We start from the raw sequence: 142009 nt of genomic DNA, 5'->3' as shown, positions 1-142009 counted from the left end.
TTTTTTCTATGATTGCCACTCACGCGAGTGGCAACTCACCCGCTACTCATCATTTCCTACCGTGCTCATTCTCACTTGACGAAACTCACTTTCGTCAAGTTATCATTTGACATCCAAGCGAAGCGTCAACATACTCCCCCCCATGACAGAATGTCATAAACGAAAACAAACTACACGTGCTGCTAATCGGAAGGCTTCGCAACAGGCAACAAGCAAATTTTAGCTACTGGACGCGTAACTATTCCTTTTGCCGTTTTCAACTTCACTACACGCGTAAGCTGATCTTCTCCTGGGTGTACATCGATGATGCGAGCAAGTGGCCATCGGGTGATAGGGAGCGAATCGTCCGCAAGGATGACCAGTCTGCCAGGTACTATTTCGCTACGATTCACTACCTTATTATCCTTCTGCATTTCCTGCAGATATTCGGTTGTCCAATGCTTCCAAAAGCGTTGCACAAGCAATTGCCAGCTCTGCAATTCGTCTAACGTGTATGGTTTCAGTCGTGTGTAGTCGGGAACCGGGACAGCATGCATAGAAGAACCGATCAGGAAGTGCGCCGGCGTAAGCGCTGCCAAATCATTGGGGTCATCCGTCATTGGCAACAAAGGACGCGAGTTCATTGCCGCTTCTATTTGCTGCAGAATGGTGCTGTATCCCTCGTAAGACAGCCTCGAACTGCCTAGATGCCTGTAGAGATGTCGTTTGGCCGTCTTAACCGCTGCTTCCCACAATCCACCAAAATGTGGGGCCTTAGGTGGGGTAAAGTGCCAAGTTATGCCCCTGTCCGAACAGTTGGATGCGATGACGTTTTGTTGCTGTTCGTTCTGTAACATATCAAACAATTCATTAAGTTCGTGTGCCGCACCTTCAAAGTTTTTTTCCGTTATCGGAGTATATGTCCGATGGTAATCCTCGCCGGGATGTGAAGCGATTTAATGCGGCCAAGAAGCCTGCCGTGGAGAGATCGCCCACCAGCTCCAAATGAACTGCCTTCGTTGAAAAACACACAAACACACACAAGTAGCATTTAGCGGCAGCGGCTCTCTTGTGTGCGGGTTTCAGATAAAGCGGGCCGGCATAATCCACTCCAGTTATGGAAAACGGCCGGTTCGGGGTGATGCGTTCATACGGGAGTTGACCAATTTGTTGTTGTGTCAGCTGCGGATCCTGGCGAATGCAACGAAAGCAATTCCTCACTACGTTTTTTACTAGCCGACGTCCATCGAGTGGCCAATATTTCTCACGTATCCGGGAAAGTAGTAGTCTTCCCCCCGCCATGCATCAGCTTCTCATGTATGTGCACCGCGATGAGATGAGCCAGCTGATGGTTTTTGGGAAGCAGGATGGGATGCTTGAACTGGTACGGTAGCTGTGCAAGTTTCAAGCGGCCTCCTACTCGTAATATTCCATCGTTGTCGAGAAACGGATTGAATCGCCGTAGAGGTGATTGTTTTCGTACCATTTCTCCCTTTTTCAGCAGTTGGATCTCTGATGAAAACTCGTGCTCTTGTGCCAGTTTACAAAGCACGATTTTAGCTGCTTCTATAGCCTCAGGGGTGATCGGTAATGCTGCTGAGGTAACTTGTGATGACTGTAGTGTACGTGTCTTGTGTTTTGTGTTGTGTATGAAACGTGTGCAGTATGCAATTATATGTACCAATTTGGTGTAGGACGACGACAAATTGAACCAATGGTGAGTGGTTTGTACTTGCAACTACAGCACTCACCTGACGAATTTCCATATCCGTTTCAGCAGTCAGTGATGGATTTGACATTGGCCATTTGGAGGGGGATAGCGCCAACCATTCAGGACCACAGCTCCAAATCGATCCTTTTAGCATTTCAGCTGCTGACATCCCTCGAGACACCAGATCGGCGGGATTCGATGAACCGGGAATGTGTTTCCATTGACGAGGATGCGAATAGTTCTGGATCTCAGCAACACGATTCGCCACGAATGTTTTCCAGGTGTTGGGTGGAGACGCTATCCTGTTTAGCGTTACCGTCGAATCCGACCAGAAAAACGATTCGGTTGTGTCGATTCCCATAGCGCGTCTAACACGATGATGAAGATGTGCTCCTAACACGGCCGCGCAGAGCTCCAATCTTGGTAATGTAACTCGTTTTAGTGGAGCTACACGCGATTTCGACGCGAGCAGGCTGACTCGTACTCGTCCCTGCTGGTCCTCACAGCGCGCATAAATGCAGGCACCATAAGCAACTTCTGACGCGTCTGCAAATGTATGGAACTGTATTTTAGAGTTAGGTAAGAGCACATACCGTTCGCTTTTGAAGCTTTCCAAATCCTTCCAGTCGTCAGTAACCGATTTCCATTTGTTACAGATGTGTACAGGGACCGGATCGTCCCATCCGATTTTCTGCAGCCACAACTCCTGCATTAGCAATTTCGCGCGTATGATGACTGGAGCGATCAATCCAAGTGGATCAAACATTCCAGCAATGTTTGACAATATGGATCGCATGGTGAGGTTGGCGGTTTCCATTATTGCAGTCGACTCAAAGCACAAAACATCTAGTTCGGGCTTTCATGCGATACCAAGTGCCTTCACAGTCTCGTTCGGCACAAACTGCAGTGATGACTGTGTACCGATATGCTCTGCTGGTAAACCATTTAGTACGCCTAAACAGTTGGATGTCCACTTCCGGAGTTCAAACCCGCCCTTGGAGAGTAACTCGGAAAGTTGCTGACGAAGCTCGCGAGCTTCACTCACGCTGTTTGCTCCGCCGATGAAGTCGTCTACATAAAAATTGTGTCTCAGTGCGGGTGAAGCGAGTGGAAAGTCAGCACCTTCATCTTCCGCAAGCTGCAGCAATGTACGAGTGGCCAAGAACGATGATGGAGACAAACCATATGTCACAGTATTCAGCTCGTACAATTCAATCGGCGATTGCGGTGAGAAACGGAAGAAAATACGAACCAATCGTCGATCATCCGGATGCAGAACAATTTGTCGATACATTTTGGCGATATCAGCTACGACAGCAATCTTGTAGGTGCGGAAACGCAAAATAATATCGATGAATTCATCCTGAACTATGGGTCCAACACGCAAAGTTTCATTCAGCGAAAACCCAGTTGAAGTTTTAGCCGAGCCATCAAAAACTACTCTGACCTTTGTGGTGGTACTTGACGCTTTAAAAACTGGATGGTGTGGTAAATAATAAGCAGCTGTATCATCACATTCAGTGCTTATAGAAGACATGTGACCCAGTGCTAAGTACTCCTTCATAAAGTCTTGGTACGCTTCTCGAAGTGCTGGATCACGTTCCAATCTCCGCTCGAGAAGCTCAAAACGACGAATGGCCTGAGGTCTAGAAAGGCCGAGCTTTGCATAAAAGTCGGGCTGTTTCGGTAGGCGAACAATATATCTACCGTTATCGTCACGTTCGGTGGTATTCTTATAGAACGATTCACAATGGTTCACAATTCATGGTTAAATTTTCCAATTGCCAAAATAAATCTTTGTAGCGAATCCTCCAAGGATGTCATACATGATGCGGTGGGATCGGTGACATGATGCGGTGGGATCGGTTTTAGGTGAATTGTCACTGCCGGTTGGACCAGTCATTACCCAGCCGAAAACGCTGATGAGGTGCAGGACGGAACTGAGTTGCATTCTCAAAGAAAGTGTGGTAATGACGAGCACCAAGAATGAGGTCTACAGGAGCAGCTTTGTTGAACAGAGGGTCTGCTAAAGCGAAACCAGGTGGTATCTTCCAATCGCTGATGTCTATGTCGCGCGTTGGTAGATTTGCAATCAAATTGTCAACAATCAACAACTCAGTGTTCACAGTGAACGAACTGGATCGAGAGACAATCTGTGCCTATACGGACTCCCGTACTGTCTTTGTAGCTTGTCCTGCTCCAATGACGGTAATGTTCACATTACTTTTCTTCAGCCGTAAGCGATGAGCGAGTCGATCGCTTATTAGATTCGGTTGCGATGGATTCCCGCGCAGGATGTGCTATTCCGAAATCGTCTATGATATTTATCATAGCAGTTTGCAGTATGACTTGTTCGGGTGCATGCTGCAATGCTGCTGCAAATGAGCGTTGTGTATTGTTTGTGGCTGTGTGATCGCTAGTGGTGTTGTATGTGTGTTGCAAGGTGCAGTGAAATTTGGGTTATGGTGAGCGTGATGCTGTGGTGTAGTGGAAGCTTGGCTGTTATGTGCGTAGTGCAATTTTGTGTGGTGTGCGGCACTACAGTAACGGCATTTGTACTGTGATGGACAATCTCGAGCCATATGATTATCGCGTAAACAATTTAAGCACAAACGCGAGGTCATAGCAAACCGATGGCGTTCCTTCGGGTCCATCCGCTCCAAACGCGGACATTTCAGAAGGTTGTGCGCGGAGTTGCATAGCATGCAATTCGGCATTTCATGCGATGTGGAAGCAAAACTGGCTTGGCGAGGAAAGGTCATTCTCCGTACGGGAGCTAGGTCGTTACCCTGAGACGTATGACAGTTGTTGACAAGCAACGTCTCCAATACACGCATACGACGGTGCAAGAACGAAATCAAACTGTCGTAACTGGGATCGTTATTGCTTGATGCTTGCTCCTCCCAATCGCGTAAAGTTATTATCGGAAGTTTAGTGCATAGCAAATGCTCGAGAATGCTACCCCATGTATTTGTTTCTTCTCCTAAGTGTTGCAAAATCTTTGTGTGTCTCAAATTCATCTACAAGGTGGTGCAATGTTGCAACGCTTTCCTTCTGTACAGCTGGGATGGCAAACATTGCTTGCAAATGGCGTTTTTTCAGGAGGTATTCATTCGAGTATCGCTCCGTTAGAGTGTTCCATGCTAAATCATAATTAGCTGCGCTTATGGTGATGGATTCTATCACTTGAGCCGCTTCTCCTTTAACCGCGGCGCGCAAATAGTGAAATTTTTGAATGGCCGGTAAATCCATATTATTATGAATTAAGCACTCAAACGTATCGCGGAATGTCAACCATTGCATATAGTCCCCCGTTAATTCAGGCAGCGCAATGGTAGGAAGTTTGATGCCCTTTAACGGATTCGCTCCGGTACTCGATTGGACATTTTGAAACTGCTCTTTTGGTAACCTTGCTTGCAGCTGGGATTGCACAAGAATTAATCTATCCTCAAAACTTTCTCTGAGTGTAGCATTTTGACACACTTCTTCCGGAGTGTCGGCAGAATCTTCCAATTGTTGCTGCACAGCTTCCAAATCCGCACACAGCTTATCGAACCTTTTAACGCGTATTTCCACCTCTACTTGATCCCGTTCAGGGACGAAATCCTTAATGAATTTCTCGTATCGCGAGAGAATTCCCAATAAAACAGTCCGCCGGGACGCCAAAACAACGGGCGGTGTGGCCATTATGTTAGTGGATGTGGGTGTTTGCGATTACAGTGACTTGCGTGATGCGGCAAAATCAGCTGTAAGTTTGCGGCAATCCAAAAAGTGTGTGGCACAAGCGGTAAAACGAAACCCCGATGCAATTATCGAAACTTGCGATTTAAAAACCAGATATTCGCACAATCCTGGTCACGGCACCATGAACAATCGCGAACGTTTCGGATGATTTTGCGTGGGCTGAATATTTACCGCTGTGTGTTGAATTTCCAAAGTGCAAGAGAAAGTGTATTCATTATGTTGCCCTATTTATAATTTTTCTATGATTGCCACTCACGCGAGTGGCAATTCACCCGCTACTCATCATTTCCTACCGTGCTCATTCTCACTTGACGAAACTCACTTTCGTCAAGTTATCATTTGACATCCAAGCGAAGCGTCAACAAAAGTATTTTTGAAAATGAATCCAGAAGGAAGAATTGTGGGCGGTGAACGTATAACAGAAATACTAGCTACAAAGATTATAAAACACGTAAATTAACTTCCTCTAGATATAATTACAGGGTTTCCCACGATTTATTGGTTGGTTCCCACGATTTATTGGTGCGTTCCCACGATTTTTTGGTCATTTCCCATAATTTTTTGGTAGCAACCCACGATTTATTGGTCGGTTCCCAAATATTATTGGTCGGTTCCCAAATATTATTGGTCGTTTCCCAAATATTATTGGTCGGTATTATATTATATTATATTTGGGAACCGACCAATAATATTTGGGAAACGACCAATAATATTTGGGAACCGACCAATAATATTTGGGAACCGACCAATAAATCGTGGGTTGCTACCAAAAAATTATGGGAAATGACCAAAAAATCGTGGGAACGCACCAATAAATCGTGGGAACCAACCAATAAATCGTGGGAAACCCTGTAATAGTTAGTTTAATTAATAGTATTAAGTTAATAGTATTAAGTTAATAGTATTTTATATACTTATATAATTTTGTTTTATATATTATTCTCTGTTTGATATACCTCAGATTCCTGTATTCCAATGCAATTACAAGGGTGGATTGATGAATAGCCATCCACTTAGTCAAAATACCTTGTTTTTTATTAACATATGTAAACAGATACAATTTTAAAATAAATCGGATCGGATTTTTATAAATTTCAATGAAATTTAAATAAACTTGATTTGATTTAAGTCAATGTGCTGAGCGATTCCATGAATTTTCATGCGGACGAATATGTTTGTTACACGTCAGCAACCTATAGGAGAAAAATACGACAAACATATTAATCCTTCACCAACAATTATTCAATAACGAAGGGATACTCAAATGGAATTTATTATTTGTTTATTAAGTATGGAATCAATGATGTCTTAGCGATACCGGGGTCCCCCAGCGGTAAGAAACTTGTAAGCATGCACTTTAGGGCCCCTGCCATAACGGCCACTGTATAGGATTGAACTAAATTTTTTCGAACAAATAAGGTTTAAAGCTAAATTTTTATATGAGCTTGTACTGGCATTATTTTTACTCATCTTCTTTTGTGAGTAAAATTTTAGTTTGAGGATCAATGACTGTGAGTGATAGTTTGGAATATAATGTAATAAAATATTTACACTACACGTCTAACAGCAATGGCAACCACAAGTGATCTTCCGTTGCATTTATTTTGAATGGCTACTCGCAACATTTTTTTAATTTAGCTTCATGCAAATAGTTAAATTGGCTGTGTTCAAGTAGACTGGACCAAGTGGAACAAAAGGCATCATATACCGGGAATCTCTTAGTATGTGTTATGTGCGATGTGTAACCAGACCAACCAATCTGGAGATCACTCGGAATCCTCTTATTGTCCTCAGGACTCGCTTACCAGGTCTACAAAGAAGAATGCAAATATTAATTGCATAATTACAATTGAATCTGCACACACGCGTAGAGCTTGCATGTCGAAATACGATATCAATCAACATTGTGAAGGTAGTTGCAGCTTTAACGATAATCGGACTTGTTACCGCTTAAGGCTCCCGGCACCCTAAAACCTTCACTGTGTGAAGCAACATATCACACTTCTTGGTCGCTTCCTACATCATGTTTATTACGTGCCTCATGAGCTAAGCACCATTTTTGGCCAAATGATTAAAACCAACAAGTGTCCGATTGGGCGCTCAGCACGGTTACATCAATATGTCTAGATGACAGATTGACTTGTAAACATTGGGTTGAATACACACCTGATACCCACCTGATTCCCCATCAAGTCCTGAACCAGCTAAAGGCCAGAGTCAGCTATATAATCAGTCATCTCCAAGCGCACCGTAGGATCCCAAGCCAAGCGCACCGTAGGATCCACTCTCTGGTCCGGACATCGGCCGACCGATCTGCTGCTGTCAATGTGTGCTTAATCGACGGGGGCTGTGTGTGTGTTCAGCGTGATCGGATGTGTTCGTGTAGCTCCAAGCCCGGATCGGTCATAAAACAGTTGATATTGACAAAGTTTACGGAATTCAGATGCACACATCGAGAGGAGTAGGTGATTTGCACAAGGATTTAGTGAAGGTTTTGCGAATACCACAGGAACCACAGCGGAAATAAGCGAAAATTATTGTCGTCGGCTCACAGTCTCGCACACAATCGCAATTCGCATAAGCAGAGGGAAGCGTGAAAACAAACAAAAAAGGGGGGATATAGGGTAGGATTCAAGGATTGAAAACAGCTAAAACTCGTGTCAGCGCGGTTAGACGGCCGGATCCGAGGATCCAGACGGCGGAGCGGCACGCAGCAGCAGTACAGCGGCTCAGAAAGTTTACAGCGGTACGTACCAAAAAAAAGACGATATGATAGCGGCAACAGCATGAATGGAACCGCGAAGACGCTCCGAACGAGAACAATCCCAATGGATTGTAGCAGCGGGGCGATTCCAAAAAAGCCAAATGCTATGGCTGTAGCTACAAAGGCTCGCATTGACACGGGCCTCACGAAACGCTCAAGCGATGTGAGCGAATTGCGCTTGCTGCTCGAAGAATCGCGCAGGGAAAAAGCGGAACTGCTTGAGGAGTCACGCAGAGAGAAAACGGAGCTGCAGGCTGTGATTACCCAGCTCCAAGTCGAGCTCGGGCTTATGCGGCAGCAGCTTGCAGAAAGCTCTGAACGGGTAGAACGCGCAGCACAGGAGGCGCGGGAAGATGCCAGGCGTCGCGAGGACGCCCTCAGAGAGGAAGCCGAAAAACGCACGAAGGCGTTATGCGAAGAGGCCCAGCGCGATCGGGAGCTGATCTCATTGCTTATGGGAAACAGTTCCAAACCCAGCCATTCAAGAGGCAACCAGCAACAGCAGCAGCAGCAGCAGCGAAAACAACACCGACAACCATCACGGCAGTCACTAACTGTGCGACAGTCGCAAGAGTTGCAACCGTCACTACGTCAGCTCCAACGACAGCACCAGGAAAGTGAATTGATAGAAGAAGCCTCATCGTCAGCGGGGACACTCGAGGATTCCTTCGCAGAAGTTGTCCAGCGAAAGTCGCGTCGTTGGCAGGAGCTGCGGACGGAGCGGCGGAAACAACAACAACACCAGCAGGAGCAGCCGAGGGCGGGTCTGCAGACAACAGACGCAGCTGGTCAGCAACATCAACGGTGCGAAAACCTGCAGAGACGCTCTGCTCGGAAGAGGCCAGATGAAATATTCGTGGCACCGGGTACGGGTCAAACCTATCAAACGCTGTACGAAAAAGTTCGTTTGAACCCGAATCTGGCTGAGGAAAATCGCCAGATTCGAAGGGGACATCGAACGGCGCGCGACCACCTGCGCCTTAAACTGGAGCGCAACGCTGACGCTGTAGCCCTCATGAAAAAAATACAGGAAGAGTTAGGTGAGATGGGTACTGCGCGGGTTGTCACTGAGATGGCGGAGATAATTATCACCAATATTGACATGTTGGCCACGGAGGAGGACATCCGCAAGACATTCCAGACAGTGTTAGAGAAGGAGGCGACGCTGGCTACTATCAACATCTGGGAGCGGCGCGATGGTTCACAGCGTGCCCGAGTGCGATTGCCACGCAGCGACGCCAACCATCTCATAGATAAGCGGCTCCTAATTGGCTACTCTTGCTGCATGGTACGAGAAGCACCGAAACCGTTGCCAAATTCGCGCCGTTGTTTCCGGTGCCTGGAACGCGGCCACATGTCCAGGGACTGCCAGGGGATCGACAGATCCGGCATGTGCCTGCGCTGTGGAGCGATTGACCACAAGGCAGCCAACTGCAATAACGACCTAAAATGCATGATCTGCGGCGGCCCGCATCGTATCGCCGCCGCCTCCTGTGCGATAACAACACGGACTTGTTGATGGATATTTTACAAATAAATCTCAACAAGAGCAGGACTGCGCAAGATCTTGCGCTCAATACGATGCGGGTAGAAAAAGTGGACGTTGTGCTGTTGTCGGAAATCTACGGAGTTCCCCAAAATAACGGCAACTGGGTGGTTGACTGCGACAAAAAGGTGGCCATAGTAACCAGCGGAGTACGATACCCTATCCAGCGCATCCGAAGTGTCCGAGTTCCGGGCGTCGTGGTAGCAGACGTCAATGGGGTAACGATTGTGAACTGCTACGTTCAACCTCACATCGGAGTGGCGGAGTTTGAGGGGATCTTAGACCGGATCTTCGTATTGGCCCAAGGCCATCCACGGGTGCTGCTGGCAGGCGATTTCAACGCCTGGCATAACGCTTGGGGGAGCGAGCGTACCAACCAGAAAGGTGAGGCGCTTCTCCAGCTGGCCAACAGTCTCCAGCTCGAAGTCCTTAACGTCGGAACCGAACCCACTTTCCGGGGCTGTGGAGTAGCGCGGCCCAGTAGAATTGACGTGGCGTTTGCTAGCCCGTCTATCTGCCGTCCGGACCTGGCGACAAACCCGGCCACTTGCTGGCGAATCTTGCGGAGCTACTCTTACTCCGACCATGTGTACATCCGCTACACAATCGGCGAGCTTCCAACGACGGATCGACGAGGGATACCACGGGGACAACGCTCAGCATCAGCGCGTTTGGCTGGGACACGATGGAACACGCGACAGTTCAACTCCCAGTTATTCGAGTCATCGCTGCGGGCTTCCCAGTTTGAGGAGCGAGGCACGAGTGCAGAAAGCTTGGTGGAGGCATTGACACGGGCCTGTGACGAGACTATGTCACGCGTGTTTCCTTCGCAGGAATATACAGGCCGGCCAGCATACTGGTGGACCCCGGAAATCGCGAACCTGGTAGAGGCTTGCCGCGAGGCAGATCAGCTGCGCAACGTACCACCCAACCATCTGGGAGTGGCAGCCGAGGTCCAGCAGACGAGAAATGCATTAAAGACTGCAATTAAAGCTAGCAAAAAGCAATTCTTCGAATGTATGGTGCTAGCGATGCACAACGATGAGACGGGGCAACTTTTCCGTAAGGTCCTTTATCGTATGAAACCCACACGTACGGCACAGGAGCGCGATCCAGCGGTGTTGGAGAGAGTGGTCTCCACGTTGTTCCCGGAGCATCCCCCAGCAGAGTGGCCCACTATAGACGGAAACGAAGCTGGCAACATGGTGCCGCTTCGTGAGATCACCGATCCGGAGTTGCAAACCATCGCTAGTAGCATGCATCCTAAGAAGGCCCCGGGTCTTGATGGGGTGCCAAATGCCGCACTTGCAGTGGCCATAACGAAATACCCTGGCCCATTCCGACAGGTGTACCAGGAGTGCCTGAACACGTCCTGCTTCCCACAACAGTGGAAAAAGCAGCGATTGGTACTCCTGCCTAAGCCGGGCAAACCACCGGGCGACCCATCATCCTTCCGTCCGCTTTGCCTTCTGGACAACGCGGGCAAGGCGTTCGAGAGGTTGCTGCTGAACCGCTTGAACGAGCACCTGGAGAATCCGGAGAACCCAAAACTGTCTGAGCATCAGTACGGATTTCGGCGCGGACGATCAACATTGCTGGCTATCCAACAGGTGGTGAACGCGGGTCGACGAGCCATGTCGTTTGGGCGCACAAACAACCGCGACAGGCGATGTCTCATGGTTGTTGCACTCGACGTACGTAACGCGTTCAACACCGCCAACTGGCAATGCATCGCGGAGGCGCTGAGAGAGAAAGGAGTTCCTCTGCAGCTGCGCAGCATTCTGCAGGACTATTTCACCAACAGGGAATTGACTTACGACACTGCAGAAGGTCCCGTGACGCGTCGAGTCTCGGCCGGCTGTCCGCAAGGATCTATTCTGGGTCCCACACTATGGAACGTCGGATACGACGGCGTGCTGCGGTTGGACTTCCCTGAAGGGGCTCAGATAGTTGGGTTCGCCGATGACTTGGCGATTCTAGCGGCAGGAACAACGCCAGAACACGCGGCGAGAATAGCAGAGGAAGCAGTGGAATTAGTGCACGCGTGGATGAGGCAACACCATCTGCAGCTGGCTCCAGAAAAGACGGAATGCGTTATGATATCCAGCCTCCGCCGAGGGCATCCTGAGATACCAATGCGAGTGGGTGGAGTTGAGATTCGCTCCAAGCAGGCGATTCGCTACCTGGGGGTGATGATTCATGACCACCTTTTGTGGCGACCGCACGTGAAAATGGTCGTGGACAAGGCCAGTCGCGTGGTGAGGGTAGTGACCAACGTCATGAGAAATCACAGCGGGCCCCAGGTAGCCAAGCGGAGATTGCTCGCCGGGGTGTCGGAGTCAATCATCCGCTACGGTGCACCCATCTGGGCTGAGGCCACGGAACGCCAGTGGTGCCTGCGGATGTTAGCAAGTGCCCAACGACACCTGGCGCAGCGAGTGGTGAGCGGATTTCGCTCCATGAGCTACAGCGTTGCTGTACTCATGGCCGGGCTCATTCCACATCACCATCTGATAAGGGAGGATGCTCGATGCCACCAGCGATACCTCGCCGACACAGAGGCGAGTCGAGTGGTCATCCGACGCGAGGAACGTGCTGTGACACTTGCGGCATGGCAACGGGAGTGGGACGCGAACGCTGCAAATCCAGGAGCCAGCCGCTATGCACGTTGGGCACACCGCCTGATTCCCGATGTGCATTCATGGATGGTACAGAAGCGGGGTGAGGTGGATTTTCATCTTGCCCAGATACTCTCGGGACATGGATTTTTCCGAGAGTTTCTGCACGTCTGCGGCTTCGCTCCATCTCCAGAATGCCCGGAATGCACAGGCTCGGTCGAGTCAGTGGCTCACGTGCTGTTCCACTGTCCGAGATTTGTAGAAGTCCGGAGCGACCTACTGGATCTGGGAACGGACGGTCCCATTACCGAGGAGAACATCGGGCGGAGGTTGCTGCAAAGTTCAGATTCTTGGACCCGAATCAAGGAAGCGGCACAACGCATAACCACAGTTCTGCAACTGCGCTGGAGAGAGGATGAGGCAGCGATGAACGCGCTTATCAGTTCCGCCTCCGAAGAGGCGACAGTCAACGCAGAGCAGGCGCAGGACGAGGCTGCAGTACGACGAGCGGCCCGAAACCGCCAAACAAGGGCCCGTAGAGCTCGGCTACGCGCGGAGCAGCTTGGCGACATGGAACTGGCGTCTGCGTTACGACTTTTGTACATGCCAGCAGCCAGTGATGCAACACCAGCCGAAGCCACACCAGCACCAGTAACAGCAGCAGTAGCACCTCCGACACCACAACCCAACCGGAGGCGAACGCAGAGACGGGTCGGACAACAACAACTATCCGACAGTCGGCTGCAGGGTCACACAGCGCAACTTACTGTGGAAATGGACCAGCGCCAAGCTACGGTGACACCATTGTCACCGCCACCATCGGGCGAGAGGCAGGAGAGGCGTACTGGCCTAACACCAGAAGAAGAAGCAGCCGTTACCGCTCAAGTAACATCAGGGCGCTAAGAGAGCTGCTCAAGGCACAGAGGATGACTCCCACGCGAGTAACGGAAGGGCTTAAGCTAGATCACAAGGTTTTTTTTTCTCATAAAGGATGAAGGCACAATAGTGTATAAATGCGTAATAATTTTAATAATAATAATAAAAAGGAAGGTCCAATCGGACGGTCTTATCCGGTGGGTAAATCCCTAACGGGTAACCCCCATCGGAAGGTGCGCGCAGTTGTATGTAAATTATAAAAAAAAATTTTTGACAAATAAACTGCGGATACATTAAAAAAAAAAAAAAAATGTGTGCTTAATCCATCGTCCGATCAGCCGATTCACTGCCCGCCCGGTACGATAAACATAGTGGCTTTACGTGGCTTTCCGCACTTGCTCCTGCCCTCATTCGTTGCCCCTCAGATAACTATGTGATGTTATAGAATCGACGCTAATGGTTCGATCGTGCCCATTCATTGAAAATCTATATTCACTTTGTAGAACCAGCATACGCGTTTGAAAACTCTGCCCGCTACAATAATTCTCACAGTCGCCTTAGCAGGTGATTGTTGTGAACAGAGAATTACGGCAAAGCTGTAAGGATCGACCATACACCGGGTCTCTATAATCGGCTATCCTGAGCTAAAATATAATATTATATTAACGGTGGGATATGTATTAGTTTATTAAAAAAGTACGCAAAAGTTTTCTATTCTGTTACTCTGTTGTTGATGCTAAGCATCAGCTGATTGGCGTCGATTTTGACAAACAAATTGTAAACAAGATATTCAAAATGGTGAGCCGTTCAAGAGCGCTGTCGTAATCTGTATAGAGTTTAATAAACTTGGCCGAGACGCTTCAGGGGAAGGAAGTCCCATTGCAGTTGCGCCGCATACTGCAGGACTACTTCGCCGACAGGGAGCTCGTAAACGGCAGGTGTTCCACAGGGGTCCATTTTGGGCCCACAACTGTGGAACATTATGTACGACGGTGTGTTAGTGTGTAGTGCGAGCGTTGCGCGGCGTGATGCGCATCCTCAGCAGCCCCCAATTGAGGAAGCGGAAGTTGCTAGCCGCGGTAATAGCGTCCATTATCCGCTACGGCACACTCGTCTGAGCGGAAGCCACGGACCGCCAGTGGTGCAGGCGGATATTGGATCGCGTCCAGTGACCCCTGGCACAGGGCATCACGAGCGCCTTTCACTCTACGAGCTGCGAGGTAGCGGTAGTACTGACCGAGGAACTGCCCTACCACTTGCTGATAAAAGAAGACGCCCGCTGCTACCATCGTCTGCAGGCTAGTCCGGACAGCAGCCGACAGATTATTCGTCAGGACGAACATGAGGAGTCGCAGCTGCAGTGGCAACTCCAGTGGGACGATACGGCTGCCACAACCAGCAGCCGATACATACGTTGGGCCCACCATCTAATTCCAGACGTGCGCCTGTGGACAGGACGAAAGCATGGGGAGGTAGATTGTACCTCTCTTCCAGGTCTCAGGTGCGCAGGGTCGGTAGAGTTGGCGCGGAGCTGCTCCATAACGTCACCGAGGACAACTTGGGAATCCGTTTGCTGGAGAGTGCGGAGTTTTATGTTTAGACACTATTGTACTTTATTTAAACATACAAAATAAATAATAAAACACAATTAACAGAACTGATACAACACACTTTAAAATATACAAGTACGGTGTCCGCGCACCAGCCGCACCGAGCGCCCCTGCCGAGAGCTCCTGCTCGATCGGCTCGCAAACACACTCTAACTGTGCGCTCGGCACACACTAAGTTTTGCGCTGCTTAGTGTGTGCGACAGTGTGCGTGACACACTGTCATCCTCCTGGACGTTGACCCGTGGCAGCGCAACTGCCACGGCAAGTCCAGGGGTCGGCACGGCTGCCCACAACATCTCCCCCTTTTAGTACCGAAGGGCTCGAACCGACGCGGGGGTATTCCACCAAGGGAATACCGGCGTGGTGAACCCTTCCGGCCGATGCTGCCAAGATGTGGGGACCCCGATGTTGGTGCGCTGAGCAGCGCTTGCTGCTGCTCTCGGGCCACACCGCGATGGCGATGACGCGGCGGTGATGCTGATGATTCTGCTGTGCCGCTCCCTGGGACGGCGGCGATAGTGTGACGGCGATGATGATGATGCCGCGATGATGATGACGATGATGATGATGCCGCGATGATGATGACGATGATGATGGTGCCGCGATGATGATGACTAGGCTTGGGCAATTTGATTCTTTTCAGTGAACGCGTGCGATGTAGTTCGTTCAGTATGATGAACTGAACGCGTGCGGTAGGTCAGTCGCTCAATTGGAGGTAAGTACCTTTTTTAAATATCATGTTTAATTTTATCGAGATTTTAATGCAAGAACAGAAAGTTATTGCTTTTAAGGCTGCATTTTTAATTATAAATACAGTCAGTCCGAGATACGCGGTTCATGCATAACTAGGTAACTAGGTTTTTACATTAAACAATTTATGTATCACAATTCATGCAGACAATTTGAAAATTTCTGGTTTTTAAGAGGCTCTCAAATTTTTGGTAAAACAATAATTTATCTTGCATTTGAGAATCCTTTGAGCCAATTATGCTAATTGCACACAAGAACTTAGAAAACGTAGCTCGAGAACAGACTGTATATACTTAAGTTGATTTGTAACGAAAGCTGATCTAAACGAGTAAAATCTACAAGCTTTCTCTTTTATGTTGCTGTGCGCTTAACGAGTTCTTTTTGTGCGACTGAACTAACTGAACGCGCGTGCGGCAGTGTGCGACAAGAGTTCTTTTTGTGCGACTGAACTAACTGAACGCGCGTGCGACAGTGTGCGACAAGAGTTCTTTTTGTGCGGTAGTGTGCGACTGACCACACTGAATACGAGGGCTGCAGTGTGCGACTGAACTAACAGAACGCGCGTGCGGCAGTGTGCGACAAGAGTTCTTTTTGTGCGGTAGTGTGCGACTGACCCAACTGAACACGCGTGCGGTATGTGTGCGACTGACCCAACCGAACATGCGTGCGGCTGTGTGCGAATGACCCATCGGCTGTGAGTGTTCTTTCTCACTCAGTATGGGGTCAGTGTGCGGCAGGAGTTCTTTTTGTGCGGCTGTGTGCGATTGATCAATCTGACCACGCTAGCAATATGTGCATTCTTTCTCGCGCAAAGTGCGATCGATCTTCTTGTGTCGTTGTGTGTGACAACAGTTAGTTCAGTTAGTTCTGTATGCATGCGGAAGACCTACCCGTTCACTTTTTTGCGTGCGGCGATCAACCGCACACTATAATGAACTGAGTGTGCGGCATAGGTCTCGCACAATTGTCCCATGCCTACACTTAACTTAATAACGCGGTTCAATCGCGATGGAGTTTTCTCCTGTCGAGCAGTGGAACTCTTCAACAGTTTCCTCTCTACCTTTGTGGTGTTCCCCAGAACCATAACAAACGCTGTTGTCACAACAGCCGTTGTCATGCAGGACTTTGAAAAGGCGTTTGACAACGTGTGGCATGATGGCCTGCTGCACAAGATGTCAATCAAAGGGATACCTAAGTTTCTCATCAAGTTGATTCGGAATTACCTTCAGGATCGATCATTCTGTGTCGCTTTAGGATCCACAATATCAGATAGTATCGGCATCTCGGTGAGAGTTCCGCAAGGAAGTATACTGAGGCCACTTCTATTCTGTATCTTCCTGGCTGACATACCTTCGCTACCACAAGGGTGTGAACTGTTACTCTTTGCGGATGACACAGCTGTAGCCGTTAAGGGACGCAAACCTGATGAACTACGTTTTAGAGCTCAAAAATGCGTCGACATCATCGTTGAGCATTTACATGCTTGGAAACTTAAAATAAATCAGGCTAAAACTCAGGCAATAATCATTCTACACAGAATGCGTAGATAACTATTGAGCCCTTCCGGCAGTCATAGAATCAATATTTTAGGCAGCACTATTAACTGGTCTCGTACTGGAACAAACGTTGGTGTTATCTTTAATCAAAACATAAACTTTCGAGATCACGTAAACCATTGTATCCATAAATGACAGGTATTAATTAAAAGCAGTTCACCCACTTATGGGGTAAATTCGATTACATGGTCCGCTGTAATACTAGTCGGAGGAATCGTCGGGGAATGTCTGCGTGGGGACTCTTGTCCTGCATATAGCGTCAGGTCACCCAGAGGATTGATACAGAGATTGGGGGGAGGACAGCGCAGCCTGACAAGGACCATTTTTTGGTAACCCTCGGAGCTTTCCCTCATCTCACTTCTGTTCTAGCCGGTAAGGGGAGATGGTGGCCAGTAGTCTGCTACCTCAATAGTTAAAAAGGCAGATTTACTTTACAACTCAACTATGTTCATTCCCAACTCCCTCTTCCCTCTTCAAAAAAAAACCTTCTTCCATCAGCATACCAAGGAGCTGACTGCAAAGCACTTCTTTTTGCTAGATAAGCTGTATACCCTTATTCATCGCCGATATAGCTTGAACACCCGCAACAAAATGGCAGTATGTTGTGGGCAGCCGTGCCGACCCCTGGACTTGCCGTGGCAGTTGCGCTGCCACCGGTCAACGTCCAGGAGGATGACAGTGTGTCACGCACACTGTCGCACACACTAAGCAGCGCAAGGCTTAGTGTGTGCCGAGCGCACAATTAGAGTGTGTTAGCGAGCCGATCGAGCAGGAGCTTTCGGCAGGGGCGCTCGGTGCGGCTGGTGCGCGGCCTCCGTACTTTTATATTTTAAAGTGTATTGTGTATTATGTTTTATTATTTATTTTGTATGTTGTATAAGTGTTCATAAAATAGTCAAATGCAGAACACAACACAGTGTTTAAACAGATTATTCTTATAACATATGGTCTAGTAGTAGACAAACGAGCGCGATTAAAAACATAAAAAAGGTACAAGTAGGGCTGAATAGATTCTTCTGGCTTATAGTGAATGCTCCTCAGCAAATGAGACCGGTACGAAATCCTTGTGGGAGGGCTTTTATATTTTTTTACTGCTATTTCTGTCGATCAGCCTAAAACTCTTCTATTGTCTCCTGACAGAACAATGTTACAATCCTGCCTCCTGGCAATACAGCGCCTGCCACAACTATATGGACAGTCGTTTTTCGCGATTTGCGGAAAATCCATAAGATCTAGATAAAAACAGTGAATGTATGAGTTGTGCAGAATACTATTTCACATCTTCGTATATTTTTTTTTCAATTTTTTAACACATTTTTACACGACTTATGACTTATGACTTATGAAATTTATGGTCGTACCATATCCATAAAGACACATCGAAAAACAGGTTTTATGTGCTAACTAACGCATTTAAAAATCGTTCAAAAATAGAAATAACATATTTTACAAAGGTTTTAAATAAATACATTTTTGAACGATTTTTAAAAAGTGTTTTAATAACTTATTTTAAGGTTTTATGAGTTTTATGAGAGTACAGGCGTCCCCCGAGTTACGACCCCCTCGAGTTACGACCCCCTCGAGTTACGACGATTCGCAGATACGACGATTTTGATTTTGACAGTTAAAAATTGTCATTGACAAGAAATTGATGTATTTTTTTGAATATCTGGGCTGATAACCGTTATACATACATTTCCAAAGATTCCACAACTACCCTATCTTGAATATCTATATTGTTTATGGTTTTTAAAATATAATTATTACATTATCGAACATTATTTTAAATAAAATACACGATATCATAAATTCCAACTCTTCAACTTCGGTTATAAACTTTATATTCATAGATATTCGACATACGACTTTTTCGACTTACGCCTTGTTTTGGGACATTTTTTTGGTCCCAAATACAGTCGTATCTCGGGGGACACCTGTAATTATCAAAATATATTTTTTCGAATATAAAAAAATAACACAATTTTTTTTTCGCCTGTAATAATTGTTTCGAAAATGCAAATCAAAGTATGTAAAACGTTTTTCAAAAACTATTTTGAAACTGACATGAGAACCTTATCAATTTTGTGAACAACGGTTCAAAACTGATCCGATCAAACAAAAGCGACACAAAAAGCTCAACAACGATTTTTAGCACAATTTAAATATTTGCTGCTGTTGCATACATAGTTAAGGAATGTAATCCTAGTCTGATATTTTTTTCCTCTCACCACCCACTTCACCATCGATGTTCTCCTTTGTTTGATCGGATCAGTTTTGAACCGATGTTCACAAAATTGATAAGGTTCTCATGGCAATCAGTTTTGAACCGTTGTTCACAAAATTGATAAAGTTCTCATGGCAATTTCAAAATAGTTTTTGAAAAACGTTTTACGTACTTTGGTTTGCATTTTCGAAACAATTATTACAGGCGAAAAAAAATTGTGTTAATTTTTTTATATTCGAAAAAAAAAATATTTTGATAATTACTCTCATAAAACTTATAAAACCTTAAAATAAGTTATTAAAACACTTTTTAAAAATCGTTCAAAAATGTATTTATTTAAAACCTTTGTAGAATATGTTATTTATATTTTTGAACGATTTTTAAATGCGTTAGTTAGCACATAAAACCTATTTTTCGAAGTGTCTTTATAGATATGGTACGATCATTAATTTGGTTTTTCGTCATCAGTCGTATAAAAATGTGTTAAAAAATTGAAAAAAAAATATACGAAGATGTGAAATAGTATTCTGCACAACTCATACATTCACTGTTTTTATCTATATCTTATGGATTTTCCGCAAATCGCGAAAAACGACTGTCCATATAGTTGTGGCAGGCGCTGTATTGCCAGGAGGCAGGATTGTAACATTGTTCTGTCAGGAGACAATAGAAGAGTTTAAGGCTGATCGACAGAAATAGCAGTAAAAAAATATAAAAGCTCTCCCACAAGGATTTCGTACCGGTATCATTTGCTGAGGAGTATTCACTATAAGCCAGAAGAATCTATTCAGCCCTACTTGTACCTTTTTATGTTTTTAATCGCGCTCGTTTGTCTACTACAAGACCATATGTTGTAGCAGGAAGAATAATCTGTTTAAACACTGCCATTGTGTTGCAGGTGTTCAAGCTATATCGGCGATGAACAAGGATATACAGCTTGTTTAGCAAAAAGAAGTGCTTTGCAATCAGCTCCTAGGTATGCTGCCCGGTAGTCCTCTACGGACACGATCCTGGACCATCCGAGCGGAGGATGCAAACGCTCTGGGCGTGTTTGAGCGACGCACCCTCCGAACCATCTTTGCTGAGCTGTACGGCGAACCGAGCATCCTGACGGTGGTGAAGGCTGGCAGGATACGATGGCTGGGGATGTCATCGATGTCTGGGGATACGAGGATCATGTCATGAGGATGCCAGACTCATGCCCCACCAAGAAGGTGTTCGACAGCGATCCCCAGTTCGGCATAAGGCGCAGGGGAGGTGAACCTGTCGGAAATCGGGTGTCTACATGAATGGGAGGCTGCAGCAAGGGACCGAGCATCCTGGAGAATTATTGTTGACCGGGCCATGTCACATCGACGTGCTCTATCATGAGCAGGCCGACAAGAGAAAGAGAGAGGCCAGTTGCAAATTAACTCCCATAAACATTCTTTAGTACAACGTTTCTTAGATTTAATAAAATAAATTTTGCACTAAGTTTTTTAGTGATGTTACGTAACTATGTAGCGGCCCTTGCTACCAAATGAGTCGAATGTTTGACATCGCTGCTGTTGTATCCATTATTGTAGATTTAAAATTAGATTATAGCAACTTATATTATAGCATATTATATCATATAACTGTAAGGAGAGAAATGAGTAATAAAACCCGGCACTTCTCGTCGAGCCTTGCAAGCGAATGGATGGTCTTGAACCTGTGGTTACAACAGCTGCATTAGGCATTAGTTATAAACATAGCTTAAGGCCCAAGTCCTTTATAATGAAAGATTTATGTCCCTCACTAAAATGCTTAAAACAAGCGGAAAATAAACTTTTTTCTTCTCATGCATAAGCAGTGAAAATTAATTTATGTCTTGTATTCAGCCAAGGGGTTTTCAATTCCAATTGTAATTTTTCCCCTTAACTAAATTGTTCGTTAATTTAGCAATTGTGAGAAATCTACTAAGTCCTTCCGGCCAAGATTGCCATTAAGAATATAATGCAATGAGGAGAGAACAAACATTCGTACCCATTATCGCTTAAGATTTCAAACTATTGTACATACAAATGAAATTTAAAAAATGGAAATAAAAGAACTAACTAACTAACTCTTCTCATTCATTACACCAAACATAATTGTTCGAGTACAAAGAGAAACTTTCAGTGTAAACTGATAAGAAAACCTGATTTTATTGTCAAAAAAACTTTTTTTGTTCTTTTAAAAAATAGATTAAGCTAATCTTTTAGCTGATCTGATAATTCAAAACTAGGTTCTAATTAAATAGGTTTTCTAATACCCAGCTATTGTGTTAACACGCTAGCAGCAGAAAATCAAAATAACTTAAAATTTACTCTCTACGACACCAACTGTATTCACTCTCTTATTTACTAAATAAAAGAAGTTGTTAACAAAAAAAACAGGAATAATATTAGACGCGCCATGTAGAACAATGCGAAATGCATTTTAAGCAAAAGCAAATGCAAAACTTTAGGCAAAAGTAAATACAAAAGCAAATACTGGAACATATAGCATTCCAGTCTTCTAGAAATCTAGATTCTAGATTCTAGAAATAGAATCACTAATACTTATGTCACAGACCGTACAACCCAGAAATCTGTTCTCTTCACAAGCGAAATCTGTTAATACAATTGTTGCGCAGCGACCACATCAAAGGTGGCTGTTTAAATTTAAGATTTTAATCATTTTTATTTTGTTCTTAGTAGGCTAAGATAATTTGTAACTTAGAGTATAAAAGTAGGAAATTATTGTAATAAATCAGTCTTACACTAGCATTTGATCAGTATGTATCTTTGTTTGTTTGGTGCTAAGATTCTCCCGGGTGAAGGTTTGGGCGAATACAATTGCCTTCTCAACAACACTTTACGAAATCAGTAGCGGCGCTACCACGGGGAATAGACCTCCCAATTTATATTGGAAAAGAGGTAACTAGCCTGGTAGGCCACTACTGAAAGTAGTTTGGTGAAGGAGAGTTGGACCGTTGACGCTCCCGAACCCCTTTACCCGGGACGTTCTGTTCCGTGGCAGCAGACGGTTTACCAAGCGCTCCAGAACGACTGCAACCTTCGCGGTCGGCTTGGTTGTCGGACCCGGAACAACAATACAAATTCTTAACCCATTTGTTGCTTTTGTAAAAATAATAAAATGAATTTTGTACCATGAAAATGACCAAAATTAGTTATACATAAGTAGAGAAAATTAACTGTAAATGCCGATCGTAACAACTGCTCTGACATGCAAGAGACTTGGCGTAGAAGGACGAACTTCTGCGAAACTGACTGGCGTTTGTTTGACGCTTCTCTGAACGAGAATCTAAACCCGGATGTCCCCCTGAACTCTTCAGACGATATCGTTGCTGCGTTGAGAGGGCTTAACACTACCATCGAAGAAGCGGTCCACCGTGCAGTTCCAGTTGTTGAGCTTCGGTCTCATCTGCTGAAGCTAGATGCCGACACCATCCGGCTCATCTCCTACAAAAATCTGGTAAGAAAACGATATCAACGATCGAGGGATAGAAGTCTTTACAGGGAATTTCGAAATCTTGCCAAGTTAGTTCAAACCAGGTTAGAGGTTTTTAGAAACCAACAATTCAGAGATAGGTTTCGAGCCATGCCTAAAGCGTCGTACCCCTTCAGGAAGGTGACAAAAATATTAAGATCAAGGCCAAAACCCATTCTTACTCTTAAAGACGATGAAATAGTGCTTTTCACCCCAGAAGAAAAAGTAGCGGGCTTAGCAGAACAATTCACGGCAGCTCACAGGTTAGCTGAGAGCATGGAAAGTCCCTTTGAAGGCATGGTTAGAACATCCATTCTAAATCTAGCACAAACAATCATCACCTTGCCAGATGAGGCCAGAATAACATGTAACGAAATTAAAGAACTTATCTCCATCAGTCCAAATTTCAACGCACCAGGATTTGACCAACAATTCAACATCTTGCATAAGCATTTAAGCGAAAGTGCTCTGCTGCTGGTCACCAACATTTTAAATAAATGTTTAGAGTTTGGCCATTTTCCAAAGGACTGGAAGATAGCGAAAGTTGTTGCCATTCCCAAACCCTTGCTTGGTTACAAGCTACAGAGGGATATCACTACTGAGTGCGTTGAGCAAAATATTCGAGAAAGTAATTTACTGCAGAATGCTAGAGTATTGTGAGGAATCAAACGCTTTAGCTGACGTGCAATTTGGATTCAGAAGAGGTCATTCCACGGCTCATCACCTGCAACGTGTAGTTAATATTGTTAACAACGCCAATACCAGACGAATGTCCACAGCGATGGCACTGCTTGACGTAGAAAAAGCGTTTGACAACGTTTGGCATGATGGCCTCGTTTTTAAACTGCTTCGACTACAATTTCCACCCTATCTAGTTAAGTTGATTGCCAGCTACCTTTCGCAAAGAGCTTCCAAAGTAGTTATTGGCAATATTGTTTCTACCACATATTCCAATTGTGCCGGCGTTCCACAGGGAAGTGTCTTGTGTCTACTACTCTATAATTTGTACACTTCAGACTTACCCACACTAAGGAATCATACCTCCCTTTCCCCGTACGCCGATGACACGGCTATTCTATATAGCAGCAAGTACTACAGCTTTCTCCATGGTGGGCTTCAAAGAGCGCTGGATACCTATATCGGGTATCTTAACGATTGGAAAATTAGGGTGAATCCAAATAAAACCCAAGCAATAGTGTTCACTTACAAGCGAAACATGCCAGATGACGCACTGCGGCGCAAAATAGATCCGATACAAATATCGAATGTAGAAATACCCTGGTGCTCGGTCGTAAGATATCTTGGTGTGATCATTGATCGATGGCTTAGATGTAAATCCCACATTGACCATATAAGCAACAAAACCTTAAGTTACTTGAAGAAACTCTATTCTTTACTCAAAGGTCCGGGACTATCATTAGTCACAAAAAATGGTGTATCAACAAATCATAAAACCAGCTTTATTATATTATTCGTATGTTTGGAAAACATGCTAAGCATTTGAGCTAAAGCGTGTACAAATAATACAAAGCAAGTTTTTTTTTAAATCATTCATGGTCTTCCGATGCAATACCACACCATCCAGCTGCATCAGTTTGCCGAAACACCTTACATTAAAGATCAAATAGAAGCAGATTATACAAGACTTAGAACCAAAGTGGGTTGATATATCAGGTGGGCTTATCCAGTGCATTTGACGTCTAAAAACGAAAATAGGAAGAAAACCTGGCTTGACAGTTAGATCCATAATAGACAGCCTACTTTGTTCAGTAAACAAACGATATTAATCTGCATGATATACGCATTAGATTACCACATAGAGGCAAGCAAACGAATTTACCAATTGTTTCATGAAGATTGCATAGTTTTTTTTTTTTGGAAAAACAATCGTGTGAGATAAGTAGAAGTAATGGATCACAATTTCAGAGTCGTTTCCGACCCTCTGGTGCAAAGATTTCAGCAAATCTTATAGAATCGGAAGTATCATTTTATTTATAGAAGATGTAAGTATGGGAAACATACGTTTTATGATCCGCCCGTAGACTATGGAGTCGTTAAACCTGCGGATCTAAATCATGTTTGTATGCTGATCATACAGCCCTGCTGAAGCGCTAACTTCTGCCTGAAATATATTTGGTCCTTTTCAGCTAGCTCGGCCCGTGTAAGGTCGGATCTACCTTTTATTTTTCACTCGTGTGAAGTACAAAATAAAACAGCAATTGGAGACAACCATCCGTATGATAATATGATAAACCCAGATGAAGTATCCAAAATTGTAAATGTGGCAAGATTCACTAGAATATTTTTATCCAAAGAGGTTTTCAGCGATATCGGTGTTTGGATTAGATGGAGGAGGATATCTCTGCGAGCAGAGGGCGCAGAAAACAGAGGAATTAGGTAGGCATCTACTGAACCAGGATAACAGTTGGCAACGAGACAATGTCAGCACGATAGGAAGACTTCATTTTCTGAAAAGGGGGACGGATTAATCATGTAGATCGTGTGTTGAAGTCCCTCTAGGAATCCCTCTTGTTTTGTGGGAAAAGGGATTGTTTTAAACGCTTTTATTTTATTTGGTTTACTTGTATTCACCTCGCTAACGCACGAAACTACATTTGCATGTGCTGAGAAAGGTCATATATTCTTTTCCGGGAACATCAAAGCCGCTAAAGCCACGTCATATAGTCATTTATTTCGCTTAGCGGTTGGTGCACTGGGGAGTAGCAATGGTTCTAAAATAACATCTAGTAGGCACTTGGCACAATTTTATCAGCTATGACCCGTTCGCCTTCAGTCGCAAAGAGAAAGGTTACGAAATCAGTCAACAAGATACTTTACTATTACCAATTCCAACATATTTTACAGCGAAATAAAAATCAATATCGAAAAACAACGCTCTAGCAACAGTTTTTATTGGATAACAAAGGTACACCTTAAATAAACTCAAATTATGTTTAAGTATTTATAACATAGATTTCAATTAATCATACATTGTGGTATTTTCGTTTTAAAGATGGCAAATGTGTGCGCTGCATCGTTTTGTAAAATCAACCGGTACAACGTAACAAAAAATAATCTTAATGTTATATTTCACAAATTTCCGAAAGATAACCTATTGCAACGAAAATTGATTATTTTTTGTAAAAAAGAAGAGAATTGGATACCGAAATCAATCAAGTGATTTGCTCTAAGCATTTCAATGAGGAAGATTATCAATTATTTAAATCTCCTTAGGAGAAAAATCGAAATGAACTGAGAAAATTGCTTCCTAACGATAAGAGATATAGTCTCAAACATATTTATAATAATTATAAATCTACATTGCATACAACTTTTCTGATTAATCACAGCTGTTCCATCAATTATTACTGGTGATTTATTTACCACTGAGGAAGTGAATGTGAAAGAGATAGCACGAACACAAAGATGGAATGAGCTTTACACCACTGTTTCGGAAAATCTAACAGTGCAGATTGATCCAAATGTCTGTACCCAAGATGTCAAAATCGTTTATAAATTAGAACCTGTTTTGCACATATAATGTCTGGAAAAAAAACTTCAGGGGGAGATTGCAAAAAACAGGAACCTATTAGAAGCAAACCAAATTTTAAAAACCAATTTTGAAACATTAACTCAGGCACATGAATCGCTAAAAAAATAAACACAATCCCTTAAAAATGAGTTGAATGCTTTCAAGCGACATTCAATCTCTCGCTGTGATTTAGTACCAATGATCAAATCAATGGTAAAACCTGCATTATCTCCAGATCAAGTAGACTTGGTCTTAGGTGAAAAGCAACGCGTCATATGGACAAAGCAGGAGTTGAGTTCAGCATTAACATTGCGCTACTTTAGTAAAAGGGCTTATAACTATATGGGTATAGATAAAAAATATTTCATGCCTTCTATCTCTACGATCAAACGCTATGTCAAACAAATAGATGTGAAGCAAGGCATGTTAGAGGATGTAATAGTTTTACTAGGAAACGTTTTAAAAACGAAAGACGCCAAAGACAGGGAATGCGTCATTAGCTTTGACGAAATGAAAGTTAAAAGAGTAGTTGAATATTATACCGCTGCAGACGAAATATTAGGGTCTTTTAGTTATTTGCAAGTGGTAATGGCACGTCGGTTGTTTTCAAAATGGCAGCATGTATTCATTTCTTTCGATACAAAAATGAGCAAAGCCATATTGTTCTCATTAATAGAACGACTAAACATGTACAATATAAATGTAACTGCAATTGTAAGCGATAATTGTCCCGGTAACGTAGGATGCTGGAAAGAGTTAGGGGCTCATGATTTAAAAAAAAAAATCATACTTTGCTCATCCTATTACTAAAAAAAATATTTATATATTCCCGGATGCACCACATCTGTTAAAATTGCTGAGAAACTGGTTCATCGATAACGGCTTCTTGTATAACGGCAAACAAATTTATTCAGATTTAATCAAAGATTTGATAAAGACTAGAGGTGAATCAGGAATAACACCGCTATTCAAGTTGAGTGAAAGTCATTTAAATATGACGTCTCAAGAACGACAAAACGTCAGAAGCGCAGCAGAATTAATTTCTCGCACTACGGCGATATGTATAAGGAGATAATACCCAGATAACGAAATTGCTTCAGATTTAGCTAATTTCTTAGAAATAGTTAATTTATGGTTCGATGTTGCAAATTCGTATACACCATATGCTTCAGTGGACTATAAGAAATCGTATAATGGAAACGATTACCAAAAAAAACTTTAAATGACATGTTCGAGGTTGTGTCGAATATGAAAGTAATAAGTAAATCTAGGTTACCAGTATTCCAAAAATCAATTCTAACTCATATCAAATCACTTCCTATGCTTTTTGAAGATATGAAGGAGAAGCACGGCAGCAAGTTTATATCGACGTTTATATATAAGTTTATATAAGGTAGATATATTGCAAATTGTGGTATTATTGATTGTATTTTAATTTTAATTGTTCTTTTTTCAACAGCTTAATCAAGACGTCTTGGAAAATTTCTTTTCTCAAATTCGTCAAGTAGGAGGGGTTTATGACCACCCTACGCCTATGAGTTGTATATATAGAATACAAATGATAATACTTGGCAAGTCTCCAACAATTTTGCGTAATCAAACTAATATGAAAGGGAATGATGGTGTAAAAAATGACGAATATGCAACATGAGAAGAACCAAGAATAATGGAAATTCATGAAGAGCAAAAAGAAGAATTAATTTCAGCCTCCATATTAGCCGAAATCTTTATGATTCCAGATTATTCTGATGAACCAGTTTTAGACTCCGATGTAGAGCAAGTTTCTGGCAATATTTCTATATGGCTATATGGCCAAAAAATTTCACCAAAAATATCCAGAACTTAATTTAGGACAAGAAACATTAAATTTACCAGGTGATCATATTTACAGTCACCCTCCATCGTTCGTTGAACACCTATCCGTTGGAGAATTATTTGCACCGTCAGTATGGTTTTTGAAACAAGGCCATAAAATTGAAAAAGTTTTTCGAAAATTAAATCCCGATGGAAGTTTGAAAAAAAAAACACCTGGGATTGTTAAAAGAGGTGTGGATATTTTGCAAAAACAAATTCACAATCTGCCGGTTGAAATTTTGAAATCAATTTATAAACAGCGTGTAATAGTAGAAGTGAAATTTCAGAACATGAAAATTCTCAACGAAAAACACTCCTATAGTAAAAGAAATTGCACTGAAAGATCTTATCAGGCAAGGAAAAAAATGCAAAAGATTGTAAATTGAACGCTGCTGGCTACTAGTAATAGACTAAGCAAATTTTGTTTTATCATTGTTCATCACATTATCTCTTCTTTCGTTTGCAGTTATATTTATAGGTTAACGCTATGTACATAGTGATGGGTCAAGTAGCACTTTTTACTGTGTGGTGCGGTGCTACCACACACAATTAAGTGTGCGGTGTTTTGGTGGTACCACTTTTGTGCAACCGCACAATTTTGTGCAACCGCACAATTTTGTGCAACCGCACAATTTTGTGCAACCGCACGATTTTGTGCAACAGCACAATTGTGTGGTACCGCACGATTTTGTGGTATCGCACAATTTTGTGCTATAGCACAATTTTGTGCGCGCACTCTTGTGCTATGACGCAATTTTGTGCGCAAGCAATTTTGCGGTAGAGCACAATTTTATGGTACAGCACAATTTTGTGGTAGAGCATAGTTTTTAGTTTTAGATTTAATTCTTTACTATGCCCTATTCATTCTTCACAAGCCCCGAATAGAAATCAAGGGGCCCAATTGTGGCATCACAAAAACTATCGGCAGAACCAAACCGACGTAGCACGAGAATATAGAAACGCACATTCAATGTGGTAACACTTAATATAGTTGCGCCAAACTGTGCGCACACAAAATTGTGCTATAGCTCAAAACTATACTCTACCACAAAATTGTACTTTACCACAAAATTGTGCTCTATCACAAAATTGTGCACTACCACAAAATTGTGCTCTACCGCAAAATTGCTTGCGCACAAAATTGCGTCATAGCACAAGATAGTGCGCGCACAAAATTGTGCTATAGCACAAGATAGTGCGCGCACAAAATTGTGCGGTACCACACAATTGCGCTGTTGCACAAAATCGTGCGGTTGCACAAAATCGTGCGGTTGCACAAAATCGTGCGGTTGCACAATATCGTGCGGTTGCACAAAATCGTGCGGTTGCACAAAATCGTGCGGTTGCACAAAATTGTGCGGTTGCACAAAAGTGGTACCACAATTTTGTTTAGTGTGCAAATGTGCTCACACATATTGATGTGCTGTGCGTGCGTGGTAGCACTGTGCTACTTGACCCATCACTATATGTACATAGATGTAGGTCTAGTTTTAGTTATATAGAATTGTTTATGTATATGTGATCGTTTATAATTGTATAAAAATTGTAAATCTTATAACGAAACTCAATGCTTATTTAAATTTTGATACAAATAATTTCATTTCCAAAGTAATTGCAGAACACACAATATACCGAATAATTATTTACAATTGTGATCGGTAATGCAAAAATTATTAGATTGTAAAAAATTGCAAGAAACTGGTGGGGCTGACAATTTAGTTTTCTATTGGTACAATTTTCGGTTTTGCTGAGGACAGGATAATAATTGTAAACGAGAACACATTTTCCTCGCTGTGGTCCACAGGTAGATGATGCAGTTTTTCACTTCACGCAGGTTTTTTTTAATTGAGCACTGTTAATTTTTCAATGGTATTTTATATTGCTATAGTAAAAGTGATGTTACAGCCTTAACCTGCCCTATTTACTCAGAAATGAATAGCACAGGAGAACACAGAGAATACAAAACTACAATTCTGTAGATAGATTTCAGGGTTGAAGATACTGGTACATTGAAAAACAAAACAAAACAAAACAAAATCACTACCGCACTTACAACACTGCAATAAAATCATCTGCCGGTGCATTCATTACTAGCCCAATAGTTTCAACGCACTGCGAAAGCGGTCAACTGCCATTTAGCCACATAATATCTTTAAACATAATAAAAACAACCCTCCGCATCGTTGAGAAGAACATTTCATGTGAAACGCTTCTCAACAATGCTAACACCGCTTTTAAAAACATAACTAACTCAAATATAACAGGTTGGCTGATAAGTCCCCGGTTTAACAAATAAAAACACATTTTTTTGTCAAAATTCGTTTTTATTATTCAACATAGTTCCCTTCAAGAGCGATACAACGATTATAACGACCTTCCAATTTTTTGATACCATTTTGGTAGTACTCCTTCGGTTTTGCCTCAAAATAGGCCTCAGTTTCGGCGACCACCTCTTCATTGCAGCCAAATTTTTTCGCTGCGAGCATCCTTTTGAGGTCTGAGAACAAGAAAAAGTCGCTGGGGACCAGATCTGTCTTGGTCTGTTGTCTTGGTGGAACAACAAAATAACAAAAGTTGCTTGACAAAAGACGCTCTGTCTCACAAACTAATTGACATACAGACGTCAAATTTTGACACGAATCATTTGAAGGTTGGTACTATATAAAAATAATATGCATTTAATACTAGCGGCGCCATCTATGTGTCAGACCGGGGACTTATCAGCCAACCTGTTACCGACCATTCAAAAACTAATCACCACCAAAGATAGGCCATGGATGACACCATCGGTTAAAATAGTTAGTTAAACTTTTCAATAACAAGAACCAACAAAACAGCATACAATGTTTTCAAATGCTCACAGAGCTACTAAACACTAACTATCCAAACTCCCATGCCATCTACACAGACGGTTCTGTTGCAAACAACACAGCCGGATGTGGCATCTACTCTTCCACAACCAAGTGCGCCATTAAACTACCAAACTTCAGTTCCATATTCTCGGCAGAAGCCATAGCTATAAGCCTTTGCAGCCGATGAAGCAGCAATAGCCGGGCAGCACAACATCATACTAACGGACAGTGCTAGCGTGCTAAAGGCATTGGAACTAGGCAAAAGTAATGATCCCCACAGACAAGCCATAGAACAGTCACCAAACATTAACCACATTACCTTTTGCTGGGTGCCAAGCCACCTAGGCATACGTGGCAATGAAATAGTCGATTCATTGGCCAATGAAGGTCGGCGGGATACGAACGAAAACCACAGTCCCATCTCAAGAAGAGATGCTGTGAAGTATTGCGAAACGGCACTATGGAGCACCTGGCAGGCCCTATGGGACAAAGAGATAGACCGATTTCTTAGACAAGTCAAAAAATCCACAGCAGCATGGTACGATCTTTCCTCTCCTAGTGATCAAAGGATCATTTCTAGGCTGAGGATAGGTCATACCAGACTACCAAACGCACACCTATTAGACAATGCTCCCCCACCACTCTGCGAGTACTGTGGCGTTACCATCACAGTGCGTCACTTATTAATAGAATGCCTCGCCTACGACCAACATAGGACAACCTGCCAATTAGTCCACAACCTAGACGAAATGCTCGCTCCTAACAAAAAGGGACTAGCAAAAATGTTAAAATTTTTACACTTAACAAACCTGCACAAAGAAATTTAAGAATATACTTACACCATAAAAGAGAGGAATTAATTTATTCAAACTAGGGGACGAATTTGACTATGGAAACGTAGTCTGCCCGTCTCCTTAGTTGAAAGGTCGGAACTACCTCACAGTTCACCCACTTATGGGGTAGATTCGACTACTTGGTCCGCTGTAACCCTAGCTGGAGGGGGGCAATGGTGAGGAGAGTGGCGGGTTTCATAGGCCCGGGGATTGATCGGGGAATGTCTGCGTGGGGACTCTTGTCCTGCATACAGCGTCAGGTCACCCAGAGGATTGATACAGAGATTTGGAGGGACAGCTCAGCCTGACAAGGACCATTTTTTGGTAACCCTCGGAGCTTTCCCTCATCTCACTTCTGTTCTAGTCGGTAAGGTCACATCCGCCCATGCTGCAGCACCAGCTTCATCGGGCGAGGACGCATTCCGCCCAGCTGCAGCAGCTGCACGGCAAGGATCCATTTCCGACGAGCAATACCGCCCGGCTCGAACTCAGCACATCATCGGCGAAGCACTCCGCCACGGCTCGAGCCCTGCCTCGCATAACGGAGACGTACCATTCCGTCTCAGCAGTAGAATAAAGGATCGGCAACGCACAAGTTGCATCGGCTGCAACACAGCAGCCCCACATCGGCGCGAACGCATTCCGCCAGCTGCAGCAGTAGCAGCTCAGTAAGTAACCGGACGAGCAAAGTGCCATGCCGCCCCAGCTGCAGCCATCGTTTCCAGATGGGTGAGGACACATGTCACCCTGGCTGCAGTAGATTTTCGGTAGGGTGAGATAATATATCGCCCTGGCTGTAGTCGAACAGGCGTCGTCAATTGCGCCTTGGCTACAGTCACAGTATCCAGAGGGGACGAGGTAGCATGTCGTCCCGGCTGCAGTCGAACGGGCGTCGCCAATTGCACCCCGACTGCAGCCACAGCATAAACAGAGGGCGATGAGCCATACCGCCCTGGCTGCAGCCCCGTTCCAACGGGATACACATTTTTCCCCAGCTGCAGCCAAAGTATCTCAGGAGGGCGAGGAACCATGCCGCCCGGATAGTTCATCTCTGCTGCCCGTCATCGCAGAAATACATCGCTGCTGCCCTGGGGCAAGCATCATCGCGGCATCATCATCATCATCATCATCATGGTCATCATCATCGCCATCATCATCGTCGTCACACCATCGTCGCCGTCCCAGGGAGCGGCACAGTAGCATCATCATCACCGCTGCGTTATCGCCATCGCGGCGAGGGCCAAGAGCAGTAGCAACCGCTGCTCAGCGCGACAACATCGAGGTCCCCAATTCTCAGCAGCATCAGCCGGAATGGTGTCACCACGCCGGTATTCCCTTAGTGGAATACCCCCGCGTCGGTTCGAGCCCTTCGGTATTAAAAGGGGGAGATGTTGTGGGAAGCCGTGCCGACCCCTGGTCTTGCCGTTGCAGTTGCGCTGCCACCGGTCAACGTCCAGGAGGATGACAGTGCGTCACGCACACTGTCGCACACACTAAGCAGCGCAAGGCTTAGTGTGTGCCGAGCGCACGATTAGAGTGTGTTAGCGAGGCGATCGAGCAGGAGCTTTCGGCAGGGGCGCTCGGTGCGGCTGGTGCGCGGCCACAGTACTTTTATAATTTAAAGTGTATTGTGTATTGTGTTTTATTATTTATTTTATATGTTGTATGCTCATATAAATGTGTTAATAAGTTAATAAAATAGTGTTAATAAAATAGTCAAATGCAGAACACAACACAGTTTTTAAACAGATTATCCTTATAACATATGGTCTTGTACTATATGATAAAGCAGCGCGATTAAAAACATAAAAAGTGTACAAGTGGGGCTGAATAGATTCTTCTGGCTTATAGTGAATGCTCCTCAGCAAATGAGACCGGTACGAAATCCTTGTGGGAGAGCTTTTATATTTTTTTATTGCTTATTCTGTCGATCAGCCTTAAACTCTTCTATTGTCTCCTGACAGAACAATGTTACAACCCTGCCTCCTGGTAATATCATCTAAAAAGCGCAGAAAAGCTAGATATGTAAAACCCGCACTTAAAACCTATTAATCCCAAGATAAGAAATATCCACAAATAAAGAATTTCTTCTTCAAAAACAAATTGCATGAGCTACAGAACAAAAACCAAAAATGTGCATTTTTCCATTGAATAAATCTCGTTTGAATGAATAAAATGTATTATTAATTTAAAATTATTTTAGGACAATTTTTAAAAGAAACAGCTAACGTTTTAGCTTCAAACACATCAAACATTGTAAATTAAAAAAAAACTAAAAGAAACATTTTCCTTCAATTTTAAGCCAGCAATCCGGATACTTGGTGACCAAAAGAGCATATTCTGTAAGACTTTGAAAAAATAACAAAATTGCTCAGGTCTATGGTCATTTGAAATCCAGCAGATTTCGAGCCCGTACATTCTCTTCAAGAGATTCCGGATGTATCATGTTTTGACGTTTAAGTGTTCGTTAACTGAGAATCACTCCAGTTAGCGAACCTCCAGTTGAAAAGCACTCCAGTTAAAACACATCCAGTTAGCGGTCACCTACTGTATCGCACATTGATTATCAGCATTAATTATCAATGTGCGATATATGTCACATTTTATGCGGGCTCGAAGGCTTCTGGATTCCAACTGATCATAGACCTGAGCAATTTTGTTATTTTTTCAAAGCCTTACAGAATATGCTCTTTTGGTCACCAAGTTTCCGGATTGCTTGCTTAAAATTGAAGGAAAAATGTTTGTTTTCGTTTTTTTTTTAATTTACAATGTTTGATGTGTTTGAAGCTAAAACGTTAGCTGTTTCTTTTAAAAATTGTCCTAAAATAATTTTAAATTAATAATACATTTTATTCATAGAAACGAGATCTATTCAATGGAAAAATGCACATTTTTTGTTTTTGTTCTGTAGCTCATGCATTTTTTTTTTTAAGAAGAAATTCTTTATTTATGGATATTTCTTAGCTTGGGATTTATAAGTTTTAAGTGCGGGTTTTACATATCTAGCTTTTCTGCGCTTTTTAGATGAAATTACCAGGAGGCAGGGTTGTAACATTGTTCTGTCAGGAGACAATAGAAGAGTTTAAGGCTGATCGACAGATTAAGCAATAAAAAAATATAAAAGCTCTCCCACAAGGATTTCGTACCGGTCTCATTTGCTGAGGAGCATTCACTATAAGCCAGAAGAATCTATTCAGCCCCACTTGTACATTTTTTATGTTTTTACTCGCGCTGCTTTATCATATAGTACAAGACCATATGTTGTAACAGGAAGAATAATCTGTTTAAACACTGCCATTGTGTTGCGGGTGTTCAAGCTATATCGGCGATGAACAAGGATATACAGCTTGTTTAGCAAAAAGAAGTACTTTGCAGTCAGCTCCTTGGTATGCTGCCCGGTGGTCCTCTACGGACACGATCCTGGACCATCCGAGCGAAGGATGCAGGATACGATGGCTGGGGATGTCATCGATGTCTGGGGATACGAGGATCATGTCATGAGGATGCCAGACTCATGCCCCACCAAGAAGGTGTTCGACAGCGATCCCCAGTTCGGCATATGGCGCAGGGGAGGTGAAGCGAGACCTGTCGAAAATCGGGTGTCTGCATGGATGGAAGACTGCAGCCAGGGACCGAGCATCCTGGAGAATTATTGTTGACCGGGCCATGTCACATCGACGTGCTCTATCATGAGCAGGCCAACAAGAGAAAGAGAGAGGCCAGCTGCAAATTAACTCCCATAAACATTCTTTAGTAAAACGTTTCTTAGATTTAATAAAATAAATTTTGCACCAAGTTTTTTAGTGATGTTACTTAACTGTTATCCCAATATGAAATGAAAGGATATGTTAGCGATCCGATTTATGTTTCATATATTTTTTTATAAAAACTATGTTGCGGCCCTTGCTACCAAGTAATAATAAAAGTAATAAAACCCGGCACTTCTCGTCGAGCCTTGCAAGCGAATGGATGGTCTTGAACCTGTGGTTACAACAGCTGCATTAGGCATTAGTTATAAACATAGCTTAAGGCCCAAGTCCTTTATAATGAAAGATTTATGTCCCTCACTAAAATGCTTAAAACAAGCGGAAAACTTTTTTCTTCTCATGCATAAGCAGTGAAAATTAATTTATGTCTTGTATTCAGCCAAGGGGGTTTCAATTTCAATTGTATTTTTCCCCTTAACTAAATTGTTCGTTAATTTAGCAAATGTTAGAAATGTACTTTCTTCCTTAAGTCCTTCTGGCCAAGATTGCCATTAAGAATAGAATGCAATGAGGAGAGAACAAACATTCGTAATTTTTTCGAATAACGACGAGAGGAGGAATTTGTTTTCTGTCGAACATGGCGACAAGCAAGACGTTTTTTTGTAGAAAAAAAGAATAGTGCATGCAGATTGTGCATTAAGCCAGATCTGGCGGATAATATAGTTCAATGCGATGACTGTGACAGGGTGTTCCATTTGAATTGTGCGAAGCTGAATCGCGAACCGGGACCAGATCAACGATGGCTCTGCATCAAGTGTTCCTCGAGAAATGTTCCTGAACCATCATCGAAAACATCCGATACAGCCGAAAAATCGCTGATTCAGGAGCTAATAAATGTACTGCAGGGAATGACTATTAAGACTGAAGAACCAAAAATTACGGACGAGACCACGAACTCTGCGATACGGCGTGATACGCTGGTTCCATAGACGGGACAACTAAGGATGCAAAATTTTCGAATTTCGAGAATTTGCGAAGAATTCAACAATATGTGAAAGGAGAAGCCGAGCGAAGCATACGATACAGATCTTGTATACAAGGATTTGCTAAAGGACATTTTGAAAGTCCGAGGTAACAGGCATTCGCAGATTCCGGAACTTTCTGAATCCGTGGAAAATCTGGTAATTAACATGACTAGTTTAAACCATTACGAATATTTGAACGATCCGCGTTTGGTTCCCGAGATCGTTGAAAAACTGCCTATAATATTCCAGTACCAATGGTCAGAATATAACCAAGAGAACGGCGACCAAATAGTTAATTTGAAAGATCTCAATGAATGGCTTAAACCTATGACAAAAACCATCAGGAGAGTTGAACCGTTAACGCTCCCGAACCCCTTTTCCCGGGACGTTCTGTTCCGTGGCAGCAGACGGTTTACCAAGCGCTCCAGAACGATTGCAACCTTCGCGGTCGGCTTGCCCGTCGGATCCGGAACAACAATACAAATTCTTAACCCATTTGTTGCTTTTGTAAATAATAGTATTAAGAATAGATTAGATTAGCAGATAATAAAGATAAATTACGAATATTCAACAATATTAACAGGCTATATGTAGCAACAGCAAGAGTTAACTAACTTTGTGCTAAAAAATCACAACTAACACACGCTACGTAACACTAAACGACAAACTAAATTTCTAAGCAAAGACAGTAAAAGTAATAAAATTAATTTTGTACCATGAAAATAACCAAAATTAATTATACATAAGTAGAGAAAATTAAGTGTAAACGCCGATCACAACAACTGCTCTAACATCGGATCACCTACCGGTTGTCGTGACCATTAATGACAACATGCAAGAGACTTGGCGTAGAAGGAAGAACTTCTGCGAAACTGATTGACGTTTGTTTGACGCTTCTCTGAACGAGAATCTACACCCGGATATCCCCTTGAACTCTACAGACGATATCGTTGCTGCGTTGAGAGGGCTTCACACAACCATCGAAGAAGCGATCCACCGTGCAGTTCCAGTTGTTGAGCTTCGGTCTCATCTGCTGAAGCTAGATGCCGACACCATCCGGCTCATCTCCTACAAAAATCTGGTAAGAAAACGATATCAACGATCGAGGGATAGAAGTCTTTACAGGGAATTTCGAAATCTTGCCAAGTTAGTTCAAACCAGGTTAGAGGTTTTTAGAAACCAACAATTCAGAGATAGGTTTCGAGCCATGCCTAAAGCGTCGTACCCCTTCAGGAAGGTGACAAAAATATTAAGATCAAGGCCAAAACCCATTCTTACTCTTAAAGACGATGAAATAGTGCTTTTCACCCCAGAAGAAAAAGTAGCGGGCTTAGCAGAACAATTCACGGCAGCTCACAGGTTAGCTGAGAGCATGGAAAGTCCCTTTGAAGGCATGGTTAGAACATCCATTCTAAATCTAGCACAAACAATCATCACCTTGCCAGATGAGGCCAGAATAACATGTAACGAAATTAAAGAACTTATCTCCATCAGTCCAAATTTCAAAGCACCAGGATTTGACCAACAATTCAACATCTTGCATAGGCATTTAAGCGAAAGTGCTCTGCTGCTGGTCACCAACATTTTAAATAAATGTTTAGAGCTTGGCTACTTTCCACAGGACTGGAAGATAGCGAAAGTTGTTGCCATTCCCAAACCGGAAAAAGACCCTTGCTTGGTTACATGCTTCAGAGGGCTATCTCTACTGAGTGCATTGAGCAAAATATTCCAGAAAGTGATCTACCGCAGAATGCTAGTGCATTGTGATGAATCAAACGCTTTAACTGACGTAAAATTTGGATTCAGGAGCGGTCGTTTCACGGCTCATCACCTGCAACGTGTAGTTAATATTGTTAACAACGCCAATACCAGAGGAATGTCCACAGCGATGGCACTGCTTGACATAGAAAAAGCGTTTGACAACGTTTGGCATGATGGCCTCGTTTTTAAACTGCTTCGACTACAATTTCCACCCTATCTAGTTAAGTTGATTGCCAGCTACCTTTCGCAAAGAACTTCCAAAGTAGTTATTGGCAATATTGTTTCTACCACATATTCCAATTGTGCCGGCGGTTTCACAGGGAACTGTGTTGGGTCCACTACTCTATAATTTGTACACTTCAGACTTACCCACACTAAGGAATCATACCTCCCTTTCCCTGTACACCGAAGACACGGCTATTCTATATAGCAGCAAGAACTCAATGGTGTTCACTTACAAGCGAAACATGCCAGATGACGCACTTCGACGCAAAATAGATCCGATACAAATATCGAATGAAGAAATACCCTGGTGCTCAGTCATATGTTATCTTGGTGTGATGATTGATCGACGGCTTAGATATAAATCCCACATTGACCATATAAGCAACAGAACCTTAAGTTACTTGAAGAAGCTCTATCCTTTACTCAAAGGTCCGGGCAGTGGCGGATTAAGGGTATCGGGGGCCCTAGGCCGTTACACGAGTTGAGGCCCCCTGTGAATAGTACGGGGGGGGGGGGGGGGGCATCGGGGGCCCTACGATCATCGTCCATCTTTCCGGGGGCCCTTGTCGCTAGTACTTTGACCATACGGCATACGGCATACGGCATAGTTTTTGAAAATCATTAATGGTCTTCCGATGCAATACCACACCATCCAGCTGCATCAGTTACCCGAAACACCTTACATTAAAGATCAAATAGAAGCAGATTATACAAGACTTAGAACTATTTCTCTGGCATCCAGCATGGCAAACATAAATAGCTTATTCAACTGAACGTTTTTCCTAGGTTAATAAAAATACCATGTGCATATGTAAATAATTGAATTAAAAACATAAAGTTAAGGTTGAATCTAGGTTCACAATGAAGTTCAAATTAGGTTTTAATTGGTAGTACGCGTATGATATGGGACTATAATTTCCTGAACAATGAGATCTAAGCTCTGCAGTTACAGTCAGTCCAAAAGGGTTTCGTCTAACTGAATATTTTACGGAAAAAGGCGAATTATGGCCGCAATACGTATGGGGCGATTAAAGTAATGATGAGGTTTGATAAAGGGACCATTAATACACACGTTTTGCTAAAAAATAAGCATTTAAATCGTGCAATAGCAACAAAATTATTTAAAAAACTAGAAAAAGTCGTTTGATGGGCGCGCAAAAAGTATTCGTCCATCTAGTTTTTTAATTATTTACGCTGGACAAACACTACGTAGACATGAATTAAATTTATTATTATCAATCTACTGGTGACTTCCCTCTAAAATAATGCATTTCTGTTGTTTCAATTGTACTTTAAGCGGTCAGAGAGGTACTAAAGGCGGGGGAGTTAAATGATTGGAGCATGATGGCAAAAATCGTATCTTTAACTTATGCATAACCTATCCTATCCATTTTTGAGTTTGGCCATTTTTCTTACACTAATTGTGTGACAAACTGCCATTCTTGACGGTTAATCTAACAAAAGAAGCGGTTTAATGTCCAAAATATCAAATATTACCAAAGAATCAGTGCATTTTGTAATGACCAATAAGATCAGGAAAAGAAATGGGTCACATTTGGTTGATGGGTCATGCTGCATTTCATCGTATCTGGTCATGCAATAGCTTGAATGAGTGAGTTGTTACAAACATGTTTTTTTGAATAATCCCACTCGCAGAAAGTGGCCAAATCTGGTAAGCAACATCAATTAATTCAAAAAATCATTTCAAATTAGGCTCTACTAACATATTAAAACATGTTTAACTCGCCAAGGTCAAACGGTCGCCGTCTAGTATAGCGAAAACAGTCTACTAAGATGCAGCATCAAAATCTCTTGCAACGGTAGCATCATGGAGTCATGATACTAGGGCTCAGTGAGGTAAGGTGAGCTAGAAAAATGATTCAAAATGATAGGAGACGAGATGGAGAAACATAATAATGCAGTTTTTAAGTACTTTGAGTCCAGGTTCTGAGAAATTGTACTTAAAAAGTATCACATGTTTCAAGAACAGTCGAGCTGGAGAACATATAGAGCATTGTCATTTGCCCGAAACACCAAACCAGCTGAAACCAAACGGATGAAAATGATTTAGTAGACTCTCGATTTAATAACAGTTAGCAATTTTTTCAATGGAACTTGGCCACGTTGTCCGGAAATGCAATATTTCTACCAGAGAATAATTGGAACAAGTCTTATACGATGAGTGGATCAAAAATACGCCTTTTTTTAAGGTTCAAATGAGTTCTTGCATTGTGTAAGCAGTCACCAATAGTTATAAATGCAATAAGAAACAAGATCAGGACATTTTTTGATTCCATAACCTTTGTTTTCATACGCATATTATGCCAAAAGTCTCATGGACGAATACGTTTTGCGCGCCCATCAAACGACTTTTTTTAGTTTTTTTTTAAATAATTTAGTTGTTATTGCACTATTTTAATGCTTATTTTTAGCAGTAGGTGTGTATTGATAGTCCCTTTATCAAACCCCATGGGTACTTTTACCACGCCATGCCTATTGCGGCCATAATTCGCCTTTTTCTGCAAAATTTTGAGCTAGACGAATACTTTTTGGACTGACTGTATATAATCCATGCCTTCAGAAGAAAGACAAATTCGTAATTAGGTTCCATTTAAATTGGATTTCTTACATCCAGTTATTGTTTAAAAAATGCAAACAGCAGGAAATCAAAAAAAAAAAATTTGTTCTATGCTACACCATATGTATTCAATCTTTTGTATGAAATAAAAAGAAGTTGATAATTTTTCTTTAAAAAAAGATGACTAACTTTGAGCTAAAAATCACAACCAACACACACTATACAACATATTAAATGTATATGTAAAGGCAATAAAAGTAATAAAATGAATTTTTTACCATGAAAATAACCAAGATTAGTTAAATAAATATGTATAGAAAATTAAATGTAAATGGGTTAGCAGAAAAGCGAAGTACAGTATGAATCCATGAAACACTGTTGAAAAATACACAACTAAGCAGCACTGCGTTGCGCGTCCGGTGGATTTCTTTTGTTTCGCTTGGTTCGAGGAAACGTACCTGCCCGCCCTGCTGTTTGCCACACGCACACAAAGGAACCGTCGTTGAACGATGAGCACGAGCCTTGCGCGAGGTTCACACTTCGATTGTTCGAACAGGAATGATCAGAAAATGGCGAATTATTGTGGATTGTAACGCACTGGGCTACCAGCCAGAAAAAAATCATCAAATTGATTCATCCATATTTTTTACACAAATTAAGCTTTTAACTAATTATTCGTACCTACCATTTTCCGTGCAAGCTATAAAAATTAAGGGTAACATCCATAAATGAGTATTTTAAATACCACGAGCCTTAGGTAGTTCTGCACTTTTCAAATTCGCAGAATATCGATTTTTACTATTGGCAAAGCGTAGTTTGGAGCATGGAAATTTCCAAACTGAAGCGCATACAATAGAATGATTTTATACACACACTTACTAGACGCTGGGGAACAGTTCTAACAAAACTGCTTGGGTGCGACACATTAAAAGCACACACAGAAAACGCGCCAATAAGTGGCTTGGGTAGACTTCTGGCTGTCTCTTTACAATACGCGGATAACGACAATGCGCTTCACACCACCGAAGCCAAAAAGACATAATGTGAAATAAGATAAGAATTTAACTGACCGATTTCATTCGTGTAATTTCGCTGGCCTTATTACTTTTTCGCTTGGAATTCATGGCTTGCTGTGTGGAATCAAAATCTTTACGATTGAAAAAAGTGAGACGCAGAAACCCTGCACCAAGCCGAAAAATGCACAGCAATTAGCTTAAGGCACATCACAGCAAGCGGACCGATATATACCCTATTTTTACACCATAACCTCACTTATCAGCCCAGGGAAACGCATTCGGATGAATCATCGATAGAATAAGTTCTTTTCAACACAATTGGTGGCCCTGAAAAGGGCCGTTTGTAGAAGGGGGTAGCAGACGTAGCCCGCTTAGGCACGCTCGCCACGGATGCGACGAGCCAGCTGGATGTCCTTCGGCATGATCGTCACACGCTTGGCGTGGATGGCGCACAGGTTCGTGTCCTCGAACAGTCCGACCAGGTACGCCTCGCTCGCTTCCTGCAAAGCCATCACGGCCGAGCTCTGGAAGCGGAGGTCCGTCTTGAAGTCCTGAGCGATTTCACGCACCAGCCGCTGGAAGGGCAGCTTGCGGATCAACAGCTCAGTCGACTTCTGGTAACGACGGATCTCACGCAGGGCGACCGTTCCCGGACGATAACGATGCGGCTTCTTCACACCACCGGTTGCCGGAGCGCTCTTGCGGGCGGCCTTGGTGGCCAGCTGCTTACGTGGTGCCTTACCACCAGTTGACTTACGAGCGGTTTGCTTAGTACGGGCCATCTTTGATAAGAAACTTGGTTTTTCGCGTTGAAAGTAACACACGTCTACACGCCTTGAAGCAGAAAAATTTTGAAAGTGATTGGCCGAAAAAGTCGCTCTTTTTATACCTTTCCAACACACGCACACTAACGTAAGTTGCGCACACTTCACCACAAATTGAGCTACAAGCGCAACACACTCTCAACCCGTGGAGATATGCCACTGAACTAAAATTTTGGCGGACTTGCGGCAAATTCCCAGACGAGAGATAGCAAAAACAGCTAAATTGTCTTAAATAACACAATATAACAACAAATTAAACGAAATACCTTTCATCACTATACATTTCTGCTATTTCGTGATGGTTGTATTTCGTGGTGGAATGAAAAACACACTGAATAAATTGTTGCTCTTGCTGACGAAGAGGTAGGATCATGTGAAAGGTGCGGAAAAGCGAAGGTGCGGTCACAGCTCCATAGCATTTTAATTCTAGCGATATAAATTCGGCAGTTTTCGAGCTAGCATTCAAGTCAACCCCCCGAATGAATTGTAACAGAATTTTCTCCAGTCCGTTCCGTCCAAAATGCATTTGAGATTTTTTTTTCGCTTTTCAAGTTTATTTTACCATACAATTTTAGTGCAATTTCAAACGTGAGCATTTTTGACGGGCTTACAAGATGTTCAAAAACTACCACACCAATTATGATTGCATTCACAACATTCCTTTTTAGGATTATGCTCGAGGTATGTAAAATAAGAAACCATTTCTTACTTTTTACTGCTACAGTCTTTCCCCGAGTTACGCGACTCTTGAATTCCGTGAATTCGAGCTAAATAAAATTTTTTTTTGACATTTGAGATGTAAAACTCGTACAATTTTATTCACGAATTTTCAAGTGAAAAATAAATTGTAATGTTTTCAAAAATTCTAAACATACAGAAATAACCGATTGTTCTACATAATTTGCAGTAAATAAATAATAAATTACATAAATTAACTAAAATCAATAATAAATCATAATAAATCAAGTATATTTTCAAGTAATAAATCAAGTATATACAGTAGAACGTCGATTATCCGGGGACGGATTAACCGGCGGGCGGCTTAACCGTGCGCATAAATCTGACAGCTGTTCATACGTACGAAAGTTTGCAGCGATAGTCAATTGGCTAACCAATTTCTTGAGCAGCTCTGTAGTGTCTAGGGGTATTTTCGAAATTCATTTTTGTTCATGAACAGTTTCTAAACCTACAGTTATTGAGTAAAATAATATTCTACTAACGATTAATCGATTGATTCTAGGTGAATTAATAATAAAACTAGTGAATTTGATATGTTTTGTATGCGTTTGACATTTCTTGGACCATTATCCGTGCAAATCGATTAACCGGCAACCATCCGGTCCCGAGCTGCCCGGATAATCGACGCTCTACTGTAGTACAAGGCTGTTAAGCATGATTTCGACTTATGCGAAAATTCGAGTTACACGAATGTTTCCGGAACGCATTATTCGCGTAACTTGTGGAAAGACTGTAAACAATTGTTAACTGTAAAATTTGTTTTTTGCATTCTTACTTCGGCCATATATTTTTCATCGTCTTCTGTTATATACAGTCAACTCTCTCTTATTTGAGAGGCGAAGGGACTGTCGAATAAGAGGGGATTTACAAATTGCAGAGGTGGAAAGTGAATGAAAGGTCCATACAAATTAGAAAGAAACAGAACATTTAGTATGCAGCCCTAACTGTTGCCATAGGAAACTGCGAACAAAATCGCCAATTTGAGCATACATCATTCAATAACCATGGCAACACCATACACAAATAAGAGGGATACAGATTTCAGAGGTTTTCCAAATTAGAGGTACAAAAATGTACAGGAAATCAAGGGACTTTGAAAAATGTTCAAATAAGAGAGGTATCTCAAATTGGAGTTGACACCTCTCATAAGAGAGGGTTCACTGTAACTAAATTTATCCTCCTACGACATTTCTATCATAATCATGGGCGTTCTGTCATTACGGATGAGACTTACAGTTCCATATGACATTTGCACGAAATTGTTTTTCCATAACTGTTCGATTAGTACTCGATACCCCTGAAATTGTGGACTTGTGTGTGATCAAGTGTGTTGAAAGCGCTAAGATTAAGTGAGTTCGTAAATTAGACTGTATTCTACAGATGGACGATGCCGTGGAGCTCATTTTATAAAAATATGATATGGAATTTCATAAAATATGGTTTTTGATTAAAATCAAAAGCTAATTTTTTTGTGACATTATTTTATAAAAAATCGGTATTATTTAAATACAAAACGACTACATGACCAACTATAAAGATAGGAAACATAATTTCCGAGAAAATATAGGAGAAAAAAACGAAAATCCTTATCACAGTTTATTTTAAAGGATTTTTTCTAAATTCCCTTAAACTGGTGCAGTTTAAGGGAAGTTTAATAATCCAGTTTAGGGAAGTTTGCTCCAACTCCCGGTTATTCGAAAATGTCAATTGGTGTGGGACAACGTTTATCTGGGTGCGTTTTATCCGGCTGTCAGTACATTCGTGTTGTTGAGAAATGACAGTTCAACACAAAGGTGATATTGCGTTATGAGGAGGATATTCGAAAAATCAGTTATCAGAGCACATTGTACCAACAAACAAACATTAAAATTGAAGGCAGAATTCAAATATTTTAATTGAACAAATATAAAGTTCATAAAATTTTACTGGGATCTACCAACAAACAATCTTTCTTCGAGTTACGCGACACTCGAGTTTCGCGAATTTGTATTTTTGACAGTTCATATGTCAAATCAGTACAAATTATCTCCATCAATTCTCAAATGAAAAATAATTTGCCATTCTTCCAAAAGTTTTCAATCACTTCAAAGACGCAGCTTCCTTATTCCACGGTGCCAGGGATTATTTTTCGTTGCGTTTTATTTTCAAGCAAGGCGTCATCAATTAAATAAACAACACGATTTGTGTTTTTTTGTGCATGTTTATTGAAAAGCTCTAAAAGCTATTGAATTCCACATAATTTCACATAGTTTACTAAAAAAAATCACAAGCACTTCACTCAATATTCCCTCTTCATTTAACTTATCGAACTTGTGCAACAGTAATAAGATGTTTGACGGCACCAGTCTTTCACACTTTGAAATAGAATTGTTTGTACCGCTCTCTGAATGTGAAAGAACCATAGTCGGCTTGATTGTAGTCTAAAAAAATGTATTTTTAATATTCGCTCCAAAAACCTTATGTATTTTAGCTACAATATCAGCTCAAGTAGATGTTACCATAGTGCATATAAGCATGACGATTTTGTTTTAAATAACCACAATAAAATAAATATTGAAGGATATTGCACGAACTTGCACGACTCACTGCAGGCATTCAAAAGCGAATATCAGACAGCGAATATTTCAAAACATTATCCTTACTTATTTACCGTTTTGTTATCAAGTGTACGAAAAACTGCTCGAAAATGTAGACTTCAACGCTCTCATACCTAATGCTAGTAGGTTGCCTACCCCTGGTACACAGCACCGTTTTCAATATGGCGGCGAAGATTTGTCAAGGCTGTACCTAATTCCCTTGTCGACCACAATTGAGCAAATTTGAGCAAATCTATCGTCTCACACATACACTTGAAAGTGTGTGTATACACTGTACGGGTGATTGAGAAGAACAGTATATAAACAGCGGGTTTTCGACCGTTCTTCTAAAAATTAAGTATTTCTTTGACCGTACACTTCGTCAATTTCATCTTCCATCATGACCGGCCGCGGCAAGGGAGGAAAAGGACTGGGCAAAGGCGGAGCGAAGCGTCATCGCAAGGTTCTTCGTGATAACATCCAGGGCATCACCAAGCCGGCCATCCGCCGTCTGGCTCGCCGTGGTGGAGTGAAGCGTATTTCTGGCCTGATCTACGAGGAGACGCGTGGCGTACTGAAGGTGTTCCTGGAGAACGTGATCCGTGATGCTGTGACGTACACCGAGCACGCTAAGCGCAAGACCGTCACCGCTATGGACGTTGTCTACGCGCTGAAGCGCCAGGGCCGCACACTGTACGGTTTCGGAGGTTAAATTTTCTCCCGGCTGATAAACGTGCTGTAGCACCGCCATCGATACAAAACGGCCCTTTTCAGGGCCACCATCAATTTTCAATGCGAAAAAGAGCTATCTTGGGTCGTTTCATTCGAGTGTTTGAGGTTATGAATTCGTTGTCAGAGAAAGCGCGTCTCTTCGAGCCGCTTGCGATACACAATAGCTGGTATTATTGAATCCGTTCGTAGCGGGAACGTACGGCGCTCACATGGAATTCTAGGGATGGCAACACATTTCTTGAGCCCGCTCCTACAACGCCGCGGTGAATAACTGTAGCAACCATCTAGTACGTTAGGAAAATGAGTGTCGGGACGTACGCCGCCGCTACGAACGGATTCAATAATACCAGCCAATATTTTCTGAAAAGAATGAAGTAGCTGCAGGGGTGGCAGGGGTCGTTGATACGCTTTTACAGATGCGTAATTTTGTGAAATTGTGTCATCTTGTCTAAATTCTAGGATTTCTAGACATTTCCAGCAAGGGTGGGTAATTTGGTGTGTAAGTCCGCTGAAATTAATGCTCATATTTCAGGGGTGTTGCGTCAGCCATGGTGTAGGCACCGTCAATTGCAAATCAACGCCACGTTTAAGGGCGTAAAATCATGACGCTTGCTTTGAAATGATATAGCTGTAGATGTAGCTAAGAGAGCCGTATTTTTTATGCAACAGTTTTCACTCTTTTAGGCCTACTGGATTGATTGATGCATGAATTCCATGACAAATTTGTTCATATTTTTATTTCATAAGGTTGCTCTTATGTTCTCAATGTCTCGTTCCCTACATTTGGTTTTACATCCAGTAACCATGTTCCATTCTCCATTGAACACACCAAAACAAACGTAAATTACAAAACGCTTCCGTTTGGCGGACTTCTCGCCGCTGCTGGAATCCCAAAACCAGCAGATGTTTCGCCTATCCCTAAACTGGTTTGGCGAGGTAAAAGTGCGTTGAAAGGCTCATCAGGGTAATGTGTAAAGGCTGCAGTTCTAGTTCCCTATACCCAAGCCAGTCCCTTTTTGCCTACCTCTATGCTGGTAACGGTCATATCAGCGAAGAGGGGAAGAAAGGAATGAAAATAACGAACTTTCCCATGACGCTATGTGGAGGTATTCCTTTGTAAATGTTATGGGCTAATTGTTAAAACTATTGTAGCATCGTAGGGAATAATTTTGTGATCTGAAACAATTTTACAATATTGGGGTTTTTCAACAATAGGGTAAATGTACCAGTATTGGGCAGGTTAGTGCAGCAGTTTCATAAAAACTGCTCATACACTTACATTTTGTATTACTTTTCATGAAAGTGACATTAGTTTGAACGATAAACTATCGTATTATGTTGTGCTATTTTTTATTTGCCGAGGTTTAAAAACTCGCTTTCCTAAGATTGGTGGTGAAAAGTACTTAAATTATTAATTTTATGTTGCCCATTTTGGGCATTTTGCTGGCAATTTTTAAAGTCATTTTGAGTTACAAACAAAGTAAGCACTGGAGAAATGAAACTGCCTGATGGCTATAGAGTACGGCTCCGACTGGCTCACAAATTATTATTTTTCTCTCAAGTTATTGGATTATTCATAGTGAAATTGGTGATATTTGATATAAGAAATGTGGTTTTATGTGTCGACATACGTATTGTAGTATTCTGATCAAGTTTTAAATGAATATTCAACGAAATCAAGAGTGTGTCATTGTTTCAAGTTTCGGCAGGAGCCAACAGCATTGATCTGTAAAAATCAATATTCTGCGCGGACCTATTTTCGGCAGTATTTAAAGGGAATAATTATTTGTTTTCGTGATTTTAAAGTTCCAAGCGGACTAGAATAACTGCTGCAGGCATAGAATCTTTCATAAAAACACACTTTCATTGTTTTAGTGCTCTGGTTCTCTTAATAATGAAACCTGCCGAACTATTGGCTGACAGCAAATCTGCCGAAAAATTGTGAACTCCGCACATTTTGTTTGATATTTTGAAAAATATGCAAGGAAATGATGTGATACTTCGTATATGAATAACAAATAAGCATATCTCTATTAAAACAAATATGTGTGGAGACCGCGCGTTTTTTCGTAATTACACGTTTTTAGTTACCCTGCCGCAAACAGTTACACTGCCGAATACTGGTACAGTTACCCTATACAAAATGTAAAAATAATCGCTTATAATTACGACATGTTGCAGATCTGCAGACGATAGCAATGGTACTGTGACGATTTTGTTCTTACAGTTTCATGAATTTACGAGTAATTGCGTTTAAAATATGTATATTTCCTTTTCACTTATGGATGTAAGGGAAAAGTAAGACTTAGACAAGGATCCTCCTGCGGAGTGCAAACTTATCTGTACGGGTTGCCTTAGTGCTTTGCAACTTCGCATCAATTCACTAGTCCATAGTATTTAAATTATATGAATAAGATTAATGTTGACGAGATGCAAATCGCCTATAAGTGTTTGAGCAACGTTAAACTGTGTTGGAAAGCCTTAAACAAACTCCAAAAACAGTGTACCACGTTGAAGATTGTCTTATTCTTGTTAATAATAAGCAACAATTAATAATAAGCCGCATTCAAATAAGAGAGAAAACAATGAGTAAATTTTACATGAATTTTTGGAATAATTAACTAACGAAAATTGCATCATTCGAACACTTTCCCAATACCTGAAGGTAAGTTAAATAACGATAAAATATTAGCTAATGCTGGTAACACAGCTGCTAGAAATTTTGTTTGAAAAGGATAAAGGTGCCCTTAGAAGAAAAAAACCCATGTGTTATTTAAAAACTAAATACTTTTATTTGCATTTGCATTACAAGAGATTGGGAAGAATCACGGAAACAATAATTATTCTAAGAATAACATATAAATATGTACAGTCGCCTCACTTAGTTTAACACATCAACTAGATACGCTGTGGTTTAGTCGAAAATTATATAAACTTCTAGATTTATGCTAGAAGGTTTGCAACACTTTGCTTGTGTTTTGTTTTCTCTGTTGTCGAATCTTTTTTTTTTTGTTCTTTGTTTCCCATCGATTTGATAGCCCCAAGGATTATTAGCCCAGCTTATATTTTAGTGATAGGATTACACAGTCTGTCTGTCCAAACTTGAAGCAAATTGTACTGATTTGACATTTAATCTGTCAAATTTAGAGAACCGCGTATCTCCGAATTCGCGTAAGTCGAGAACCGTGTAACTCGGTAACAGACTGTACTTTCAATATTTCGGTTCTCCAATGATGATGATGATGATATCCCATGCCGTTGACAAACCGAAGTCAACTGAAAACGTTCACTGTTGCAAGTGGTCCTAATGTCCAACGCTTTACTAACGTTGGTATTTCATTGCCCTGGCACTGCCCATGCTTAGCGTTGCAAACCGGTCATTATAACTCAACCTATCCGTAACGAATAATGATCTCTCCCAGTACTTGGATTTGATCCGCCTTCGTACGGCAGGCCCTGAGTTTGGCGCTCATCTCTTTGAAAATGGTCAACAGGGTTTCAGGATCGTGCAGGGAATTTGCATCGGTGGAAGTAGACAGTGCGTCCGCTTCTTCGATGATAATGTGAGAAACGTCGTTTTGAAAACTTAACGGTGTTGCAGTCACGATGCTAGTTTCCCGTGCAGGGCTTTGAGTTGCGGACGATGGCCAGGACGGTTCAGCTTTCAGCGGTGACAATGCGTCCAGCGAAGATTGTGTCGAACTTTCCTCATGCTCAATTTCCTCGCTTGGGAGTGGACTCGTCGCGAACGGGTCTTTGCGCGTAGGGCACTGCGAATCATTTGCACCATGTGGTTCATTGCAGGTGGAACATTTCAAGCCTTCAATTACTTCATCGTCAAACGGACATTCCTCGGTTTGGTGGTTTAAGGTGCATCGATCGCATCGGTACTGAATTTTTGGCATCTTTGTCGGATTTTTGTACGCTCTGACTTCCCGCGCTACCGTGGTAGAGCTTACGCGCAGACCGTGATCCTTAAACACTCGCTCCGTCAGTACCTTTAGCGTGACGGACTCATTTTCGTCTACCCAGCGATGTATACTATCTATTGCTTCTGGTGTCAACAATTTGGGGTTTTGTCCCCCGCGCTTCTTAGAATCAATCTGCAAACGTTCCTTATAATTTTTTATGATTCCATACACCGTGCCTTGCTTTATGTTTAGAATTTTACTGATGGCTGGTGCCGCGACACCCTTTTCAAAGGCCGATATTATGCGCCTTCGATCCTTGTCACTGGTAGTTTTTAACACTCGGCGGGGTGTTACCAAAGTTATCTTTTGCACAGATCTCGAACTAGTGTCCATGATGGCTGGAACTTGCAAAGGTTAGGTTAGAGTGGTTGAGCAAGAGTGTTTTAGATGAGTTAGATATATCCTAACTTGAGCTTTACCTACTTCTTCACCACACTTCAAACTGATTCCAACTGGTGTGGACTGGAACTTCCTTGTTGTGGTAGAAATCAGGACTGCAAAGAGGATGCTCTACTTGCGGTTGCCGTAGTACCACTAGTTTCGATAGTCCTGTAACATTCATATATTTAGTATAGCTGTATCTTCGTATCCTCTCTATTCCCTTCCTTAAGACTAACTCGTTTTTTTAAGTTGGTCTTAATGTTTGTTCAACCAGCATTGGCGGAGAAATATATTGAATAAACATTCAAACTTTAGACAAATTCATGCAATACAACCATACCTGCAGCGATGTACATACCGTCATACGAAGGATATTCATGGAATCAAACGACAGCTCTCAAGAATATAGTCTTTCACAGTGTTACGAAGCATTGAAATCGGAACAATATTCTTAATTATTTATTGCAAAAGGCAAAATAAGCACCATGAAACCGAGAAAAACGAAGGATTTTATTTGGTGTGTTTTGTAAATAATGTTTCTATGTTTTGCCGCCTTGACAACAGTGTGGCCAGATTATTTTGGCAGATTTCGGTAGGAGCGTCAAAATTTTATCTGTACCCAACTAACAAAATCGACATGCTTTTTCGTTCTACCCAAAGTGTATGAAGATCAGGTGGTCTCATAGCCTGTTTTTCATAGCAAAAGTTGAACGTCACTTTTGACAGCATGGGTGGAAACATCAAGGTGTGTTTATTAAGGAGGTGAATTGTTAGCGCGTTTTCCGGGCGCCATCATTGAGTACAGGCGGTCCCCGAGATACACGGTACCTCTTATACGCGGATTCGGAGATACGCGGTTTTCTAAATTTGACAATTCTTTGAGCAAATTGTACTGATTTGACACATCAATTTTAAATTGCCAAATAATTTCCGTTTTGATCGAATGTTAAAAACTATTTCAAATGGTTTAAAACTGTTATATTCAGTAAGAATCATATCAACTAATTCATAAAGTAACTATAACCTCCCCCTACTTGCAAAATTACACGAACATTACTGATATTTTAGCTGGAGACCACGAGATTCGACTTACGCGGAAATTCGAGATACGCGGTATTTTGTTGCCGTTTTCGGTCCCCATTAACCGTGTATCTCGGGGACCGCCTGTATTGTTATGTCAAATCGCATACAATTTTCTATACCCCCCTCCAGCCCTCCCCGATTTTAATACCGGAGCCTCCAGTATTGTTATGTCAAGTCGTGAAATGTCAATTTGCTCTGAAGCACTTCACCTCCTAATATCCATACACCTTGGAAAACATTTCCCCAAACAAGCTTTCTGACGACTTGCCTAATACACAAACAATCTTAGAATCTTCGTTATTTGCACTGAAATAACTTAAAAAGCACTCAAAATATTTGTTATTTTAAGCTAAACCAAATCTGAACTATTTAAATCCATTTTTGGATCAAAATAATGCCGTCGATGAGGACACCAATGTGAACTACATATGTGTTGCTAAGAACAAAGCGAACGGTTCCTATGGAAATTCATTTCACCCATTTTGTCACAAGGAGCTTTTTTTGATTCCGAAATTAGTTGTCAATTTGTATGGGACGAGACCACCTGATATTCATACACTTTGGTTCTACCCCGAGGACTGTGTAGGAACGAGGTCAAATATTAGCCAAAATTGGTTTGGCCATCTTGGATGTCATTTGACAGCAGAAAGCCCTTGAAAATTAATCAAACCTACGAACATATAGATTTACTAAAGATATACTATTCCTGTAAAATTTATGAAAGTTTTAACAATTGGGGTTGCTAATGAGCAAAACGAAAGTTCCATCTCACGAGAATATCCATCCTTTATCTAGAATACCCTACCAGCATTAAACGGCTTTGAAGGCATTTAGAAGGCATTTAAGGCCTTAGTCGCCTTACAAGGCGAACAAAGATTTCAACCGAAACTTTCACGGCTGTAACGGGTTCTGTTCGAAATCTTTAAACTTTTTGAGCAATGACAATGTGTTTTGGTTCCGAACCGAGAAAGCGTGTGTTCAAACCCCGATTTTTTTTATTTTTTTGTGTTTATTTCTATTCAAATTATAATTTCTTGCTATAAATAGTATAAAAAATTTTATTGAGAAGCAAAATTAAAATTATACCTTTAAAAAAACATTACAGTCTCACTATATTCACCCTTCATTATCAGGATAGGAGAAATATGTATCTCATTTCTCCTTTTATTAGAGTTATCGAAATGAGTTTGATATATTAACACCTTTCAACGGGTAGTATTTAAGAACTGAGTAATGCAGATCATTTTCAATAAAGTGAAATAGCTCAGGACTTAACGCAACCGATCATAACACGTAAGGCAGCGGTCAGAACTTCGCCGCATGCGACAAGAAAAGAATTTTCTAAATTTTCTAGCTTTTCAAAGTATTATAATGATATTTTGTTGTTTCTTTATAAAGATAATAATTACTTGATATGATTTCAGACATTTGACATCTGCAATAAAATTGCATGCGGCGATGCGGCAATATTAAATGATTTTGATTTTGCCGCAACGCCGCATGCGGTAAAATCGCAGCGGCTGTCATAAACGTCAAATCCCATACAAAATCTTGCGGCAAAATCGCATGCGGCGAAGTTCTGACCGCTGCCTAAATCGTCGTATCGAATCTCACGCTCATATCTGGGAACACTACAACAGTGAACTGTTGAAGACGCTTGTAAGGTATTCTTTTGGCTGTTGCAAATTGAAATTTCAAAATCAAAGCGAAATTTTTCATTGACATATTTTAAAGGCATTTAATTACTGCTAAATGCACTACTAATCGCCTTCATTTTGCCGGCGATTACAAGGCGATTAGAAGGCATTTAACGGGAATTTGCGGGTAGGGTGGTTTCAGCAAAGTGTTCTAATTTTAAAACTGTATTAAAGTTTATACGTTACAGTAAGTTTTCTTTTGGTTTGCTGTCAGTATGTTGAGTTTGGCGCTATAACAAACAGTGTAGATCATGATTGTAACTACTATTATCCTAGAGGAAAACATTGAAAGGGTTATTATGTATTTTTATTTTTTTTTAATTTTATTTTTTTTAAACATTCAAAGGGTTATTATGTATTCAAATAGATAATGCATATTTATTGACTACTTACTGAACAATAAATAAAAAAGCATAATCATGGATAATAAAAAAATCAGCTGGAGGATGTAAATTTTTAATTGTGTTTATTTATTTGTGTTAAATTATTTAATTTATTATATCATGATTTATCACATGATTCATGATAATTTTCATATAAAATGGTTATACATGATTGAATCAAACCTATAATGATTTATAAAAAAATCAGCCACTTTGGTTTATTTCGTCGTACAGTGTGATTATATTTTATTGTAGACTTGAAAGACTTTTTTACCAAATGATTTACACGATTATTTAAGAAAATAATGATTTTGCCTCTCACTTTCAAAGCCACAAATGGTGTAACCCTACATTTTGCATGGAAGTGTTCCAGGATTGTTTAAGCCAGCGATCGACAAAGTACGGCTCGCGAGCCGCATACGGCTCTTTGATTTGGAGGTGGTGTCTCCTAATCTTTAATTTGTTTTATAGAACTTTCACACGTTTTTACTTTTAGTTTATCTAATTGGCTCTTCACGTGGAACTTCTCGAACATTTTTATAGAAATTGGCAAGTTTGTATTTTTTGGTCGCAAAGTTTGTGCACCGCTAAATTAAGCAATATTGGAGATTGGAAACACATTAACATTATTTAATTTCAGAAACATATATACACGAGTTATTAAACAGAAAATCAACAATTAAATAGATTTATTTTCCACACATACAAATACAGATAACATATGCGTCAGAAACTTAAGCGAGCCGGCTGTACATTTGATGCTATCCGTATCGACCGGAAATTAGAGACCGGGAACGTTAGTATGGCGTAGAGACGAAACATTGCAGTGAGCGTGGAGCATCTGCTCGGGCATTGAATATGTTAAGTTGTTTCAAGTTATTTTGTATTTCGTATCCTTTGATGTGGTCCATAAATTTTCACCCAAAAGTATATAGACTATTCCCTTATGCCAATTTGCCGATGTGTGGCTTACGATGCTTCTGATGCCATCGGCATGTTTACTGCAATTGTTGCTTAAAATTTAGGGTTATCAATTTCAATTCGCCAAAAAATCTTCTTCACGGGTACTCAACTAACCTGTTCCATTACCCAGCGACATTCCACCGTGCATAGTGCTCGAGGCGGGGATGATCACATTGATCGGCCGAAACCAGCCTCACGCTCCCGATCTCTTCTCTCCCGTTTATCTCTGACCGTGCGCGCTTCCGCGATTCTCTTTTGATCGTGACGGGTCTAAAATGAGCTTTCATGGTGCTTGACTCGCGCGAGATAGATCGCGCAGCAGTACCACGAAAACAAGAGTAACGCCGGCGGTCGTCGTCGGATTGCGTACAGTGAACTGTTTATAGTTGAGGTGAAGCTTTAACTCAGTCGTAGATCAGTTTCCAGCGAGTACACGCGTCGGATGGAAGTTGCTGTGGATGAGAAATTCGAATGTACGTTCTGCCCTGGTGAGAAAGCAGACTGTCTGTATGTGAATGAACCGAGTGTAGCAAGATTGGCTGTGAGTGTGTGCTGGGTGTGTGGTGTTACATGAAGATGTGCTTTATTTTGTTGTAGTAGTTGTTATTGTTCTTGTTGTTGTTGTTGTTTGTGCAAAAATGTTGTTTCGCCATTACTTCGAACCCTCTGTTTCGTCGCTGCATGTTCGGAAGGAAGAGTTCTTTTACCGAGAAAGGGGTGCTATGGCTGTTTGCGGAAATTGGTTCTGTTCGTTCCGTGCCTTCATTTAGCCGTGTTCGTGCAGCAGTGCAACAAATAAACGCCAAAGCGGAACCAAAAGCTGGTTGGCGGTGCCACAGATTATAGGACCGGAACAGCAGCAGTAATAGCAGCAGCAGCAGCAGCAGATATAGGAGAAAAGCTAATTAGACACTCTATCCAAGTGTCAGCAAATGAAAGAGGCAGTGTTTTGGGGTGGGTTTTGTGTGTGTATTTTTTTTATATGCTACCACCACACGATCCAGCAAAGTTCAAACGTCGTTTTGTTTTCGGCCTAGTTCTTCATCAGTGAATCGCATCGCTTTTTTTCGCACCAACCCGAAACAATAACGGTGGATAATGAACGTATTCGTTTTGGGAGGACGGTGACAGTTGGTGTAAAAGAAAGAAAAAGACGATTAAAAGACTGCGATACAACGCGTTCAGTCCCCTTTTGTACTTGATCTTTGAACATCTTCGTTACATCATCGTACGTGCGTGATCGAGAAAAGCTTTCAATGTGTTTGCTACCCATAGCTGGGTGATAGGAAAGGAGTGTGACTGAAAGGAATGAAATACTGTATTTGATGTTTTCATCAATTTTAACGTTGCTGAAAACAATACAAAACAAACACACAAAATTATTGTACAGCATTCTTCATCAGACTTTGTCGTGGTGTTTGTATGCACAAACAGTGTATGTTAAGGAAATCGTACCGGTGGAGCTGGGCGCATTTGTTCCCCTCCACTAGCTCAACAAACAGTCAGGCTCAAATGGTGCAAATGCATGCTCGAATCTCGAACCTACCTCAGAAACACTCGGAAGAAGATCTGCCACACAGGGTGTAGATCGGGTGGATGAGATCATCTGCAAAGCAAAAATCAATCATCCAGTGGAGCTCATCTGCGTGACAGTGGTAGAAATTGCTCTCATGGAGTAGAAAATCTTCACAGAGAAAGCAATATAATACACAGAACAACATCATCATCATGATCATCATCGTCGTCATCATCACACATTCCCTTGCGGACGAGATCGCTTATTGCGACTGTGAATCAACACCGTGTTGAGTGTAATTGTGAGCTGCGCCGTGTTTTCGTGTATCTGTGTTTGTGTGAGTTTTGCGTTTTGCCTGGCATGGGAGATGTAACTGTGTGTCTGTTTATCTGTGTAGTGCTGACGAATAGGAATGAAAGAGAGAGAGAGAGAGAGAGAGAGAAAGAGAAAAAAAAGAGAGAGAGAAAGGGGGAGAGAGAAGGAATGAAAAATCCATCGATCGCCTTTTGGCCCATGTGCCGCTGAGCCTCTACTCTTCTCTCCACGCTGAATGGTTGTTGACTTGTTTTTCCTCTACGAGTTTTCCCGCTGTTTAGCTTTTATTTTTAGGTTACCGCAGACAAAAGCCTCTGCAAGCAGGTGAGAAAAATGCTAATGCTCACAGGTTGAACAGGGACAGGGAACGAGCAGGCGCGGTATGAGCGCAAAATGAGCGTGAGTGAGTGAGCGGCAACAATCGCCACAATAGTACCGCACAATGGAAACTTTGGGTTTGTTGTGAAAATGAAAAATCCGTACCTCTTTTGGGAAGCACGACGATCATGATGATGGTGGTGGCGTTTGAAAACTATTTCGTTCTGCGCAATCCCGGTGTTTGTGCACCGGTTTCGCTGGAGCGGCTACGAACGAAAGACTGCAAAACGGCAGCAGGCGACGAACCCCGCGAAAGAGCCCGGGAATGCTGTCGTAGCGCTGCCGCAAGGTTGAAGAGCGACTTCGATGCTGGTAGATACGGTGCACTGCAATGTGTGGTTTCTTCTTCGGCTTCTCCTTCATTTCTCTAGCATCTATGGTGTGTTGCTAGGCCGCTTTGCTCTCCGATGGTCGATGGCAAGACTGTTGTTGGCCGTTTGCTAATGTTGCCTGTTGGAGGGAAATTATGGTTATGTGGTAATAAGGGCACACGCTCGGCCGGTGCATGCGATTGAGACATGCCGCTTATTATGGTGCGTAATTTTGGGAAGCGAAGGCAAAACAAAAGTAAAGAAATGGTTATGCACCATTTTACACGCTGTTAAGAAAACGAGTTTTAAGGTTGTTAGACAAACCCCTTCGTACGCATTGTTAGCATTTTAACCAATTCGGCAATGTGTGAACCCAGCTCGTATGATATTAATATTTAACAAAATGATAAAAAAGTATTGTCATCATCACACAGTGCTGTGCAGCGGTTAAATTGAAAGTTTTGACAGGAGACCATCTGGATCACTGCCGATACCTTTCCACAATGTCGTCTAACGACAAAAAAAAAATGAATAAATTACCCACAAGATTGTCACACGATCGATGCTTTTACAGCGCACCGTTAAGCTGTGAAATAAAACACAGCCCACCGTGTATCGCATGAGCACGCATGTAGCATAAAAGGAAATAAGAAATCATTTCAAAATTCATACACCCCCGCGTACCACCGCGTACCGTGCCTTCCGTGCGTGTGCGCGTGCGTGTGCGTGGACAAATATTGATCCAAAAATATGCTGTGCTTCATCAAACACCTCTTAACGATCGTCACACAAGTTTGTCGTATCGGGGAATCGGGGCCAGCCCAGGCACAGCAATGTAAAAATCGTACAAAACGATCTCACTCACGCATTTCTCCCAGGGCCATCAGCCTTGTGTCTGTGTTTTAACAGTTTTTTTTGTTGTTGCTTTTGTTCGCCGAAAACGCACGCACAAATTGAATCGATTTGAGAGGAGCGTAAAAAGGGAGTAACAAACCACCCGTAGCTTAATCGATTTAGTTCAGTGATCAGCGAAATCTATTGCCATTGCCGGGTGTTGCGCGAATGTGCTCGTGCGGAAAGCAACCACACACACACACACACTCAAAAACATATGTTTCCTTCCGATTGTTGCCCATGCACGCGGTTTGGTTTCAATGCCACCGATCATTACACACTGGAACGCAGGGGCGAATGAGTGATAAACATCTTCGGTATCTGCAACATCGAAATTGCGAAACGCCTTTCTATCGATTGCATTCCTGTGTACAGTGACCTCTAAATTAAGGCAACGAAGGAATGAAAAAAGGTTCACTTTGCCTTGCACCTAGCTCGTGACAGCAAATTCCTTCGAGCTATTCCGTCCACCCGGTACCGGAATATAATACATTTTTAATTGCATTCATTGATTAGTGGGTGTGTGCGTGTGTGTGTTTATATCCTCGTGCGACACTAAAGGCCTCGGTCGTGTTTCCTGTCCACTTTCGGAACCAATAAGCTGCGTTGCATTGTTGCGAGAAAAGATGAATGAATAGAAACAACCTCTATCGACTCGGTGACGACGATGACGTCGACGGCACCGATGATGGCGACGGTTCTGCCACACATGATCCGCCGTATGTGTTTGCCATTGGCGAGCCGTTCTCTCAACCATGGCAATGGCCGTGGACCTCCGTGTGCTGGCGTTTCTTTGGCGGCACAAGATTTGCGTTCAGGCATGGGCGGTGTGTATGTGTTTCCTTTTTCCACTCAGCTTTCATTCACCCTTTGCGCACTCAGGCTCCACATCTGTTCTGCTGGTCGCATTTTTTTTTGTTGGTTAGCATCGTACTCCGTCGGTGATGTTTATTGACGGTGTTCTAACCACATACGCCTCTGCTTTCTTGTGCGGTGGCGATGACGATTACGGTGACGGTGCGATCGTATAATTCATTGGAATCCGGACATCCACTCCAAACATAGACGCCACTGAGGGGGTGGCTAAAAAAGCATCCGTAACACCAGGATGGCAATGGTTCTTAATTCCGGTCCGCCGGTGGTGAACTCTACCTTGGGTGCTGGTTCGTGAATGAAGACATGTTAAATACGGTATCGCAAGCGGTGGGGATAGCGCTGCTGCATTGGATGCCGTCTATTTCCTCGCTCAAAATTTACTTTGCACAGTATGTTTTTAATGTTGTAATGTCCTTTTCATAGATAATTGACATAAGTATCCATCGTAAGGCAGTTTCTTATATTTATTAACACATGTTTGGAAAAAAACCTTTACTAATCAACCATGATTACTTGGAAAGATATGCGCTTACTTGCTTGATCATCTAAAGTTAACTTTCATGGTTAATTGAGGATTACAGTATGAATTGATTGTAACGGCGTTTTACTAGCCGTACTGTTGGCACTTCTTGTGCTAATGGCTAATATTCTTCTCAAGATATTTCCCTCTTTTTGATTTACCTCATACCAGGCATACTCGGTTGTGTTATAATAATAATTGTTATATTATTCGCTTGGTGATGGTGATGTTCTTGATACAGTGATCTTCGTGAATGTACATCGTTTGGTTTCTGGTGTATTTTGTCTTTTGTAGCGATGGATTAGGTTCAGGTCTATGGAGATGGCTTCCTTCGAATGCTATGGAGTTATGTTAAATGGGAGGTGTTTGGCATCACGTCGACTAAATTTGGCGTCATCACCTTGCCTTTTGCTCATTTTGACGCATTACTGTTAACGTTGGGAATGGGAGGATGGGGAAAAAGTGAAGTAAGGATGGGAGTCATAGGATAAGATCGTTGTTTTAGCGAAACCGTAAATAAGCCTCATAAAGATCAGATCCCTGCAGGCAAACATGTCACGTATAGGTGTACTAGGGAGCTTATTGGGTTTCGCAGTTTCGTACTCCACGCAGGACCATAGAAGATGGCTCACATCGCAAAATAGTTCTTTGTAACAGTGGTTAAATTAGACGTGATCCGCTAAATAATTGATTTTTTTTAAAGAAAAGCTATTTATATTACATTACATGGACATATTGTACTGATTGTGTTGTCCACAGTAAGAAAAATACATACAACAGACACGTATAGCAAAATATTCAAACAAATTTGATAAAGAAGCTTTAGACGAAGTCTAAAAACCAGTACAAATAATTTTAGTCGAAAATTTTGAAAGTGTTCAGTTTTTCAAGAAAAATAAAAAATAGGATGAGAATGAATATGTATGTCAACTGTTTGATTGCATGTTTTGGAAATGTTGATGTGAAGTTGAAAGATTCTTGTTTTTTTCTCAATTTAAATGAATTTGTAGGATAAACAAACAATGTATTTTCTATGAGCTGCAGTAATGAGGGGATAAAAATATAAGTCCCCTCAATAAATGTGGGTCCACTTAAAAGGTTAGAGAGAACTAATCACTGCCTTACAATAAACAAATAACACACAAAATTTAATGCGAAAACTTAGATACACACCAGAATATCTTAGACTCATACCATATTTCGAAAATTTTGTTTGGTTGCGTTAATATTTAAACTAACTGGCAAACACATTATAACATTTTCAAAAAAAGATAAGGATAATGTACTTAAATGTAGCTAAATTTGAATGTTATTCCATTATTGGTGTACTGTGAGCTTATCGATAGCTTGAGGCACTAGTCAGAATTAAGTCCCCAGACATTTAATCTTTCAATGATAATACTCCAAATATCTATATAATCCCACGAAAATCTCGTCCATCTCGACCCTATGCAGGAGAACGGGTGCAACATCATCATCATCATCATCATCATTGATGGATTTAGCCTCTGTTTGTTATTAATTTCATTTTGACCTAAATCTTCTTCCTGGTCCTAGTACTTTTTTAAAAATGCTACTAAAAGTGAAACAAATGAGATAATTACAAAAATGCTTTGGAAATTAGATCAACCTTCAGGATTTCTAATTTAAATTAAATTTCCCCGTACAGTGTGCATTCAGCTAATTTTCCAATTCATTGCCACGATAAAACGTGGCCTTGATCAACACACCCGTTTGCTCGTGCAAACACAAATGCAAGAAAAAGCAATCCGATCGACGCACCATACACCATCGTACCTTATCGATCACGGTTTCGTAATGCGCCCATCAACTTCCGTGCGTTTCAAGGTGCATCACGTTCACTTCGGTGCAAAGCTTGTTTTTGAACTTCACCAAATAGACAGCACCTTCACCGCGCGCCATTCCAACCATTCGAATGGAAACGGACATGGTTATTGGCATAGCAAAAACCGTACCGGTACCGTACTGTGAAGCCCACGAAATTGCGCCTGATAATGCTTCGTTTACATACCCACCCCTAGGATACCTGGGCAGAGGTGAGGAGGGAATGCGGGAGGGAAGGGGAGGTAAAACACTATGACACGCGCGTTTCCTACGGTCGCTATCGATTGGCGGATTCAATTTCAAGCCAAATCGACGGCGTAGGTGAAAGCGATGATTCCTGTTATTTGCGCGTCTGGTTTTTGTGTACGCTGCGAATGGGTATGTGTATGCGCTGTTTTTTTTTTGGCAAGCCCATCATGCAAGATTCGATTTTATTCACCTTACAAAAATACATCCCCTTTCAGCCCGGTTGAAAAGCCGTTTCTTTCCACTCTCGCCTGGCGATCGGCCGAGCTGCTGGTCGTTCGCGCGAGTTGATTAACATTTTCCAACGCTCGATTAGCGGGCGCGACCACCACTGGCCAACGAACCCCGCGGCCACCAATGCAAACGAAAGTGAGAATGATCGAAACTATTTTGCAGCGATGTACGATGTGATTTCTTTTTCTTTTCGCGGTATTTGTAATGTAATCCCGCACCATCCCGCACCGTCCTCCGACGCAAACGAATTGACCATCGGTCGATCGTTGATTGGTGGGTTCGTTTTCCCGGCCACCGAGCTCTGATGGGCTCGATGTGGTTCGATTGTGCAAACTTGCGGTCAAATTACGCACCGCTTCAAACGCTCTAAAATGGTTTTATTGACACGCTGTTATCGGCGCACGCCTATTATCACCAGGCCCAATAACAACCCGATTATTGCCACCATCAGGCTCATCATCATCAGCAGCCGGCTGCCGTAATATTGCAACGTTTTGCAAAGCAATTACGATTGCGGGCTGCTCGAGCACAGATCTGATAGCAGCGTTTGGAAATTTACAGCAACCACGGCCGGCGTGTACCCACGTTAGTGGGATGATGGCCACTGGTCAATAAAAATCATCTGCGCGTAAAATGATTAGTGAAGATAAAACCGCGATGCCCACTAAAACTAAAACTTCACTGCTGCACTGATTTGCTCGCCGTCCCTTTCTTTGACTCTTTCCATTTCGGCGTTGCGCTTGCATTGTTTGCGTGGCACAACTTGTTTGTTTTTCTTCTTCTCTATCTCTATCTATTGTGCAACCTGAGATGTTGGTAAACTTTGGGTTTGGTGGAGGGGGTTCATTCATCACACCCGCCACCCCAATAACTGCTACAACTGGGGTGACGATCGCATTTTGTTTTAGCTCATGCATTGATTACTGACGCCGATGGAAATACTGTTGATATTAAAGCCAATTGGTTCAAGATGTGGGAATTTTACCTAACGAGCCTGGCACAAATTAAATAGAAATACATACCACCTTACTGCAAACAAATGCACCGAACTATAGCTATCTCATGCACTGCTAAACTCGGTACGTCAATATTGTTACAATTATATTTTATACTTAACGCAAATTATACTACACTGTTTGTTAACTCAGATTTTAACTCAGTTATGATTAAAAAGTTAAAATAATTATTTTGTTACAACCTTTTTTCACGGTGAAATTTTTAATTTTTCGATACATTCATCCCAAGGAAATTTTTAATTATTATCAAAGTGTGAACGATACTGTTACGATTATTTCACTAAGTCTTCCTTTTCCATTTGAAAGTCTTGTGTGGCCAAAAAAGACTTTAATAAAACTCTTTTAAGACTGAAAGGGCCCATCTACAGCACTCTGTTAAGCGTTAAAACCATTTCTAGACTTTTAAGAAGTGAAGCGCCAATAAATTATCAAAATTACAAATTCTTGCTATGGATATGTTCTTGAGATTTTTTGTTTTTGTTTGAGGATTTTCCAAGTCACTTTCAAATGTAAATATTATTATTCGCCGCGTGCAAGATGTTAATCCACATCAATCTGACATTTCATTTCCATCAAAATAATTTTCTATTTCATCTGCATGATTTTCAACACGCATCAAGCTGGATTGAGTTTGACAGTTCTTTGTGATGAGTTGAAAATCATGTATAAAAACTGAAATTTCATTTTGAAATAAATACACCATTTGACAGCTGTTGAAAAACATCTTGGATGTCGTGAATAATTATGTGCACATTTGAAAGTGACTTGAAAAACCTTGTAAAGATTGAAAATTATTTGCCAAATGTTGTCTTGATATTTTTTCTGATCAAATCGCTCGCGTATGAGTAGTAATCCATGCCGAGAAAATTTCACTGTCGAAATACTTCATCAAGCATTTCAAAAATACCAATGTGTCTCAATAATATGCAAATTTTTACTTAAAAAAATATTTAAAAAAATTAGATTTGTTTCAAACACTCACAATTTTTCTTGGGTTTTGGAAATTTCCTTTTTTATATTTGTCATGTAAAATATGATTATTTTATCAAAATAACAACATGGCTGACACACAAGTCAATAATTATATTAATAAAAATGAATTCCATTGACTTCGGATCAGAAAAAGTTTTCTAATCACATGTTCAAACGATTTGTTGTGCAATCTGTGTGGCTAAGGTATTTTTAAGCAAATAATTAATAACTTTGGGAAGCACTTGTGCAGACTATTTTTTTTTGTGAATCTTGGAATCGTATATAATAATCTATGCAGGGAATAAATCTACTCACTGCAAGCAAGGGAAAAGAAAATTAACTATATTATGGCTGGAAACCACGAAATACAACTTACGCGGAAATTATAAATACTCGGATTTAGCAAGTTTGTGTTAATAGAGTAACTCAGGTACTGCCTGTATAGTCTGTTATATGTTCTGTTCATCTAAGACTTAATGTGAATGTAATAAAATCAGTTGATCGTCCCTCCTGAATAAAAAAAATCAGTTGATCTTGATGCCATAGTCTCAAATAATAAGTCTTAAAACGTGCTTAAGAATACGTTTAAAGGTTGTTTATAGCCAGCCATCAAAACTCCAATTTTAGTTTTAACAGACTTATTAGCGTGTTCATAACGTTTTAAAGGTTTTACATCTTTAAGACTGTTACGCATCTTCAAAGGACATGTTAAAACTATGTGATTCAGTACACTCATAAACTACACATGTCACAAACTATAGTACAGCAGCACTACTGCCGGCTACACTGTCCGTTGTTGAAGTTCATAAAGGGGGTTAGAGGAATTTTATGGACCTTCTCCTTTATGCTGGACATTATTTTCAATATTTCCGCTCTTCTCATCACGCCATTCAATGCACTTACTCGATACAGGGTACCACATGTACATATAGTACATATACACATGTCACTTAGTAGTTATTTGGACATGTTTAAGTGTAAAAGGCATACGAAAAGTTTTTTTGGCATTGGAAGATCTGATTGTTACAGCAATTTATAATAGCCAGCGGGCATTTTAAAAAAAGTGTATAATTCAATTTAAATACAAATACAATTGAATGAAGTTGTATATTATTTTTAATGTCAATCAAAAACTTTAATTAAAACTAGTTTTGGAAACACAAAATAATCGGACGGCTGCAACTTATCGAACGAAATGTCGATGACACGTTTTAACAAGTAATCATTTTTATGGGATCAACCTATAACAGGGATGGGGAAACTATGCGACCGAAAGAGTCAAACTCTATACAAATGTTCGTAGAAATTCGTACAAATGTTCCATGTGAAGAGCCAAATAGATAAGCCAAGAATAAAAATGTATGAAATTTTAATGAATTATATACCTCACCTATAACATAAATCATTTTTGCAGTTCATGAGGCTCTACACACTTTATTCTGGAGCTCGCACTCTCTAAAATTATATAGAGTGTAGTTTGTATCACGCATACATTATTTATTCATTAATGCTTGATTTGTTGGTTGCTTTTTGGTTTCTTCTTTATGTTATCAAAGCTGCATGACAGACGTTAATTAAAATAAATCTTTCAATAATTCGAATCGATTTCCTATGTCACACCCCAAAATTGCACAAAAGGCTTGCAGTCGAATGGCTGTAATCGGTTTATGGTGGAAAAAAATATGTCTACGTGATCGCCTATCGAGACACGATAATCGAAATCTATTAACAATCATCATTCCCCGCAAGCGAATGATCGACACCCGAACTGACCAAACTTGTTACCGCCACAAAGCAGGGGGGCCGCCACACGTGTCAAGTGGTCAAAATGTGAACCTACCACTCACAGCCGGTATGCAGCTAACGGTTGTTTGGGCCTGGGAAAGTACGTCACAGTTGCATGGCAACGCTTCCTGTTTCTTGGTTTCTTGGTGGACGCATCGAAAATGGAATGGCGCAGAACCAGTCGCTTCTTGGGGATGGGGGGCATGAGGATCGCCGGAATGGTGCGATGGCCTTCCCCGGTATTTGCGGAAGACAACTCTTACTTTCCATGCATTCATTCGTTGGTGATATGATGGACAGATTTGTCGGCCAGCCGCTGTTAATTGAACAATACATAGAGCGGATGTAGTTATACAGGCATGAAATTTGCAGCGAATTCTTTTAATTGCAATAAAAATGTAACGAAGGTAAAGAAAGACGACACATTCAAGCAAAAAGGGTGTCAGAGTTCACGCATCACCAGGGTTTGCTCGCCCGACAAGTGGGTATTGCACAAGTGGGGAGATCGAAAGGGGTAAAAAAGCAAACCCCGAGCTATGCGAAGAAAGAGAGACAACCGGTGCAGCTAAACTTTCTCCATTCGGGCGCACACAGGCAGCCGAGAGAAAAGGGCCGCCCGAAACAGGGAGTGATAAATTAATGCGAACATCCCAACTCGTAAGCGCGGAGAGCTCCGGACGGAGCGAAAGGCACAGAGAAAGGCATTCCACCCCGGCATTCGGTTCGCTGGAGCTGTGCGAGAGTGCGTTCAATGGAAGCTAGTTGTGCCAGCGAGCAAACGGCAGCACAAGAAAAAGCTAAACGGGGAGTGATCCGCCCAAAGGGTTGGAGCAGCGTGTGCAGAAAGCTCGGCCAGTAGTAGTCGCGTAGCGTCATCCGAATCAGGCACACAGCTCGGTGCTCCGACCGTTCGAAGCTCCACACAAGCCCCAGAATAGCCATACATGTTCTGGCACTGCTCGTGCACGTGCGCTCACATACAACACGCTTACGCTTACACACACACACATATACACGCCGCTTATTTGTGCCCACTTGCCACAGAGTGTGTCCAGTGCCCGTGGGACGCCGCTCTGCCACCGCGAGCAGCCCTCCCGAGCAGTCCCGTTCGACCGTGTTGGGTTGGGGTGGGCTGGGAGGGGTTGCTTTTCGCGAAGAAACTCTTGCTCCGGCTCCAGCGCTCCGGCGGAAAAATGGAATGGAGTGAAACGAGTTTTTCAATCATTATGTACCGCAGCAACAAGTAGTATCGAACAAAACCCGCCGCGAACGGCCGAGCCAAACCCGAGCCACGATCGCGCGAGCGAAAGGGAAAGAAAGTACGTGCGAAAGTGAAAAAAAGAGAGCGAGAAAAGTGAGACGGCGGGGTGCAATAAAACGGCAGCTTCGAGAAGTTCGGACCTATCCTGGGCTCTGGCGGACCGAAATCGGCGGTGGAATCATCTAGCGCCAGCACCCAAAAAATCTGTAACTGGCCACCCGAACCGCGATCTGCTGCTAGCAAAACCGTGGAGTGTGAACAGCGTGTGCGGGAAAGGAGGTAGTGCGGTGGCCGTACATGGTGTGCAGTGTGTGAGAAAGTGTACGAAAGCATAAAACTAACCGCTTTTTAATGGAAAAAACAGCAATGCCCTGCCGCTTGTGTGACACGATTTAAAGTGAAACTTTAAATTAACTTCCTCCCCAATTTCTCGCTCTCTTTCGCCGGCCACAACCTGGCGCAGGTCCGTCACGTCCGGTCGGTTGCGATCACTGCTTGTATGTGCGCCCAGCGGGGGAGAGGGTACGGTTCGCGAAAACTCGAGATTCGCGAATTCCAGTGCTCATCATAGCCCCCAAAAAACAGCGTGCAGAAAGAAGCAACGGCGCGCGTATTAAACATGAGGCTGTTTATGTGGTACCCTGTATCGAGTAAGTGCATTGAATGGCGTGATGAGAAGAGCGGAAATATTAAAAATAATGTCCAGCATAAAGGAGAAGGTCCATAAAATTCCTCTAATCCCCCTTGTGAACTTCAACAACGGACAGTGTAGCCGGCAGTAGTGCTGCTAATCGCTCAATCGTTCTCCTCTCCGATCGTTGTTTATTTCCTATTTCTCCAACTCAATTTTAGGCTTTTTCTTTCCCGAACACAGTGCTGCGACATATTCCAATCCACTGGCCCTCCACTGTCCATCATCCTAACGCCAGTTCCGTGGCTTAGCTAACAAAACCCTTTCGGCTCGCGCATTCACAAAACTACGATCGCTGCACTGCAAACGATCCGAGCGAATATCGAACGTTGAGCGTTGTGTTTTTATGTGTCCACTCGTTCGGTGGAAAAGCAATCGCACCGCCAGTATTACTATAATTCAGCCTCTACAAGGGTGGCCATTTTCTACGCCGATTCGCTTTCCCAAAAACCCCGGTGCCCGGCAATTGCGTACATCCGATCTTCGTCGCTAACGATCGTCTCTCCGCCCAAGCGGGATGGTTGGAGAGGGGAGGGGCGTGGTTGGGTGTACAGATTGATTCGATTCGGTACGATCCTCCGGGCGGGATCAGTTCCCGAATCAACGCGTACGATGATGATGATGATGATGGGGACGGTGGCGGCAATGCGCTAGAGTTTTCCAGAGCGTGAAAATCCAAGAAGAGGAGAACTGTGTAGTACGGCGTGCGCGTGCCCCTATTGTGCCGCGATCGGCACACTGCACAACCATAACCACCGCACAGCAGCAGCAACCAAAACAACGACTAGCTAACAAAAAAATGCGTCTTCTGCCGTCTTTTTCTTGCCCCCGACTCCGTGCATCAGCAGATATCTTCAGCGTGGTGCTGCAGATTGGATAATTTATGTAGTGCTGCACAACACCGTGCACCGGTGGTGAGGATGGTGCGATGGATAGAATGTCCATCATCATCCGTACCACGGTGTGCATAGCATTAACGGTTGTAGCAGTGCAATTGCCTTGTTTGTAGTGGTGTTGCGGTTTTGGACCACCTGTGAAGTGCATCACAAAACCGGAAAAAAACATTATCGTAGCTTGCAGCAATTCGGTATTTGCCGATCGAAAGTATTCAAAGTGTTTCCAATTATTGATCGAGTCGACAAAAAAAAAAAGATACGCGAAAACTAGGCCTTCTCCGCGCCAAAGAACAATCGAGCGCGGAGGTGCGGCCAAGGTGGAAAATGTACAAACAAAAAAGCGAAAGACATAGACGAAGAAACATTGCGGATTTTAACGGTGACGGTTGGATCAGTGACCGTTGCGATTAAAATCCCATCACTTCGCGAAAGTGGGTACGAAACAAGTGGCTTTGACTCCACTTTCGTTGTGGCAGCCGACAGGCCAAACTTGTGACGGAGAGGAACGAGGAAGAAGAAAATAGATCATAATTTCTTGTTGTTTAATTTAAGTTAATTTCCCCTCTTGTTTTTTTTTGGTGACTGTTTTCTTCCTGTATTTGGTTGCACCGGAAAAGTAAGAAGTGGATCAACGATCGTGTGAGTGAACAAAACAAAAACCATAAAGAATTAAGGAAAAACAGAAAGACGCTCGCTCGCGGTGCAGGAGTGAGATCAAATTTGGCGCACCGACGACCGCTTTTTGTGAGTGTGTGTGATTGAGTGTGTGTGTACATGTGATGTTTGTGCCTTCCAAGACAGTAAAGTGTCAGTGAGTGCAGCAGGCAAGAAAAGTCCGACAAAACAAACAACCACCAACAAGTGCAGTCTCGGCAAGCCCCATTCCGCGACCCGAGCACATCGAACCGAGGCGACCGTTCGCTGGTGGATTAATTCATCCATCAAGGGAGCACCAACGACGGCAGCATCATGTACCGACCGAATTTCTACGAATCAACGTGCCTCCGGTGCAGCGAAATCGTTTACCAGGTGGATAGGGTGGGCCCGCTGAAAGATTTTACTTTCTTCCACTCCGGCTGCTTCAAGTGCAAACGGTGCGGAACCAAGCTGACGCTCAAGACGTACTACAACAACCAGCACAATCAGGATGATAAAGAGGTAAGTCAATCGGACCGATCTTACTTTCGCGTCATCGGCCGCTTTTCGCTCAGCAGCGGCCCAAGCAGCGGCACCAGGCAACCGAAAAGGGGGGAAGCGATGATCGCTGGGCGGCGCCGGTGGGGCAATCGTAGCATTGGTGTGCCCCGATCGGGGGAAGATTAAAACAAGGAAATGAATTAAATGGCTACCGGGTATGATGGGCCTATTTGAGCAGTTACCGCATTAAATGTACTCGCTAATAGCTCCGGGGGCGCTAGTGAATGCATCATTTTTCCACCGCGTGCAAGATGTTGGATATGGTAAATTCGTTTCGTTTCGATGCCTCATACACGTTGCAAATGCAGCGCTACACAAATTCCATTTTGCTTCGCCCATCTCTTGGGCGTTGGTTTGACAGTACATTCAACCAAACCAAATCGGTACATAAGTAGTAGATATATTTGCCTGTGTAAAATCGGTTGGATATTCATATTACAAGAATTCTCAAAAAGAAGTCATATTACTAAGTGCTTTAGAGCACAGATTGACTAAAAGAGTCTGGCCTTATAATTTTATATGAAGTTTTTTACACAACTGTTGCAATCTAAATCGGCCCATATTTGTTGCACATTTGGCAGTGGTTATGATTCTGATCTTTGCTAATACAAACATTCGATAAAACCAGTTCGGATTCCATTTGGAACATCCTCTCACAGTAAAAACTAACTAAATAGATGGCTTAATCGCTTGGGAGTTTTACAAATGCTAGGTAGAACAATTTCATTAGCGGCTTCATCACAGACCACTCAGTTAGAAGCTTCTTTTTCTTTGGCACAACAGGCATTGTTGGTTAAGGGCTGCCTGCTCCACTAGTGGACTTGACTTGGCTTTCAGTGACATATTGATTGCTCATGTAATAATCAGTACTACGTATGGGAGCACGGTCCATTGGGGCTTGAACCCATGACGGGTATGTTGTTAAGTGACACGTTAAGTAATTAGAGGCTAAATGAAAAGAATTGGAATTAATGGCTTTATAATATTTTTTTATAGAAAAGAGTATTATTTCTGTATGTTTTTCAATAGAAGAATCATTTTCGTTTTCTGTCAATTTATTTTTTTTGATATTATTCTAAATATTTTTTTACTTTTATATTATTTTGGATTGAAGAGGTTTTACATTCTGAAATGACAACGAGTTCAGTGGAATTATACTTTACCATCTTGTATAAGGCTCTGTTATGTAGACAATCACCTAATTTAAAATAGATACAAATTATTAAATCGTAGCAAAACAAACATAATTTTACTAAAGACGACATGAAAACCTAAACCGGGGCATACATAAGTTATTTTACACCACAGCATTGCTTTAAATCAACTTCAACTAAGTTTCTTGTTATACATTTTAAAATATACAAAAGAATTTTCAAAATTATGTTCAGTTATGCACGCATAGTTTATTTTTGTTTGCTTTTTTGTTCAGTTTAAAAAAAGAACGATCTTTGGTTTACACACGTTTAGTTTATTCACGTTGTGGTGTTGTAAATTACCATAAAACCCAAGGCAACTTTACGCATAGAAAAAATAGTTTCAACATGATTCCTGAACAATTTTAAAGCGTCTAATCAAATTCCATTTCAATTAAATTATCAATTGAAATCTCGGGTTTTTCTGTCAAAACATACGAGCATAAAGCTCAAATTTTCAATCAAAAAGCAAAATTTTAAATAGACACTGTTTCTTACACTTACCTTTTCCAAAGGTAGTTCAATTGAAGATACTTTCAGAGTTTCAGCCACTCAGGATATTTACGAAACTATACAAGAGTCACTGCATCGGAAACAGTAAATGTATGATTTTGTATTTATGTTAGTTTTTAATTCCTATTTGTCAATTTCTTACCCGAAATTTTAGAGTGCGTTGAAGAACTCTTTAAACACAACTTCTTCTTCTTCTTTTGCCCCCTACAACCGTTGTCGGTAAAGGCCTGCCTGTACCACTTGAAGGATTGGCTTTCAGTGACTTGGATTACCCCCCATAGCAGTATAGTCAGTCTTACGTATGGCGGCACGGTCTATTTGGGGCTTGAACCCATGACGGGCATGTTGTTAAGTCGTACGAGTTGACGACTGTACCATGAGACCGGCTTCAACACAACTTACATTATTGTAATTGCCCATCCTGTTTATCAATCCTTGAACAATATTCTCCTTCGTCTAATAATTTTATAACCGATTATTCACTTTTTTATAAGAGCGATATCCTAAGCGAGACGTTCAATCATACACACGGATGTACATATTAAGCTCGAACCACACATGTGGTATACGAGCTCTATGTGAGGAAATACAAAATGTAAGCAAGAAGTCTCAGTAAAGCTGGTTTGTTCTGAACGTCTGTGTAACCCTCTAAACCAGGGGTCTCCAAACTTTTCAGCTCACTGGCCACATTGCTTCGAAAATAACTATGTTGAGGGCCATTTCACGTTACTTTGAACTAATAGGTAAACGTTAAAGCTCGTTTTTATAACAAGACTCTAACGAGACTCGCACAGGTTCGTATTACTTAATCTTGATTTTCGTCTAAGAAAAGTAAAAGATAAAATTTCATTTAAAAAAGTCAAATTAATTCAAATATTTGTTTTTAACCATTTTAAACCATTTAAAAAGTCATCGTGGGCCGCATTGACATCACATGTCCGGGCTAGCTCACTACAGCGCCTACCACAACTATATGAACAGTCGTTTTTCGCGATTTGCGGAAAATTCATAAGAGATGTAAAACGTTTTTCAAAAACTATTTTGAAATTGACATGAGAACCTTATCAATTTTGTGAACAACGGTTCAAAACTGATCCTACTATAAAATGTCTTTATAGTTATGGTACGACCATAAATTTGTTTTTTCGTCATAAGTCGTGCAAAAATGCGTTGAAAAAATTTGAAAAAAATATACAAAGATGTGAAATAGTATCCTGCACAACTCATACATTCACTGTTAATATCTATCTCTTATGGATTTTCCGCAAATCGCGAAAAACCATATAGTTGTTGTAGGCGCTGTATAGTCTTTTTCAACTGAGTCGGAGGTGACAAAATACAGTCATTATCCGATATACGCTATCGTACGGGACCGAGCGCAATAGCGTATCTCGAGTTTTCGCGTATAGCGGATTCCTTTGGAAAAATAGTTTACACTACCGGTTCGAGGGTTGAAATATATCGCCACAGAGTTTTGCATTAAAGTTTTTTGTTATAAAACAGGTATCTTATGTACAAATTTTATTCAAAATGCATTAAGAACATTAAGAAAATTCAAAAATAGCATAAAACATTTCAAAGAATTAAAATATTTGCAAAAAACACATGAAGCTGTCAAATTTAGAGGAATCGCGTACTGCGAATTCGCGTATATCGAGTATCGCGTACTGCGGATGATTGCTGTATTGAAAAAAAATTTCAACATTGTCAAAACTGCTTGCCAACTGCAAAAAAGAGCTTTTCTCGTGGCAACGTCAAAAATCTACAACTGAACGACAAAAAGCTCAAACCTCTGAATATCATCGATATTTTGTTTAAGATGTACTAAATTGGTATATAAATCAATTAGAAAAATGTATTTTAGAAATATTACCATAGCAATGGGTCACAACTGCGCCAAAAAACTGGTTGATCCCGCTTTTTTGCGAACGTTACTTTTTGTCATCTTTTATCGACTTTATTTCCTGGCTGCTCCAGGTTACGAAATTTGACAAAAGCTAAAAAAGTGACAAAAGTTCACTTTTTGGAAAATTTGTCAGCATTTTGTCACCCTCGTGGCCTTGCGCCTTGTGAATTAAAAAGTAGAGATGGTCTAGAGATATAAACAACCCTCTAAATTTATTTCTTTTTTTTTGCATGGAACTAGAATGTTTTGAATTTTTGAGCTTGTCACGTAGAAACAACAGAAGAAATTTACTTGTTATTTGACATGATTTTTATTCAATTGTGTTTGTTTTAGAAAAGTTAAATCAAATGTATATTACTTCTTCGTCTACTTGGCGTAACGTCCTACGCGGACATGCCGGTCTATACCCAAATAACCAGCTCGTACTTTATAGCTGATTTGGCGCTGTTTAACGAAAAATCGGTCCGATGTCGTACTTTGTGGCTGATTAAGAGATAGACGGTACTTTGCGGAACTATGGAGCATTTTAACAGGCACATGGTGCTCTTTGGAACTTTGCGGCTGATTAGCACTATGTGTAGGGTTCATGATGGAACTTGAAGGCTTGTTAAGAAAGCGTACCGAACTTGGTGAAACTTTATAGCTTTTTAATGCATGACATCGGTACAAGGTGGCCTTTGTCAAATTGTCAAAGTCTGACGCTGTCAATAATTTCATTGCTGCTGCACAAGTTAGATTAGTTCTTTAAAGAAGGGATTTTGAGGGAAGTGATTGTGATTGTACAGTAAATTGTGATACATTTGTTGTAATTTATGAATATTAAGGATTTAAAAATATACACATGTGCTGAAACGAAACAAATTCTGTTGTTTATTTCATCAATGACGTTTGCTTGAAAATAAAACACAAAGAAAAATAATCCCCGGTACCGTAGCATAAGGAAGCTGCTTAGGCGCTATTTAGAAGGACCACCTGGAACTTTGATGCTGTTTATCTACTGCAAAAGGCGAATTAGAGCAGCGATCTTTAGCGTGCCAAAATGAGCTGTTTAAGCAATTCTGGCTATTTGGGTACAGGCTTTCGAAACTTAATTCATTACCACGTAGTCGGATAGTCAATCCTTGGTACGGGGGGACGGTTCATTCTGGGCTTGAACCCATGACGGGCATGTTATTGAGTAGTTCGAGTTGACGAGTGTAGTACGGGACTGCCCCCAAATGTATATTAACAACGTTTAATTAACGTTTTTCAGACACTGTTATATTTAGCAATTAGATTTTATATATTGATAACCATTATGGAGATATGCTGATAACTATTCAAATCCAGTTTAATTTATTTCGATAATAACTACGGGTATTCCCCTATATATGCTATATATGCGTAAAATAAAAAAGAAAAATTTGGGCAAATTTTTGTTTAATTCAGCTTTAAATCGTAGGTTAAATTAATTAAATAATTTAATTGATCTGAATTAATTTGAACCGGTCTCGTGGTACAGTCGTAAACTCGTACGACTTGACAACATGCCCGTCATGGGTTCGATCCCCAAATAGACCGTGCTGCCATACGTAGGACTGACTATCCTGCTAGGGGGGGAAATCAATTAGTCACTGAAAGCCAAAGCCCACAAGTGATACAGGCAGGCCTTGACCGGCAACGGTTGTTGAGCCAAAGAAGAAGAAAAAGGGAATTGATTTGAAAATTAACTGAAAATTACAATGTTGTACCTTTTAATGTTTTTAATTCAACCATAATGGAATTTATTTTGCATTTGAAATTCACCGAGTCAAATTAGTACAATTTGTTCAAAGAACTGTAAAATTTAGAATATCGCGTATAACTAAATGGCGTATATCGAGTATGGCGTATATAGGTAAATACTTGTAATTGAATAATTTAAATATCTTTATTTTTCAAAAATTTATTTTTTTCAAATCTACAAACTTCTTAATTATACGTAACAGTTATAAGTCCAAATTATGAAAGATAAAAAATGTCTCTCTCAAAACTGTCCAATTCAATGTTTTGCTCTCGCCTTCCAACTGTACATTTAAAAAGCTGCTGGCCCATCCCTACAACTTTGCTTCTTGGGAACGTGTAATCCGAGAGGGCGGATGGGAATCATTCCGTCATGGTGCGCATTCTCCTTCAAAGTCGGAGCGTACGTCACCAAAATGGAGTGAAGAAAACAACGCAACATCAACACGGTACAAATGATGTAAAATTTAGCTGAAAACAGTGAAAATAGTGAAGTAAAACGTAACCAAATCGCTGATCACAACCCAGTACACGTCGTTCATTGTTGGTAGTGCGCAATCGTTCAGCGAAAACATGTCGGACAGCGGCAGCGGCTCTGATGCTGACAGTGTGGCATCGAATCGGTCTCGCAAAAGTGGTGGCTCGAATCGCTCGGTGTCACGGTCGGTGTCCCGGTCGCCCCAGCGCTCCCGTTCGCCCTCGACATCGCAGTCGGACAATGAGCGGCCGCGGAAGAAGCAGCGCAAGGACCGCCGCCGTCTGGACGACGAAGACGATGACGACGAGGAGGAGGCGGAGGATGAGCAGGAGCCGGAGGGTGAGGATCTCGATTCGGAGGAGTACGACGAGGAGGAGGAAGACGACGACCGGCGCGGAGGGCGCAAGAAGAAGAAGAAGCAGGAACGCTTCGGTGGTTTCATCATCGACGAAGCCGAAGTAGACGACGAGGTGGACGAGGATGATGAGTGGGAGGATGGGGCGCAGGAAATGGGCATCGTGAGCAATGAGATCGAGGAGGTGGGCCAAACGGCGCGCGAAATCGAAAACAGACGCCGCGGAACGAACCTGTGGGACTCGCACAAGGAGGATGAGCTGGCCGAGTATCTGAAGCGCAAGTACGCGGATGCCTCCGTGGCCCGGCGGCAGTTTGGCGACGGTGGGGAGGAAATGTCGGACGAGATCACACAGCAGACGCTGCTGCCCGGCATCAAGGACCCGAATCTGTGGATGGTGAAATGTCGCATTGGTGAGGAGAAGGCCACCGCCTTGCTGTTGATGCGCAAGTTCCTCACCTATCAGAACACGGACCAGCCGATGCAGATCAAGTCGGTCGTTGCACCGGAAAGCGTCAAGGGCTACATTTACATCGAGGCGTACAAGCAGGCGCACGTCAAGTCCGCCATCAACAATGTGGGCAATCTGCGTGTCGGTATCTGGAAGCAGGAGATGGTCCCGATCAAGGACATGACGGACATCCTGAAGGTGGTGAAGGAGCAGACGGGACTGAAGCCGAAACAGTGGGTCCGGCTGAAGCGCGGCATATACAAGGACGACATCGCGCAGGTAGACTACGTCGATCTGGCCCAGAACCAGGTGCACCTGAAGCTGCTGCCTCGTATCGACTACACGCGTCTCCGCGGAGCGCTGCGTGCCACCCAGACGGAGGAAAGCAGCGATGCGAAGCGCAAGAAGCGCCGGCCGGCGGCCAAATCGTTCGATCCGGAAGCGATTCGTGCCATCGGCGGCGAGCTGACGTCCGATGGGGACTTCTTGATCTTCGAAGGCAACCGGTACTCGCGCAAGGGCTTCCTGTACAAAGCGTTCACCATGTCGGCCGTGCTGGCGGACGGTGTGAAGCCGACGCTGGCCGAGCTGGAGCGCTTTGAGGAGCAGCCCGAGGAGATTAACATTGAGCTGGCCGTTTCGTCCAAGGAGGACCCGGTGACGGCCCACTCCTTCTCGATGGGCGACAACGTGGAGGTGTGCGTGGGTGATCTGATGAACCTGCAGGCAAAGATCATTGCCATCGATGGATCGCTGATCACCGTGATGCCGAAGCACGAGGAGCTACGCGATCCGCTCATCTTCAAGGCGGCCGAACTGCGCAAGTACTTCAAAACCGGCGACCACGTGAAGGTGCTTGCCGGCCGGTACGAGGGCGAGACGGGTCTGATCGTGCGCGTGGAACCGTCGCGCATCGTGCTGGTGTCCGATCTGACCATGCACGAGCTGGAGGTTTTGCCGCGCGATCTGCAGCTCTGCACGGATATGGCGACGGGTGTGGATTCGCTCGGCATCTACCAGTGGGGCGATCTGGTGCAGCTCGATGCGCAAACGGTCGGCGTAATTGTGCGCTTGGAGCGCGAGAATTTCCACGTGCTCGGCATGCACGGCAAGGTGATCGAGTGCAAGCCGACCGCGCTGCAAAAACGGCGCGAAAACCGCAACACAATCGCGCTGGACTGGGATCAAAACCAGATCCGCCGGAAGGACATCGTCAAGGTGATGGAGGGTCCGCACACGGGTCGGGACGGCGAAATCAAGCATCTGTATCGCAACCTTGCCTTCCTGCACTCGCGCATGTACACCGAGAACGGGGGCATCTTTGTGGTGAAAACGCGCCATTTGCAGCTCGCCGGTGGCAACAAAAATCCGATGCAAAACAGCAACCCCATGATGTCACCGTTCGGCGGGGGTATCATGTCACCCCGCATCCATTCGCCGATGCATCCGTCTGGGGGGCGGGGTGGCGGTGGCGGCGGACCGACACGCGGCGGACGGGGCGGCGGGCGTGGTGGGGCACGCGTTTCTCGCGATCGGGAAATTTTGGGCCGAACGATTCGCATCACCGGCGGACCGTACAAGGGTGCGGTTGGTATTGTGAAGGATGCGACGGAGACGACGGCCCGCGTGGAGCTGCACTCGTCCTGCCAGACCATCTCGGTCGATCGGAACCACATCGCGATCGTCGATGGGGGCGCTACCAAGGCGGGCAGCGTCTCGTCGTACATGCGTACGCCGAGCCGCACACCGGCCGGCAGCTACGGCGCCCAGACGCCGGTCTACTCTGGCTCGAAGACGCCACTGCACGGCTCGCAGACGCCGCAGTACGATCCGGGCAGCCGCACGCCGTACGGTTCGATGACGCCTTCGCACGACGGCTCGATGACGCCACGCCACGGCGCCTGGGATCCGACGGTATCGAACACGCCCGCCCGGTCGAACGATTTCGACTTCATGGAGGAACCGTCCCCTTCGCCGGGCTACAATCCGAGCACGCCGGGCTATCAGATCAACACACCGTACGCACCGCACACGCCCGGCAACATGTTCAATGCGGACAACTACAGCCCGTACCAGGCCAGCCCGAATCCGAGCCCGTCGCCGTACCAGGTCGGTGGCTACATTGGCACGCCGTCGCCGAGTGCGTACTCGCCAGCCACGCCCGGTGCGCCGGCCTCTCCCTACAATCCGCAGACGCCCGGGGCCGGGCTTGACCCGCAGCTGGGCGACTGGTTCACGACGGACATCGAGGTGACGATTCGCAGCCACGGCGATTCGGACCTCAGCGGGCAGACCGGCATCATCCGCACGGTGAACAATGGGGACTGTGTGGTGTTTCTGCCGGAGGAGGACCACTGCGTAACGGTGCCACTGTCCAACCTGCAGCCCGTGCTGCCGGAACCGGGCGAGAAGTTTAAGGTCATCGTGGGCGAGGACCGTGAGACGGTGGGCGAGTTTATCGACATGTCCGGCAGCAACGAGGCGGTTGTCATGATCAACGGCCAATCTACGCTTATCCCGATGAACTATATGGCTCGCTATCGGGAGCCAACGAAGAACTAAACGTAGTGTTGATGTTAAGCGCGATAGTAACGGTGAAGCGAATGGGGTTTGGGCAGGGGAAGACACGTACGATCAAATGCTCGATGATGGACCGTAACAGTAACTGCTTTTTTCATTATGTTCATCCCTTTTCACACTGATTCAAACAACCTTTTTAAGTGACAACTACTGTATTTGCTCCTGCGCACCCATGGGCCACCCGAATGGACATATTGCTTATCTCAAATAAAGAAATAACTAAACAAACAAGAATTATACAATGCTAGTCCTGTAATACATGTTAAAACAAAACATTCCGAAATGTAGAAATGTTGTTATTTGAATTTAAAAGTATGGGAGATTAGGATGAACTTATGATATATAGATTAGGCTGATTACATCAGGAACACAAACTCTGAACACCCGTGACACAAAATGTGGGCGCACGATCAATCAACCCGGCGCCCTGTGATATTGTATAACTTATGTAATGCAGCTATGTCCCTTGCGCTAATTAATTAGCTCACCCAATTGGGTTTAATTGCTCATAATCGCTTCCTGTGTTCGTTCACTTCAAAACATTCTCTTGAGGAAGCTCTAACTCCAACGTAGGGTAGTGCATTTACCCCTGGCTGCAACGGTGCAACGACTTGGTTGCATGCGGGTCGGGCATGGGGAGAGCTTTTCGTGACCGGTAGCATAACACTGCGCCGTTTACGGAAGCTTCACCGTCGTCCTCGGGTGTGCTGCTTTGCAGTGGGTCATAAATGCCTTACGACACACTCATCGTTACCGTACAGCCGACATGATTAGTGCGACCGACGATCGATCGACTATGCTAATCAGGGCTTATTCATAAAGCTCACTCAGCATAAAAGTGGTTTCATCACGCTGTTCTCTCTTTTCTCCATCCCGTTGCAGGTCTACTGCTGCTCACACGTACCAAAAAGTGGTCCCGGCCATTTCGACCAAACCTCGGTGGGCATCCGGCAGGCGCTGAACGTACCGAAGAGTACCAACTATGTGAACGAACAAATCCGGGGTCATCGGAACGACAGCATCGACGGTAAGGCGATTGGGTGTTGTGGGGAAGCTGTCCAAGGTTGTTGTTTTTTTTTCTCCACCCTTTAAACATGTAAACACGGACTCACGCAGCTCCGATCAAAGCCTTTCGGAACCGCCACGGAACAATTCCGGCAAGTAGCGGCCCTGCCCGTTGGCACTCCGCACCGCGTGGTGTTTCGGTTGGTTCGCTGGAGAACTATTGAGCCGGAAAATTGGCTGAAAACGAAAGCTTTCCAACATCGTGTTTCGCCCAACGGCGGCGATTTTCATGTCCGATTTTCTTTTCCTGTTGTGTGCGAGGAGATGAGTGAATTTTAACGCGGTTAATGTGCGCTTCCGTTCGCTGCGCTTTAATAGCATTTTTGTGTGTGTTTTTGTTATTCAGTTGGCTTGTTATTAACGACAGCAACATTAAACTATGCTCCAACGAATAGACTCAAACGGAAGCACAACGGTCCGAGTTGATCGGGTTTATGCATTGATGCGCGTCTTTGGTTCATCTTAGGCCTGCTTGTACAAACTCATCTAATTCTCTTCGTTTAGTAGATGGCCAAAGATCAGCGGACGGCGTTTACCACTGATGATTGATGCATACTTTCTGGCCAATGCATCAAAAGCTCATCAAAACGATGAACCACGGTTATTCGTTGGCTGCTCGACTGTTCGATCGTTTCGTTCCGGACATTCACTAATTAAATAAAAGCTCGTACCCGTGCCAACAGCCCCGAATGGAGCATATGTTCCGTCCAATGGTTTATGCGTTCTCTGTCTGTCTGTCTCTCTCTCTCTTCTACTCCAGGCCAACAGCGACTTGGAACACCGAATGGGTACAATAATGGGGGCAGAGAAGGAAATACGCCACCTCAAAATGATCCGGACTACAAGTACGGCCGGTTCGATGCAAGCGCCCTACACATAGCGCATGCCCTGAAGCAGACAGAGATTCAAAAAGCATACGACAAGCCGCGCGAAAAGCCCATCGATTACTATCTGGTAAGTGATATTTATGATGGCTATTTGAGTATAGTTTTTTTTCATTTTTATTAGCTTATTTAACAACGTCCTCTTACTCTTTCAAAGGCGCGCGATGAACAAGCCAAGCTGGAGATGAAACATCGAAAGGAGGAAGATGATCTGTACAGAAAGTTTGCCCGCAAACGAGAAGAGGAAGATCGACGGATGCAGAGTGAAATTCAGGTTTGTGTTGCTCCCCTTCGACAGTTCCATAAAAAAAAACTACTCCAACAATACTTGCCTTTCCTTTTCTGGACACAGGACGAATGGGAGCGCGAGCTGCAGCGGTTAGCGCACAAGTTCGAGAAGGAGCTCACCACCAGCAGACGATCGCGCGAGGATCAAAACATCCTGACGCTGAAGCACGAGCAGCAGAAGGAAGACCTGGAGAAGAACATGACCATCCGGAAGACGAAAAAGAAGGAAAGCCTCACGAGAAAGCTGCTCGAGCACGAGCGCTCCGAGACGGCCGCCCTGGTCGACCGGCAGTCGAGCGAAATGCTGGAGCTGATCAGTGTACGGCGAAGCGAGTACATGCAGAGCGAGAGCATATTCCTGGACGACGACATCAACGAGACGGTGGTGGCGATGGAGTACCCGCTGGTCGCACCGAAGCCGGCACCGCCCGCCCTGAGCAAGTTCCAGGTGTACAACGATCCGGTTGAGTTTCAGGACGTGGATCAGATCGCCATCACCGTCGCCCAGGAGGATCAGAAAACGTTCACCGACCTGGTGCGGCAGCTGGTGGGCCGCTGCACCTCCGACATCGAGAAGGCGCGCACCATCTTCCGGTGGATAACGGTGAAGAACTTGAACACGATGACGTTCGACGACAATCTGCGGGGCGACACACCGATGGGACTGCTGCGCGGCATCAAGTACGGCACGGAGAGCTACCACGTGCTGTTCAAGCGGCTGTGCAGCTACGCCGGCCTGCACTGCGTGGTGATTAAGGGTTACTCCAAGAGCGCTGGTTACCAGCCGGGCGTGAAGTTCCAGGACTCAAGGTAAGATATGCACCAGATATGTCGACCGTGTGCTCTTGTGGTGGTAGGAGGTGGTGGTGATGATGTGGTGATGAAGCCGGGTGCCCTCACACAAAAACGGAGTTGATATGACACTCTTCGGTTTTAACTCGTTACCCTTTTCGTTTTTGCGCTCTTCAGTCATCCGAAAAATTCCAGATTCCGCAACTCGTGGAACGCGGTCTACGTGGCGGGTGCGTGGCGATTCGTGCAGTGCAATTGGGGCGCCCGACACTTGGTCAACGCGAAGGAGGCGCCCAAGACGGGCAAGGGTAAGAACGACAGCTTGCGATACGAGTACGACGATCACTACTTCCTGACCGATCCGCGCGAGTTTATCTACGAGTTCTTCCCGCTGCAAGAGGAGTGGCAGCTGCTGAAGCGACCGATTACGCTGACGGAGTTTGAAAACTTGCCCTTCGTGCGATCGCTGTTCTTCCGCTACGGACTGCACTTTGCCGACGATGGTTACGGGGCCGTTGTCTACACGGACGACACAGGTAAAGCCGTTAGAGGATGGGACGTTAGTGTGGGAAAATATTTAAATTTTACGAACCTTTTGTTTCGACGCAGGCGCTGCCACGGTGCGGATAGCGATGCCGTCCGACATGCAGGGTTGTTTGATCTTCCACTACAACCTCAAGTTCTACGACAGCGATGAAGATTCGTTCGATGGTGTCTCGCTCAAGCGGTTCGTCATGCAGTCGGTCATCAGCAACGTGGTCGCCTTCCGGGTACACGCACCCTGTTCCGGTGCGTTCTTGCTCGATATCTTTGCCAACGCCGTCACACCGCAGGAGTACCTTACGGGGGAACCGATGAAGTTCAAAAGTGTATGCAAATTTAAGGTGCGTAGCTTTCCTTCATCACACTGGGATGGTCTGGGTGGTCCAGAATGTATCACCATGCTTTCCTTCCGGTTTTCAGATTTGCTGTGAAGAGTTGCAGACCGTGATGGTGCCTTTGCCGGATTGTGCCAGCGGCGAATGGGGTCCCACAAAAGCGACGCGTCTGTTCGGACTCATACCAATTACACATCCGGTAAAAAGCGTTTCTTCTCATCCACGGTACACCGATCTGACCATCTTTTTCCGGTTTCGCGGTGCATATTGTTTCAGGAACCACTCATCTTTGCCGGACGAGCGATCGAACTGCAATTCCGTATGTCAAGACCGCTGACGGACTTTATGGCCACACTGCACAAGAATGGCATCGAGGAGAAGAAACTCTCGAAGTATGTGCAACAGGCGATCCTTGACGATATGATCACATTCAACATAAGGTAGGTTGCGGCTAGGCAATTGCGCCCGGCCCCAAATGCAGTGTGGCTTGAGCTTGGGGAAATTAATTTGCCTTCCATCTTTGTTCGCAGCTTTCCAGAGGAAGGACAGTACGGGTTAGACATTTACACCCGCGAGGTGGGATCAGTTTCGCACAACAATAATTCCTCAACCGAAAAGCACCTACTCACACACTGCTGCAAATATCTGATCAATTCATCCAAGCGGAACTAAAGGTTTTTACGATACGGAGAAACAACGCAACCGCGACACTAACAAGCAGCTTCGAAAAAAAATGTGCACCGTTTAATGCTAGTGGCCTTTTTATCCTCTAAACACGCTGTACATATGGACAACATCAGTCACAGTACCCCTCATTAACTTCCACTCCCTAACCCCTCCCGGAGTCGAGCAACAAGGGCAAATGATCCGAACGTGCTAACGAAGAAGAATCTGTTGTATGTTTACCGTAACATGAACGAGAAGTGTACTTTTAGTTTAAAAAATGTGTTTTCTTTTAAATAATAAACTTGTTACAAATTCATCCTACCTGAAACAGAACCGCCCGTGGGACATTTATTTTCGATTTCGGCCATTTAGCAGGTCAACGTTCACCTTCTCTTCGAGCTCTTTGTGATGGGCCCGGATGGAGTCAAACGTCTTCTGCTCGTTGGTGATCTGTTGCAGCAAATGGTTTCGTCTGGTCTGCATTGCTCGATATTTCGCTCGCATTGTTTCAATGGAGTAGATTAATTCCTGCAACGATTTCATCACATCGGCCGTTCATCGTAACACAAACGGCAGACTTCATGGACCATGGAACACTTACCTCGGTACGCTCCTTTTGAAATCCAAGCTGCAATTGGTAAAACTTCAGCGACGTCTTCAGTTTGTTCACCACCAGCGGGCGAACCTGCTCGCTGACACTTTTGCCCGTGGGGCGCCACATTTTGTTCGAGCTGCCTGGCGCTTTGCTCTTTAAGCTTTCCAAAATCTCCACATTGGTATCGATGTCGCATTCATTCCACAATCTGTTCACTTTCGTCACCAGTTCTTGCTGCAATCCGTCGCGGAATTCCTGCACCGCCACCTCAAAATCATTTTCGTTGGCAAAGAAATCCTTGAACTCATCGAACCGTGCGGTACTGCAATAAAGTATGTTAAGTTCATTTTATTGTATTGTAGGTGTGGAACAAACGACAACTTACCTAATTCCATTCACTAATGCTGTGTACGAATCGAGAAATTGTTGCCTTGCGGTTGTTTTGTTTGCCTCAGCCATTTCTACACAATACCGTTTGAATGCGATCCGCGCATTTAACGGCTGTCAAAGGCCAGCCGTGCTGTCAAAGTAACGATAGTTTACGCTCGCGGGTTGAAAAGCGTAATAAGAAAGAACGGTTACAACATTTTCTGATTTTTATAAAAATGTAACTAATTTCATTTATTGGAATTTGTATTACAATATCTTTCCTCATTTTTATCGTATCATTCGTTTAGCTATCATTTTACGTTCTACCTTCGAGCAATAAAATTTGGTATAGGCTTTCTACACCTTGGGCAGAGCAGCCCATGTTGACATTTGCGCGCTGACGAGTATTGTTGATACCTGTGCACGAAAAGAAAAAGAAATTTGCTTTTGGAAAGTTTGTTTGTATTATCGCAGCTGTAACACGTCCGCGATCCTCCCGGAATCGGAAATAAGGCGAAAATGAAAGTCCTGCCCCAGCATCTGGCCGCACCAATATTCGCAAAATGAAACGACAGCGGTAAGGAGGGCGCAGTGTGTGATCGTGCGGCTGCCTCGTTGCTCATTCGGTTTCAACTCAAACAATTTCAGGGTCAAAGCTGGACCGAGCAGCAGTCATGTTTACGTGGAGGAACCGTACATGAGTGAGGGATATGAATTCCCACTGGCTCAACACAAAGCGGCACCCATAGAGCGATGGCTGGAGGCGCAAATCCTTCCAGGTGATACGCTGCAAGCGATCGCGCTGAGATTCAACTGTTCGGTAGGCTTCCTTGTCTCTACTGAGGTGGGCAAATGTATTGATATGTTTTTTTCTTTCAAACCTTTGTAGATACCTCAATTGAAGAAGTTGAACAAAATAGACAAGGACAACGAAATCTATGCACGAAACGTGATTCGCGTTCCGGTGACCCCACACTCAATCCTGCTGGAAACCCTACCGCGCGTGCACACGAGCGGGAACAGCAGCCCCAAAAACATCACAACCACACCGCCGAGTGTAAGCCATGTTGCGGTGGAAGCGAAAGCCACCCTGGACGAGAAGCTGATTCTTGCCGCCGTAAGCAACGCCTCGATTCAGCCGAGCAGCAGCGCTGCCACGCAGTTTCCTAGAAAGTCTTCCGGAAAACACAGGGACCGTGCCGACCGGTCGAGTGAAATCGCGCTCGACGATCTGCACGGCGACGAGGATGTGGGATTAAGCGAGCCGCTGCTGCTGAGCGGCGAGTATGACGATAGCTTTCCGCAGCCGCGGCCACTGCGGCTGCCGGCAAATGACTTTTCATGCAATGGGAGCGATTGTGATATATCCTGGATTTGTTTGCTCGTCTTTATCCTGGCGCTTTGCTTCGCAATTCCACTTATTTATGTAGTGTATGTGGCGGAACACATAGAAAAATATCATCACGATAGTTTTAATGTTAACCACAGCGCGAAACTGTGACCACGGGGAAGGCATTGTGTAACGATTATATATATATATTTACATACACTTGTTATGTTAGTGTCCTTTTCCGTAAACTGTATTCTGTATTACGTTTTTCGTGGAGGTACGGCGACTAACTGAAGGATTATGAGCGGCGAGCGGTGTCAAACATCTGTAAAAAGAGTGCCTTTTACATCTGTTGATTAGCTCTTTAAATAAAATGATATTTTCTCCGGCAAACCAATCTGATAGCCGTTCAAATACTTCCTGTTGCGTTTTATTAGCTTTGTCATGATCATACACAATAAATTAGTACAACATTGGACATTTTATGCCTTACAAACTAGGTCTTGTAAAAGTTTTTAAATGCAAAAATCAGTCTCCATTTTCGTTGCATGAGATGGAAGGGCTCGAATTGTTGTGTGTTTTGCTGTGTGTATCTCTATAAATACCTAATTCTTGTCTATCCAGCACAAGTTAGACAGATACGGAACGCTAACTCTACCATATTTTGAGGCGCATCCGCTCGATGACAAACGTACAGCTCCTTGGCGGGGCTGTGAAACAGGCGTCCGACGACCCAAAACTCGACCCGTTCGCCCGATCCATGATCTTTCGGAACGGACAGCAGCATGCCCTGTTCCTTGATGGCTACCAGCGATCGTTGCGTGTTCAATTTGCTCGACTCACGCGACAGAAGGTTGCGAAACTTTTTCGTGTTTTCAAACGTCGCGTGTATCAAGGTGCACGTTTTGCGGAACAGATTCATGATGATATCATTTTTCACGTTGGCGCCGCTAACCGTCGGTGCCAGAAAGTATCCATCGCCCATCTCGAGCTGGACGTAGTAAAACAGCAGATTTTCCAGCCCGGTCGTTAGCTGCGTCGGGATGAGTTCCGAAAATTCCTTGCACCGGTTCTCGGACAGATCCGTAATGTCGAAACTGCTGCTCCGCTGACTGCTGTCCATGCTTTGGCCCCAGTCGGAATCGTCGTCATCGTCCGGTTCAGGATTTTGCTCCTCGCGAATCGCTTGATTTTTTATCGAGCTGGAAGCGTTCGATTCCTCGTCATGGCTGCGCACCTGCGCACGGTCCTCGTGCGGCGCTTGGTCGCCCGCCTGCTGTTTGCCCACGCTCGTCGGTATGCACTGCGGGCGCCGGTTCGAGTCGATCCAGATGCGGATGAGATTTTCGATTCCGGTCGATTTGAAGTAGCTCAGCATATCCTGTATCTCGTCGACGTAGCGGGAAAACGATTTGCTGTGCGTCGTGTCGATCGGCACTTCCAGCACCACCACCATCAGCAGGTTGCCGATCGACACGAGCATCAGGTAGGCGTCGTTCTTCTCGTGGAACCCGTCCGCACAGTACTGCTTCGGGTAAAACTTGCGCCAGATGGCCATGTTCTTCACGTCGGTGGTGGTAAGAATTTCGAACACGCCCAAATTTTTCAACACCGTCTCAATGTCCATCATGTACTCGCCGTTCAGATGCGTACAGACCAGATGCTGCTTGTAGTACAGCGCACAGCCGATGACGGTCAGCAGACAGAACAGATCGACAAAATCGTCGTTCCAGTTGCGATAGTCCATCGCTTCCAGCTCGCCTAGCGCATCGTCGATGCGCAGCTGTATCTCCTTGGGAAGTGGGACAAAGTGGGCCTGGGGGAACGTTTTCTCGAACTTGTCCCAGTTCCGATTAGCCTTGATCGAGTGGCGTATCATTTCGCACAGCTGCATCAGTTCGGTTTGCTGCTCAATCGGTCTATTAAACACGGCTGTACCGCAGCGATACAGTGCGTTTAAGAAGCGACAGATCTGTTCACTCTTCTGCTTCACCGCAAACACCGACGAGTACTTGGAGCTGAAGCCGAGCAGCAAAATCCCATCCTCGAACACGGTGTACGTCGTGTAGTAGAGGACGTTTTTGATCTTCAAATTTGTCATTATGGACTGTTGATTAAACGATTGGTTGAAAATCGAATGCAGCGTCACGAAGCTGCCCCGGGAGTTGAACAGGTAGTTGTTCTCGCGCGTGGGATAGCAAAACTTCACATCCAGCTCATCGTTCTGCGTGTACTCCTTCGAGATGAAGATCATGCTGAAGATCAGATCGTTGTTGCTCATCGACTGGATGTCCTCCTTGTCGAACAGCGTCTCCTGGCTCTGGATCAAATCCATAAAGTTCGTAATCTTGATCTCGATCGCGTTGCTAATGTCTGGCTCGATCATTTCGAAAAAGCTAATTTTAATAATCGTCGGTATCTTGGTCGAACCTTCCAGCAGCGATTCGAAGTTGTCCACCGTAACCTGCTCGGCATCAATGGACTTTATCCAGTCCTTTGACTTGACCAGCTTGCCTTTGGCAAACACCGAATAGTCTTTGATCTTATCCACCATAAGCTTCCGGCCGTCCGGGAACAGGCTCGTCGTCAGCCCAAGTATGGTTTCGGTCAGCGGCAACACTTCCTTCAGCGGGACATTTTTCTTCGGCGCAATACTGATGATGACGTCTTTCTGGATGCCATTGATTTGCTCTTTTTTCGACGTATCGATGACGCTCACCCGGAAGAGCTTGTGTTTGCCCTTATCCTTTTGCCCGAAACGGGACAGAATGCTCTCCTTCTTGCGGATCGACAGGCGCCGATACTCGTTGCGGAAGAACAGATCATCGTCGAAGGCGGCGGGCTTCGCGTGGCAAACGAGATCAAATTTGACGAAAAACAGGGAGTTGTTTACGATGTACTGACCCCATTCGTGCGATCGCGAATCGCAGCTACTGTCGCTACAGTCGGACGATGCGTTCGACTGATCGTCCGTCCAAACTTGCGGATCGTCATTCATTGCACTGAGTGGACAGTTTTCGTATACTGCGAATTACCAAAAAAAATATAATGCATTTATCGGTGCATTGAACACAATTGTTGATAAACACATAAAAAATAAAACAAAACTAATCGGAAGTCCGATCTTGCGAGCACAGTTTGAGTTTACAAATTTGTTGACATCGTAATTGTTGACAAAAAAGTAGCTGCGTGTCAAGGTTCTTACAAGCAAAGCTGAAACAAAACTAATTGGTTTCAAATATGTGTATAAATAGTATTTAAGATACAACTACTTAATCAGAGATTTTTCATCTTGTTTATTCATTGCAAAAGATTTTATTTTCCTCATTTTTACTGAAATTTATGATATAAATAAAAGGAAAATGAAACCATTCTCTAGCAACCGTACAGCGCGCATAGTCCAACCCCACACTGTCAAGCGAAGGTTCATTGGTTGCCACTCTAGGCATCTCGTTCTCGCTAGCGGCTCCGAACGGTGCTGATACGATGACGTCATAAAGCGGTACAGAGCACTGCTGTGGGTTCGACTGTGCTGCTGTGCTTGCTCCATTTTCTTCCTCGAAATAGGCAGCCAGTTCATTGTGTTTGCAAGCCACGCCAAGCTTTGCGGGAAAGTAATTTTTTGGAGAAAAGTAACAGCCATAAACAAAATAGCCGTGCAATCGTTGGTGTGATTCGATTCTCAACAAGGGTAAGTGTCAATTCACGAATAGAAAGGGTGTGTGCCTTGCCGCCGCCGTGCCACTAAATGATAAGCGGAAAATGTTCCAACCGGGACCGGGAAAGTGTGCGGGTGTGTGTGTGTGTGTGTGTTCGTGCATGTGTGCATATGTGTGTGGTTGTCTACCGGGTTGTGCACGCCGTAGCAATGGCACTGCGAATAACGCGCAAGAGGTGCTCCACGGACCGTTTCTTTGCTGGCGCCGCACCAATGTCCTTTCCCCAAGCGTGAAGGAAAACGTGCACTTGAAGGTCACTGGGAACCGGTTTCTTAAGCCGGAGCGGGCACCATGGGGTGGTCCATGAACGGCGTCAAGGTCTGTCGGGACGAATCGAAAACAGGCAGTGTCGGGGTCGGGGTTTGTCGGCCGAATTTGTCCACGTTATGCAACGACGTGCCTCCCGGGAGGAAAGAGAACATTATGCTCTTGTTGTTATTCCTTCAAACCGGGCGTGCTCCGTGGTAATACGGAGAAAGTTTTCTTCCGGACACCACGGTGCTTTCTCGCGACGAAACGGCCAGCCCCCAGGCCGAAGGAAAATGGCGAAATGTGCGCGACTATTCTACAAGCCACGCACGCCCATCCGGACGGAACGCAGAACTTGTAGCCGATTCATCTATTTTCTCGATGAAAAATTTCGTCTGCGGGAAGAACGATGTGAATGGCCATTATGCGGACTCTTCTCGATTTCGATGCTCCCGAAAAAAGGTTATGTAACGCTCCGTGCTAGAATTTGGACCAAGCGCGTGCTGATGGTTCGGGAGCAGAGAGGCATTATGAAAAAAAAAACAGGAACTGTAGGATTGACAGCAAGTGGGAATGTGGTCAATAATGATGGGGTAGTACGTTGCTTAAAAATCGCTCGGATCATCAGAATCTGCCGGCTTATAACGGTACCGAGCGTACGTACTCTCTTCCAGAGACTGTCGTGCGTGTGTGTGAGGGTACGTTGTTTATTTTTTTTCAGCTTTTTAGTGGGTCAAATTTCGCCTTTTGGTAAAATTGGTCACGATCCCTCATCGCTCTTGGCCCCCGTCCCGAGCGAATATGTAAATGACGATCAAATATTTACGCGTGTCGTCGCTGTTTCTTGTCGAACAACAACAATGCTGCCTATGGGGATGGGGCGGCAAGTTCCTGCTCCTTTGTTCATTATGCCGCTTTAAGAGTGCGACGGTGAGAAATGGCACCCGAATATCCCGAGTCAATTGAGGAAACAGCGTGCGGACGAATAGAAATAAGTGTCAAAATTTTGGAGGTGCCCCTTCACCCAAAAAAGGCACAAAATGTGCAAAGATGCGTGTCGAGGCAATGACTCACACACTTTGGCGAGTTTTATAGAGCCGACTTCCGGAAAAATATGTGCGTGTATGTGGGCAAACAGAGATGGTAAGAGCGCGAGAGCGGCCAGTCGTATTTCAGTAACGCGTAGAAAAGACCACGACAGGCAAGGAATTATTACGAATCGATTTTTTCTCCAGTGCACGATATCAAAGAAAATCGTTCGTTGTGAACATAGAAATATTTGATTTGTTTATGGTTTTATTGGGGATTTTTTTGTTTGCAAGCGAATGAGACGAACCAATCCTGTTGGGAGGATGTCATTCCATTTCGTTGTTGCTTGTGTAAGAACGGCTGATAAGAAAATGCCCTCACGGCCTTCTACGAATGGGTAGCGATGCCTTTTTTCTATGTACGTCTGAAAGCCATTTGTGAATGTTATCGATAGAATGGATTGTGGCGTCTGTTTTGCAGGAAGTAGTAACGAACGTGTATTAAAACGGCGCTGTTGAGGACGTTAATAGAATTACAGTTTTTATTTATTTCTATAAAAAAATATAAATTTTTAAAATAAGATTTTAAATGATCGGAATGGGGTCTTTAAGTGGCCTCTTTAACACCTTTCTTAACGTTTTCTTTACATGTTCATGACTGCTCGCGTTTTCTGTATTACAAAAGCAAAAGTCTCAGTCGTCGCTAAAAAATCTGGACTTCAAAACGGCCATCGGTATCTTGAGATGATGGATCCTTCTAACCCATGAGATCGGTTCTTAACGGTGACGAAAATAAAATCTTTGGCCAGATACAAATCAATAACCGATTAAAAAGCGAGAATGTATGGGTAGACGTTTTACATGACAGTTACATGAAGCGTGTGAAAAAAGGAAAAGAAAAACTGACGGCAATGAGTGTGTCCACCAATGGTACATACTGTGTGTTTTTTTTTTTGTTACGGCCAAGACCACCGCTAATATGCCCACTACCGGAAAAAAACACAGAGATAACTAGCTACAAGCATGGCTTGGAGGGGGTAGAGTTCTGCTTGCGGCCAAACTGAAAAGACCCATTACCCACACGCGGAGAACATCGGTTTTCGATTCCCCTTAATCGGGGCTTGGATGGGAATTGAGCTTGCTGGGGTGGCGAGGGGTGGGTGAACGGAAAAATGACGAAAAGCTGCAGCGAAAGCATTGTCGCTGGGCACCATGGAAACCGATTTGTTTTGACATCGGAGGAGAAATATCAAACATTAGCCGGCGTGTAAAAAAGATAACTACCCCCTGGTGGCGCGTTGTGCGGCGCTTTTGCTGCCAAAGACTGTTGCGGCGTGCTCGGACAGGCTGGCGGCATATGTCCCATCAATTTAGGCTATTACATACATAATAGACACCAGCGTGAATGGGTTGGGTTGGCGCTTGCAATAGTTTGATGAAAGCACCACCATCACCCACTCCACACGCGCACCACTCCTCGGTGGCGGTGTGTGGGGAGGGGGGGGGGGAGACCGTGTGAGATGCTCTGGTTCGGTGGTTCGATCCACCGGGTATCACGGCGGCAGGGCCGTGGATGGTAACTTTCTTTCTATGTATTAGAACATAATGTCAGGGAAGGAAGTAAAGTGTTGGGTCAGCCAGACTGGAGAAGATCATTATGGAATGGTGAGAGGGAAAGGGGAAAGATAGAAGGAGTGAGGGTTGGTGACCAGGGTGAGGGTGAGGGTATTCTATCATTTGTCTTCGATTGATGTTCGTGGCTACATAGGCCTGCGGAGAAGGAGGAGATAGTATTGCTTTTGCTTTATCGATGCAAATCATTCCGAAAGAGGCACATATTACGCTAATTGTGTGCTGTGCGTTCGTCCGAAGGGTGGAACTGTACGGTAGGACAACAGGCAATCGACGGATATTAAATAATGATTATTACACAATTTCACAAATGTACAAATTTCTTGGATTTGTATCAAGAGCAAGATAGAATGCTTTCTTTATCACGCATTTTGATTGCTTTCCAATTTTGTTGGTGCAAATATCATCATCATCAGCAAGAAAGTAAAATAATACAATTTATCATGCTCGTATTATTCATTATACCGTTAGAAGTAACTAATGTTCTGTGCCAATGCCTAAGATCCAAATTATCTGGCCATTACGATGTCTGTTAGTATCCTAGTAATTATGAAAATTTAATGTAAAAACCTTTTTTTTAAAACATTGTCTAATAGCGTGATGTTCTACTTTTTTTGTGTAAATTTCCTTTGCCTTTTGTGTCGATTCTTTAAAAGCCCTTTTTCTTTGCACGCGCTGAATGAAGAACGTTGCGAATTTCCGCTGCTCCTATAGCATACATTATTCACCCACGATTTGCATTGAGAATAACGATGAAACTTTGCAGCTGGCAATGCATATTTTAAAACCTTCCTACTTTGCAAAACCTAAACAGACAACTACATACCGTTTGGTTATTGATTTGCTCGTTGTAATGGTGTTCATTTTGCAGTGCATCTACTTTCCTAGGAAATAGTAAAATAGTAGACAAACAAATAGAAATATCAGCTATGCTAGGGATTATGTATGAAATATTACTGCGAAAGTTTATTAGAAAATAGCACCTGTATCCCCAATAAACGTAATACATGTATCCCCGATATACGCTTTTGATACGTATGTCGAATTTCGAAGTTTTCACTCAAATTATAGCTTTTTTGTGTATTTTTTTGTAGGTTGTAGGTTTTAACCACTAAATTAGTTATTTGATCTGATGATGAGACATATGATGTGTCTAGTTAGTGCAATTTGCTCAAATAAATGTAAAATTTAGAAAATCGCGATTATCGAGCATGGGGTGTATCGGGGAATACCTGTAATGTATGTAATGAGCTAAAAATAGGAATCTATTACAGATTTAAATGATGAATATAAAATAGAATATAGTTTAATATATCAAATTCGTTGAATTAAGCAAGTTATTTGTTATCTGGCCACTGGAATTCGGCCTGAATTGGCTCTGAAATGTATTGCACATGGTTTTGTAACGCACATAGACTGTATATCAGTGACTGTATATGATTTTATTTAAATTAAAGCTAGGTGTAATCCATTGCGCATGAGTTATGCAACGAAACGTGTTATGCGAGATTCAGAATGCACACTCACAGTCACAATTTAACATCAAACTTATTAACTGAAGGAGATCTACATTCTTCTTCCGCGCTATGGCGGGGTTTACAGTCGACCGGCTTGCTTGTCGAATGATCGTCACCACGCTTTACTAAGGGGCATTACTACGATCCTTGTGGTCGGCGAACATTACCACCAACACCACCACCAGAAGCACCATTCCATTAAAGCATCGCATCAGCTGTGTCGTCGGCGGCGGCGGCGGCGGCTGCGGTGGCGGATCGACAAATCGCGGCCGTGTTCGTAAAGTGCTGCGTAAGCACACCTATCTTGCGGCTGCTGCGACCTACACCTGTACCGTTGGAATTTGTGATCCCGTATAGAAGTGGAAAGTAAACGAATGCCCCACTCTTCCAGCCTTCGCACTGTGTTACCCCTTGCGCTCTGCTGAGCGCTCCGACCACCGTCTCGTGGTGGACGTGGTGGTACAGTGAAACGCACGCTGATCTCAACGAGATTGGCGTGGGCAGCGGTTTTACGATCTTGTTTGGTTGTTTTGTTTGTTTGTCGCCGGAATACGCAGACACACGTCTCTGAAGGCGACGATGGATTTTTCAGTCAGTTTCAGTGGGTCAAGTAGTACGTAAGATCACTCTCGATCGTGCGGAAGTTAGAATTTCGTTCGTGTATCGTCTTTTCGCTAAAGCGCACACCAGCAACAATTGGAGCAGGTTGCCCCGGCACACAAGGTATTATTGGGTGACGATTTATAGGAAGTATGTAACGTTAAGCTCTTCATTTTATTTTCATAATTGTTGTCCGAGGTGTGTGATGTTTGCTTTGAAGAAAAAAAAAATGTAGAACAGAAAAACTGTTGTTTAAAAGAAATTTTAAACATTAACCCACTCCGAAGGCGCGCCATGTGTTTGCATTGTGTCCTATTTATTGCCGATGTCGTGAGCATTGGTATTGAAAAATAATATTCCATGCATAAGCACCACCACTAGCATCCGCGCAACGCTATTAGGCGACGTACGGCGATATGGTGTAGTGAAAAAAGAAAAAGATAAATAAATTACCAGTTTCGAAGTTGTGTCTGCGCGGCGGTTCGACGATGGACATCGTGGTGGCGCGGCTCTATGTGGTAATAGTTTCGTGGCATGTGTAATGATTAAGTTCTGTCCGCAAGGGGGAAAATCGCCGTAGTATTCTAGGGCTGTCCTCTCCCCCCTCTCATTTGTCCATGTAAAAGGGGTAGAACCGCGTGGAACGGATGGAGATGAGATGGATGAATGAGAGGCGGAGAAAATAGATAGACACTTACGTGTACCAATGATGTGGCCAGTGCGATGTCTACCTAGTAAATATGTCCCTTCGATTTGATAGTCCTAGTAAATGGTGAACGAACTTCCCCTCCGTGGAAGTCAACCACAGCACTGTGACAAGTGGCGGGTGTACGGGATGATATTAGCTGTTTGCAGCATATCTTCCGCGGGCTTAGAAATTTTTATCAATAAATATGGGTCCATTGCTAGCAGCATGGTCAGTCCTACATTTCCGGTGCATCTAAATGGTTCCTGGGGTCTGACATCCTCACAATGTGAAAGGTTCTGTGTTAGTTGTCCTTTTGTGTAGCTCTCAGTGAGCACAAATAGCAGATACCGTATCAGTGCAGGTGTACAGTGAACTCCTGTGTTGCTAGTGTGATGGCACTGTGTAAGGTTGTTTGTGAGGAAATGTTGTTTTAGTATCAGATGATCATATGATCCATCTGAATCAGTTCTATTGATCGGTCACGGTTATGGAAAATACGAATGAGGTACATATATTCTGAAAATCCATGTCCTTTACAATTATCGTCTGTGTGTCTGATTGAATTGTTATTGTTTTTGCCACCTTTAAAGTTATAATCCATGAGTTATATATGATCTTCGAAAACGTTACGTATTGTCCGTAGCATTTGGTAATTTTTAAGAATTAGAGAGGATCTAAGATGCTAGATTGCTTATAAGTCTACCGGTGGTGGGAATATTGATCTCACCAATCTTAGTTTCAAACATGTTGAACAAATTTATTAGCAGTTACCAAGAATTATTTAAAGGTGTTGGTGATAAATCCCCATTTCGCTCGTAACAAGTATAACGCAGAAGCTGACTGCTGTTGGGGTTGATCACGTTTCCTTATAAGTTGATGCCTCTAAACATTGATTGTCCTGATGTAATCCACACGTGGCCCACACAAACTAAACCCCCACAGCCCCTCTGGTGCCTGTGTAGGGTGCGAGTCGCAGTGAAATCTGGTTTAGATTTAAATTTTCTACAGCCCTGAAGCTAGTTGTGATTGTTAACGCGTACTCTAGGTTTTGATTGCTAGGTCTTGAGCAACAACAAACAAGGCGGCAGAGCGCTAATTACCATAATCAAAGCAAAGAGTGTAACTAAAGTTGCGTCTGTGTGCGTGGTTTTGTTTTATTCCATTTTATTGCAGCCATAAAATGAAGCGTGGAAACGAAGATGCCTGCGACGGCGCAAATGAGGAGCAAGTGTCCACAGAACAGGACGGATCTAACGATGAACAGAGTTCGAAAAACAATGCTCACGCTGAAGATTCGTCTGATTCGAGCAGCAAGTCGTCTGTGAAGCGGATGCGCTCCGAGGAGCAGGAGGTTCGGTTGCTGATTCCGAGCAAGGTAAGTGATCTGAAGTATTGCAAACAAATAATTGTGTTTTTAAGACTGACAAGCAAATTAATTCACTTCTTCTCTCTATTTCTCTTGTTTTGTCCGCTTGCATCTCTGTGCCTTGCCATCGAACCGTTGTCCTGATAATCAAGATGGCTGGAGCTATCATAGGAAAAGGAGGCCACAACATCCAAAAGCTACGGACAGAGGTATAGTTACTGACGATTATGTTTGTTTTATATATTTTCTAAAAACTAATGCGTATATCTAATTTGTTTAGTTTTGTTTACTCGTTGAACTTCATTTTGTTTTCCTCTTGTTACACTGCTTTCGACAACGGTGCGATTATTAGTTAACCAAATCTTACTCCCCATCTCAATTGTCTGTTGCAGAATGTAATAATTACGTAAAATTTTCGGTACTAACTCGTTATTTCTTGTATGGGACAAACGAAATGATGATGCACTATTTCCATCACAGAATGAGCGAATCTAGTGTTAACAGAATATAAATAGCAAAAATCTCTGCAGGTCTTTTGTATTAGCTGCGTAAATCCCACTGTAGATGATCTATTGTACACATTACATACTAACCGAGTATTATACTATTTTCCGGTTCTGTCAGCATATCTACCACCAGGGATTATAAGAACTGTAACTATTTCATTCTGGTCTCTTGTCGTTTTTGATAGTCCTAGTCCTCGATAAATTGTCAGTCTGCAGTTCAGTTGGGTGCAGGACGCTTCTCGTGTTAGTGTCGAGTAACGTTTGGTTAGTTCAATCGTCTTCTGTAAACGATCCATCAACTTTGGTTTGGACGATTGTGTTTTATACCGTTATTAGTTTGCCTCGATCGACATTCTTCTGATTCGTTTCGTGTCCTTTATTGATGTTAATAATGAATGGTTGGTTTGCAACGTAAGCCTGTATCTAAATATGATTTTTTCTTCTTTCTCCTTTCCCCCCTTCTCATATGTATTCCGTAATCTATCGATTCTCGGGTGTGTTAAACCGTTGGTACCGTGTAATTGAATTAAAAAAATGACTACCCATGTTCATCTACTGCTATATTACCGCCACCAACCAAATACCACACACTGGCCCTACTACTACTACCACCACTACTATATCTTGGGGGAAAAAACATCAATACATTTGAACGCCCGCTGATATTAACAAATCGAAACGCTCTAAAAATCATACCCCTGCCAACCTGCGATGTCCGGAAACCCGAAATTGATGTCCCAACCGATGGCGATTACGGTGGTGTCTTCTGTCTCCTGGTGAAATATCCGTTGTGCACATTACACACAAAAAAAAACACACGAACACTACTTTTTTGTCGGGTACCAATCGACAATAACGTTCCTCACACCAAACACGCGCGCACCGTCTAATGGCGTGAACAATGATATACCCTATCTCGATGGTGGACGGCTTGTGTAATGTGGTGCTACATAAATTCGCTTCTGGATAACACTTGGCAATGTACTCGTTTATAACCCTTCGGTTCCACCACTATATTACGTATATCATCTGTACCGTCATGGCTCAACCCTTGCTGACTGCGCCTGCCCGATTACCTTGTGCCAACATTGCTAATCACATTCACCACGGGGTGTCTCCGGTTTCTCTGGCGTGTGTCTGTACAAAACTCTATGCTGGCAACTAAACGAACTGATCCCAAAATCGAACTCGATATGCTCACTTACTTGCCTCGCCTACCACCAACTGCCCACTTGGTATTCCCGATCGCCCGGCATGTCAAACGCATGGGACTCAAATCGTGACTCCATAATCAATATGGCAACCACCAACCAAAACGATCGAATCTCCCATTCTAACCCTGCCAACGTTAACGAATTCACGATCATTGCCCACGGTTTGGTGAAATGGTCAACGATCGCTATGGATCGTAACCATGATTTCGCGTGGTAATCAACGAAATGTGGAACCCCAATATAATAACCCCCGATCGTACGATTTCGATGATGGTGACGATCATCACCGTCTTGACAACTTCACTGTTGGATCATCAACGTCCTCACACTCTGGCTTTGTTGCGGAAAATGTGCACCATCGCTACCGACCGAATGTTATTGCTATTATTACCATTTCTGCTACCACTACTACCATTACCATCTGCTACTGCTACCACCACCAAACAACGTCACGATAAAACCGACCCTGTTGTTCCATATGTCCTGCCCCCGTGATGATCGCTCACCCGATGTGCGCCTGACTTACTCGTCTGATTGCCCGCCTGCCCGCCCGCTTACTCGTTCATCCGTTTGTGCCTGACCTGACTCGGATCATCTCTTCTGGAAAATAATATAAATTTCTACTCTCTCTCTCTCTCTTCTCTCTCTCTTTCTCTCTCTCTCTCTCTCTCTCTCTCTTTCTCTCTTTTCCAATTGTGTTTCTTTACACACATGCATCGCTGGCCATGTGTGTGTTTCACGAACGGCGCACCGCATTCCCAACATCGATCGATCAAACCCCCAAAACAAACCGAATCGAAACCAAAAAACAAACAAAAAAACACCAATCGTGTGTGTGTGTGTGCATATTGCCAAAACTAATGTGTGCCCAACCATAAACACTCTACGACTCTACAAACTCGTGTCTCGTGTGTCGTGTGTCGTGTGTATATGTGCCTGTGTCACTTAAATCAAACAAACCAATTAAACAAAAAAAAACACACGCACACACATACACAATCTTCTTCTGTGCGGCTGCGTGTCCTTTGTGCGCACATCATCCCCCCAAATGCGCAGTATCAAGCCCAAGTGAATGTAGGCGACTGTACTGGCCCCGAACGGTAAAGACCTCTTTCTTTTATTTTTCTCTTTATATATTCTCTAAGCAAACTGAACCACTGAACTATTACAAATAACTATCCAAGAAAATCAACAACATGATCCACAGACATCTTTTTTTCCATACCCCATACCACCACCCGCCCATGCCGAAGAGTGTTGTTGTTGTATCAGTATCTGGTAACCCTTTTCTTTTGCAATCGTTTGTAAATGTGTAAATCTCTCATCCGCCTCTCCACCATCCACCTTTTGGTTTTACAAATTAGCATCATCCTTTTTTACATCTGTCGAGATAATATGTTCTGTTTGTAATTGTTGTACTAAAATGGTAATAAAATGTAATACAATTTTCAAACGCCACCTTCGAGAAAAGCACTGCCATTTGGAAAGGTGACAAGAATTTCAAAAGAAAAAAAAATGAACAGTTCTCCGACTATTCCTAATTGATGCACCGGGTGTGTTGCGTGTTACAGTAACTACAACAACTCTGCATCTGTTGATAACGGTAAAAAGGAAAGATGAAAGCATTAGTTACTCTTTTTCCATATAGAGGGGAAGTATTCCTCCGTCACCATTAATTAGGAAGAAATGCACCTGCCACACCATGCATCTGCCGTCTTATGGAATGAGAGTGCTGTGTACACACAGACATGGTGTGCAGTCGCCTACGATCGAGTACGATTTGGAAGGGAGCTTATGTTGTCGATCACTGGACTACATTTTGATTCCTTTCTCCGACCTCCAAATGGTAGTGCTTGCAATCGGAATTTGATAACGAAAAATTGTAGATATTATTCTGCTCAGCATATGTGTCCGTCCCTCTTTGTAAGATAAACGTATCTCCTCTAATCGACTGTTGCAATGTGGATGGTAGAGAGAGAAGAGACCCTAGAATGTATGTGTTCTTCCCTTCCTCCCCGCCCAGTATCTAATATCCAAAAATTTAATCTGTTTGTGTTCTACGTGTTTGAAGATTCACCATCAACGCTCTGGTAGAAATCCTTCTCAAAATAAGAAGTAACAACTATTATTCCACAATCCTTCTTCGTACCCGTTTCGAATTGTGTCGCCCGCTCAAAAAGGTTTCCCGAATCGATTATCTTGCCGAATAGCTTAAAACTACCTCCCACTATAGAAACCGATTCTTGGATCACGATTCTTTCACCTGTTTCTAGCGTTCTGTTGATCATACGTTCTAAACACACCCATCCTTGTTGAACATATATCGTACCTGCAATATCTTATGTGTGTGTGTGAGTGTTCGTTTGTTTTTCTTTTTGTTTCCCTTTCTGTGTTTGCTACTTTCGTTTTATCTTATGTATCCTCACGATCGCTGCTGGAAGAAAAATAACCTTCGAATCCATATCCTGTTAATTTGTGACTCTCTTAGTATGAGTGCATCGTTGTTGTGTTACCACCTCTGCCACAGCGGTTTACGTTGTTTTGGAAAATAATATAATTATTGCTTGTTTTTGTGGATACATTAAATCGTAATGATTCTTTTTTCTTGGTCAGTCATTAAAATAAAGGATCCTTTCACACCCCATGTACTAATTCCCAATGCCAACATCTTCATATTAACAAATTTGTAGCTTATACTATCCAAAGACCTTCCCAAATTTGCATACAAAAAGTAACAGACATCATGTGTCCGAATTCCTTGCTAGAACCACCAATCATAATTGTTTGGTTGCGCGTATAGGTAATATCAATATGTGTTTTATGTATTAAAATTAACTGACGTTTATTAAAAAAAAATTCTCTCCTCATCACTATCCCCACCATTTTCTGTTGCCTTGAAATCCGTTCGAGGAACGCAAATTCCCGCAAGAGTTCCCTATCACACACACACACACTCATGTTGTAAAGTTTGAGCCAAGTAAGCGTCCTTAAATGATTGAAAACAATGTAGCCTTAGCAAGGTGGGATACAATTTAAAAATGAAATACACACAATTATAAAATCTTTCCTTTTTTTCGCATACCTAAAATCATGTCAGGATAGTTTTTTTTCGTAAAATTTGTAACATGTTTTCTTATACAATGCGCAATGATGCTACACATGAATCTTCTTGCCGGTGAAGACGCAGCATAATTTGTTTGTTTCCATACAACTATACACTAATGTACCTTTGCGACATATTCTGATCGTGATTATTGTTGTTGTACATGTTGCTAACGCAAACCTATTGTACTTGTATACTCTCCTATCCATACCAGCTGCAATGTGAATGCATTTATGTTTAATGAATTGTGGCTTTTTATCTTTCTCGGTCGTTGTATTTACAGTGTGCTTACCATTGGTGGCGATATGGAGACGGTGACGAAAGTAGTGAAGGATGTGATGAAGCATCTTGATCGGGTGAGTAAACCTACCTGTATAAGAACTCCTATCAGAATAACATATATGTATTCCTATTAGAAAGCCCGCGTACATGAGAAAACGGGTTTGGTCGTTAATGCATTGTATAGTTGTGACAAGAGTGTAACTGTATAATGCGCCTTCTATTCGTGTCACATTCTAGAGTGAAAGGAAATGTATAACCTTTTTTTTCGAATTAAACTTTATCGTTTTAACTAAACCACAGCCGCCCCGAGTATATGTACCAACGTGCGGTTCGTCCAATTGGTATCGCGTGTTGTCCGTAATTACAAGTTTAAATTTTCATAAAGTGCATGGCGTCGGATTGTCTATACGTGGTAGACGGGTCCAGCCGTACCCTGTATTTACACTCATTTGGTTCGTGTTGTTGATTTGTTTGTGGCAAGTAGTGCGTTTTTTTTTGTTGTTGTACGTTTCGACTGTACCCTTTTGATACTGATGTCTACGTTTTTCACGCCAGAAGCTGGCGCAGAAGAGCTGGTGTGTTTTTCAGCCTTTGGTTTCTCTTACCACGAAGTGGCGAGTTGTGAAGTCCTTTTAGAGTACTCGTGCCGGACATTGGCTGGTTAATCGGCGCCAGTCGTTGATAATAGGTTAACATTGTGTATGCACCAAAGCATATCAGTCTTGTTTTTTTACAAATACAGCACAACGAATAGGTTTTTTTTCCTCGATGTAGTCTAAAAACGATTTTTTACATTTCTTCCTAACACTTTTCTAACTCGTATTATCCTTTTCGTGTCCCATTTTCCATGTCCCCGATCATCGCACCCGATCGAACTAGGCCGGCGATAATGAGTACGAGTTGAGAATACTGATTCATCTCAGCCTGGCAGGATGCGTCATCGGCCGCGGTGGAAGCAAAATAAAGGAGATCAAGGATGTAAGTACACCACACCAGCATTAAAAATTAAAGCAAAATTAAATGTCGAACTCGTACGCGCCCGCTCGTGCGGTACGTTCATCCTGGGCGCACTTTACCGCCTCTTAAAATGTGGCGCATGTCGCGAACCGCCTGCATAATTTATCATCCAGCGTAGGATAAATTATGAATTCTAAGTCAACAGTTTAAGCACCGTCGAATGTGTGCTGTGTTAACTCCTCCCGCTCTCCTGTGTCCCTGTGCCACAGTGGTGACAGTTATCATTCCTTTGTTACGCCAGTGTCTTAGTTGCGGTAGTTTGCCAACCGTGATCTGTTTTTTTCTTTTTCTTTTTTTTTCTTGCCGTTTATTCGGTGATGCTAAAATGCGTTCCATGTTTGCATAATTGTTTGTGTGTGTGTGTACTCAGCTCGGAATCCTTTTGGTACACTACACCTAGGTTTAACTTCGCTGCATCTTTTGCTTTGGGAAGCAAATGTATGGGGTGTCGCTATAGTTGCGTGTAAGCCAATTTCCATACGAATATGACGTCAGTGCATCGCAGTGCTCGAATTCATTGCGCTAAAACGTTGAACACACATGAGCAAGAAAAAAAAATCACACGCACACAAGGAAAGAGAAGTCCTTCCAATGCGCACAGTTTGGCGAAAATATATCTCTAGGAATTGGGAAATTGTAGCCATCATCACATCCGCGTCATCGTCGGCACACCACCGTACGTCGCGTGTTCGATGCAGGGTTATGCGCGCCACCGAGGTGCCACGGTGGTAAGATTTTACACCGGGGAAAAGAAATCGCTGGTCGGAAAAGCGTTCGCCTGGCGAGAGCGCTCGAAATGATCGACAGCGAGCAGCGGTTGGGCCGACCGGTGGTGATGGAGCGGGGAGATATTTCTGTCTGCAGTGAGCGCATTTAATGGCGCCAGCAGTATGTGTTGGTTAGCTGCGTAATGCTTTGGCCACAAACTAGCAGCAGCAGCAGCGGCGGCAGCAGAGGCCCGGAGGGGAGGGTTCGGTCGGTTCGCCGTTTCGTAGCGTGCCCAGGCGACGGGGTCGGTACGTGTAATCCTGTGGCAGAACAGATGACAAAAGCAAATCGTTATTAAGATACGCACGGAACCGTGACGCAGGCGGGCGGGCAGCATTGTTGGGATGTGTTGTGCGGGGCGTAATCGGCGATTGCATGTAGTAGTAAACGTTGCACCGCCACGCACACGCACACTCTCTTCACGTACCGGGACCCTTTTCCCGGCCTTGCGTGTGTGTGTTTGTGTATGTGGTACTCATAACCGCGCCCGACATATCCTTGCGCGCGGGCACGCAACTGAAGATCGTAGGGAAGTTGCAGACTCGGTTAACCACGGCTACCAGAAGGCGCCTACTAGTGGTTGGGCTATGACCTGCTTTAGCTGTGCGTCACTCCTCCATTATCTTCGTTCGTTGCCTTCTTTACCCCTTTGCTCCTCGCGCACGCATGCATGCTGGAAACTATTTTGAGCGTTTCATGGAAATAATTATGACTCCTAACCACTGGTTATAATGAGAGCAGTGCACATTTGCTTCACTCCCATGCTGTGTGTGTTTCAAGTTCTTTTGGTGTCCACATCGGGGGAGCAACCAAATGGGAAAAGGGGCCTGTAGATCTGAAATGTAGGGTAATTATTGTACCGTTTTCAGGCGACATATACTACTCGCCGCACACACTGCTTGTCCGTATGTCCTTGTCTTGCGGTTTTCCCGATGTCATGTGGAGTTGATGTGGGGAGTAATGAACGATTGTATGTGGTCTGCGTGGCGGCAAACTGTTTTACAATTTCTATTTTAACTTGTATTACATTCGTTTGAGTAAATTGTAACGTGTGCGGAGAAGTATCCACGTGTACGTATGTGGTAGCAAAACGTCAAATATGTTTAAAGCACCGTTCCAAAGGTGATGGAGTGCATTTTATTTGGTATGATGATTTAGAAGAATGGTTTATTTCTTTTTTTTCTGTTTGATTTAACAAAATTTGTGAAATTTTTACACTTTGGACCTGAATATCTGAGCAGTTGGTCCGTTCTCTGGAAAGCAAGCAGGCAAGGCATGCAAAGACGGCTGGCAGAGGATCTTTTTGTATTAATTTCTTGCTACCATATGGAAGCGCACAGTTGTAGTAGGGTATGCGCTGCAGGCAGGTGCTAGCCACAAACGTGTACAAACATACAATCCTCCTGAACTGCGAGAGAAAGAGAGCGAACGCAAGTGAAAGAGGGAGAGGGAGAGTGAGAGGTCGTCTATTGATTGATTGTAGAAAATGAGCCCTAAAGTCCGGCAAAAGCAACAGCAACGGCAGCAGCGGGAAGAAGTTACGGGTGTGCCAGCTGCACCATCATCGCACCAGGTACACCGGGAGGAATCGTACTGTAAGGAAGCGTTACAGACCGCACCGAGAAGAACGGCGGGAAGAAGCGTATGTTGGTTTTTGAACGCGGACACGGCCGAGGTCGTCGCAGCGGCAGTTGTTCGTTGTACCACCATGGGTTCATTGTCAGCGAGAGTGACGAGGTTTTTGGGAAGGTATGACGGGGGAGAGACGACCGGGCCGCGGGGTGAGGCAGTATTTCTACACAAAGAAGAAGGCAAAAAGGATCTTCTGAGAAAGGGGCAGAAAGCATCTACCAAGACGGCGGCGGGTAGGATGATGATGTACGCTGTCACGTGCCTGCCTCTGTATGCGTGCACGTGTACGTGGAAGGAAAACCACGTTTGTTGGGAGCGCGCGAGAGCGGCAATCTTTGGCAAGATACACAGCGGCGCGCACATCAGAGTCAGAGAAGAGCGCAACCAACATCGATAGAAAAAAGAGAGTCTTTGTATGTGTGCAGGCGCGTGTGTGTGTGCATATTCGCTACGGTGCGTGGCAGCTGGAGTGCTCTGACGGGTGAAGACGAAAAGTAGATTGGAAAAGGACACTGCATTCCCTGCTTTTGGAACCAGATGCGCGCGAGGAACAAGCAAAGGTAGATAAAGAGAGTGTGTGAGTGTTAGAGAGAGAGAGAGAGAGAGCGAGTGGCCTACTACGCACGGATAGGGATGATTGGGAGACGCAAACGAGAGGAGTGTTAAGGCATGCGCAACAGCTTTCTGCTCAGTGGACACGTTTCTCGTCATTCAGTTGGCACTGAACAGTTGCCGTTCGAGGAACTACGGAGTTTGGCCCGGCTTCTCCCGATTGATTTCTCGTCCTGCCTACCGCTCCTGCCTTATTCCTCCTCCGTTGATGGTGGTAAAGTTCTTTTTTCTGTTTCGTCAAAATATCGTTAGTCGTACTGTGTGTGTATGCAGTGGCTATCCAGCGATAGGGCGAAAATTTTAGTTGACATTTCGTGGAAAAGAAGTCCCCGTGGTGCTCGGCAAGTAATCGGTAGCAATCGCACGAGCGAGAATATTAAACTGTGCCGCAAAGAAAGCAACTGAACGGTTTGACAAGCTGCACAGGATGGTTGTTCTATCCAATTTAAGTTTATTAACTAAATTTGATGAAGAGTAATTCGCGACCGTTCACACTAAACTGCGGCGGAAGGTGCGCGTTCCTATAGTGCGTTGTGCGTGTGTATGTGTGAGTGCGCGCGCGCTTTCCCTTCGCTGGATTCGTCCTGTCTGACTGTGACTGCCTCGGTTGTGGGTCACCTAGGTGGAGCTTTGTTTTCGGTACTTCCTGTTGCGGTGTATCGAACAAAGAAATATTTCAATTTGTCTCGCCGGAGAGCAAGCAAATGATGTTCCCCGTTGGAGAGTCGGCAGTAGCAGCACCGTCGTGTTTCACTGTGCCGAAGGGAAGCGAAGCGCCGCACAGAAGGAAAAAGGCGAGCAGGAAACACTCACTTCTTCGGCCAGTACTGCTGTTCGCCAGAAGTAACAGCTCAACACGATGGTGGTAAGCCCGATTTTCCAATACAAATCTTATCTAATGGTAATGGTCAAACAATTGAAATACCTACAGTAGCTGCTTTTCACTTTACCGCCCTTTCTTACCACGTATGGTACGCGAACGGCGTGACAGGATGTTTCTGCTTAAACCTCGATCCATGTCCGAAGAAGGATTAGAAGAGGATTTGTATTAATTCCCCCCCTTTAGCAAACCCTCACGGCCCCGGCCCTTCTGCAACGCATACAAACACATATAAATATATTTACATACACACACACTCTACTCCACATTGTTGCCGTGGTCTCTGGTGTGTATGTGGTGTGTGCGTGTGTGTATGGAAAGCAGCAGAAGAAGAGACATTAGATCGATAAAAAGTGTTAAATCCGCCCGAATCCTTAGTTGTGTTTCCGGCTCTGTGCACGGTGCACCAAATTTGGGTGGTCGTAATGCGATGGGGAGGGGGCGTTGAGGTTTCAAATCGTCCACTATCACACTCACAACACAAAACGTGTACGAGCGGCACTTGTAATGATGCTCACAACCGAGGGGTGGGGAGGCTCTCGGTGGTCGATTTATTTCTCCGCTCTCCGGTGGGTACGAGGATGGTAAATTACAAAACGATTGTTTGATGACATTTAAATCACTCCGCGAGGGGGTTCGATCGAGATCTCGTTTGGGAAGAATTTTAAAATAATTTTAACTGGCTTTCGAAAGGCTCTGCTACGGTTTATGCTATCGGCATTTTCTCATACTGCTGGGGCGGCTTTTGGTGCCTGTATTAGGCGAAAAAAGGCCAAAATGGAAGGATAAAGATAATACAGGAAAAATAGAGTATTGGAAAAGAAAAGGCATCCACAAAAAAGAAGGGCTGATGAAACCTTTTTCTCTTCGAGCGGCGGATACTGTCGGTTTTGGTTACCAGCTGTCTTTTTAGGAGTAAGCAATGAACATGGGTTTTTTTATGTGTGTGTTCTTTCTCCTTTTTCTTACGGACTCGGTAGCACCTTTGTACGTGTGTGTGTGTGTTTGTGTGGCTATGTGGAGCATTAAATTTTGTTCATCCTTCTCAGGTTCACATCTGCCTCGTCATCGTCACGGTGTTTCAGCAGCGGGATCGTAATTTTAGTGTGTTTCGGTTGTCCCCTGTTGCGTTTAATGTCACCTTTTTCCGTTCTTTTCTTCCCTTCCTTTCCCACGTAGTACAACACATCATTTAATATTTAGTTCGCCCGCATCTTTTTCCTTCTATCAATGATGCAAGGGAACTACAACAGATTCGTACGGAGAATGTGTAAGAATCTTCAGTTCGCACTACGACACGGCACAATAAATGCCGAAACGAAGGTGTGTAAAGTGGTGAAAATTCTAATGAATTTAATGTCTGCCATTTCGTTCCCTTGCTTGTTGCCCATGAATGTGTTTGATCTGTCAGTCAAATAGAAGCCTAGGGTTCGATCCCCAGGGTTCGTGGCTCGAATAGCCGACCAAGGTGTGTGTGTCTGAAATAATTATTATTTTGTTCTTTTCTTTCCATTTTTGCTAGCATGTTGTTTTCTCAGCGTTACATCCCGGTACAGCTGCTGAGCGCGCTCGGTTTTTTGTTGTTGCTGTTATCCTTTTTGCTTCTTTCCCTTTCTTCTCTGTTCCGTGTCTCTGCTATGCCATATCCGTTAGTTTTACGTCTCACTCTCTTCTTCATCGCATTCTTGCACTTCCTGTACAGGAACGGCAGCGAACCATTCCTTTTTTTGATCATTCTTCCTTCTGCTTCGTGTTCAGTTGTTAATTCGGAGAGCTAAATTGCTGCTGCGCGCCACATAGGCGCGCAGATGGTGCAAACGCGTTTCCTGACGATCATGTCGTTCACCACACGACGAAGACGAAGACGTCGACACGATACGCACACAGGAAATAGTTCGAAACAACGGTAGAAAGGAGAAGCATGGTGCTCTACGACTGGCTGTAATGGTGCCATCGCTCTCTCATTATTGGGGGAAAAAGGAAATAAAAATGGATTTGTATTCGTTGAAGCTGGTGCGCTGGTGAACAGACCGGTTGCATGAGAGGAGGAAGCGCATTTGGCATATGTGCGAAAACCGTGGCAATTTGCGCGCGCAATTCGTCTTTTGTAAGCCCAAAGTCCAAAACACAATGCTGCCTGGCAGCGTGCGTTGGAAGGGGAAATGCAAATGGGTAGAGGGAATGGATCCTGATCGTGTCGTGTGATCAGGGGAACGAGTTGGAAATTATTCATCGTGGTGTGTTTGCGTCTTTTTCGCGTTGCTGCTTCTTCGCCCTGAAGGTGTTTTCTTATTACGTATCCTTGTGCCAAATACACCAAATAGACAAGAAAACCAACCAAAAAAAGGGGGGAGTTTACAACTGTCAGGGGGAAATGAGGGTAGTATTGGGCATGTTCTTTGTTCCATGAAGAAACAGATGTTTAATATCTTCTTTGGTCAGCTAATTGGCTTTCTCAATAGAAGTTTGGTGTGTTCTATCGTTTACGAACAATGCATCAATGCAATGCAATGCAATGCATGAACTTGTGGCGAACGTAAAAAACAATTTCCCGTACAATTTTCTATTGAACAATTTAAATGAATTATCGTTTAAACATTATTTTGCATTCTTATCATATTGTATGAGGAAAACAAACCATTTCCATCCATCTTCAGTTTAAAAATTCCTCGCTAATTGTATGTTTGTTTATTTCTTTTATTTCATTTCATTACAGGAAATCGGCTGCCGGTTGAAAATCTTCTCTAACATACCACCGCAAAGCACAGACCGCATTGCCCAGGTGATAGGCAGCGAGGAGCAGTGTCTGAAAACGCTGAACGAGATCATCAAACTGATCAAGGGCACACCGATCAAGGGCCCGGTGCATAACTATGATCCGCACAACTACGACGACATGTACGCGGACGAGTACGGCGGCTACGGTGTCGGTGGGGGCGGCGGCGGTGGCAGCGGTGCCTTCCGCAACGGTGGCCGCAATGCTGGCGGTGCGGCACCCGGCAGCGGTTACGACCGGCGCGGCGGCGGTGGGGGCGATCGGTACGAAGATCGTGGCCGCGCCAACCGCGGTGGCGGCTACGATCGCGGCAACGATCGGGCGAACCGTGGTGCCGGGGCCGGTGTGGGCGGAGGCGGCGGCGGCGGGATGAGGTAGGGTGTTGCTAGTGGCGCGCGGTGCGGTGGGGGTGTGTGCGTGAGAGTGCAGCTGGTTTATGTTTTGCCCTCTGCCCTTTCTTTCCCTTCCCTAGGGACAGGGATTACATTAACCCGTGGGCTAATCCCATCAACGGCAATAATATGGGTGGCAGCTTTGGCGGTGGCAACAGTCTAGCGCTCAGCAATCTCGGCAGCTTGAATCTGGGCGGCGCGGGCGGCAACCTCGGCAACGGCAGCCTGGGAAGCTTCGGCGGCGGCAACAACGGTGCTATGGATAACAAAACCTCAACGCAGGTCACAATACCCAAAGATGTAAGTGAGGCAGAATGGGAGATGGGGTTGGTATTAGGACAAGCTTTAATGTCATTATTATCTCCTGTGTACATTCGCAGCTTGCTGGTGCCATTATCGGCAAGGGAGGTGGCCGAATACGTCGCATTCGGAATGAGTCGAACGCTTTCATCCAGATCGACGAAGCCTTGCCCGGGTCGAACGATCGGATCATCACGATTACCGGCACACCGAAGGAAATTCAGGCGGCGCAATATATGCTACAGCAAAGGTAAATAGAGAACACACATCGCCTTCTACTACGCGCTCATTCGTACATGTATTTTTAAGGGTGTGTATCGGTGTTTTTACACGAATAGTGTTAAGTTGGTGCTTTTAATATGAAAAAAAAAAAAACGATTAAGACATGAAACCCCAAGACAGCGGAGATAGCTATCACACATCAGTTATAACCAAAAACATCATCTTCATTAGCCTCCTAGGTGTGTGTTATCGCTTGTTTTAACCCCATCGCGCCTTCGTCAACTGGGACCGCATCTCGAACATCCTCTGCTGCCATGGCAAAACATTGTATGGAAGACTAGTGATTTTGTTGTTTGGCTTATGATACTAACAATAAATCTCTCGTCTTTCTACAAAGTTTGCCCCTCGCTACCGAATATAACCGTTCATCTGACTCTTATTACTAACACCACTCTCATGGATTGGTCTCATTCGCACGGGTTGTGCTTGTTTGACTGAATGTGTGTTGTGTGACGCGCTGTGCCATATATAAATCATTACCAAATTGTCTTAATGTGCATGCTTTGTTCAGAAAGAGAGAATTTTAGTTTAATAACCCTTTCCTTTTTCTTTGTTTTTCTCTTTTTGTAGCGTTCGCGAAAACTTAAGTGGCGCTGGATCAGGTGGTTTCAATCGCAACTAAATAAATGGTGGTGCAAACTGAACAGTGTGTGCGTGTGCGCGCGTAATCCAGCCCGAGCGCTCGTCCGCGTTCCCGCCAGCATGTTGAAGAATTGAACATTGTTTTAAGTACGTAAGAAATATTGCGAACTTTTAGACATGGTTTAGGACAGAGGTTGGAAAAGAACATTAAGCAAGCCTAGTCTTCTTCTCCTAAGCGGGGGCGCGCGTGTTTTGTCAGCAACAGAAAGAAAACAGCATGGAGGGTAGAACTACTACTACAAGAAGTGTATGCTTTTACTGTTTAACTACAATAGATTTTATCTCAATAGCAGCAGTAGCAGCGGCAAACAGGCGCGAAAATCCCCTAAATAAGAGCATTTTTACATTTGATAACTGTGTACGGTACGGTACAGTCATTCTACGGTGTAGTATAAGCATTTCATTTGCCTTTGATGTCCTTCCGCTACACTTTTTACTTAACGGAAAGCAGAGAAGATCACTGTTATCATGGCAAAAAAACAGTTCTTTTCAATAACTACAGTCAGCCACCATTCGGTTTCACTATTTCACTATTTCTATTTCCCTATCGTGACAATGCTATTATATGTTGCGCTTTTACTAGGATGCTGATGTGCTTGTAGGTTGTGTGGGAAGTGGGACGACCATAGGAAATATGATTTTACCTAGTGCATCACTAGCGAACCATTACACTGGTTCCGCGCATTATTGATAATACGGGCATTTTCTTACAGATTAGTGCATCGCATCGGCAGTTTAAAAACCGGCAGGGTAATATAGTTTAGTCTTTACGTTCATCCTTAGTTTCAGCGTCGTCTTTTGCAGTCAGAATGGAATAGAGAGAAAGAGAGAGAAGGAGAGAATTTTACTGTTACTTACTATTCCTCCCAGTGATGCTCAGCGAGCGCGCTGGATGATGGATATTTGTGAATCCATGAAAAGGAAACATTTTTGTCCTCTGAAACATACAAAAACTAAACACACATACACACAGGTACGCCAAGTGTCTTTTTTGAACCAGCGAAATTCCCAGTAATCTCATGAATTAAATAAAATCGAAATAAAAAGCGCAATCGCTGCAATTAAGTCGTGTAGGCCTTCGCTAGATTACGCTAATTCTCCGACCCTATTCAATACATCTAAACAACAACGCGCTAACAAGAGTTAGTAGGAAGCCAAAAACGCATTTTCTACCGATTTGCTCCCTCTTTCTGCTCCCAAATATAGTACGTGCATCATATGTCCAGTGTGTAGAATAGATGTAACGAGATGAAGTGAAGGGGGGGCAGTTACGACCCCAATCCCCGAGTGCATTTTTTGACCACAGTATGTTCTACTTCCATTTACGATAAGAGATGATGAACTTAACCGTATAATCAACCATCCAACCAGCCATCCAATGAACCAAAACAGCGGCTCTCACACACTCACGAAAAATGCACACTTAACTACTCACAAAATATTACACACATTTACCTATTTTCCAGGCTCCGTTCTCGAGGGCTTGGGAAGAGTATGTGTGTGTGTTCTTTTAATAATAACCAGTACGATTTCATCTCTTAAAACAATGTCTTTGTGTGTGCGTGTGAGTGTATGTGTCGCCGCGTGTCAGTCAGTGTGGGAGATAAGGAAAGCATAGGCAATACAGCGAAAATAAAATAAAAAATCGCGCCATTACACAGTTACATTCAATTGTAGTTGAATACATACAACTCTCACTCTCTCTCTCACCCAACCAAGCATACCAAATGTATTGAAAGTGCTCTAAAACTCTATGCGCTGTTATTAGCGATAGAACAAAAACAAAACCGTAATGCAAGAAAATATATATATTAGACGGGGTAATAAGAAGCAAACGTGGTCTTTTATGAGGTTCTGGACACAGGAGAATGGTGTATTATTGAAAAGTTTGAAATGGGAAATGAGAGCATGAGAAAAGGAAGAAGACACAAACTCGCGAAAAGAGAGCGTGTGTGTGTGCGCGCGCGCGCTTTACATTGCGCTAAGTCATCTACATACATGAAACATTGTTTTGAAACCGACAGACTAAGAAGTGTGGACGCAAAAACACGAATTGTGTAGTATTAAAAATATATAAATAGAGGAGATCATCTTGTTGTTCAATCTTTTTTATCTGTTTTCTTGTATGGGTGCATGATTCTAAAGGATAATGTGAGAATAATGACTAAATTTGAATCTCAAATATAGAAAAGGTTCTTTCAAACTGCTAGAAAAGTACTTTCTAGTAAATGAAATACAGTGGAACTGAAGTGAATAAAACACGATACGTTGTTTGATGAAGTGTGAATGTGTGTTAGTTAATTAAGTGTGTATATTTATAAATAGAATAACTTAAACAGAAGTTTAAAGGGTTTCTCGTAATTTTGGGACACTCTCTTAACTTTTTTCATCTTAACACCCTTTTTGTACAGGCTTATTTGGAATCTAATTGGAATTTAAAATTTGCTTGTTCAAAAGGGTGCGAGTCAGGAAAGTGTCACATTAGAACATTTGAATGTACAGATGCAAGTGAGATTTGAATAATGGTTGATAGTGTTGATACCAATGTATCTGACCACACGACCATTCATATAGTACAGAGCACCTGAAAACCCATGTATTCCGTTGATGCTTAACAACGCTAGATTTTTTTTTCTCAAACAACAATCGTATCCAGATTATAGTTCTTTTCCGTGCTTTTTTATTACGCTGATAAGAGTGTGCTAATACTTCAACATTAAAATCAATTTATTTGCTTTAGTAGTAACCTTAATGCCGACTAATTACATGATGTATGTGGTTACATATTTGAAATGGATTATGGTGAACACGCACGCAGGCCACCAGCTTGCGGGTAGGATAATAGCAAACTAGACGACGATATTGTGTTTCTTTCTCAATTCAGTTGAATTTAATTCAATATTCCATTATAATTCCATTAAACATCCTTCATTATTCCTGGTATTAGCTTTACTGTGGTATCGTTTACGTTCTATTTCATGAGATCAGTTTGTGCCGGATGCGGTCCAAGTCCTCCTTCGTTACACTATTATTTGCTTCCATATACTTGAGCAATGCTGCCACAGCTGTATGATAAAAGTAAAAAAAGAAACTAGAATACACCAGAGCAACAGAGGCTCGAATGCCCAAAGCCCAGTGCGGCGCACGCTTACCGTCTCGATCCGTTTTGTTCATCATCAGCGACAGTATGCCGATCGAATCATTTTGCACGATCTCCTTCAACACGTGGCTCACCTCTGCGCGATCAGGAATGAAGCGTTTATGTAGGATGTGTAACAGTTCGCTAAGCATTTCGTTGGACAAGCTAGCACCGAGCAGTGTGTTCATCGGCTTGCCACTCAGTGACTGTAAGAGGGAAACGGGGAAGGACACATTGGACCGTGGTAAGACATTCCCTCACCGCTACACATTTCACACGTCGCATTCCATTACCTTTAAGTACTGATATCGCAGATCCTCGTCCAGCCCGCTCCATGTGGTGTAAAATTGTGCGCTTGACTTGGGAGCTCCGGGAATGGTTGTGGGGCGCATCGGTGATGGTTGTGCAGCATCAGCAGAAGTAGCAACCTTTTTGGGGCGTTTTTCGTTTGAATCCTGCAAATATTTAGAAGGTCAAACGTTGCGATTGTAATGGTATTAGGATAGTTCAATTCAATACTCACCTGATTTCCTTGATTGATCTTATTCTTTTCTATTTTATTTTGCGTTGACTGTGCCGGTTGAGCTGTGCTTGCCGATTTGCCCTCTTTTGCTTTCGAGTTCGCATTTGTAGCCTCCTTTGTTACCGCTGTTGCTACGGGCACGGGAGGGGTGGTTTTGTTTGGAGGTGATACGACCGCTGCTGCCGGTGCTGCTGGTGCAGTAATTGGTTTTCTCTGTTCGGTCGGTGTGGTTGGGGGAGAGAACAGGTTGCGCAGTTTGTTCGAATGTGCCGGAAACAGATGCTCGAGGTTGATCTCCTCTTTTGGCTCGACCAACCGTTCGCCCGTGTTGTTGTTGAACATTTTATCGATCGCAGCATCCGGGATGCTTTTGCGCTGCGAAGGTGGCGGAAGAACCCGACTGTCGATCGCAATCGGACACGGAATGACGTCCTTGATGGGTATCCGGGTGAGTGGCTTTTTCGATCGAAGGTGCGGTGGCTTCTGAATGAACTTGATCAGTTTGGCATTTTTCTTGATTTCACTCCAAACGAACGCCTGTTTGGCGGGTTGCTCGCTCTTGACCAGTCTCTCCAGCCGCTGCAGGTCCTTCTCGGCCGTCTGCTTCTGTTTATCGTCCTTGGTGAGCTCGATAAACTTACGACAGTCCTCGACCGCACTCTGGTAAGCGCCGCGAAGTTCACGCACCTGCATACGGCGGTAGTACGGCCGGAAGTAGTTTTCGTCCAGCTGTATTGCTTTGTTGCAGTCGGCCAAACATTTGTCGTAATCTTTCAGATTCCAGTAGCACAGACTGCGATTCGTGTAGTAAATGGCCTCGTCGCCAAACAGGGAGATTGCTTTGCTGTAGCTTCGTTCCGCCTTTTCAAAGTCTTTGCGAGCGAGATGCTTGTTGCCCAGCTCCTTGTACTTGTCCGCTTCCTGCTTCACCAATGCCAGCATTGGATCCATCTTCGCCCCCTTCGGTGGCTTTTCCTTGCCCGGCGAGGAAGCTCCCTTCTGACTGTTGGCATCGCTGAGGCGCTTCTCTATTCTGGCTAAATCGCGCTTGGTCGCGTTCAGCTCACTTTCATCCTGCGACAATTGCAGTATTTGTCGGCATTCGGCAGCCGCCTTTTCGCTCTCACCCAACCGCTCGTAAGCCTGCATCCGGCGGTAGTATGCCTTAACGTATTTGGGATCCTTTTCGATCGAGGTGCTACAGTCAGCCAGACACTCGTCAAAAAGATCCAAATTCATATAACACAGCGCACGGTTGCTGTAGTAGGCCGCATTATCGCCGTACGTGTCGATGGCCTGCGTGTAGAGCTCAATGGCTTCCTGGTAGTTGCCAAGCTTGCACTGCTTATTACCCCTCTCCTTCAGAATTTCCGCATCGGCCATCATTTTTTTCTTTGCCGCTGTAAAGTCACATTCAAGAGATGGTTTAAAACACACGCGTAAAATGAATTACATATTCATCCCTAATTACATACATTCGCTCTCCGCTTCATCTTGTTTTTCCAGCGACGCAACGTCCTCGGAAAATTTGCTCATTGCCTTCACGTCGCTTCGCACCGGGGGTAGAGCTTTCTTCTGTGCGAAAGAAATACATCAGAAAAATCATTAAAGCGACGCTGACCAACTGTGTACTAACATTTTAATTGATAAATATGATTTAACAACAAAAAAACCTGCCTGCAGTTCCATTAACTAACCTCACTATTATCAGCTGGCTGCACTTTGGCGGTGTTGGCGCTTTTCATTTGCTCTTCCCATTCGTACAGCTCTTTAATAGATTTCTGCATCTGTTCGCATTTGTTTCGCACCGCCAGTTGGGATTCTATGGTGTCCATTTTAGCAGCAGAATTTCACAAAAATCGCACTGCGCCTGGTTGCTGGAAACAATGTACACTTTTGCAATCTTTGTTTATGGAGACATCAAACACAGTAGAGTCCGGGCGGGTTGGGTTGTCAAGCGGTTCGTGCTGGTATAAACGGGAAAGACATTTTGCCAGCATTCGTAGATTCGTTGGGTAGATCCGATTCCGAGCTCCCACCTTTAGTGCAAGGTACTCCCAAGTGCCACAAATCCACTAAACGACCACTAAACGGGTTCTAAACAACTCAAGCTCTCAACCTAAACTGAATATAACAAGAATTCGTTTAGCAGACGGCAAACGACTCATGCATTCTAAAAATAGCAAAAAGCTGGTGGCGCCATTTGTTGACGGGATACCCAACCACCAGTGGAGCTTCCTCGCTTGGAGAGCTTTCTCATTTCCTCTGTACTGTTGTATGGTTTCGCATTGAAGTTATGCATCGCTAGAACTCCCAAATAGCCAGAATTGCTTAAGCAGCTCATTTTGGCACGCTAAAGATCGCTGCTCTAATTCGCCTTTTGCAGTAGATAAACAGCATCAAAGTTCTATGTGGGTCTTTCAAACAGCGCCTAAGCAGCTTCCTTATGCCACGATGCCAGGGATTATTTTTCTTTGTGTTTTATTTTCAAGCAAGCGTCATCGATGAAATAAACAACAAGATTTGTTTCGTTTAAACACATATGTATATTTCTAAATCTTTTGTATTGATGAATTACACACAATTTTACACAATTTACTGATAATTCACAATCACTTCACTCAATATTCATTCTTCAATTAACGAATCTAACTTGTGCAGCAGCAATGAGATTATTGCCGGCGTCCGTCTTTGACACTTTGACAAGAGCCACCTTGAACCGATGTCATGCATTAAAAAGCTATAAAGTTCCACCAAGTTCAGTACCCTTTCTTAACAAGCCTTCAAGTTCTATTATGAACCCTACACATAGTGCTAATCAACCGCAAAGTTCCAAAGAGTACCATGTGCCTGTTAAAAAGCTCCATAGTTCCGCAAAGTACCGTCTATCTGTTAATCAGCCACAAAGTACGACATCGGAACGATTTTTCGTTAAACAGCCCTAAATCAGCTATAAAGTACGAGCTGGCTATTTGGGCTAGAACGTCGATACGATTGTTTAAATACTAAACTCCAACGGAAACCACCAGCACTGAAGCAAGTGAGAATTGAGTAGTAGTGGTCGTTGGTGTTGATACCCATGTATCTGACCACACGACCGACCATTCATATAGATTTTTGCTCAGAAAGTTATAAGGCTATATAGGTCATAATAAGATGAAACTTGTCGAAACACATTGCAAGAAAAGGATAGCAATATAATGATGAGTTGTAATACGACGCCATCTATTGATCAAACCACCCAAATAGCCAGAATTGCTTAAGCAGCTCATTTTGGCACGCTAAAGATCTCTGCTCTAATTCGCCTTTTGCAGTAGATAAACAGCATCAAAGTTCTATGTGGGTCTTTCCAACAGCGCCTAAGCAGCTTCCTTATGCCACGATGCCAGGGATTATTTTTCTTTGTGTTTTATTTTCAAGCAAGCGTCATCGATGAAATAAACAACAAAATTTGTTTGGTTTAAACACATATGTATATTTTTAAATCTTTTGTATTGATGAATTACACAAATTTTTACACAATTTACTGATAATTCACAATCGCTTCACTCAATATTCATTCTTCAAGTAACGAATCTAACTTGTGCAGCAGCAATGAGATTATTGCCGGCGTCCGTCTTTGACACTTTGACAAGAGCCACCTTGAACCGATGTCATGCATTAAAAAGCTATAAAGTTCCACCAAGTTCAGTACCCTTTCTTAACAAGCCTTCAAGTTCCATCATGAACCCTACGCATAATGCTAATCAGCCGCAAAGTTCCAAAGAGTACCATGTGCCTGTTAAAAAGCTCCATAGTTCCGCAAAGTACCGTCTATCTCTTAATCAGCCACAAAGTACGACATCGGAACGATTTTTCGTTAAACAGCCCTAAATCAGCTATAAAGTACGAGCTGGCTATTTGGGCAATGAAGCTGTGGAGCTTTCATTTTTTTCTATGGATATTCAATTTTCCAGTCGTTTAAGCTTAATCTGTGGCGCTTGGGGAATGCGTATTTTTTATGATTTATGTGAAATGCTCAACATAACTTTTTTAGTTCCTATTTTATCGAATTATATCCCCAAATACCGGAATATATCGGAATTCAACAGTTGAACAATTTTAAATTGGCATGCTTTTTAATTGGACGCTCAATGTTGAACTGACACTTCAATTAAAAAGCATACGTTTGTGTGGATTACCCGGTTCAAGAAAAATTAAGGAACATATCGGATTTTTTATATGGAAAGACGTGCTAACTACAAAGCACAAAATCCATAGTTGGCAGGCAATAGAAGTTCAACCAGTGAGGGCCCACTGTATAAAGCGCTTGTGCAAAATTACTCCATTTGCTGTTATCGTAATTTGATTGACTTTATCTTGCAATTCAAACGTTAAACTAATCTGCAAATAACATGCTAAAGGGGGTCCCAATTCTACAGTTCGCATACACCAATACACCCATAACCGCGTACAGCTGGCAGGCATACCATATGATAACGCTCTCATAACTACGTGTCAGTTCAGCTTGCTTTGGCCGTACTCCAGAGCACAGTCGTACGCATCCGAGGCAGCAGCAAGGTACAACTCCTCCCGGAGCTCCCGAGCGTCGGTCATTGTGCGGGTAAACAAGCCGAGAAACAGCTGACGTGATACAGTGAGGTGCAGTGAGCCGCTTCCGCCGACGCAGCTTACATTTACGCCGGCCGGTACTTTACGCAAAACCCGTTTGCACTTGTCGCGCGTTTGCGGAAAGTGCGAGCATTGTTTTGTTTACATCTCGCAGCGCCCTCGATTGCTTGGCCCTGTGCGTGCGTGTTGAAGTAGTGTTAGTGAGCTCGAACAGCGCGCTGTGTGGTTGATTGCTTGGTGGTTCGTGCACGTGCTAGCGATGGCCAACGATCGGAGCGACCTCTGCGTGCAAGTACTCGAAGCGGCGCCCGATTGTAGGCGGCTGTCCCGGGTGTTGGAATGTTTTTCCACCGAATTTGCTCGCCGCCCTAGCTTCGTTGTGCGGTGCAGTGGAAGGTAGTGAAAATGGCCACAATTTCTCGATGTAGAATCTTAATTTTTTGCAGGATTCTTTTTGTGCAATAGGATAGTATTCATAAGAAACACTTTGATCTTTGTATCCACAGGGTGAATATTATTGGTGAGCATGTTGACTACTGTGGGTATCCCGTGTTTCCGATGGCGATTGAGCAGACGATCTTGCTGGCAGTTGCTCCATCGGACGACAACCTCCTGCATATCAAAAATGCTGACAACAGCTTCAAGTCGTACAAGTGCAATGTGCTCACCTTTAGGTAATCGCTAACCCACCCATCCAATAACAGACAAATTAAACGTCTACTTCCTTTCCCAGCATCGATGTGCCGAGCGTTGGCGGGCCTAACTGGTATCAGTACGTACTGTGTGGCGTGAAAGGCATACTAGACAACAGCACCATACAGCACGACCCTGCCCGTGGCATGCTGATCATGCTTTCCGGCAACATTCCACCAGCCTCCGGTCTATCCAGCTCGAGTGCGATCGTGAGTGCAACAGTTCTAGCCACAGCATACATGCACAATGTAAGACAAAGCGCGGTATCAGTAACGAACTTTAACCAATTAAAAGCCACTTAACTTTTTGGCAGGCCACATTGAACAAGCAAACACTTGCCACCATTTCGGCCGAGTGTGAAAAGTTCATCGGTACGCAAGGAGGTGGCATGGACCAGGCCATTGCATACCTAGCGCAGGAAGGATGCGCCCAGTTGATCGAGTGGAATCCGCTGCGAGCCACACCGATTCAGCTGCCAGCGAATGCGGTGTTTGTAATTGCCAATAGCCTATCCGAGGCAAACAAGGCGGCCACGTCCGACTTTAACCAGCGGGTTGTGGAGTGTAGACTTGCCAGCAGGTACTGTGGAACCATTTCTGACAACAAGGTATCGCTTTTTAACTAGTGCGGTCTTACAGATTGTTGGCGAAGCAGATGAAGCTGAACTGGCGTGAGCTGAATCGTTTCGCCGATCTGCAGAAGGCGCTTGGCTATTCGCTAGAGCAGATGGATGCGCTGGTGCAGGCCAACTTGAGCCTGAATGTGTACACCAGGACCGATCTGCTAAAGCTGCTGGATGTAACCGAAGAGGACTTTACGGAAAATCTGTTAACGCCAAACACGCGCAACTCGCAAACTTTCAAGCTAAAGCAGCGAGCGTTACATGTGTTCCAAGGTAATTACCAACCCCAGTACATTGCAATATTGCAGAAATAACATATGAATTGCTCTTACAGAGGCTCTACGCGTGCAGCAGTTTATAGAAACGGCAAAGTCCACGCCGGAGGATTGCATTTCGCGTATGAAAGCTCTGATGAAGCAGTCGCACGAATCGTTGCGCACGCTGTACGAATGCTCTCACGAAAATTTGGATCAGATCGTTACCATTTCCGATCGGCTGGGCGTCGGAACACGTCTCACTGGAGCTGGGTCGGTTTGCGCATGCATTCAGTATTGAGGAAATGTCATACTCTAACGCTATACTTTCCGCTTTCTTTTGTAGGTGGGGTGGATGCACTGTGGCACTGTGCGACGGTGTAGAGGAAAGCAAGCGATTTGTCGAAACGCTGAAAGCGGAGTTTTACGCCAACATTCCTAAGGCACAGGCAAGCGATATTGGAAGTCTGTGCTTTACCACCAGCCCGCAAAGAGGAGCAGAAATATATTTGATCGAAAAGCAACAAAACAACATTCTTCCTACGCCATAGTTGTTGTCCGCGGTTCTTGTAATATTCGATGCACTTTCCGATTTTGGTTTGGTTAGTGAACTGGTTTTGCATGGAGAACGTTTTTTAAGTGCTTTTAAAACAATTTAATTCAAAATTTTCATGATAAATTACTAACAAATTGTTAAATAAGAATAGTACGAATTACATGATAGAAACATAGTAGATGTAATAGCTATTGCTGATAAGTGAAACAGTTACAAAACTAACATATATCTAAATGTTAAGGTAAATGAATGAATAATAAATAAATTACAAAAGGGTGAATTAAATATGTTTATTTCAATTTTTAACCACCTACAAGAAGTGAAAAATACGGAAGAATTTACCTGAACATACTTTTGTTATTTCTCTGTCAAATTTTGTTTGCAACATAATAACCTTGTTTGAAACATAATTCATGTTTTTATTTACAATCAATGCTTTATATTTGTTGCCCCTCCTCTCCGTCGCGCCGACCAGCCGTGAAGGTAGCTGGTGGCAGGATCCACAGTATAGACGAGCAGCAATTCGAACTAATCTCCGCTCCACTAACACTGTCAGGGACCTCGCGCTCTCCAGATCCCTTTAGCAAACATTTGCGCTTCACAGCGACAGCTAGTTTCCCTAGACCTTCGGGAGGCTATGCAGATAGCAGGGGAACGTTTTTGCTACAGAAACGCTCAAGAGCAGAAGACCAACGTGTAAAGAATGAGCGAGCAGAGAACGGATTTGACTTCGCCTTTTTGCTAACTGGTGTCGGCTACTGGAGAGATCCATTGGCTGATCAGTGAACTTTCGAAGATTATATAATTTCGGTTAGGAAGGGGGTGATTTGGCAACGTGTACCTTTAGCCATGCATAACATCCTTTTTTTCTTCTTAAAATATTCTTAACAGGGCGAATTAAAAAATAAATTTTACTTGGATCGAATGCGATCCTCTACTACCGCGTTCAGGTCGGTCAACCTATATCCCTGATACTAATTATCGTCTTAGTTTCTGTGTGGTGCATACTAAGTTTAATTACGTAATCCTAATCGAAATAAAAATTGAATTGAGGATCAAACACGATCCTATACTACTGCGTTCCGCATGTCTGCCGTTTGCACTACTTAGTACGCTCTGGTACTAAGTGTTTAGAACCATGTAGGATGCGCTGCTGTACTTTGCGTAACAACCACCATCACAAACTGATCTAGTTAGAATAGCTAGTCCGATAAGCTATCATTATAGCGTATCAGGGACACCAAGGTGCAATACGGTTAGGGATTTAGGGACCCTGGACCGCAAACTAGATTCCCAGCAGCATTATTGTTGATATATTGATTTTTTAGACAAAGCAAACAAAAAGCTAGGATTTATGCGTCGACAATCAAAAGAGTTCAATGACCCACATTGTTTATTAACTCTGGGTTACACAGGGTTTCCCGAGTTAATTTCCAAAGTCAAAAACATTTTTCATTGCTTGCGAGAAGTTTTTCAACAACTGTTAAATATTGCATTTGAATCACAATAATTTTTCAATTATTTCATATAATTTTCAACACGTCTCAAGCTGGATTGAGTTTGAATCATGTGTAAAAACTGAACTGATTTCATTTTGAAACAAATACACCTTTTGACAGCTGTTGAAAAACATCTTGGAGACGGTGAACAATTGTGTGCACATTAGGAAGTGACTTGGAAAACCTTGACTTGGAAATTGAACAATTAAACAATTTAGTCAATATTTTATGTAATATTTTTGTTATATACATATAAAAAACATTTGAACAACAATACAGCTGTCACTCTCATAATCTTTGAATGTTATTTGTGTAATGAGCAAATCTAATAACTCCACAAATATTCCTTTCAAATACTTAAATTTACAACGACTAACTAAAAATGCTTTCTTGAGAGATGTTTAATTGTTTGATGGATTTAGTAAGATACCACTGCATTTTCAAATTGATAATAAAATAATCTTTTAGCTGTAAAAATAAACATTTAGTATGTCTTTCAAGTTGTATAGAAATTGGCTTTTCGCACAACAAGTTAGTCACTGAAACGGATTAAATCGGCTATGTGAGTTTCCACTGTATTGACTTGGACAGAAATCTGTAGTTCCTGGAAAGATATCTGATTTGTACACGTGCATTTCAGACCGACATCAGTTTGCCAAACGCTGCATGAAAGAAAGAGTGCCAGATAAAAATTGCAGCAAGTGATTTATCTATTATGCCTTTAATGACTCTTCATTAAAATACAGGAAATTGTTTTACTCGGTAAGAAATGACATAATCGCCGTCAATGCGACTTTTCCCAAATGAAACGCTTACGATTGTACTTTTTCGTTAACACGAATAATAAACAAAAATAATTAGGTTGCAAACGTTAATTTTTATTGCATTCGTTTTTGTAGCTGTTTATGAACAATAGCTATTACATCTACTAGGTTCCTATCATGCAATTCGTACTATTCTTACTTAACAATTTGTTAGTAATTTATCATGAAAATTTTGAATTAAATTGTTTTAAAAGCACTTAAAAAACGTTCTCCATGCAAAACCAGTTCACTAACCAAACCAAAATCGGAAAGTGCATCGAATATTACAAGAACCTCTGACAATAACTATGGCGTAGGAAGAATGTTGTTTTGTTGCTTTTCGATCAAATATATCTCCGCTCCTCTTTGCGGGCTGGTGGTAAAGCACAGACTTCCAATATCGCTGGCCTGTGCCTTAGGAATGTTGGCGTAAAACTCCGCTTTTAGCGTTTCGACAAATCGCTTGCTTTCCTCTACACCGTCGCACAGTGCCACAGTGCATCCACCCCACCTACAAAACAAATCGGAAAGTATAGCGTTAGAGTATGAAATTTCCTCAATATTGAATGCATGCGCAAACCGACCCAGCTCCAGTGAGACGTGTTCCGACGCCCAGCCGATCGGAAATGGTAACGATCTGATCCAAATTTTCGTGAGAGCATTCGTACAGCGTGCGCAACGATTCGTGCGACTGCTTCATCAGAGCTTTCATACGCGAAATGCAATCCTCCGGCGTGGACTTTGCCGTTTCTATAAACTGCTGCACGCGTAGAGCCTCTGTAAGAGCAATTCATATGTTATTTCTGCAATATTGTAATGTACTGGGGTTGGTAATTACCTTGGAACACATGTAACGCTCGCTGCTTTAGCTTGAAAGTTTGCGAGTTGCGCGTGTTTGGCGTTAACAGATTTTCCGTAAAGTCCTCTTCGGTTACTTCCAGCAGCTTTAGCAGATCGGTCCTGGTGTACACATTCAGGCTCAAGTTGGCGTGCACCAGCGCATCCATCTGCTCTAGCGAATAGCCAAGCGCCTTCTGCAGATCGGCGAAACGATTCAGCTCACGCCAGTTCAGCTTCATCTGCTTCGCCAACAATCTGTAAGAACGCACCAGTTAGAAAGTGATACCTTGTGGTCAGAAATGGTTCCCCAGTACCTGCTGGCAAGTCTACACTCCACAACCCGCTGGTTAAAGTCGGACGTGGCCGCCTTGTTTGCCTCGGATAGGCTATTGGCAATTACAAACACCGCATTCGCTGGCAGCTGAATCGGTGTGGCTCGCAGCGGATTCCACTCGATCAACTGGGCGCATCCTTCCTGCGCTAGGTATGCAATGGCCTGGTCCATGCCACCTCCTTGCGTACCGATGAACTTTTCACACTCGGCCGAAATGGTGGCAAGTGTTTGCTTGTTCAATGTGGCCTGCCAAAAAGTTAAGTGGCTTTTAATTGGTTAAAGTTCGTTACTGATACCGCGCTTTATCTTACATTGTGCATGTATGCTGTGGCTAGAACTGTTGCACTCACGATCGCACTCGAGCTGGATAGACCGGAGGCTGGTGGAATGTTGCCGGAAAGCATGATCATCATGCCACGGGCTGGGTCGTGCTGTATGGTGCTGTTGTCTAGTATGCCTTTCACGCCACACAGTACGTACTGATACCAGTTAGGCCCGCCAACGCTCGGCACATCGATGCTGGGAAAGGAAGTACACGTTTAATTTGTCTGTTATTGGATGGGTGGGTTAGCGATTACCTAAAGGTGAGCACATTGCACTTGTACGACTTGAAGCTGTTGTCAGCATTTTTGATATGCAGGAGGTTGTCGTCCGATGGAGCAACTGCCAGTAAGATTGTCTGCTCAATCGCCATCGGAAACACGGGATACCCACAGTAGTCAACATGCTCACCAATAATATTAACCCTGTGGATACAAAGATCAAAGTATTTCTTATGAATACTATCCTATTGCACAAAAAGAATCCTGCAAAAAAATAAGATTCTACATCGAGAAATTGTGGCCATTTTCACTACCTTCCACTGCACCGCACAACGAAGCTAGGGCGGCGAGCAAATTCGGTGGAAAAACATTCCAACACCCGGGACAGCCGCCTACAATCGGGCGCCGCTTCGAGTACTTGCACGCAGAGGTCGCTCCGATCGTTGGCCATCGCTAGCACGTGCACGAACCACCAAGCAATCAACCACACAGCGCGCTGTTCGAGCTCACTAACACCACTTCAACACGCACGCACAGGGCCAAGCAATCGAGGGCGCTGCGAGATGTAAACAAAACAATGCTCGCACTTTCCGCAAACGCGCGACAAGTGCAAACGGGTTTTGCGTAAAGTACCGGCCGGCGTAAATGTAAGCTGCGTCGGCGGAAGCGGCTCACTGCACCTCACTGTATCACGTCAGCTGTTTCTCGGCTTGTTTACCCGCACAATGACCGACGCTCGGGAGCTCCGGGAGGAGTTGTACCTTGCTGCTGCCTCGGATGCGTACGACTGTGCTCTGGAGTACGGCCAAAGCAAGCTGAACTGACACGTAGTTATGAGAGCGTTATCATATGGTATGCCTGCCAGCTGTACGCGATTATGGGTGTGTGTGTGCGAAGGGAGTGATCAAGCCAAAGAATTAGAGCACAATTGAAGCGTGGCATGAGCACAGGGAGATTGTGCGTTGTTATTTTTATTGGGTTGTGATACAACTTATCAACAGAAATCGTACGTAATTTAAAAAATTGCATGGCAATTTGATAATGGTTTGCACTTAACAGACGACTGTCGAAGATATTGCTGGTCACTTGTCAGTTTAAAGTACCATTTTGATAGGTTTTTACATCAGCCATTTAAATCGGTCTATTTAAATGGCTGATGTAAAAAGTGGAATAATCGATAAATTTTACTTTTCACATATTTTTGCTTGTTAAATGTCGTATTGAGTCATGATTTACATACCTTCCCCGACTGTTAACTAGATAATATTACTTCCACGGGCTCTTCATAATCACCTACATTATCTACATACGCAAAGCTAACAACAATTTTATTTCTTTAGGAAATGTACCTGATAAGCTTGAGTTTGTGTGTGTGTATGTGTTTTTTATGGTTTAATTTTTTGCCTCACTCATAATGAATACAATAATTAAGTACGTAGAAAAAAGAAAGTTGATTAATGGTTTCAAAATCCAAAAACGAACAACTATACGACGGGAAATGGAAGATTGTTAAGATGCGTAGCACCTAACCGGTGGTGCGTATCATTGATGGAGCGAGATCCGAGCATGACTATCGCGTCTTTATCAATGTTGTGCCAATTATCGTTTGGCGAGTTGTGTGAGTGGAGTAGCTACTAATTCGTCCTAACCGACCTTCGAAACGATTAGCCGATCGTTGAACACTGTAAAGTTTTATGGGACCGCTCGCTGGAAGGCTCGATCATGGTTGGAAACAACCAGGAGACCGACAGTTCCGCTACAACTAGTTTCTTAACGTTGTTAAGCTTCCCTCGCCGTGTTTTTTGTGAATGGTACCAATATAATTCCTTCATTCAGCATTCATTCCCACTGAAGGTAGCTTCCAGCTTGATTGGACATTCGTCATGTAGCGCGCATCAGTTCTGGAAGATACTGGTTCCAGTGTCTTTTATTCTAATGTTCCAGCGTGAATAGATGAAGCAAATGTTGGCATGTTTTGATTTTATTGCATCCCCATCAAATTGCGCAAACGTTTGCGTTTGCGTCCCAATATTTCTCCCAATAAAGTCTGGGTGGTCCCAGACTTGATTCGGTGGCTAATTCGATACGAAAAACATCCAAATGATAGCCAGCATATGGGATGATGGTTGTGCGTAGGGAACGAAAGGAAATCGCTGTAGGCCCGTAATTATGAAATGAGACTAGCATTAAACCTATTTCCTGGTTGGGAAGAAAAGGAAGTAGACATTTTCGATTCAATACGAGTCTTTCTGAAGCTTCTTGACAATACTAGTCGGTAAGTTCAGACACCATTGTAGCGAACGTATCACCAAATTCTGTAAGATAACAGGGCAATACAAACAACCATCACACACACGTCAAATGACATCTTTGATTTCGCGTATTCGTCTGGTGATCGTTGCCTTTGTTCATATCTATTTGTTGCTGTAATAAAATCTCCATTTCCAGTTCAAAATCCTAATGAAAAACTCTCTTTCTTTCTCGTTTGCAATTATATTATATACTTCTGCAATTATATTATATACTTATAATTATATACTCTTCTGTGGTGATGAATCTTCACAATTTTTGCTGATCCTACTAAAACAGTAATTTTGTACCATGTTGACTCAAAACGTAATATTCGACTTACGTTCGACCGCTTTCCGCGACATATATAAAAATATATGTTGACGATCTATAAAATATGCTCATCATGTTTTATTTAAATCCGGCTCCGACCGGCTCAAGACAATTTCGGACCCTCCTCCACTCCAACCCAACGGAGCCGGCTCCGCACCCATGGCTCCGCACCCACGGCTCCGAAGCTGACTCCGCTCCAGTGGCTCCGGAGCCGGCTCCGCACCAACGACTCCGCGCCCACGGCTCCGGAGTCGGTTTTAACAGATTGCTAAAAAAAATCCTTTTCAATAAAGTTTCAAGCTTAGTAAATAATGTTGTAAAAGAATTTAAAAAAATGGGATAAGTTTTAGATATCGTTCAACAATCACACAATCACATCGGGTGTTAGCTTCTACACTTGCGAGAAGATAGATTCGTTTTATAGGCTATCATACAATGACGTCTATATTGAAACGTTAGTCCAGAGCCGTTGTTCCGGAGCCGTTGATTCACCGCTGGCTCCGGGGCTGTTGGTACGGCGCCGGCTCTGGAGCTGTTGGTGCGGATCCGGCTCCGCAGCTGTTGGTGTGGATCCGGCTCTGGAGCCGTGGGTGCAGAGCCGACTTCGGAGCCATTAGTGCGCTCCAAAACACCCATCCCTATTCGGCAGTAACACTATGACAAAAGTATGAATTCGTGTGTTAACTTTCAGCCAATTCTATTTTGTTTGCTTGTAGTGGTTGGTATCAATTTAAAAGAGGTGATTTCAGTTTTAATTTCAATATATGGTTACACTGTAATACAACATTTGAAAGAAAAGAAAAAGGCATAAGCATCCTCTCAAAACATGCGGCAAGGCCGGTTGGGGTGTTGGAGTTACAGCACATTTTTGTTTGAAAAAAATATTGATAGGAGTTTTAAAATTCTAATTGTACAACGATATGTTATAAAACATTATTGTGATCCTATGAGACAATTTTAATTCAAATCTAACAAATAATTCAAAATATATACGCTATTAACCACGAAAAATATAATTCTTCCATTCAAATTGTATGGCCTACCCGGGTAGGTGGTTGTACATGTGAAGGGTATATAAACTTAAATAATTTAAAAAAATATTTAAACATATTTGATATTTTTTACTTTTTACACATAGGTATAAAACATCTTTTCTGAGGCATTTTTAAAATTTGAAGTCGATACAATTTTTTAATCCAAAGTTATTTTGGAATAAAGATGCGAAACTTACACGGGTAGGCGGTTGTACAGATGACGGTTGAACTTCATAAAAAATTGCACTTAAAAACAAATTTTGCTATACTTGCTATACTGTCATATACTTATAATCTATTATAAGACATGTAAAGAAACGCGTAATAGCGTTCTACAGAGTTGGGATTGACAAAAATAAAGCCAGTTCTCGAGTTACGCTGTTTTCCAAATTGGACATGAACTTGGAAACATTAATTGTCAAATGATAAATAATTAGCATATTTCATTGAAAAAATGAGGAAAAAAGGAAAAAAAACAATCATACATTTTTATACACGAAATACTGCTACGGCGGATATGGCGGATTTTCTTATAAGCGGACTGAGCGGCCACGGGGGCCCCTGCCTAAAGGAGGCCTCAAGCTAAACCTCCACATGTTAGTTCGCTTTTCTAAACGGTTGATATTTTATTAATACACATACGAATGGAGTAAGCAAGTACATAATAACGGAAAACTAAATCTTTCTGTAAGTAGTACATTCTAACAAGTAAATGTGTGGAATGTGTTGATAACCTGTATAGCAATCAAAAATTGTTACGAACTTTGGAAATCATTTTTGAAGGCCTTAACAATCTTGACTGGGCCGGTCAGGTGGTACAGTCGTCAACTCGTACGCAGTAACAACATGCCCGTCATGGGTTCAAGTCGCGAATGGACCGAGACTCCCATACGTAGGACTGACTATCCTGCTATGGGTAATCAAGAAGTCACTGAAAGCCAAGCCCAGTAGTGGTATAGACAGGCTTTGGCCGACAACGGTTGTCAACGGTGCCAAAGAAGAAGAATAAGAAGAAGAATAAACAAACTTGACATACTTTCGCACTCTTTTATATTGGCAATAAAACCTCTCATGACAACTTATCATTCCATTGTTTGATTCATTTCCATATAAAAAACTCTTAGCTTCTGTAGAAAATTAAAATTTTATTACATCAAACACTGGCTAGTATATGAATACAATTTTGAAAAAAAAATGCACTACCGGAAACAACGATGATGAACAACCTAAATATATGCAAAATATGTAAGCCTGATTACACGCAGACTATAGATTTTGGGAATTTGTAAGGAAACAAGGGCCCATATAGATCCCCCGCTTAGGGTCCCGATATGGATAAATCAACCTCTGGCTACTTTATTGGTTTAATGTCTAAACCAAATACATTTTTTCTCTTTTCAAAAAATGAGTCAATTCAACTGAGCTTCTCTCTCTCTCTCCCTCTCTCCCTCTCTCTCTCTTTCTCTCACGCTCGTTCTAATAATAATTAAATTTAACTCGTGTGCATAAATTTATTATTAATAAATACATAAAATAAATATTATTCTTATTTTATTGTTTTAATTTAAGTAGGAATAAAGGGTAAGAGATGGACGTTGGAATGAATGAAGGGTAAGAACTGGCTTTTTCTTATGTTTTAAAATAGTAATTAGTGTTTAGTAAAATTAATAATATTGAACAAATTAATATATTACAGGATAATAAAAAATCAATTAAAGAATACTTATTCATAGAAATGACTACATTACCTAACAGGATGGCACCAAAAGGATTCGTAATGATCATCAACAGTACACACAATAGCAGCCGCAAACAAATGGCAGTGCAAAACTTTTTCAAACAAAGTTTTTCAAAACAATGGTCGATGCAATGAGTACGCAATGTGGGTGTAAAGAGTGGTTTCGTTTTAGCTTTGTCTCCAATTGTTTGGTCCAAAGAAGCGGAAGAGCGGTCCATAATATGCTGGCTGGCTTCTTGAGCCACGTTAACGATGCTATTCCAAATATCACACGTGAACGGTATTGTTTTGTTGTGAATGATGCGCACGAGCTGAAACTGGCGGAAAGAAAGGATCATTCTGTGACTGGAAGGCGTACAGCGGGCAACACTTAGAGAATGTGGTATTGTCGAAGGGATTTTTTTTGGTTCTATCCTCCAGTGTTACTAGACTTTCTCGTCTCAATGTACGCATAGCTTTGAAAGCAATATCGAAATACTTTCGCTAGGAAAAGAATACCGTATGAAGATGATTTAGTATCGATAGAATTTGTACCTGTACATGGCATAAGTGAACTCATCTTGCGAGCAAGAAAAATATATTGAAATTTAGTTGGAAAAGCGAAGGCAGAACACCTTAAATTACGCTGGAAGGAAATGTGAAGTATTTTTTACACGCACAAATAGTTTTGTCCCAGTGGTTAAAACTGCAGGGATTAAGCTTAACCAAACCCTTAACACAGCTGTTTTGTATTCTAAAGCATTTAAATGACTAGGATGCAAGGTTTCCTAAGGTCACACCTAATTGATAAATAAAGATACAAACCTTGTTCCAAAATGATTGCTTGTTGCTCGTAAAAGCTGTATGATTTATTTAGCTTTATCAAACGAAGAACTTCGTGCAAGGGAAAGGTTTTCGTCTTTTACAATGATATCACACAAAGTTCAATGTATTGTTTTTTTAAATGAATTTTGTTGCCAAGGTGTCCTACCATTCGATCAAAATTAGTATAAGATTATTTAGATCTTAAATACTCTCTAAAAAGATACAGATCAAATTCAGGATCAATCGATGTAACAATTTTTATATTTTACAATGTTACATGAGATCATATGGTATCACAAACAAGTACAATATTGTATCTATTTCTTTATAAAGTAGCTGGCTGTCGTGGCCTACATTTATCACTTAAAATCTAAAGGACCTTTACTTAATCGTTCTTGTATTTAGTGCTACATATTCTTTTCAACGTCGGAAACATTTGGCAACACCGAAGGATAAGTCAATTATACTCGAATAGACATTACAAGTTTTAAAAATCAAAAGTATAGTATCATTGGCACAATAAAAACGAGAACGCTGGTCAACATATAAATATTCTCTGTTTCTTAAATTTCAAATTGGGACGTAAATATTGACAAAAGACAATAATTTACGTGCATCTATGTGTCCAGTCAGGATTTTAAAAACAAACATGCACTGAGCCGCTAGTTTCCTATTCTGTAATGTTTCCAAACATAAAAGCTGACATCGACTTTTACAGGGTTTCGAATCATATAATGGACTACTACTTGATCTACTCGGTGGAATGTTTGAAATGGTAAGGGGATGTTTGCAACGTTGCTATGGAGGTTTGCAGGCTTATAGGGGAATCTGTCAAACACTTAGCAGAAGTGTGCAAAACAGCTATGGAGTTTTGCATCCAGCTATGGAGTGATTAAACACATGTTTTAGGACCCTTAGGAAGAAATTGTAATTAATCCGTAATAAAATTTATTCGCAATAACTATTCACTATGTAACTGTTACCTACGTCCTAACCGATTCCTATCGGTGTGTTCAAAGTATTGGAATGCTTGAATGTAACTGTACATGGTGGAATGCTATCAAATGTTATACTCACAGACTGTTCCCGAGATACGCAAGACTGTTCCCGAGATAAACACCGATGCCGCGGTTTGTGCGTTTCCGAGGCATCGGCGTATCACGAATATCGGCTTATGTCGAATATCACGTTTTTCTGCCAACATACATTTGATGTATCTTCTTCTTCTTCTTTGGCTCAACAACCGATGTCGGTCAAGGCCTGTCTGTACCCACTTGTGGGCTTGGCTTTCAGTGACTAATTGATTCCCCCCATAGCAGGATAGTCAGTCCTACGTATGGCGGCGCGGTCTATTTGGGGATTGAACCCATGACGGGCATGTTGTTAAGTCGTACGAGTTGACGACTGTACTACGAGACCGGCTCATTTGATGTATAGTTTTTCTTTTTAGTCAAATTTAGAAACTCTATATTCCTCATTATTTATTTAACAAGATTTGTGTGGAAAATCAGGAAATTTTACGACTTTTAAGCGATTGAACAGTTTTGGAAAATTGTTTTAATAATTCTTGGAGCAAATAGTATTGATTTGACATATAAACTGTCAAATATATAAATCCGCGTAACTCCGAATCCGTCGAGAACTGCATAACTCGAGAACAGGCTCTACAGGTAAAATATGGTATTCCTATTACTTACTAACTTACTCATACAACGTAACAATCTCTTTTTAGTCTTGGCCAGCTACATTAGTGTTCAAAACCACTCGCGGCTTCGCTCCTTCCGTATATGATTTTTCCGGCCTTAATATCGGACGCCTTCATGCCATATTGTCTCAAAATCAAATATTGTCTCAAAAATCTTATAATATAAAATATTATTTGTATATATATTTGTTTAGTCGATCCGTCATTAGTGATCTGTTTTTGAGTTCAAGCCTTTTTTTATCGAAAATAATGGTCGATTCAAGCTTCGATTATTCATAAAAGAGCAATAAAAATTACATTATGCCACAATAATGATAATCATGCATAAAATAAGAGGAATTGCATATGTAACATGCTTATTCTTCTTCTATTTGGCTTAATATCCTACACGGACATGCCAGCTAATATAGGCTTTCGAGACTTATTCAGTATCACGCAGCCGGATAGTCAGTCCTCGCTACGGGAGGATGGTACATTGTAGTCCCGACCCGAGTTGACGACTGTAAAACGAGACCGCCCCAACATACTTATGATTTACATTGATTTTGTGCATATCCATGAATTTATTTTCTTTGAGCTTTATTAATGTCAACATTATTAACAACATAAATAATAGAAAACATTAACAAACTAATATGCTAATAGGAAAATATCCTATCAGTTACACTAGCATATGACATCATAAATTAAAAATGATACAATGCACCGTTGACCATTCGGTCCTGATAGGTGTAGAGCCTCAATTATACATGTTTGTCTCAATTAAACTACAATTTCTCATACATGTTTTACACCTATTAGTTACCTTTCAGAACAGGGGCTCACCTATGGATGGTTGACCCGTTCCAGTTATCCTTTGCCGTCATGGATGACTATGCCATGCGAGTGAAATTAGTTATACTACACAAATTGAAACACGTCGTCCGGAAGCAGCAAGGCGTTTGTAACTGGGAAGCTAACATTACTTAGAACATCCTTGCAGGGACTCCCTGGTCGATGAATCGTTCGTAGGACAACCTGTAGCGAAAGCATTAGATGTTGTACAAGATTTCTCCCATCACGGATATCGTTTCCAATGACATTGGTCGGGAATATGATGGGCCAAGGATGTTTGAGGTGGCTTCGGTGAAGATGTTGCAACTCAAGAAGCTTAAAATTATTGTATTGGGGGGATGTTGCGACGAAGTTGCTATGGTACAATTTGGTAATTCGCTCACGTCCTAGTCCAGCAAGCAGAACGATTGTACCAGGTTAGCATTGGTAGTGATGTCACCAGCAGTGGTTCCCGTTTTACACAAGCTGTCCCGACCGTTCTCCGGAAAAGGGCGTTAGCTGCTAGTTAATAGTTTAATTTCATTCAACCGGAGTCTCATTTGTTGACCGGGCTCCCTTTGATCCTGCATGTTTGCAGATAATAAATATGTTTCCTCGTGTGTTCTCTAGCAAAGCATTTACGGCTGCTTGCATGTGCTCTACATTGTGGATAACTGCCGTCTTTCATGAGAACGTCCGACGGACAAAGGTACAAATAAGGTATTTGGGGAGGTTTTTGAAACATTAGTCGCTGCTGCTGTTGGCCGTTGGTAGTAATGCTGGTGATACGATAAATCATGCTGCATATTATAAACTCAGCCTAACAAGAATTGCATGGATGTATTTTTATGATAGCAAAAAAAAAAAACTCTCTAAAATTGCACTCATTGCTGGATGACACGAAAACACACAGTTCTGTTGGGGCAGAGCTAAAAGCCTACAGCAGGGCTTCTTATCGGTCTACCGATTGCACCAACCCCGTTCTATTTCGTTGCACTTTCCGGTGCACTGTGGCAGTACTTTAGCTACGTTTACCTGAAAATAGCATGTTAAAAATTATGTTCTTCCGTGGTGTTCTTGCTACTGGACGACGCAATGCGAGGCGGACGAGAATCGAGAAAGCCGCCTCAATTACACGACGTTTGGCGCCACTATAAACTACGCAATGATGAAACGAGTGTACTGCTGAAGGTAGAGCATTCTAAAAGAAAATACTTGAAAGAGTGTCCGATGGTCGGAATGCATCTTGGGCGGTGTATAATCGTGGTAAAGAAAACCGACCCCATGTTTGCCGAACAGTGGCGTGCAATGAAAGAACAACATGGCTGAAGGGCTCAATTTTCCCCCATTTGTGAAATCAATAGGCTACAGCGCATGGTGAGGGCGGTACGATAGAGTGTGTCCATAAAGGGATGAAGGTCTCCTGCTTTGCACGGAGTGTAATGGGGCAAGCTTTTAAACGTGCACGGTACACATTTTACATGGCTGATGGCTGGTTGACTGACTACCAATGGGGCGATACAGACCAGTTGTGGTGGAGGGTGAAGGTTTGCATGCCGTTGCTTCAACCATAAAACATACGTGTTGGGTAGTGTTATGCTGGTTTGTGCTCTGCCCTTACCTGTGGGTGAACGGGCAGGCAAGGTGATTTGCAATTGAGGGAGGAGGAAACTCAATTTACACACACACACACACACACACACACACACAGATACCGTGCAACGTAATGGAAGCGAAACTGCAAACGGTCAGGGGAAAAACTTTACTACCCACTTCCGGTTTATTAACATAGTATTTAACAACGTATAACATAAAGGAATAAAAAAAAAAAACAAAACCCTTGTGCACTCACGTACACATTCACACTCACACCCGCAACGGATGGAGCAAAGTGCATATTCGGGCATGATGGTAAACGTTGTAGGCGGAGCTGGATGGAAGGTAATTGACGGGTTGCAAAGTGAGAACATATAATAAAATTGTTTTATTGATTGTTACACTGTTAAATCAATTAAAGCACAGCACTGCCTTTGGGGATGCGTTTTGTCGGTTGACCGAATGATCGAAGGGATCGTTAGAGTGCGGGATTTAATCGATCGTTGCAACAGAACTTGCTCATTGTTCTGGGAATTTGTATACGATTTCGTTATAGCCAGTTTGCTGAATTTTATCGCTGGAAATGGCAAGATTTTTTAATTGTTTAAAAAAAACTGAGCTGGAATTAATTGTACTCTATATTAAAATCGTAGTCCTATTTATACGTAGGACTGACTATCCTGCTATGGGGGGAATCAATTAGTCACTGAAAGCCAAGCCCACAAGTGGGTACAGGCAGGCCTTGACCGACATCGGTTGTTGAGCCAAAGAAGAAGATATTAAAATCATTACAATTCGTCATGATGATTGTGTTAGAACAGTAGCAGTGTTAGAAGAGTAGCAGATTTTTAAGCGTTCGATTCAACAATATTGATTGATACAGTGCAATCCAGAGCAACTATCTTGTTTAAGGCTAAACTAGTTTTCCTTCCCTCGTGTGTGTTTAATCCAGGTAAATGTGGTATCAACTTCGGCCTGTGGAAAATTATTCTAAGTTATAGAAACTACTGGATGGAGCTATGTATTTTAATCAGATCAGCTGTTAAATTAATTGAAGATGAACCTTCTTGACTTCTTTCTTCTTTTGAACAATATCAGTAATCAATGTCGATTGAATTTTATTCGTTATATTTATGTTTTCCTTTTGTTCGTCTTAATAGCAATATAAAACGGATCGATCGGCCGGGGGGTGGCCTAAAAAGGGCCTCAAGCTAAACTTCCATATGTTAGTTCGCTTTATATGTGATTAATTTTCTTATTAGTTTAGATTAGTTTATTAATCGATGGACTATAAAGCCCTCTCGAGTCAAATTTTGTTTACAATAGACATTAGATATCGAACAGAAAATTTATATATAGTTATTGTTGGACGCATTCCGAACACTTAAAAGTGATTAATGCACATATCAACGGAAAACTAAATAAATTTCATAGTAGTACATTCTTACAAGTAAGCGTGCTGATTGTGGGCAATCAAAATTGTTACTAAATTAATTGTTGAAGGCCTACACAATCTCGACATACTTTCTCTTCGATATTAGTCACTAAAAGCCAAGCCCACTTGTGGTACAGGCCGACAGCGATTGTTGTGCCAAAGAAGAAGAAGAAGAAGATTAGTAAAAAGATTTTGATAAAAAATGCAAACAGTTTAATAGTTGTTGATAATGAAATAATTTAAGGAATTTAAAGGGAACTAGGGACTCCATTTTGATCTGCCGCTTAGGGCCCCGAGATGGATGTATCCGCCTCTGCTTATAGTACAAAAACACATAAATGTTTAAGTATCTTTACAATGAATAACAATGGACATCTAATAATTTGCGACAATGATGTTATCTTTGCCCCACTCAATGCATTAGCATAGCCTAAGAGTATCCGCATTGGTGTTAGAAGGAGATATTTTGATAGGACCGAGAAATTATAAAGATCACACATGTATGGTGTTATTAATGAAGACTAAAATCAAAATTTCCTAGTCGGCTGTATATTAAAAATATATAGTAATTTTAATTTTAAGCAATATGTCATTTTTTGACCGTTCCTCAAGAGTAAAAAAAAAAAATGAATCCCATATCTACTTGAGAATTTGAATTTATATGCCGCTGAAAGAGACCATTGAGTACGCGACACATCGACTCAATTAATTAGCTACATAACACAGTCAACACATACGTGGCTTAGGCAGTTCTTGGCCATCTGCTAACTAAATTTGGATTTGGATTAGAAAATGAAGCATTCAGCATGTTTCTAAATTAAACTAAAACATACCTTAAAACGTTTCGTGCATACTCGTACCATTGGTATTATGAACTCGCGTTTTATTCCGATTTGTCTTCCAGCGTCTATCTTTCATTACCGTGGAATGTTTCATCTTCCACTTAAAATACTTTATTACTCTTTGCGATCTATTGCACGCTATCTTTCCACAGTTTTGCATGTGTTTCGATTCAATTTCTTATAGTATTATTACACCTATGGCTTGTATTGATTTAAAAAAACAACCTTTCGCACGTTTCATATTAGTAAGAAAGGATAATGTCGGTTTTTAAAACACTTGCTACAAAATTTCTCTTAAAATCAGGTACAATAATAAAATGAAGTACACTATTACATATTCATTGATAAACAAACTGCACTACACAACAGGGTCATCCTATTAGTTCACTGTTACAGTACAACACTACACCCATGGCTATTGCACATTCCCGTGTCTTCAACGAACCGCATTCGCGAGTGAATGTCGACAAACTGTAGCGAAATGGTAACAGCATTGTGTGAACAGGGTACACCTTTCATCCAGTCCTCGTTCCGAAACGAAATAAAACAGAACCCCGCTCAGATAATGAAAAGGAGTAAGCACCGATCTTACCGCAAAGCCGTGGCAAAAGAAATGCAACGAACAAACAGCAAGACAAATGCAAAAATAGCACATTGCCAAACAAGAACAAGGTGTTTTCTTATAAAAAAACAGGAACGCACTCGAAAGATTGCGGCATCCGTCGCTACCACTCGACGAAGGCGCTGGAATAAACAACTTAAAGATCTACAATAATCAAGCACCTTTTTTTGCGATGATCTCTCGCTCGTAGAATTTGCTCACCGCTTAAACGCCTGAGCCCTCGCGGTTGATGCCAAAGTGCGGTTTCGGCTAAAGCTTAGGGGTGTTTTGCGAAATTATAGGGCCCACATGTTGTAGCAAATTAGCATCGGCTTATAATTGTTTCGTTATTTTTCTCGACGATCGTGATCAAGGGTTTTTTTTGCGAGCCGTTTTCTGTAGCTTGTTTTGTTTTATCGCCCTGTGTTTTGTACGGGTAAGACCGCTGGCAAACGGGTGACAATTAAAATGTGCGAATTTAGAGCAGAAGTGAGCCTTAAGTCAACAAAAACGAAGAAAGAAAAAAAACGGCCAACGGTTGCTTTTTCCATCTCGCGAACGAGTTTAGTTGCCGCGTGAACCTTTTCTCAAATTAAACGACCGAAACGTGGGCAAAAAAAATGTGAGGATTAAATAAATGTAAGTTGTCGTCTTGGTACATTTTATTCCCTTCGGCCGGCCAGAGCCGAATTAAAGTTCGTTTCACCCCGTTTCGCCACGCACTGCCATCGTAAAGCCGCTCGAAACGGGTGCACATTGAACAAGCCCCGTGCGTGCAGTTGGTTGTATTCGACGATCGCACGCAACTTTTGCGATCGTTCAAGGTGTGTAGACAACAGGCGGAAAAGGCTCTCCGTTACGCACACACACAGGGAATGGAAATACGATCCTAACCTAACGTATTGGGGCCGTTCTGTAGTGGCGATCCACTGTCCTGCAACTGCCAGGCGGTGTTGTGCAGCCCGATAGTGTTGCATTACCCTCGGTCAGCCGCTCCAACCATCTTAATTTGATTTATGTTGAATGTTTTGCACATAGTTCTGCGGCATCCTGGTCGGTTTTGCACCAGCTCCCGACACGAAACGAAACACGGCAGCTTGTTGTTTAAGGTTAATGCTGGTGGAATAAAACGAGAGTAAAGCGAACGGGACGATCTGCAAGCCTTCGTCCTGACTGATGGATTAGGAACATTCAATTAATAATCCCAATATCCTTGTGCGAAGCTTCCTGGTTTAGGTGGCAATGGGCGTGCAGCGAACGTTTGGGTAGATGTATTTTTATTGATAAAAATCATACCCGTTGACGGACAGCCGAACACGACGGGTTTTTGGGTGCATGTTGTTTATTGATTTATATGAGCCAATTATCGTGTTACACAAGGCACAGGCACAAGTGGTGCAACGATTATCAGGTGGAAATGGAAACGATTGGGTGGAAGAAACGCGTTTAAACCGTGTCTTGTTTTTGCATTTTGTGTGAGTGTGTGCTTGGGGTTTTTTGTTGCTTGGTTTCTTTCCCTGCATGTGCAAGGTGTTTATGCTGGAGGCTCGTGACCGTTTATTAGTCACAACAAGCCACACAGTTCCGCTTAGTGTTTGTGCTAAGGGCGGTTGGCCAAATGCGGGGTACCCCTTTCTGGGGTGATCTATTATTTTCATGCCAAATTATAAATAGCGAAAAGGGTGAAAGACAAACATACAAGCGCATGATTGAAGCAAATACGGCGTGGATCAATTTTCTATTAGCAGCTACTCCGTTTTTTGTGTTGTTTTCCAATTTCCATTCATGTTTATTTGGCTCATGCCCGAAAAATGGAGAATTTTAGTTTGGGATATGTTTGCTCTATTTTCTTTCGCGTGTGCCACGATTAACTAAGAAGTAAAAACAACGCTATGATTGTGGGTAGTCGTAGGGGTTTGTATTTTGTTGAATAAAATCAATTCTAAAATGGTATTGTATGTCCTGCGAAAACAAAATGTTTCGCAAAGGTTTGGCATATTTCATGGCCGTACAAAAAAAAACACACACACACACGCTTGTGTGTCGTTAGACAAGTAGAACCGAACGAACTGACACGCAATGCTCAGGAAACTGGCGTTTCATACACTTTTGCTAACTAACTTTGCAACGAACCAACGTGCTGGACTCGTTCGACGCAAGGTGGTGTGGTAGGCGAGCTGAGGAAAAACAAAACTATTGCCAAATATGAAACAGTAGTAAATAATTGTTTCTCCAGCAGAGACTCGTGCCATCGAGCAGCGAGCATAACGTGTGATTGTTTTAACAATAAATAAAACACGCAGCACGTTTTCGGGGCTGCGTTTTTGGGATGGGTTGCGTAGGTTTTGTATTTTTAAGCTGTTATAAATTAATAGTTGCATTCAAATTGACCGAGCGAAACTTCGGAATCGCAATGGGGGCAGGAAATTGGAGGAAGTTGATGATCTGGAAAAGAATTATAAATTGTGTTTTTAGTATGCTGAGTGAAACAAATAGATTCTCTTACGCTTCATATATTTTTTAGGTGATAAGGCGCTATT

At 42.9% G+C, this 142009-nt stretch overlaps 13 protein-coding genes across 30 annotated transcripts; 7 read left to right on the top strand and 6 right to left on the bottom strand.

Annotated features, from left to right (window-relative positions):
- Positions 1-8304: 8304 nt before the first annotated feature.
- LOC125908406 (trichohyalin-like) lies at positions 8305-9614 on the top strand. The gene is made up of 2 exons (XM_049611137.1): positions 8305-9486; positions 9561-9614. The coding sequence occupies exons 1-2, from the start codon at positions 8305-8307 to the stop codon at positions 9612-9614; spliced, it is 1236 nt and encodes a 411-aa protein (XP_049467094.1).
- Positions 9615-42536: 32922 nt separating this feature from the next.
- On the bottom strand, positions 42537-43131 carry LOC120950085 (histone H3). The gene has a single exon (XM_040367837.2). The coding sequence runs from the start codon at positions 43033-43035 to the stop codon at positions 42625-42627; it is 411 nt and encodes a 136-aa protein (XP_040223771.1). The 5' UTR covers positions 43036-43131; the 3' UTR covers positions 42537-42624.
- Positions 43132-46724: 3593 nt separating this feature from the next.
- On the top strand, positions 46725-47214 carry LOC120950086 (histone H4). Its single transcript, XM_040367838.2, has one exon. The coding sequence runs from the start codon at positions 46792-46794 to the stop codon at positions 47101-47103; it is 312 nt and encodes a 103-aa protein (XP_040223772.1). The 5' UTR covers positions 46725-46791; the 3' UTR covers positions 47104-47214.
- A 2676-nt stretch (positions 47215-49890) lies between these two features.
- Positions 49891-52049, bottom strand: LOC120950083 (uncharacterized). Of its 5 annotated transcripts, none has more exons than XM_049605853.1 (3): positions 51834-52049; positions 51514-51643; positions 49891-51438 (listed from the first exon to the last, which is right to left on the bottom strand). In XM_049605853.1, exon 3 carries the CDS (start codon positions 51425-51427, stop codon positions 50516-50518), a length of 912 nt encoding a protein of 303 aa, XP_049461810.1. In that variant the 5' UTR covers positions 51428-51438; positions 51514-51643; positions 51834-52049; the 3' UTR covers positions 49891-50515. The 5 variants fall into 5 exon arrangements, with proteins under 5 accessions (XP_049461810.1, XP_049461809.1, XP_040223769.2 ...); XM_049605852.1 differs by having other exon boundaries at positions 51518-51643; positions 51834-52048; XM_040367835.2 differs by having other exon boundaries at positions 49891-51432; positions 51816-52047.
- A 3835-nt stretch (positions 52050-55884) lies between these two features.
- On the top strand, positions 55885-84697 carry LOC120948018 (hillarin). Of its 9 annotated transcripts, none has more exons than XM_040363985.2 (11): positions 55885-55992; positions 69975-70515; positions 80674-80818; positions 81617-81810; positions 81898-82014; positions 82093-82838; positions 82998-83356; positions 83430-83704; positions 83784-83897; positions 83975-84138; positions 84229-84697. In XM_040363985.2, exons 2-11 carry the CDS (start codon positions 70327-70329, stop codon positions 84368-84370), a joined length of 2445 nt encoding a protein of 814 aa, XP_040219919.1. In that variant the 5' UTR covers positions 55885-55992; positions 69975-70326; the 3' UTR covers positions 84371-84697. The 9 variants fall into 9 exon arrangements, with proteins under 9 accessions (XP_040219919.1, XP_040219912.1, XP_040219916.1 ...); XM_040363978.2 differs by having other exon boundaries at positions 55975-56074; XM_040363982.2 differs by lacking the exon at positions 55885-55992 and adding an exon at positions 55999-56089.
- Positions 76308-80025, top strand: LOC120948017 (transcription elongation factor SPT5). The gene has a single exon (XM_040363977.2). The coding sequence runs from the start codon at positions 76501-76503 to the stop codon at positions 79771-79773; it is 3273 nt and encodes a 1090-aa protein (XP_040219911.1). The 5' UTR covers positions 76308-76500; the 3' UTR covers positions 79774-80025.
- Positions 84683-85463, bottom strand: LOC120948019 (uncharacterized). The gene is made up of 3 exons (XM_040363989.2): positions 85345-85463; positions 84966-85281; positions 84683-84892 (listed from the first exon to the last, which is right to left on the bottom strand). Exons 1-3 carry the CDS (start codon positions 85416-85418, stop codon positions 84713-84715), a joined length of 570 nt encoding a protein of 189 aa, XP_040219923.2. The 5' UTR covers positions 85419-85463; the 3' UTR covers positions 84683-84712.
- A 253-nt stretch (positions 85464-85716) lies between these two features.
- Positions 85717-87074, top strand: LOC120950969 (lysM and putative peptidoglycan-binding domain-containing protein 3). The gene is made up of 3 exons (XM_040369417.2): positions 85717-85905; positions 85977-86148; positions 86218-87074. The coding sequence occupies exons 1-3, from the start codon at positions 85892-85894 to the stop codon at positions 86827-86829; spliced, it is 798 nt and encodes a 265-aa protein (XP_040225351.2). The 5' UTR covers positions 85717-85891; the 3' UTR covers positions 86830-87074.
- On the bottom strand, positions 87067-89817 carry LOC120950968 (protein inturned). The gene has a single exon (XM_040369416.2). The coding sequence runs from the start codon at positions 89654-89656 to the stop codon at positions 87275-87277; it is 2382 nt and encodes a 793-aa protein (XP_040225350.2). The 5' UTR covers positions 89657-89817; the 3' UTR covers positions 87067-87274.
- Positions 89818-90204: 387 nt separating this feature from the next.
- On the top strand, positions 90205-113966 carry LOC120961093 (heterogeneous nuclear ribonucleoprotein K homolog). Of its 5 annotated transcripts, none has more exons than XM_040384754.2 (10): positions 90205-90349; positions 97265-97466; positions 97610-97666; positions 100234-100277; positions 102564-102636; positions 103442-103540; positions 110188-110621; positions 110720-110939; positions 111020-111189; positions 111792-113966. In XM_040384754.2, the coding sequence occupies exons 2-10, from the start codon at positions 97272-97274 to the stop codon at positions 111841-111843; spliced, it is 1344 nt and encodes a 447-aa protein (XP_040240688.1). In that variant the 5' UTR covers positions 90205-90349; positions 97265-97271; the 3' UTR covers positions 111844-113966. The 5 variants fall into 5 exon arrangements, with proteins under 5 accessions (XP_040240688.1, XP_040240689.1, XP_040240690.1 ...); XM_040384755.2 differs by lacking the exon at positions 90205-90349 and adding an exon at positions 95384-95526; XM_040384756.2 differs by lacking the exon at positions 90205-90349 and adding an exon at positions 95384-95553.
- A 600-nt stretch (positions 113967-114566) lies between these two features.
- Positions 114567-117457, bottom strand: LOC120961092 (RNA polymerase II-associated protein 3). 2 transcript variants are annotated; one of them, XM_040384752.2, is made up of 6 exons: positions 117223-117457; positions 117001-117097; positions 115526-116925; positions 115296-115457; positions 115016-115208; positions 114567-114928 (listed from the first exon to the last, which is right to left on the bottom strand). In XM_040384752.2, exons 1-6 carry the CDS (start codon positions 117358-117360, stop codon positions 114840-114842), a joined length of 2079 nt encoding a protein of 692 aa, XP_040240686.1. In that variant the 5' UTR covers positions 117361-117457; the 3' UTR covers positions 114567-114839. The 2 variants fall into 2 exon arrangements, with proteins under 2 accessions (XP_040240686.1, XP_040240685.1); XM_040384751.2 differs by having other exon boundaries at positions 117001-117100; positions 117223-117456.
- Positions 117458-120013: 2556 nt separating this feature from the next.
- On the top strand, positions 120014-122546 carry LOC120951540 (N-acetylgalactosamine kinase-like). The gene is made up of 7 exons (XM_040370315.2): positions 120014-120532; positions 120643-120810; positions 120870-121077; positions 121143-121408; positions 121468-121724; positions 121786-121978; positions 122052-122546. Exons 1-7 carry the CDS (start codon positions 120396-120398, stop codon positions 122254-122256), a joined length of 1434 nt encoding a protein of 477 aa, XP_040226249.1. The 5' UTR covers positions 120014-120395; the 3' UTR covers positions 122257-122546.
- A 2071-nt stretch (positions 122547-124617) lies between these two features.
- On the bottom strand, positions 124618-127096 carry LOC120951450 (N-acetylgalactosamine kinase-like). The gene is made up of 7 exons (XM_040370192.2): positions 126594-127096; positions 126316-126483; positions 126049-126256; positions 125718-125983; positions 125402-125658; positions 125148-125340; positions 124618-125074 (listed from the first exon to the last, which is right to left on the bottom strand). Exons 1-7 carry the CDS (start codon positions 126728-126730, stop codon positions 124870-124872), a joined length of 1434 nt encoding a protein of 477 aa, XP_040226126.2. The 5' UTR covers positions 126731-127096; the 3' UTR covers positions 124618-124869.
- Positions 127097-142009: the final 14913 nt, after the last annotated feature.

This window comes from Anopheles coluzzii, chromosome 2, assembly GCF_943734685.1.
Source record: "Anopheles coluzzii chromosome 2, AcolN3, whole genome shotgun sequence".
NCBI lineage: Eukaryota > Metazoa > Arthropoda > Insecta > Diptera > Culicidae > Anopheles > Anopheles coluzzii.
This window is presented reverse-complemented; position numbering and strand designations above follow the sequence as displayed.

What these genes read in the sequence shown, in the direction of transcription:
- LOC120950085 (XM_040367837.2), bottom strand. Translation starts at nt 43,035, where the DNA reads ATGGCCCGTACTAAGCAAACCGCTCGTAAGTCAACTGGTGGTAAGGCA.
- LOC120948017 (XM_040363977.2), top strand. Translation starts at nt 76,501, where the DNA reads ATGTCGGACAGCGGCAGCGGCTCTGATGCTGACAGTGTGGCATCGAAT.
- LOC125908406 (XM_049611137.1), top strand. Translation starts at nt 8,305, where the DNA reads ATGGCTGTAGCTACAAAGGCTCGCATTGACACGGGCCTCACGAAACGC. An exon ending in TTGGCTACTCTTGCTGCATG is followed by an intron (nt 9,487 to 9,560) that starts GTACGAGAAGCA and finishes CCACATGTCCAG; the next exon opens with GGACTGCCAGGGGATCGACA.
- LOC120950083 (XM_049605853.1), bottom strand. Translation starts at nt 51,427, where the DNA reads ATGGACACTAGTTCGAGATCTGTGCAAAAGATAACTTTGGTAACACCC.
- LOC120950968 (XM_040369416.2), bottom strand. Translation starts at nt 89,656, where the DNA reads ATGAATGACGATCCGCAAGTTTGGACGGACGATCAGTCGAACGCATCG.
- LOC120961093 (XM_040384753.2), top strand. An exon ending in GGTTGCTGATTCCGAGCAAG is followed by an intron (nt 97,467 to 97,609) that starts GTAAGTGATCTG and finishes CTGATAATCAAG; the next exon opens with ATGGCTGGAGCTATCATAGG. An exon ending in GGCGGCGGCGGCGGGATGAG is followed by an intron (nt 110,622 to 110,719) that starts GTAGGGTGTTGC and finishes TCCCTTCCCTAG; the next exon opens with GGACAGGGATTACATTAACC.
- LOC120950086 (XM_040367838.2), top strand. Translation starts at nt 46,792, where the DNA reads ATGACCGGCCGCGGCAAGGGAGGAAAAGGACTGGGCAAAGGCGGAGCG.
- LOC120950969 (XM_040369417.2), top strand. An exon ending in CGCTGAGATTCAACTGTTCG is followed by an intron (nt 86,149 to 86,217) that starts GTAGGCTTCCTT and finishes AAACCTTTGTAG; the next exon opens with ATACCTCAATTGAAGAAGTT.
- LOC120951540 (XM_040370315.2), top strand. Translation starts at nt 120,396, where the DNA reads ATGGCCAACGATCGGAGCGACCTCTGCGTGCAAGTACTCGAAGCGGCG. An exon ending in GTTGTGCGGTGCAGTGGAAG is followed by an intron (nt 120,533 to 120,642) that starts GTAGTGAAAATG and finishes TTGTATCCACAG; the next exon opens with GGTGAATATTATTGGTGAGC. An exon ending in AGCGTTACATGTGTTCCAAG is followed by an intron (nt 121,725 to 121,785) that starts GTAATTACCAAC and finishes TTGCTCTTACAG; the next exon opens with AGGCTCTACGCGTGCAGCAG.
- LOC120951450 (XM_040370192.2), bottom strand. Translation starts at nt 126,730, where the DNA reads ATGGCCAACGATCGGAGCGACCTCTGCGTGCAAGTACTCGAAGCGGCG. An exon ending in GTTGTGCGGTGCAGTGGAAG is followed by an intron (nt 126,484 to 126,593) that starts GTAGTGAAAATG and finishes TTGTATCCACAG; the next exon opens with GGTTAATATTATTGGTGAGC. An exon ending in TGCAATGTGCTCACCTTTAG is followed by an intron (nt 126,257 to 126,315) that starts GTAATCGCTAAC and finishes TTCCTTTCCCAG; the next exon opens with CATCGATGTGCCGAGCGTTG.
- LOC120948018 (XM_040363985.2), top strand. Translation starts at nt 70,327, where the DNA reads ATGTACCGACCGAATTTCTACGAATCAACGTGCCTCCGGTGCAGCGAA. An exon ending in AGCCCATCGATTACTATCTG is followed by an intron (nt 81,811 to 81,897) that starts GTAAGTGATATT and finishes ACTCTTTCAAAG; the next exon opens with GCGCGCGATGAACAAGCCAA. An exon ending in ATGATCACATTCAACATAAG is followed by an intron (nt 84,139 to 84,228) that starts GTAGGTTGCGGC and finishes CTTTGTTCGCAG; the next exon opens with CTTTCCAGAGGAAGGACAGT.
- LOC120948019 (XM_040363989.2), bottom strand. Translation starts at nt 85,418, where the DNA reads ATGGCTGAGGCAAACAAAACAACCGCAAGGCAACAATTTCTCGATTCG. An exon ending in GCATTAGTGAATGGAATTAG is followed by an intron (nt 85,282 to 85,344) that starts GTAAGTTGTCGT and finishes ACTTTATTGCAG; the next exon opens with TACCGCACGGTTCGATGAGT. An exon ending in TTCAAAAGGAGCGTACCGAG is followed by an intron (nt 84,893 to 84,965) that starts GTAAGTGTTCCA and finishes AAATCGTTGCAG; the next exon opens with GAATTAATCTACTCCATTGA.
- LOC120961092 (XM_040384751.2), bottom strand. Translation starts at nt 117,360, where the DNA reads ATGGACACCATAGAATCCCAACTGGCGGTGCGAAACAAATGCGAACAG. An exon ending in AGCCAGCTGATAATAGTGAG is followed by an intron (nt 117,101 to 117,222) that starts GTTAGTTAATGG and finishes TCTTTCGCACAG; the next exon opens with AAGAAAGCTCTACCCCCGGT. An exon ending in AGATCAATCAAGGAAATCAG is followed by an intron (nt 115,458 to 115,525) that starts GTGAGTATTGAA and finishes AAATATTTGCAG; the next exon opens with GATTCAAACGAAAAACGCCC.